The 144,179-nt window shown below is 42.1% G+C and overlaps 1 protein-coding gene across 2 annotated transcripts; it reads right to left on the bottom strand.

Annotated features, from left to right (window-relative positions):
- Positions 1-39,459: 39,459 nt before the first annotated feature.
- On the bottom strand, positions 39,460-113,207 carry SLC16A7 (solute carrier family 16 member 7). Of its 2 annotated transcripts, none has more exons than XM_056574027.1 (5): positions 109,070-109,095; positions 69,649-69,882; positions 43,857-44,000; positions 42,458-43,261; positions 39,460-40,057 (listed from the first exon to the last, which is right to left on the bottom strand). In XM_056574027.1, exons 2-5 carry the CDS (start codon positions 69,860-69,862, stop codon positions 39,807-39,809), a joined length of 1,413 nt encoding a protein of 470 aa, XP_056430002.1. In that variant the 5' UTR covers positions 69,863-69,882; positions 109,070-109,095; the 3' UTR covers positions 39,460-39,806. The 2 variants fall into 2 exon arrangements, with proteins under 2 accessions (XP_056430002.1, XP_056430001.1); XM_056574026.1 differs by lacking the exon at positions 109,070-109,095 and adding an exon at positions 113,093-113,207 and having other exon boundaries at positions 39,461-40,057.
- Positions 113,208-144,179: the final 30,972 nt, after the last annotated feature.

Below are 144,179 nucleotides of genomic sequence, written 5' to 3'. Positions count from 1 at the left end.
AATTTCCCCACACAAATAGTATTTTTTTTGGTTGCGCCATACATTTTATGGTAAAGTGAGTGATGGCATTACAACAGACAACTTGTCACGCAAAAAACAAGCCCTATTACTAGTCTGTTAATGAAAATATAAAAGAGTTATAATTTTTTGAAGGTGAGGAGGAAAAAAACGAAAACGTAAAAATAAAATTGTCTGCGTCCTTAAGGCCCAAATGGGCTGCGTCCTTAAGGGGTTAAGCTTGCCCTGGAAGAGTCGCGTCATCTTCTGGAGGGATCTTCTTATCCAGTCAGTATCTCTATGGACCATAAGAATCTCCTATATCTTCAGTCCTCACAACGTTTGAACCCCCGGCAGGCCAGATGGTCACTATTCTTTTCTAGATTTTAATTTCTTTATTCATTTTTGACCAGTGGCCAAGAATATCAGAGCCAATGCTCTCTCTAGAGCCTCAGATGTTCGATTTTCAACAAGTTCCTCCTGGGTCTTTTGCCTTCTCATCTTAGATGCAGGTGTTGAACTGGGGACATTCTTCCTTGCTGGCCGGACATACTGGAGTTCGAAAGTCCATTCATCTTCTTTCCTGACATTATTGGTGTCCGAACCTAGAGAGCGAGGTCATTGATTTTGTCCGTTCCTGCACAACCTGTGCCTGTGACAAGACTCCTCGGACTAGACCTGCATGCCTCTTACAACCTTTACCTATTCCAGAGTGCCCATGGTCCCAAATCGCTATGGACTTCATCACCGATCTACCTTCTTCCAGTCACAACACAGTCATTTGGGTGGTGGCGGATAGTTTCTCTAAGATGGCTCACTTCATGCCATTGCCTGGGCTTCCTTTTGCTCCACAACTGGCAGATCAATTCTTTCGACATATGGTCTACATGGTCTACCAACTCATATTGTCTCTGATCGTGGGGTTCAGTTTATCTCCAAATTCTGGTGGGCTCTTTGCTCTCGCCTTGGGATCAAGTTGGATTTTTCTTCAGCATACCATCCCCAGTCCAATGGCCAGGTTAAGAGAGTGAACCAGATACTTGGAGATTATCTTTGTCATTTTGTCTCTGCTCGGCAAGATGGCTGGTCCATCGGGACTCTGAAGCCACAAGAACATCTCCTTTCCTCATTGTCTATGGTCATCATCTTCGTCCTCCTCTACCTTTGCCTTCCTCTTCTGAAGTTCCTGCGGTGGATGACCAGTTACGAGATCTTACGACTATCTGGCAAGAAACCCGGCGCATCTTACTTCTTGCTTCCTCTCATATGAAGTCTCAAGCCAATAAGAAGAGAAAGCCTCCTCCGACCGATCTTCCTGGTGACAAGGTGTAGCTTTCGGTCAAATATATATGTTTTAAGGTTCCCAGTAATAAATTGGGTCCTCGGTTTCTGGGTCCTTTCAAGGTTATGCACCGCATAAACCCTGTGTCTTATAAAATGTATCTGCCATCTACTTTTCACATTCCAAACTTCCATGTTTCTCTCCTCAAGCCTTACATTTTCAATAGTTTCTCTCAAAAAGACGTGTCTCCTTCTCCTGTGCCCTGTTTCTCAGAAAAGATTCTTCCTGGTGGACTGGAAGGGGTTTGGTCCTGAAGAAAGGTCATGGGAGCCAGAGGAGAACATTTTGGACCAGGATCTGGTGCTCAATTACCTGTGGCCAAAAAAGAGGGGTAGGCCTAAGGGGGGGTAATGTTACAGCTCATGCTGCGGCCAATCTTGCGCACTCTTCTCTCTCCCCTGCTGATGGTGGTGCCGGCGTTCACATTGCAGGATGCCCCACATGCGAATGCCGGACCGTCACTTACCTTCTCTGCTCTCTGTCTCCTCCGCTGTTCCTGGTTCTCGGCACTCGTCACTTCTCTGCTCTTCCTGGTTCTTGGCGCTTGTGCCGACTCTTTCAGATTTAAAGGGCCTGCGCACCAATGATTGGTTCTTGTCTGCTCCTGAACCTTTTTAGCCCCGGACTTCCTCTTGACCCCTGCTGGATCTTTGTGCCCTTGTTCATTGGAGAAAGTGTTACCTGAATTGTGGCTTGTTTTATCATGTACCAATTTTGCCTGCCTCGCTCCCTGACCATGCTTCCTTGCCGCCTGCCCTCTGACCTGCTTGCTACGTATTCTGACCTTGTTGCTCTCCCAGACTACGAGTTTGTCTCATCCTCTCTGTGCCACGCATCACCTCGGCTGCCTTGGTGGATGAGTAGCATCAGGGGTAGCGACCTGGGAGCTGCCTGATGCAGCAAGTCCATCCCGCTTTGCGGCGTGCTCTGGTGAAAACCAGCAGATCCTTAGACTCTGCTCCCTGGTATGGCTGAAATCATCCACACAAGGTACAGCGGATTCACATCTCCAGTCGTTACACCTATACACCAATAGGTATCCAGGATTTGTAGGGAGCATTGGCATCCTTCTCAGAGAATACCACTCTGGGTTCGGGTGGACTCCCTTTTGAGATTTATAGGAAATTTGGGAAGGTATTATGACAATGTTCATAGATGTAATAGATACATTCCTGTTAAAAACTGGAGTTCCTGCATCGATGATAGAGGCTATAATTTTATCGGTATTAAAGAAGATAAAGACTCAGTATGTATTGACACGTATATTCCATATTAAACACAAACGTTAAGATTCTTTCTAAAATTATTACCAGCAAGCTAGCTAGAGGGATCATGAAGTTGATAGTTGATATGATTTTAATTGAGGAAGATTATGTGTACCAACCTTCATCTATTTTATCAATACATTGGGGTAGATTGTCAAAAACTACCTCAAAATGCTAACAATAAAGACCCAGCACACAAACAATCAGCACCCACATAACTCTGTAGATGGATTATAAATGTTACTTTTTTATTATCTTAAAGAAAAAGAGGATAGAGTGGAGGGCTCAGCTGACATAGGGCTGCCAGTTAAACACTCAATAATAGGTAAATCCACAAATGAAACAGTGACCGGAGCTATCAAATTAATCAGTGTGAAACTGCGGGTGCTGATTTCCAACAAAGAGTACACATAAAGCATAAGTAACTGTAGAGGAGAAGGGAAGAACACTTACCACTGCTGTGTCTTCATTATCTTTATTCTAGTATTCGGACTCGTGGGGAGGCAGTCATGGATGCGGTGGGGGAACCTCTAAAAGAGCCCCCACCGCATCTATAACTGCTTCCCACGAGTCTGAAAACCAGAACAAAGATAATGAAGACACAGCAGTAGTGAGTGCTCTTTAGTTCTTCTCTACAGTTACTTATGTTAATTTTAAGTATAAAAACACAGTTAAAAGTTTTTAATTAGGGAATTACTGTAATCAAACTGATTTGTAGAATAAAGTACAAAAAAGAATAAGAAAAAAAATCTATAAATTCCACCACATCAAAATGTATTTGTTTTAAAAATAATATTATGTAGTAACAATAAAATAATTATTAAAATGGGCTGCATTCTAAGGCTGGATTCACACATTACATGAAAAATAAAGCCGTAAAATATATGTAAGAAAAAAAAAGAAGCCAATTGTTACGCCGAGCGCTCCGGGTCCCCGCTCCTCCCCGGAGCGCTCGTAACATCCTTGCATTTGCAGCGCCCCGGTCAGACCTGCTGACCGGGTACGCTGCAATATCTCTCTCAGCCAGGATGCGATTCGCGATGCGGGAGGCGCCCGCTCGCGATGCGCATCCTGGCTCCCGTACCTGACTCGTTCTTCGTCTGTCTTGTCCCGGCGCGCGCGGCCCCGCTCCTTAGGGCGCGCGCCGGGTCTCTGCCATTTAAAGGGCCACTGCGCCACTGATTGGCGCAGCAGGCTTAATCAGTGTGTTCACCTGTGCACTCCCTACTTATACCTCACTTCCCCTGCACTCCCTCGCCGGATCTTGTTGCCATTGTGCCTGTGAAAGCGTTTCCTTGTGTGTTCCTAGCCTGTGTTCCAGACCTCCTGCCGTTGCCCCTGACTACGATCCTTGCTGCCTGCCCTGACCTTCTGCTACGTCCGACCTTGCTCTTGTCTACTCCCTTGTACCGCGCCTATCTTCAGCAGTCAGAGAGGTTGAGCCGTTGCTGGTGGATACGACCTGGTTGCTACCGCCGCTGCAAGACCATCCCGCTTTGCGGCGGGCTCTGGTGAATACCAGTAGCAACTTAGAACCGGTCCACCAACACGGTCCACGCCAATCCCTCTCTGGCACAGAGGATCCACCTCCAGGCAGCCGAATCGTGACACCAATATTTTTAATGTAATAATGTGCTCAATGAAAGTCTATGCAAATGGACTCCAACAATCAAACTTGGTTGGGCCAGCTGGCTCCCACTATTGTTGGGTGCGAATATTCGCATTTTGAATTTTTTTTGCGAATTCGCAAATATATATTCGCTTTATATTCGAAATGACGAACATTCACTTTTTTCTGCATATGTGAATATTCGCACATGTGAATATTCGCATATTGCTTCTTTTCACTTGTGGGCCAATTAGAATGATGCAAATACACTTGTCAGAAGTTATCAACAACATCCCTAGCAACCAATAGGAAAGTTGCCCACCCCCTCACTGTTTTCTTCCTCGAATACGCAAATATGCGAATATTCACATATGCGAATATAATGAATATGCGAAATTCGCGAATATAAGACAAATATTTGTCTATATATTCGCGAAATGTCGCAAATTTGAATATGGGCAATGCCGTTCATCACTAGCTCCCACCAAGGGATGTTTTCGATGTGGCCATTGTCGCGCCTGTCAGTATGTCACCAAGACCTCTTCCATTCCACATCAACTACGCCCTCTGACTATGAGACATTTTATCAATTGCTCTACTGTGGCCGTCATATATATAGCTTTATGCTCATGTCCATTATTTTATATAGGTAAAACCATCCGACCATTCAAGAGGAGCATTTTAGAACATATAGGAGACATTCGCAATCACAGAGATACATCTGTAGCTATACACATTAATACAGTACATGATGGGGATTTGTCACAAATCAAATTTATAGGGATAGACAGAATTTATCAGTCTGAATGTAGGGGGGACCTGGATAGATTGCATTTGGAAAAAGAGCGTCAGTGGGTACACATCTGAATTCTATACACCCACAAGGTCTCAATGAGCAATTGCAATTTGCTTGTTTTTTTATGATACCCTTTGTGGCTGTGGTAGCTGGGTGATGAATGTAGGTAGTTAGTGATGGCTGTAGTCAGCTGGCAGGAGGTATATTTCACCCTTTATATAGGGTTGGGTAGAGTCATATAGGAAGTTCCAGCGTGGGAATGCCCTTTTTAGGGCAAACCACCCGCCTAGGTTATAGGGATCTATAACAGGGAACAGTAGGTCAAGTATAGGCTCCCTAGTGCCAAGCTACATACCCCTGCCACCTATAAATAGTCCCGCCCCTCGTCACCACCATGGCCGTTATATGTTGGTTCCTACCAATTTTACCATTATATCTATCCTCGCCTCCCCCTTCTTTTGTGCACCCCAAAAGGGATAACATTTCCTCCCCCCCCCCCCCTTCCCCTACCCCGACCGGGATTTCTTGGATTTCTCAGACTATCACTACTAATTTTCAACAACTATGGCCCTTCTGGTTGCCATACAGCTATGTGGCAATAGCTCCTTAAATTATTTAACTTACAATACATACATTTGTTTGGATTACTCATTTTTTTAAATCAATATATACAACCCATCGTATGCAGAAACATATGCTGTACTTATTTATACATATTTTACACATATTTGTTACCATTTCACATATACTAACCCGGATTTAGGATCCTTAGAATTTTTCTATGCTGTCCACTATATAGCACCCCTTGTGAATTTCCCATGACTCTAACATTGGTTTCCAATGGGCCTACTCTCCTGCCTTTTCATTTGTTTACCTTTGTAACTAGGCTACCATTGTTCACAGGCGGGGTAGTGACGGCTGACGCCACGACCTTGCTTCATTCAGCAAGCGAGCTGGCAACACACGGTTCCTTGCTTCCAGCAGGTTGTTCCTCGGGGCTCTGGAAACCAACAGGACCGTGAGTAGGATAGCTGCTGTGACTCTACAGCGCTATGTTTCTGATTGCAGGTCCAATATTGAAAAGGTCCTTCTTTTTTCCTCTCTAGGTGGATCATCAGGACCTGACTTATTTATGTATCTTGGGACTGTGAGTAGGCTGTTAGCCTTTTATAACTCTATGGCTTATTCTTGCAAGTTAAATATTGAATGGTCCTCCTTTCTCTTTTTTTTCTTACAGGTGGACCGTTAATACCTGGCAATTGCTAGGACTAGACTTCACAACTTTGCAGTTTCTTCTTTTTTTCCCTTACAGGGTTCATATGCATGATTGAGCTCTAAAGTTTCCTTACATGTGCCAGTCACTATAGATGTGTTTTTATCTGTCTATATAAGGTCTATTGTTTAATATTGTTTCTTGATACGTCCCTGATAACACCACCCCTTACAGAGTGGTAGAAACGAATCAGCGTTTTTTATGTGATATTCTTGGATGTGCACATCTATTGCACTCCAGTTTGAACTATATCCTCAGCCAGTTAACAGTAGTTATTCTGAGTGGGATATTTATTGCTCTATTGACAATCAGACCGAGCTTTTGTTATGCTTTTCACCTGAGTACATCACTTTCTTTGTGAATCTTTAATGTGATATATTAAAGGTTACGTTTTATGGCACAACCCGAACACAAGTTCTTCTATTATAGTTTTGATGCTGGATGCTCTTTTGTCGATTAGGGGTACGCGTGGTACCTATTACTGTCTACCAAGTCTATAGTTGATTTCATTGAATTAATTTAATTGGCATGACGGGTTTTCTCAATAGCGCCTTGGACATGAATGGTTGGCTTACAGTAGCCAGGGATTTTTTTTTCTGAGAATATCTTTGTGCAACCTAAATATACACCTTCATTATGTGCAGCATTTAGAGAATTAACGAGTATCTATAAACAACATATTAGCTCATTTTGGGAAATCCAATACTTTGAGAGCTACATTGAAAACAACATTGTACCTAGGGGTCTGTGGGTTCCTATTCTCCCTGCTGTCAGATTAAGAACCCCATCTGTCCTGTAACGGTGGAATCTGAGGCAACTACATGTTCCCTCAGATTCATGAACATCCTCTTGGAGGAGGAAAACATTTTTTTAGAGAATTTAACCATCAGACTCCAGGAGCAAAAGGAGGTAGTTTTGCGTTTCCCTGAATTTTCTAATAAAGAGACACAGCTTCAAAATCAGATTGAAAAATACCAATATTAGGTAAAAGAGAGGAAACACATTCAATTTATTAGGGATCTAGCGGATTTTAAAGAGAACAGAGTCCATAGTGTTCTTGACAGGAACCCCCAGCCGAGGGAGACAGACACTGATATAACATCTTCAGATACTGACCACTCAGAGGGGGGTTCCCAAACACGCAGAGGGTGTGCCAATAGAGGTGCTAAGAGATGGGGGAGAGGTAGGGGTAACTATCAGGGAGGAGGCACTAACAACTAGGCCCAAACATGTGGTTCTATACCCTCCTCTTCCTCACCCTCTCCTTTTTTAGAGGGAGGACAGAGAGATCCCCTGAGGACCTAGGTTTTTGGGGGGCACACCCGCTCTCCTTATGACAACGTGATGTATATTTATCTGTTCCTTTGACAACATGATGTTCCTTGATGTATTTGACCATTAACAATTGTACAGCTCTATATACATTAGCCCTCATTTACTAATGTCAAAAGATATCATCACTCCGAGTGTTTTTAAAACCCGTCAAAATGGGCGTGGTTATCACAAAAAGGGGAGTGTCCCCAACAAAAAAGAAAAAACACTCGGAGTATGATGAAAAACTCACAGGACATATATGTAACCAGTTTGAAAAAGTGCGCGAGGCGCACAAAACAATTGTCCCCGTGTCCTCCCTTCCCCACGCCTCCCGCTCCTGTGTATTACACCTGATGCCTGGCTGAATAAAGAAGTTACCTGCATGGTGAGTGCCGTCCATTGTCTCTTGTCTTCTTGCTACATTGTATTCTCGTGTCACGGCTGACCACCACCACTACAGGCTACCAAGACATAGTTCAGTTGCTACATGTCCACCTCTACTTGCCCAGCTTAGTCTCGCATTGCCGGAGTTTCCGTTCTTCCTATCGCACTACATATATATATATATATATATATATATATCTCGCCCCCCCCCCCCCCCCCCCGCATAGTGCTATTATATACCCAAAAGTCTGGGCCTACTCTTCACATATGAAATGCAAGACAAGGAACTTACCTTTCTGGACAGCTGTCACTCCCCCTCCCATAGGCTTGCATTGAGGGGGCGAAGCGTGACGTCACATGGGGCGGTGCCGTGACATCACAACCCTCCGTCCCCGTGATCACCAGTAATCAGGTCCGGAGCGAACACGCTCCGGGGACTGATTCTAACGGGGTGCTGCGTGCAAGATCACGGGGGTCTCCAGCGGTGGGACCCCCGTGCGTGATCAGGCATCTTATCCCCAAATCTACAAATTTTTGTGCAAGCCCTATCTTTGTGTAACAAAAGTCTTTGCTTTATTGTATCTTTTTATTTGTCTTGTATATAAATTGTAAATGTGATGTTTATAAGTAAGTTATATTGTTTTTGTGATGGTGTATCTACACTGTCTGACTACTACTACTTGAGTCCTGAAGTGCCATATTGTTTCATGATAGCCAACAGTGGTAAGGTAAATTTTCTATCCGCCAGCTAACAAGAGGTGGCACCAGCGGCAATGTGGGCCCAGGAAGAGGCTTACACGAATGTACAGTAGTTGTGTTTGTTTTGGAATTGGAACGCTGCACCATGGCTCTGGTAAAAGGGGCAAATAAAATATAAAGGAGTATTTTAGAAGCAAGAAGCAGAGTTTGAGTGGTCTATGTCTGGTGCCTAAAAACCTGCCTGTAATTGGCCTGTAAGACAAGGGCATGTCCATTGTGGAAGTGTTTATGAGCTATAGAAATAGAAAGATCATCCAGCTCTCCACCGCCGCCTCAGTGCACGGACTCGTGCGCACACCACGAGGACGAACAATAGAAAAGTAGAACAATGTCCAGGACAAAGCACGATGCAAGATGGAAATTTATTGTAGATACACACAGCAAACAGCAACACGGATCATGGAGTAAAGTGACGCGTTTCAGCAACCTTAGTCGCCTTAGTCATACTTGTATGACTAAGGCGACTAAGGTTGCTGAAACGCGTCACTTTACTCCATGATCCGTGTTGCTGTTTGCTGTGTGTATCTACAATAAATTTCCATCTTGCATCGTGCTTTGTGCTGGACATTGTTCTACTTGTTTATGAGCTATAGGCCAGACTTTATCTTTTTCTGTGAAACATTTGCTGCTTTTTACAAATGCATTTTTTTTTGCAAGTCATATTATGAAACAATGTTTTTTTTTAAACCAATTTTAATGTATTTAATGAATCTCTATTACAGAATCTAATAAAAAAAAATTAAAGCTAATTCTTCACACCCCCCTAGGTAATATTTGTCAAAGTGGTATTATTCAGACATGGCAGTGGCAAAAATATACTCAGCCTGTATAGCACAAGGAAAGTAACAGGTACAATTCATGGGTCTTCAGCCATAAAATGGAAAATAAGATCTGTCATGGCCGATAAAATATCGAAATTCATTTTGGACAAAGGCTCAAATTTGTTATTTGCTATCCTTTCTTCGTTTGTGCCCTTGGCAATGTCAGATCTCCAATCATTTTATAAATTCCCATTGAGTTCATTTCACATCTATTAATCACAGATTGAGACATAATATACAGCTTATTATTTATGGTTAATAATATACTAAAAAATACTTATACATTAAGGCGAACATATCATGATTTAACTAAATAAGCATACTTTCTATATGGATATGGCTGTGGTCAGAAGAGGATTGTAAGTATGGACCTGACTGATATCTTGGGACATATGTAGAAAATGTCTTTATATATTTGTTAGTTTTATAAATGTGCTGTTTAGTGTTCTTTTAAACACAAAATATATGTTAAGTATGTCGTAGCTTTTACTAAACAATTAAAGGAAAACTGCAGAGGAAAAAAATGTTTCTAAATCAAATTGAGCCACAAAATTGTGCCGATTTGTAAATGATTTCTATTTAAAAATTTTAATCTATCCAGTTTTTATCAGCTGCTGTATGCTTCAGAGGAATTTGTGTAGTTCTATCCGGTTTGATCAGAGTGCTCTCTGCTGACACCTCTGTCCATGTCAGGAACTGTGCAGGGCATTAGCAAACTTCTCCTTCTTCAGACACTGTTCCTGTCACGGAAAGAGGTGGCAGCAGATAGCACTGTAGTCAGACTGGAAAGAGCAATACAACTTCCTCTGGAGAATACAGCAGCTGATAAGTACTGGAAGGGTTAAGATTTCTTAATACAAGTAATTTAAAAATCTGTATAACTTTGACACCAGTTGACTTGAAAACATTTTGTTTCCCTCCGGTGTACCCCTTGCATTAGCAATATATCTACTGAGCATTTGAAACGACAAATCATTTGCTATTTAAAAGTTTCGGTAAAGGGTTAAATAAGGATGACAACACATGGGATCTATCAAGTTTAACTTGCTTCTTAACCGTATTCTTTCAAATGTGTAAACTGGGAAAATACCTTGATGATTAAAGTAAAGGCTATGAATTGAATGCCCTATATAACTACAAAGAAACTGCTTGCAAATCAAATTTCTTTTATCTGGCTATTGCTTTATTTAGACTTTAAGGAAGTAGGAATCATCCCTTAGTATTTCAAAATGGAAGCTAGCATTCATTTTAGCAGTTTCAAAACTATTTATGCAAATGTAATGTGGAAATCTGTTAAAATACTGCTGCATATTTAATGTCTAGAGAAAGACATGTCTTTTTTCTTATTACTGTATATTCATCTAGTTTATCCTGCTTTGCTTTAAAAAGAATGTGTTTTAAAGCTGAAGTGATGCAGGACTAACATCATTTTGTAGCTGAAGGACAGCACATTTAAAGAATAATTACACACAACCAAAAATGCAAGTTTGGATAAAAGTCCAATGTATGTCTTCTATATTCCAGAATCCAAGAAAGCAATTGACATCATAAACATACAGTGTAAGTGTTCTTAGACACAGCAGGTTCGTACAGCCCTATATCATCAATGTACTATTTCCTTAGACATTTTGTTATGAAAAAAATTATGAAAGCTACAAAGCATTAAAATGCAATATTGTATATGATTACTCAAACTAATATTAAAGAGGTTGTATTAATTCAAAAAGGTATCCTTTATCCACAGGATAGGAGATAACTAGAGGATTGGTGGGGGTCCAACAAAGCTCTGCATGCTTGGGACGCTCTGTTCACCCTTGGCCACAATTTTCCTACATTGTCAGGATTGGCTGGGGTCCTACTGGTCAAATTTACACTGACCTTTGTGAAATACCCCATTAGGCCACAATTTTGTCACAATCATGAGCCAAAACTCCCCATTGAAACATACAAACTATACAAATATATTGGAGTGTATTTCTTATATAAAATAATAACTAGTATGTGTTTTCTAAATTCCCTTTTTTTCCCTAGAAGATCTCCTTTAAATCTGCAGTATTACTGTTCCTTGTTTCTCGTCCTTTATCCTTGTTTAATGTCTTCGTGAAAAGAAGATATTGCAAATTAATTGTAAATCTAATCTCCATATAAATTTCTTTTTTAATTTTGTTTGTGAAACATACATTTCTCTTCATGTTTAGCTCAATTCCCTTCTATATATTTAATCTATATTTTAATCAGCTTAAAGGAGCATTTATCCAAAGAAGGTTCCTATACTCTCATCAGTCCAACAAGTGCCAACAGTTATGATGCTGTTCTTCCGATGTTAGCACTTCCAGGAATAATTATCTATTATAACCATTTCTCTCATGGTAGTATATTGCTGTAAGAAGCTATTTATATAACATTACTCAATATTTCTAGATACAATATAATTATTGGGGGTGTAGACGTTACACTGACACCATGGCCCTGATGCTCAGTGGCCTCTCTGCAATATAGGAGGACACAGTTATTGTAAAAACAGCAATAAAGGTAAGGCGTCTTGATACATAGTTTGTCCTACGACCCAGGACCTTTGTGCCACTTTATACCATAAAGTAATATGAGAGACTTCACTCAGGTCATGATGACTTTATCTTAAAGAGTGAAGGAAAGCAAAATGATAATTTTACAAGTTGTAATCTTGAACTGCAATGGATTCCTTACAAAAAGCTTGTAGCACATGGAAGGAGGAATTTACATTAACCCCTTAAGGACCAAGCCCATTTTGGCCTTAAAGGGGTACTCCGCTGCTCAGCGTTTGGAACAAACTGTTCCGAACGCTGGAGCTGGTGCTGGGAGCTTGTGACATAATAGCCCCGACCCCTCATGACAACACGCCCCGCCACCTAAATACAAGTCTATGAGAGGAGGCATTGAGGGCGGGGCGTGATGTCATGAGGGGGCAGGGGTATGAAGTCACGAGCTCCCGCTGCCGGCTCCAGCATTCGGAACAGTTTGTTCCAAATGCTGTGCAGCGGAGTACCCCTTTAACCCCTTAAGGACCCAGCTTTTTTTTGCACATCTGACCACTGTCACTTCAAGCATTAATAACTCTGGGATGCTTTTACCTTTCATTCTATTTCCGAGTTTGTTTTTTCGTGACATATTCTACTTTATGTTGGTGGTAAAATTTTGTTGATGCATAATTGCATAATTTCTTGGTGACAAATTCAAAAATTTTATGAAATAATTGAAAATGTAGCATTTTTTTAACTTTGAATCTCTCTGCTAATAAGGAAAATGAAAATTCCAAATAAATTATATATTGATTCACGTATACAACATGACTACTTTATGATTGCATCATAAAATTGACATGTTTTTACTTTTGGAAGACATCAGAGGGCTTCAACGTTTAGCAGCAATTTTCCAGTTTTTCACAAAATTTTCAAAATCGAAATTTTTCAGGGACCAGTTCAGTTTTGAAGTGGATTTGAAGGGCTTTCATATTAGAAATACCCCATAAATTACCCCATTATAAAAACTGCACCCCTTAAAGTATTCAAAATGACATTCAAAAGGTTTGTTAACCCTTTAAGTGTTTCACAGGAATAGCAGCAAATTGAAGGAGAAAATTCAAAATCTTCATTTTTTACACTGGCATGTTCTTGTAGACCCAGTTATTGAATTTTTACAAGGGGTAAAAGGAGAGAAATCTTCCTAAAATGTGTAACCCAATTTCTCTCGAGTAAGAAAATTCCTCATATGTGTATGTAAAGTGTTCGGCGGGCGCAGTAGAGGGCTCAGAAGGGAGCGACAGTAGGATTTTGTTTTTCTGAAATGGTTTTTGGGAGGCATGTAACATTTAGGAAGCCCCTATGATACCAGAACAGCAAAAAAAAAAAAAAAACACATGGCATACTATTTTGGAAACTACACCCCTCAAGGCACGTAACAAGGGGTCCAGTGAGCTTAACACCCCACAGGTGTTTGACGACTTTTTGTTAAAGTTGGATGTGTAAACTATTATTTTTTCACAAAAATGCTAGTTTTCCCTCAAATAAAATTTTTTTACAAGGGATAATAGGGCAAAATGCCCCCCAAAATTTGTAACCCGATCTCTTCTGAGTATGGAAATACCCCATGTGTGGACATCAAGTGCTCTGCTGGTGCACTACAATGCTCAGAAGAGAAGGAGTCACATTTGGCTTTTGAAAAGCAAATTTTGCTGAAATGGTTTTTGGGGGGCATGTTACATTTAAGAAGCCCCTATGGTGCCAGAACAGCAAAAAAAAAACACATGGCATACTATTTTGGAAACTAAACCCCTCAAGGCACGTAACAAGGGGTCCAGTGAGCCTTAACACCCCACAGGTGTTTGACGACTTTTAGTTGAAGTTGGATATGTAAATTATTTTAAATTTTTTCCACTAAAATGCTAGTTTTCCTTGAAATTTATCATTTTTACAAGGGAAAATAGGACAAAATGTCCCCCAAAATGTGTAACCCCAATTCTTCTGAGTATGGAAATACCCCATTTGTGGACGTCAAGTGCTCTGCTGGCGATCTACAATGCTCAGAAGAGGAGCGCCATTGAGCTTTTTGAAAGAGAATTTGTTTGGAATGGAAGTCGGGGCCATGTGCGTTTATAAAGCCCCCCGTGGTGCCAGAACAGTGGAACTGTTTGAAAGTTATGCAGTAACATATATTTCCCATTGACTTGTATGTCAGCCCCTGGCAAATGGAAGTGAGTAAAGGTTAAATCACCTATCCTATGTTTGTTGTTGACATATAAGTAACATGTGTGCCAAGTTTCATGTTAATATCTTTAGCCGTTTGGACGTTTTTGTGGAACATACACACACACATACATACATACTGTTATGCCGAGCGCTCCGGGTCCCTGCTCCTCCCCAGAGCGCTCGCGGCGTTCGTCTCTGTGCAGCGCCCTGGTCAGACCCGCTGACCGGGAGCGCTGCACTAGTGTCACCGGCGGAGATGCGATCCGTGTAGCGGGACGCGCCAGCCCGCGGGTCGCACCCCAATCTCCTCACCTGCCCCGTCCTCTGTCTGCTCAGTCCCGGCGCGCGCGGCCCCGCTTTCTAGGGCGCGCGCGCCGGCTCTCTGTGATTTAAAGGGCCAGTGCGCCATTGATTGGTGCCTGGCCCAATCAGTACCTGCACCTGTGCCTTGCCTATATAAACCCACTTCCCCTTCCTGTCCTTGCCGGATCTTGTTGCCTTGTGCCCTGTGAAAGCGTTTAGTGTGTTCCCAAGCCTGTGTACCCAGACCTTCTGCTGTTGCCCCTGACTACGACTCTTGCTGCCTGCCCTGACCTTCTGCTACGTCCGACCTTGCTCTTGCCTTGTCCTGTGTACCGCGCCTGTCTCAGCTGTCAGCTGGGGTTGAGTCGCTATCGGGTGGAACGACCTGGGGGTTACCTGCCGCTGCAAGTCCATCCCGCTCTGCGGCGGGCTCTGGTGAAAACCAGTAACCCCTTAGACTCCGTTCCCCTGGTACGGCCCACACCATCACCCCTCTGGCACAGAGGATCCACCACCAGTGTCCTCGCTACATACCAGTCCGGATCCTGACAGTAGATCCGGCCATGGATCCCGCTGAGGTCCCTCTGCCTAGTGTCGCTGACCTAACCACGGTGGTCGCCCAGCAATCCCAACAGATCGCGCAACAAGGACAGCAGCTGACTCAACTGACCGTCATGCTGCAACAACTTTTGCCACAGCTTCAGCAATCATCTCCTCCGCCAGCTCCTGCATCTCCTCCGCAGCGAGTGGCCGCTCCCAGCCTCCGCCTGTCTCTACCGGACAAGTTTAATGGGGACTCTAAACAGTGCCGTGGATTCCTGTCCCAGTGTTCCCTACACTTGGAGATGATGTCGGACCAATTCCCCACTGAACGGTCTAAGGTGGCTTTCGTGGTCATTCTCCTGTCTGGAAAGGCCTTGTCATGGGCCGCACCGCTCTGGGACCGCAACGATCCTGCCACTGCTACAATCCAGTCCTTCTTCGCTGATATTCGTAGTGTCTTTGAGGAGCCAGCCCGGGCCTCATCAGCCGAGACTGCTTTGCTGAACCTCGTCCAAGGGAGTTCTTCCGTAGGCGAATACGCCATCCAGTTTCGTACCCTCGCCTCAGAGCTATCCTGGAACAATGAGGCCCTCTGTGCGACCGTCAAGAAAGGCTTATCCAGTTGTCCTGGCCGCACGAGAAATTCCTGCAAATCTGTCTGAACTTATCCATTTGGCCACCTGCATCGACATGCGTTTCTCTGAAAGACGCCAGGAACTTCGACAGGAAAAGGATCTTGTTCGCACCAGGCAATTTCTCTCCCTGGCTCCTCTCTTCCAAAGTCCTTTGCAATCGGTTCCTGTGCCTTCCGCCAAGGAGGCTATGCAAGTGGATCGGTCCCGCCTGACCCTACAAGAGAGGACTCGCTGCCGTAACGAGAATCTGTGCCTGTACTGTGCTAGTACCAAACACTTCCTAAAAGACTGTCCTATCCGCCTTCCACGTCAGGAGAGACGCACTCCGTTACCCCACAAAGGGGAGACGACTCTTGGTGTGAATTCTGCTTCTCCACGTCTCACTGTGCCTGTGCGGATTTCTCCTTCTGCCAACTCCTCCTTCTCAGCTGTGGCCTTCTTGGACTCTGGTTCTGCAGGAAATTTTATTTTGGCCTCTTTTGTTAATAGGTTCAGCATCCCAGTGACCAGTCTCGTCAAACCGCTCTATATTTCTTCTGTCAACAGAGAAAAGTTGGACTGCACTGTGCGCTACCGCACAGAACCCCTGCTTATGAGCATTGGACTGCATCATGAAAAGATTGAATTTCTTGTTCTGCCCAACTGCACCTCTGAAGTTCTTCTCGGCCTGCCATGGCTCCAACGTCATGCTCTTACCCTCGACTGGACCACCGGGGAGATCAAAAGTTGGGGTCCTTCTTGTCTCAAACGATGCCTCTCATCTGCTTCCACTTGTCAAACCCCTGTGGCTCCACCTATACTGGGTCTTCCCAAGGCCTACCAGGACTTTTCTGATGTTTTCTGCAAAAAGCAAGCAGAGATCTTACCACCTCATAGGCCTTATGACTGTCCCATTGACCTCCTTCCTGGTACCACTCCACCCCGGGGCAGGATTTACCCTCTGTCTGCCCCAGAGACTCAAGCCATGTCCGAGTATATCCAGGAGAACCTAAAGAAAGGTTTTATTCAGAAGTCCTCATCCCCTGCTGGAGTGGGGTTCTTCTTTGTCTCTAAAAAAGACGGATCCTTACGACCATGCATTGACTACCGCGGTTTAAATAAAATCTCCATCAAAAACCGCTATCCCCTGCCTTTGATCTCTGAACTCTTTGACCGTCTTTGTGGTGCTAATATCTTTACTAAATTGGACTTAAGAGGCGCATATAATCTTATTTGCATCAGGAAAGGTGATGAGTGGAAGACCGCGTTCAATACTAGAGATGGACATTTTGAATATCTTGTTATGCCCTTTGGGCTCTGCAACGCCCTTGCAGTCTTCCAGGACTTCGTTAATGAGATATTTCGGGACTTATTATATACCTGTGTTGTGGTTTACCTGGACGACATCTTGATTTTCTCCTCTAACTTGGAGGAACACCGTCGTCATGTCCGTCTAGTGCTCCAAAGACTTTGTGAAAACCACCTGTATGCTAAAAATGAAAAATGTCTCTTTGAATGCAACAGTCTTCCTTTCCTAGGTTACCTAGTCTCTGGCCAAGGGCTTCAAATGGATCCAGATAAACTGTCAGCGGTTTTGGATTGGCCACGCCCTTCTGGACTCCGTGCTATCCAACGCTTTCTGGGATTTGCCAACTATTACCGTCAGTTTATTCCCCATTTCTCCACCATTGTGGCCCCTATTGTGGCTCTGACCAGGAAGAATGCTAATCCTAAATCATGGCCTCCTCAAGCTGTTGAGGCCTTCAATCGTCTCAAAACTGCCTTCGCTTCTGCACCAGTGCTGTACAGACCTGATCCATCGAAACCTTTCTTTCTGGAAGTTAACGCCTCCTCAGTCGGAGCCGGAGCCATACTTCTCCAAAAATACTCTACCAAACGTAACATTACTTGTGGTTTCTTCTCTAAAACTTTCTCTCCGGCAGAAAATAATTACTCCATTGGAGATCGTGAACTTCTGGCCATCAAGTTAGCACTCGAAGAGTGGAGGCATCTATTGGAAGGTTCCAAACATCCCATAGTCATTTACACTGACCACAAGAATCTCTCGTACCTCCAGTCTGCTCAGCGTCTGAATCCTCGCCAGGCTAGATGGTCGTTGTTTTTTGCCCGCTTTAACTTTGAGATTCACTTCCGTTCCGCAGACAAAAATGTCAGAGCTGACGCCCTTTCTCTTTCCTCTGATGCCACCGAATCTGAAGCCCCTCTGCAACATATCGTTCCGCCTGAGTGCCTGGTCTCCTCTGCTCCAGCCTCACTGGGACAAACTCCCCCTGGAAAGACTTTTGTTCCTCCACGCCTTCACCTCAAGATCCTCAAATGGGGGCATTCCTCTCACCTTGCTGGCCATGCTGGCATTAAAAAGTCCATCCAGCTCATTTCCCGTTTGTATTGGTGGCCTACACTAGAGGGTGACGTTACTGATTTCGTTCGGGCCTGTACTATTTGTGCCCAGGATAAAACCCCTCGCCAGAAGCCTGCTGGACTCCTCCTTCCTTTATCCGTCCCTGAGCAACCATGGTCCCAAATTGCCATGGATTTTATTACTGATCTGCCCGTATCCCATGGCAACACCGTGATCTGGGTGGTCGTTGATCGTTTCTCCAAAATGGCACACTTCATTCCACTTCCAGGTCTTCCTTCTGCGCCACAGTTGGCGAAGCAATTTTTTCTGCATATTTTTCGCCTTCACGGGCTTCCCACGCATATCGTCTCGGATAGAGGCGTTCAATTTGTGTTGAAATTTTGGAGAGCTCTCTGTAACCAATTAAAAATCAAATTAAATTTCTCGTCCTCCTATCACCCCCAATCCAATGGACAAGTAGAGAGAGTAAACCAGATTCTTGGTGACTATTTGCAACGTTTTGTCTCCTCCCGCCAAGACGATTGGGTCGACCTTCTGCCCTGGGCTGAATTCTCGTACAATTTCAAAAATTCGGAATCCTCTGCCAAATCCCCATTCTTTGTGGTGTACGGCCGTCACCCTCTGCCCCCCCCCTCCCCATTCCCACTTCTTCTGGACTGCCTGCTGTAGATGAAGTTACCCGGGACTTCTCTGTTATCTGGAAGGAGACTCAAAAGTCGCTCCTACTGGCCTTGTCTTGTATGAAGAGACATGCAGATAAGAAGAGAAGAACTCCTCCTGTCTTCGCTTCTGGGGACAAAGTGTGGCTCTCTGCCAAATGTATCCGCTTTCTTGTTCCTAGCTACAAGCTGGGTCCACGTTACCTTGCACCATTTAAAATCAAGAGTCAAATCAATCCTGTCTCCTACAAACTTCTTCTTCCTCCTTCTCTTCGTATTCCTAACTCCTTTCATGTTTCCCTTCTCAAACCTCTCGTTCTTAACCGCTTTTCCCCCAAGGTCACCGCTCCTGCTCCTGTCTCTGGCTCCTCTGATGTCTTCACGGTAAAGGAAATCCTCGCCTCTCGTTGACTGGGAGAATTGTGGCCCGAAGAGAGGTCTTGGGAACCCGAGGATAATATCCTTGACAAGGAACTCATCCATAGGTTCCTGGGTTCCAAAAAGAGGGGGAGACCAAAGGGGGGGGGGGTACCATTACACCGAGCGCTCCGGGTCCCTGCTCCTCCCCGGAGCGCTTGCGGCGTTCGTCTCTGTGCAGCGCCCCGGTCAGACCCGCTGACCGGGAGTGCTGCACTAGTGTCACCGGCGGGGATGCGATCCGTGTAGCACCCCAATCTCCTCACCTGCCCCGTCCTCTGTCTGCCCAGTCCCGGCGCACGCGCGCGCCGGCTCTCTGAGATTTAAAGGGCCAGTGCGCCATTGATTGGTGTCTGGCCCAATCAGTAGCTGCACCTGTGCCTTGCCTATATAAACCCACTTCCCCTTCCTGTCCTTGCCAGATCTTGTTGCCTTGTGCCCTGTGAAAGCATTTAGTGTGTTCCCAAGCCTGTGTACCCATACCTTCTGCTGTTGCCCCTGACTACGACTCTTGCTGCCTGCCCTGACCTTCTGCTACGTCTGACCTTGCTCTTGCCTTGTCCCTGTATACCGCGCCTGTTTCAGCTGTCAGCTGGGGTTGAGTCGCTATCAGGTGGAACGACCTAGGGGTTACCTGCCGCTGCAAGTCCATCCCGCTTTGTGGCGGGCTCTGGTGAAAACCAGTAACCCCTTAGACTCCGTTCCCCTGGTACGGCCCACGCCATCACCCCACTGGCACAGAGGGTCCACCACCAGTGTCCTCGCTACATACCAGTCCGGATCCTGACACATACATACATACACACACATACATACACAGATTGAGTTTTATATATATATATATATATATATATATATATATATATATATATATAGAAAAATAGTTTCTCATAGTACAGCTACTTACATGTGAGTTCCAAACAACAAATGAAAAGACCTACAAAGAAACTGGAGTAATTTACAAAAAAATTATTAAAAGTACATATCTTATTGTTGCCACAAAACTGCATATAAATGAATGAAATAAAAGCATTACAAATAAAGAGTCATACAACAGGAAGTGTAAAAAGGGCAACAAATTTGCTTACACCACTTATAAAAGAGTACAAAAAATCAATATAAGTCTGGGTCACATAATAAAACCATATTTTCGATAGCTGACAAGGGAATGGAAAACACCATAGAACATACTCATAGACAAGGACTATAGCTTGGGGATGATGCCACCCTGATGCACAGATGAAGTAATGTGTAGTGTGAGTACCGAATGTTGCAACCCCCCCCCCCCCCTGTTGTGTGACTCTTTACTTTTAACTTCTCTTACTGTATCTTTTATATGCAATTTTGTGGTAGCAATGAAATATGAATTTTAATACCTTTGCAACTGCAGCTTCTATGTAGATCTTTTGATTTAGTGAGTGAGATGTTTGTGAATAAATACATAGAGCCTACTTACAAGTAAAATTAAAATTATAGGCTGCTGTAAGGTGTGGAATTTATCAATTCCCTTTTAAGACAATATAACAAAGTTTTATGAATCCACATGTACCAATGATTTATGAAAAACAAACATTATAATGATAGGTACGGTTTAAATCGAGTGTAAGTTCAAGGTTTGTTTTCCCCCTGATAGTACCCAGTTATGTTGGGAATCGCCTATCATACACTTATTAGAGACACTTTTTAATATTGCAATTCGTTTTATCACAATTATACCATTCATTGCTAATTGTAAACATTTAAGATCATTAAAATAATCAGGAAAACATAATAATTACACCAAACAAATAAAACCAAATATGTACATAAACCTTTATTTCCACATTTAATTTGTACCTTTGGCATTCTATAGATTGATTTATTCATAGTAATATAAATTCAATATTTTCAGGTTATAAAAAGATGTAATCACTATGTGGAAGCTGGACGAGACAACAGAGAGGAGATACATTTTAATGACAGAACATTTATTTACCAGACAGTTTGCTTATTTTATGACTTTACTTGGCACTGACAACTCGACATATAACAATATTGATATTGTTGCAACATATTAGCAGCCTTTTTTGTTTTCTTACTCTAGTCATAATCACAATCTGCATTTCCAACTAACATATATAACATATATGTATATTATTCATAGCTTGCTCAGTGACTGTACTACCTATAGTAAATAATTTACTAAGAGATAATGAGATTTCATATTACAGAATAAACAGTCATAACACAGACTTTAATTGAAATATGATTTTGCATGTATTAAATAGAACCCAGGAGCCAGCCCATGTGTACATCAGTGATGCCTTATATGTTTTATTGATGTATCTTAAATGTGGTTTTCAGGATTAGAGGACAAAATGGTCACATCTGCTTATGGACTTTATCTGATATAAAAACACAGTCATTTTTACTAGCATTCAAATGAGCTGCAATACCTGACAAAACCTATAGACAAACATGGCACTGTTTCTGGAAAATATATCTATATATTTTTTTTTCATTTTTCGAATCTTTACATATCTACATAGGAAAGGCAATTTAAAAGAATTGTAAAGAAAATGAAAAATGTAGTGTATGGCATTATTGCCTAAATTTGGGCAGACATTTTCCACTTTGAGTAAGTGATTACTGAAACTAAAAAAATCACACTGATCTGCCAGCTTACTTGCTGGTGGGATTGTTCTCATGAATGCTTCCACAGACGCATGAGCGACCACATATACAAGTGACTGTAGAAAAAAATTACATGAACATTTATTCATAGATTTGTAGTAGGATATGTAAAATCATACAAGAATTACATTGTTATTATATTACAGCTAAACAAGCATTCTATTTCTTCTTTACAGAGAACACCAAAATAGCACCATAAAAGGACTTGTCTCAAAGAAGCAAAACTACCCAGTAGGCTATATCTGTAGGCCTTGGTTCTCTGACCATACATTATCTGGCCATACAGCTCCAGTGCAGCTTCTTCTAAAGGGAAAATGTAGTCTTCCATATTGGCCATCCAAATGAATAGGTGACCATGTAATACATGAATGGAATGAGTCCTTTAGAGTTGCCTTTATTACTGTTCTTTCTAGATCATACATATGGGAAAGGTTGTCTTCGTGAGTCAGTCCTTTTTATTTTTTACCTTAAATAACAACCCATGAGTAGTTTAAAGCTCATAGATCCTAGTGCAAAAAATAGAACAGGGTTCCCATCTACCAATTCCCCTTGAAAATACTGGTTCCTCTTGTATGGTAGATGTTCTTTTAGGCTACTGTACTTGTGCACACCCCCCGTAAATTGTAGCTGTATTCCTGTAACAACCCATCATCGATAGGGCAGACCCATCATTCTAATATTTTTTTTCATATTTTCCTGAGTTTTACTATGTCAGTTTGGTGCTGCCAGGTTTAGCATGCTATAACAGCTTAATCTACATCTATTTTAACAAATATGAGTTGTGAATCATTGTATATTTAACCCCTTAAGGACACAGCCCATTATGACCTTAAGGACCAGAGCATTTTTTGCACATCTGACCACTGTCACTTTAAGCATTAATAACTCTGGGAAACTTTTCCTAATCATTCTGATTCCGAGAAAGTTTTTTCGTGACATATTCTACTTTATGTTAGTGCTAAATTTTTGTTGATACTTGCATCCTTTCTTGGTGAAAAATTCAAAAATGTCATGAAAAATTTGAAAATATAGCATTTTTCTAACTTTGAAGCTCTCTGCTTGTAAGGAAAATAAGTATTCCAAATAAATTTTATATTGATTCACATATACAATGTGTCTACTTTATGTTGGCATTATAAAGTTGACATGTTTTGACTTTTAGAAGACAATTGAGGGCTTCGCAGTTCAGCAGCAATTTTCAAATTTTTCACGAAATTTTCAAAATCAGAATTTTTCAGGGACCAGTTCAGTTTTGAAGTGGATTTGAGGGGCCTTCATATTAGACATACCCCAAGAATTACCCCATTATAGAAACTGCACCCCTCAAAGTATTCAAAAAAACATTCAGAAAATTTGTTAACCCTTCACATGAATAGCAGCAAAGTGAAGGAGAAAATTCTAAATTTTCATTTTTTACACTCGCATGTTCTTGTAGACCCATTTTTTTTTTTCATTTTTACAAGGGGTAATAGGAGAAAAAGCCCCCCAAAAATGTGTAACCCAATTTCTCTCGAGTAAGGAAATACCTCATATGTGTATGCAAAGTTCTCTATGGGTGCACTATAGGGCTCAGAAAGGAAAGAGTGACAATGGGATTTTGGAAAGTGAATTTTGCTGAAATGGTTTTTGGGGGCATGTCGCATTTGGGAAGCCCCTATGGTGCCAGAACAGCAGAAAAAAAACTCACATGGCATACTATTTTGGAAACTACACCCCTCAAGGCACGTAACATGGGGTCCAATGAGCCTTAACACCCCTTTCTTTAAAGTCGGATGTGCAAATGCTAATTTCTAAATTTGTAAAGGAAATGTTTTGTTTTTTTTAACTAAAGGGCATTTTTTTCCCCCAAATTTACAATTTTTACAAAGGGTAATGGGAGAAAGTGTTCCCAAAATGTGTAACCCCATTTCTTCAGAGTATGGAAATACCCTGTGGATGTAAAATGCTCTGCGGGCGAACTACAATGCTCAGAAGAGAATAAGTCACATTTGGCTTTTGGAAAGCAAATTTTGCATGGGGGGCATGTCACATTTAGGAAGCCCCTATGGTGCCAGAACAGCAAAAATAAATACACATGCCATACTATTTTTGAAACGACACCCCTCAAGTAACAGTAAATATATAAGTTCTAATACTTTGCAGTAAAGTCGTCCCTGTGTCATCATGACACACCTAAGGAGATGCATATACTCCTGTATACTACAGGGGAACTCAAACACTTGAAATATTATACATATTAAAAAGTTTTTTTTTATTGAAAAGACACTTTAAAAACATAATATGTAAGAAAAGATAGAGAAGTAATGTAATGGTCACCAAATACACCAAATGGGGCTCAGAAAGAAAATGTGGTTGCTATATTATTGTAGCTAATGAGCTATCCAATCAGTGCAATATATCAAAGGAAATTGAAATAAAAAATTATCTCTCTATATACAAGTCCGTCCAAAATAAATTAGGTGCCTATAATAACTGTATGGCCTGTATGTATATCCTCCTCTGTAACTCACAATTGTGCTTTCAATAAGGATTTCATGGAGCATATACATGTACACAGAATCATACAGGTTCTCAGAAAACAATGCATTAATATCAGGGCAATGTGGATGTAAAGAGACCATACGTATGGATAGCTTAAGCAAACATTACAATACGTAAATGATCTTACCCGTGTGGGATAGCAACCAGAATGTAATAACCGGAATGTAATAAGGGGTGCAGAGAGTATTTACGCCACACTGGTGTTTCACAGATCTTTGGAATAGTGGGTTGTGCAAATGAAAAATTACATTTTTCATTTTCACGGACCACCTGTGGGGTGTAAATGCTCCCTGCACCCCTTATTACATTCCGTGAGCGGTGTAGCATTGTTCTGGCACCATGGGGGCTTTGTAAACACACGTGACCTTCAATTCCAGACAAATTTTCTCTCCAAAAGCCAAATGAGGCTCCTTCTCTTCTGAACATTGTAGTGCGCCCGCAAAGGACTTTACATCCACATATGGGGTATTTTCTAAGAAATGGGGTTACAAATTCTGGGGGGCTTTTTTCCTATTTTCCCTTGTGAAAATGAAAAATGTAGGGTGACATGTTTAAGTGGAATTTTTTTTTTCATTTTCCCATCCAACTTTACCGAAAATGTGTAAAACACCAGTGGGGTGTTAAGGCTCACTATACCCCTTGTTATGTTCCGTGAGGAGTGTAGTTTACAAAATGGGGTCACATGTCATTATTTATTTTTTCGTGTTTATGTCAGAACCGCTGTAAAATCAGCCACCCCTGTGCAAATCACCAATTTAAGCCTCAAATGAATATAGTGCGCTCTCACTCCTGAGCCTTGTTATGCGTCCGCAGAGTATTTAACGTCCACACCTCTTGTGAAAACGAAAAGTATGGGGCAACACCAGCATGTTAGTGTAAATGTTTTAATTATTTTACACTAACAAGCTGGTGTAGACCCCAACATTTCCTTTTCTTAAGGAGTAAAAAGGAGAAAAAGCCCCCCAAAATTTGTAATGCAATTGCTCCCAAGTACAGAAATACCTCATATGTGTCCCTAAACGGTTTCCTTGAAATATGACAGGGTTCAAAAAGGGAGAGAACGCCATGCACATTTGAGGCCTAAATTAGGGATTTGCATAGGGGTGGACTCGGATACAATTGCCGCCGCTACCACAAACAGGGTGCCTCCAGCTGTTGCTAGACTCCCAGCATGCCTGGACAGTTAGTAGCTGTGTTATTTTGCAACAGCTGGAGACTTCGTTTTGGAAACACTGCTGTACGATACGTTTTTCATTTTCATTGGGGGGAAGGGGGGGACAGTGTGCATGTGAATATGTAAATGTTTTTAGGGTACATTCACACGGGCGGGGGTTTACGGTGAGTTTCCCGCTAGGAAAATTTGTGCAGCTAAGATTTGAAGCAGGAAACTCGCTGTAAACCCCCGCCCGTGTGAATGTACCCTTTACATTCACATGGGGGGGGGGGGGGGGGGGCAGACCTCCAGCTGTTGCAAAACTACAACTCCCGGCATGCACTGACACACAGTGCTTGCTGGGAGTTGTTTTTTTGTAATAACTGGAGGCAAACTGGTTGGAAAACCTTCAGTTAGGTTCTGTTATCTAACTCAGTATTTTCAAACCAGTGTGGCTCCAGCTGTTGCAAAACAGCTGGAGGCAAGCAACTACAACTCTCAGCATGCTGAGACAGCCGTTTGCTGTTCGTGCATCCTGGGAGTTGCAGTTTTGCAAGATTTAGAGGGCCACAGTTTAGAAACCACCGCACAGTCATCTCCAAACTGTGCAACATCTGGAGGGCTACAGTTTGGTGACTACTATACAGTGGTCTCTAAACTATAGCCCTACAGATCTTGCAAAACTACAACCCCCCCCCCCTGCCCCTGATCTGCTATTGGTCGGTCGCTTCTGACTAACCAATAGCAGGGATAGGAGGGGTGGCACCCCTGCCACTTGGAGAGCCCTGATCCCCCTTATTTTCTGGGTCACCGTAGACCTGTATGACCCGGAATTGCCACAGGTCGCCCGTCTGAATTGATCCCCCCAGGCATTCTAACAGGAGGACTGCTGAATAATTTCAGCAGGCATCCCGTTCTTGTTTCCACCTGGTGAGCATCGGGGACAAGTCCCAAGTTAAAGGGGTATTCCAGTTTTTTTTTCTTTTGACAGGGGCTGTACCTATACATATAGTGTCTGTACCTGTGTTTGATGGCTGGTTTCGCAATTCTTATGTGATCTTTGACACAATATTCATTTTTAGCAGTTTACAAAATGAGTGTTTTCTCAGTTTTCCCAGATTGCAGTGCGGCCCATGACATTACATTACTGGTCAGATGTTGAAAGGGAGCCTGTCTGAGTTTTAATGGGTGGAATGACCGCTTGGTGGGAGTGAGATAGTTTTTCAAAGGTCTGCAGGGAATTGTACTTTACAGCACAGCATGCAAGTCAACTCAGGTGGGCTGCAATGGGTGGGATGACTTATATGTGTGAGAAAGAAAAGTGACCTTACAAACAAGGAATCCTGGCAGCATTATGTGGATTCACAACTCCACAACAACCATTTAGCCCCAAGACAAGCACAGATTTTTCCTAAGCATGTCCATTACTGTCTTGCAGGTAAGTACTAAAATCTCCTTATGGTGGATAACTCCTTTAAAAGAGGCCGTATATAGAACTTGCAAGCAGATTCAATAAGATTAGTAATCTTTAAAAAGGCTTGCATTGCTATTTTATTAGATCAAATTTACTGTATTCTACATCTGGCATGTTTCAAAGTAGATGGTATTTCCATTATATTAAAACAACACAGTACATTTTTATTTAAAGATCTTACTACACTGTAGGATGTTTCTTCTAATAAATATTCATTGATTTTATTTGCATTAATCATTCATAAGCAAGTGAAGATCTTGACTGCATTTACTAAACATATAAGGTAATGATCACATTTCTGAACCAAATTTGAAAGTATAGGTACTGTACAGCAAGCACCTAATTTGTTTGTAGGCAACACATATATACACAGCGCCACCTATTGCCATGAATAATTGAGGTAGCTTTTAGTTCCAAATATTTAACAAGATAATAATTAGATTCTGGCACCTGTCAGGATAATTTTAGTTCATATGCAGTGCAAAGAAGAGGTTGTTGCCTATAAAATAAGAGTACAAGGAGAAGAAATAATAAACCTCTACAACAAACAAGTACATGTTTTTGTGAATGGTACATAGAACCAAGTAAGCATAGAAACAGTCATAAACATATAGATATAGAACCCTTTATTGATCTTCTATGTATTTCTAGAAGGGAAGCGGAAGAATCTGCCTGTAGGAAAATATTTTAATTGTGAAAATATTGGCATTTGTTCAAATATATTTCATAAAAAAGTTACCTCCTTTTGTATAGAAATCATGGCACATATAAAGACCACTAGGGGTCCCCATACCACCCAGAAGAAAATCCTACAAGAAGGGGAAAAGTCCAGGAAGTGTTGGCAACACAAGAACTTCTCTGTGCTCACCCCTGTCCTGCATCAGACTGCCTATCTAGAACCAATTGACCAGGGGTTGCCCCTTGATCACAAAAACCCTTTTTAAATTCCCACCCCTTAAAACGTAACTTTTATTAAGTCATAAATAATAATAACGAATAAAATGTGAAGTAGACTATATTAAAACCCCAGTCCTTTAGTGTGTATATCAATATGCATACATATTATCACTGACACCTCTGTGCATGTCCAGTAAATTAACAATCACCAGTGGCCTGCAGATACCCTGGTTGATTATAGTATTGACACACTGTTGGGACTGCAATTAAAACCTAACACTGCCCCCTCTACATGTTTCGTTACAACAGTAACGTCCTCAGGAGGAAACGAGCATCAAAGGTTGAATTTGATGAACTTTTCCAATCTTATAAATAATGTGACTATGAGAAATTTCAATCTTTCTTTTATATGGGTCTTCTATTTATAATCTATTCGTGTCTTAGGTTACAATGCATATAGTCTGGTTTTGGGGTTTAAGGGTGCGTTTACACGTTCAGGGTTATAATTGCAATTATTGAATACTATGAATCAGATCTAGTCATTAAAATATCTCTTAGCTAATACTGAGTCACAGAAACATCTCTTCCTATGAATTTTAATGGCTATGTTTAGGTTTAGATGCGGTTTTTGGGTTAACATAGATCTACAAAATTGAGTAACTCTGCAAATACATTACTGACCTTGTTCCGAGCTCGAATAACATTCTAAAGTTGTTTTAAAAAAAAGTTTTTAAAGACAAAATCAAAAGACCCGTTGGCCATTGTCTATATCAGAGACCCGACTGTTTTAATAAAGCCTTCATTGCTGAGAACAAGTGAGTGCCATCATATTATTTCTACATTTGCAAAATCAAAAGACTTGTCTCTAAAGATCCATTTACACACCAACTTTGGTGGACTGGACCAAATGTGTAAGGTATATGCTCTCAACGCCCCCTGACAGATGATGTGAGGATAGAAAAGGATTGGGTATGTTTCAACTGTCTAATCCTTTTGTCCTCAGAGAGATAAGCCTTCCTCTTTCCATTGAGAACACATGAACATTTGCCAAACATTCATGTCTATGGGGTGATGAGAAAAGATAACGTTACTCTTAAAAACACTTATCTATATACCAAAGCATTTTTCCAAAAATGGAGACGATATATCAAATATCTCCCAGATACAGCTGAGAGAAAGCACATTTTGCGACATTTTTATTATTCAACTAGGTACTGTTTAGAATCCCTTAAAGGGGTACACTGGTGGAAAGCATTTTTGTAAATTAATTTGTAAAGATCTTTTAACAGAAGTAATTTACAAATCTGTTTAACTTTCTGGCACCAGTTGATTTAAAAAAAAAAAAAAATGTTTTCCACCGGATTACCCCTTTAAGGATACTTTTGGCGATAACTTGAAAACACTTCTAGGGGTTAATTACTACAATTTCAGTTGTTCACTTTCTAGCTTCCTAGAGTTCATTCCAGATTGCATCTTCGAGCCCTTTTACTTTTACTTGCTGGGAATTTTATCTTTAACACTCATGTACTTTTTGTCTAGTACGTAATGTTATTCCTTTGCATTGTGTTTACCACTACACATGTTTCTATAGAGACTTCACACACGTTTTTGTGTTCTTTGTTTGACTTATTTGTTCTACATACTTGTATTCCTAACGGTCTGCAACATGACACAGAAAATATGGAAAAGACCACGGGATATCTTCTTTTCTATTTTATTATATAATGCGTTCATATGTCACTGCTCTGCTTGTATTTTATATTTTGTATTTTACATGCTTTGTACTTGAATCAGTGATATTGCTCTTTAATATTTCCTGTGAATAAAAACTCTATTTACATTTTTTTTTAAATCAACGGGTGCCAGAAAGTTAAACAGATTTGTATATTACTTCTATTAGAAAATATTAATCCGTCCAGTATTTATCAGCTGCTGTATGCCCCCCAGGAAGTTCTTTTCTTTTTGAATTTCCTTTCTGTCTGACCACAGTGCTCTCTGCTGACACCTCTGTCCATGTCAGGAACTGTCCAGAGTAGGAGCAAATCCCCATAGCAAACCTCTCCTTCTCTGCACAGTTCCTTACATGGACAGGTGTCAGCAGAGAGCACTGTGGTCAGGCAGAAAAGAAATTTTAAAAGAAAATAACTTTCTCTGTAGTATACAGCAGCTGATAAGTACTGGAAGAATTAAACATTTTTAATAGAAGTAATTTACAAATCTGTTTAACTTTCTGGCACCAGTTGATTTAAAAAAAAAAAAAAAAAGGAAAAAATTGCTGTTGGCCAAATGAACAGTCTGCCAACACATTTTGAAGTTGTATGGCCATATTAATATTTGAGCTTTTCTCTTATCATTCAGTGTTGGAGTAAAATGTTCCTACATCAGATTACTGGACAGTGTCTGTTGTAAAAACTAAATTTTCCAGAAATTCCACTAGTACACGATGCTAAGAGATGTTACCCAGGGGTCAAGTCCTGGAAAAAAAAAGTGTGGGAACTCTTCTGCATAAGGGTTGGTCCTGCAGGGCTTGAGCAGGACTTGAGCCCTGATGTTACCCCTAACATCAGCAGAATTTGCAAAGGGAACCCATGACATTAAGGTGAAGCGATCAAACAATAGACCAAACTGTGACACCATCGATGTGTAAGGAGTCTGTCAGTGTTCCATTAAGTTTTTCATAGTTTTCAAAAATAGCGCTGTAAACCGCATCATTCTTTTTGTCAAATGTGACAGAACGCCCAAAAGAAAGCCCAAATAAAAATTGAACAGAGACTTAGTAAAAGCAAATTAAATAGACTGTAAATGGTGGTGGAATGTACACCAACACAGACAAGTTCATGCTGTGTTTTTAACAAATATAACATTTGAGCAGGATTTAGATATAAAGGAGGGAAAACTGCTCATCTGAACAATTCTTTAGTGTTATATATCCACCTGCGCCCATGAAAATGGATTGCACAAAACATGCAATAAGGATAAGGCCTGCAGACAAGGCTAAGAATAATTGCTTTAGTTAGATTCAGTGATTATAGAACAGAAACACATTATTGAAAGATGTGACTAGCCAAGTCTATAGCTGCGGGGGAGAATACATGTTAATTTGGTGGATTAAATAACGTATTATTGAGAAGAAACTCTCTGAACATCCAACAAGTACTTAATGCACCACAAGTTAGAAGAAGTGGAAATGACTAAAATGTGAATGTAGTGATTTATCCTAATCACATAAAATGAGGCTTCTTTAGGGGGAGATTTGCTACTTTCATAGAATACATTCAAAATTAGGGTTGAAGCAACAGAAAATGCATTGTACAAAGTTTTGCGAAAGCATATGGAAAACATTTATGCGTTTTCATTGGTTTATTTGCCCCCAATTTGATCAGTGTTTCATATCTTCCATTCTGGAATTCTCCCATGATCTGCAACCCCTTGCTTACCACCTAAAACAGTGCTAGAAGGAAAGAGGGCAAAAGCAGACATTGATGGGGGAGTAACAAGTCATGGTGTCACACAGAATCGGCAAAATGATTGGTTCAGTTAATTGTTTTGCTACTATTATATAAACTGCACAATACACAGTATGATTTGGTGTAAAAACCTATTGGACGTATCACCATGATATGTTTCCTTTCTAGCACATCATAATCTGATTTCAGAGATTTTTGTGCCATAACACCTCCCCATAGTAATATAGTAATAAGCTTATAGCATAAAATACACTGATTCTGAATATATAGTTATTATCTTTCTATTTATTCCCCCACTGTAAGTCCACAGGTGTCTTAATAGTTCTATCTATTATGAGGGAGATTTTTAAAAACCTGTGCAGAGGAAAAGTGGCCCATAGCAACCAATCAGATCACTTCTTTCATTTTGCAGAGGCCTTGTTAAAAATGAAAGGAGCAAGCTTATTGGTTGCTATGGGCAACTGGGCAACTTTTCCTCTGCACGGGTTTTGATAAATCTCCCCCTATATTGCTAAGTGTATTAGTCCTCGCTATGCACCTGTTTGCCCCATTTATAGCATTGTATGCAATTTGGACAAAGATAAAAATACACATTTGGAATTTACCAATAAATGTAGTTTAGGATATTTCTTTTGGAGTTCCTTAAACTCAATTGACTTAACAAAAAACATAAAAGACCATAATCAAGGTAATTTTAATGTTATTACAGACAGTGGGGAATTTGTTATAATGTTTCTGTATTTACAAATATGTTTTTCATTATATGACTGGAGGCATCTGCACACACACACGCACACACACATATATATATATATATATATATATATATATACATATATATATATATATATATATATATATATATATATATTTATATATACAGTAGGCTTGATCCTCCGAATTGTATGAAGTTTAAGTATGGCACCTATAGCAATCTTTAGGGCCATATTAGACTTTTATATGGTTCTGCCATGTGCATGAAGCCTAAGCAACATCCCTTTGTGTATTAAAGGAACAATGTCCCAGCAGCATAAATTACCTGTAGTGGCAGCACAGAACCATATATAAAGATAGATAGATAGATAGATAGATAGATAGATAGATAGATAGTCTTTCAGCAGCATGGTGCACATCCACATTCTCATTTGGATGTTCACTGATACCTGAATAAAACTACTGGAAATATATACTGCCCCTTCCAATCATTAACCAGTGTTGCGCTGGTCTCCATGCTCACCACATCTAACATGCTGCAACTTCTTTCTGTACAGCTACCTTAACCCCTTAAGGACCAAGCCCATTTTCACCTTAAAGGAGAACTCCGGAATATAAAAATTGTCGCCCATACTGCCGGCAGCAAAAAAATAAAGATGTACATACCTTCCTCCACTCCCCCGGGGCCTCCGGTAACTGTCTCCGGTCTCTGCCGTGATCCACTTCCTGGTTGCCGGTGGTCGGATGAATCATACTGCACTCAGCCGACTCGGCCAGCGATAGGCTGAGCGGCAGTGTGAAAACGCTTCAGGACACAAAATCCTTCACTACACTGGCACCTGCTGCCGGGGTCGAAAACGTCACACTGCCGCTCAGCCTATCGCCAGCCGAGTCGGGAATTCACTGCGGCCGGTGATTGGCTGAGCGCAGTAAGACTCTCCGACCACCGGCAACCAGGAAGTGGATCACGGCTTCCGAAGGCCCAGGGGGAGAGGAGGAAGGTATGTACATCTTTATTTTTTTACTGCCGGCAGTATGGGCGACATTTTTAATGTTCTGGAGTTCTCCTTTAAGGACCAGGCCAATTTTATTTTTGCGTTTTCGTTTTTTCCTCCTCGCCTTCTAAAATCCATAACTCCCTTATATTTCCATCTACAGAGCCATATAAGGGCTTGTTTTTTGCGTGACCAATTGCATTCTGTAATGAAACCTCTCATTTTACCATAAAATGTACGGCGAACCCCCCAAAAAAAATTTAGGAAGGAAATTTAAATGAAAACCACAATTTTGCGATTTTGGAGGGTTTTGTTTTCCCACTATACACTTTACGGTAAAAATGACATGTGTTCTTTATTCTGTGGGTCAATACAATTAAAATGATACCCATGGCTAGATACTTTTATATTTTTGTACCGCATAAAATAAATCTAAATCTTTTTGTACAAAATCTGTAATCTAAAATCGCCCTATTTTGACCACCTATAACTTTTTCATTTTTCCATATATATGGTGGTATGAGGGCTTATTTTTTGCGCCATCGTCTGTGCTTTTTATCAATATCACATTTGCATATATAAAACTTTTAGATAATTTTTTATTAATTTTTTAAAATAAAATGTGACAAAAAAGCAGCATTTTTGGACTTTTTATTTATTTGTTACGTTTACGCCATTCACCGTACGGGATAATTAACATTATATTTTGATAGTATGGACATTTATGCACGCGGCAATACCAAATATGTTTATTTTTTTTTAAATTACGCTTTTTGGGGGTAAAATGGGAAAAACTGACAATTTTTATTGGGAGAGGGGATTTTTAACTTTTTTTAACTTTTTATTTTTACATTTTTCAACTTTTATTTTACACTTTTTATGTCCCCATAGGGGACTATTCATAGCAATCCTTTGATTGCTAATACTGTTCAGTGCTATGTATAGGACATAGCACTGCTCAGTATTATCGGTCATCTTCTGCTCTGGTCTGCTCGAACGCAGACCAGAGCAGAAGACCCCGGGAGATGGCCGGAGCAAGGTGAGAGGATCTCCGGCCGCCATGCTGGATGATCGGATCGCCGCGGCAGCGCTGCGGGTGATCCGATCATCCATTCAAAGTACCGCACTGCCGCACATGCCGTGATCTGTATTGATCATGGCATCTGAGGGGTTAATGGCGGACATCCGTGCAATTGCGGATGTCAGCCATTACGGGTGGGTCCCCAGCTGCTACTAGCAGCCGGAACCTGCCGTGTATGGCGCGAGCACCGTTCCGATGCTCGCGTTTGTACACAGGACCTAAATGTACGTGCTGGTGCGGGAAGTCCCGCCAAACCATGACGTACATTTACGTCCGTGATCGTTAAGGGGTTAAGGACTTAGTGTATTTCACCCCTCAACCGCACCATCTAAATGATCTGAGACAGAGCATCACTAAAGAAGTGGAGTCCATATCCAAGGATATGCTGGCTTATGTATGGACATAATTGGGCTACCACCTACACATCTGCCTTGTTACCAGTGGAAATCACTTTCAACATTTGCAGTGTATAGATAAAACTTAGATAGATGTGTGTACATTATTGTAAAATGTTTAATGTTCTCTTGGTTATGAATACTGAGGCTATAATTTTGTTCTATCCTTTTTAATCACTATTCTCCCATCAATCTAAACTTAATACCCTATAATGAAAAATTGAAACCAGAATGCTAAACATTTTGCAATTGTATTTCTATAACAATTGAAATTTAGCCCTTGAGGCTTCCTATTCCACTGGATCATCTATGAGATTGGAGTCACCTGTGGTAAATTTAGTCGGTCGGACAGGATTTGAAAATAAATAGTCCTGTCTATATAAGATCTTGCAACTAATAATGCATAATATAGCAACAACAAAAAAAACAAGCCATGAGGTAGAAAGGACTGCCTATAGAGCTCAGAGACAGGATTGTGTGGGGACATAGATCTTGAGAAGGGTAGAAAAAAAATGTCTGCTGCACTGAAAATTCTCAAGAGCATTCCATAATTCTTAAATAGAAGTTTGGAACAACCAGGACTCTTCGTTGAGCTGGCCACCCCACTAAACTAAGTTATCAGAGTGGAAGGTTCTTGGTAAGAGAGGTGACTAAAAGCCCAATGATCATTATGTCTACGCTCCAAAGATCCTGTGTGCAGATGGGAGAAACTTTCAGAATGTCAACCATCACTGCAGCACTCCACTAATTTGGGCTTAATGGCTCTGGGCTTTATGAGTGACCAGAATGAGCCTTTCCTCAGTCTACCTGGAGATTGTAAAAAATAAAAAAGATTCTCTGGTCTGATGAAACCTAGAATAATGTTTTTTGCTCAATGCTGAACATCATGTCTGGAGGAAACCAGGCACCGCTTATCACATGCTCAATACCAATACCCAAATGCTGTATCTCCAGACAAATTAAATAATAAAAATGTAGATTTTGTGTCAAAAAAAGAGTATTTTGTTTTTAATGAAAAGATTTTACCGAAAGCGTTAACCATGTAAAATGTGGTAACCTATTAAGGTCGGGGGGGGGGGGGGATCTTGGCCCAATTAACCAGAGGAAACCATATAATTATTCAGTTATAAATTATTCTTAAACTATATTATTCCCCTTATAGTCTTTTTTCAAAATGGGTATTAAATAACAAGATAGGTGCCCAAGATTTTATTCATATGATTTGGGGGTGCCCCCATGTAATTAGTTTGTGGCATGGAGTAACAAACTGGGGAAGCTTAACCACTAGAACCAAAGTTATGTGTTTTAGTGGATATGTTGAAGAATTACTCTACACTTAAAAAGTTTATAGAGAAGCTTCTTTTCTTTCCCCCTCTTGCCATCTTGAGAGGGAAAACTGCTTTAGGCAGGAAAATATGGGAGAAATGATAAGACATTTTTTTCTCTCACTAGTTGAGGGGGGGGGGATTGGTTTGACAGGATTGGGGCATCACATTTTTTGCATTCATATGTAAATTATGACATTTGTCAATATCATGTTGGAGATGTTTTCCAACAAAGTACTGTATTTTCCGGTGTAGAAGATGACTTTTTAACCTGGTAAAATTTTCTCAGTACATCGGGACGCCCGGGGTATGGATTGTCCATACCCTGGGTGTCCCAGCCGAGATTAATTTCCCCTGTCATATTAGGGGCATCCCTGTGTCCCGAAAGTTCTTTTCGGGACACAAGGATTTCCCGGTTATCTTTCTGCGGCCCCGTGTTAACTTTAAAAACGCAGGTGCCGCCGGGAGGTAGTGCACGCAGGGACGTCACTGATGTCTGTGCGTGCACCCATAGAAATGGCAGAGCGGAGCGGAGCAGCGAGGAAGCGCTCGCATGGTAAGTTACCAGCGGCCCGTCATCTTCAGTGCTCTGACCACCGCTCCTCCAGTCCCAGGACCTACTGCCATGGCCTATAGGCCATAGCAGTATATCATGACCCCTGACCGGAGGAGCGATGGTTGGAGCACTGAAGTGGGGCAGTACACAGCCATACAGCCTCCAGCCATACACTGTATATGACTGAAGGCTGTATGCTATGGGGTCCACATCCTACCAAATGTGGGGGGGAACTATACTGTCAACCTAATGTGGGGGTATACTGCCAACCTAATGTGGGGGAACTACAACCTAATGTGGGGGTCCACTGTCTACCTAAAGTGGGGAACTACAACCTAATGTGGGGGTATACTTCCAGCCTAATGTGGGGGGAACTATACTGCCAACCTAATGTGGGGGAACTATAACCTAATGTGGGGGAACTATGCTGACAACCTAATGTTGGGGAACTATACTGCCAACCTAATATGGGGAAACAAAACTGCCAACCTACTGTGGTGGAACTATGCTGCCAACCTAATGTGGGGGAACTATACTGCCAACCTAATGTGTTGGAAGTATACTGATAACCTAATATGGGGGAACTATGCTGACAACCTAATGTGAGGGAACTATGCTGACAACCTAATGTGGGGGAACTATGCTGATAACCTAATGTTGGGAAACTATGCTGCCAACCTAATGTGGGGGGGAACAATACTGCCAACCTAATGTGGAGGAACTATGCTGACAACCTAATGTGGGGGGAACTATGCTGACAACTTAATGTAGGGGGAACTATGCTGGCAACCTAATGTGGGGGAACTATGCTGACAACATAATGTAGAGTGAACTATGCTCACAAACTAATGTGGGGGGAACTAAGCTGACAACATAATGTGGGGGGAACTATGCTGACAACTTAAAGGGTACCTCTCATCAAATAAACTTTTGATATATTTTAGATTAATGAATGTTGAATAACTTTCCAATAGCATGTTAATGAAAAATATGCTTCTTTCTATTGTATTTTTCCCGATCAGTCCTGTCAGCAAGCATTTCTGACTCATGCTGGAGTCCTAAACACTCAGAGCTGCCAGCCTGCTTTGTTCACAGCCAAACAGACTGTGAACAAAGCAGGCTGGCAGCTCTGAGTGTTCTCCTTTGTGAACAAAGCAGACTGGCAGCTCATAGTGTTTAGGACTCCAGCATGAGTCTGAAATGCTTGCTGCCAGGACTTGTAGGGAGACCCCTAGAGGTCATTTCTTCAAAGTGGAAAATTAAATAGAAAGAAGCATATTTTTTAATAACATGCAATTGTAAAGTTATTCTGCATACATTAATCTATAATATATCAAAGTTTTTTTGATGAGTGGTACCCTTTAATGTAGGGGGAACTATGCTGGCAACCTAATGTGGAGGAACTATGCTGACAACCTAATGTGGGGGGAACTATGCTGACAATTTAATGTAGGGGCAACTATGTTGGCAACCTAATGTGGGGGAACTATGCTGACAACCTAATGTAGGGGGAACTATGCTGACAACCTAATGTGGGGGGAACTATTCTGACAACCTAATGTGGGGGGAACTATGCTGACAACCTAATGTAGTAGGAACTATGCTGCTTATCTAGTGTTGGAGAACTATGCTGACAACCTAGTGTGGGGGAACAATGGTAAGATACCGTACATCGCGATAGAGGGGTAGCCTTATATGACGAGTATATTCCAAACTCCATATTTAAACTGTAAAAGTTGGGGGTCGTCTTCTACGCCCAGTCATCTTATACGCCGGAAAATAAGGTATTGTAAGACATAAATACATAAGAATTAATATAATAATAACATTGCACAAAGGAGAAGGAGGAAGGATCACATGACCTCAGGGTAGCCCATAATGCCTTTCAAATAGCTCTATTAGCCAATCAGGAGGCAGTATAACTGTAATCTTATAGTCACTCACTATAAAAGCCTATGTAGCCTATAGCAGGTGTAAGTTGAAGATCTCTGTGAGGGTCACTAAGCAGTGAACAACACAGATAGAAGTAGGACCTTACAAATATAATAATTGTAGCAAAGCATCATGTGTTCTGCATCTGCTTTGTCGGTGCAAAAAATATGTTTTAATTGGAAGTAGAGTGTGCCAGTTTTTCTTACACTAATTTATAAAAAGCAGTATAAAGAGGTTTTGTGTCACTTTTGTTCACTTTTTAGGATGCCAATCCTGTTGCTACGCCCCAAAATGGGAATAATTTTTCGCAGCTTGTAAAAATCCATTGCTTCTTCACTTTCTAGGCACAAAACCTGTTGCTACTCCCAAAAAGGGATAATTTTTGGACCACTCGCAAAAAACCATTGCATCTTCCAATATCTGTGTACATATAAACACCGGCAGGCATCTGCATCCAAAAATCATAAAAAATTTGCTAGTGCAGCATGTGTTTTCCACCTGTTACTTACCCACTGGGTATTATCTTTATACATAGTCATACATGTTGCTGTAACTTTGAAATTAACTTTTTGGCACAAGTTCACATTATAAAATGTAATGGGTCTGAAGACGTTCCTAATAAATATATATATATATATATATATATATATATATATATATATATATATATAGTTATAGCAAACAGAATCGCATTGTGCTTGGACCTATAGTCCTTATGGGCCCTATAGCTCTTTAGACAATCTAATATTAACAAGTAGAAGAGAGGCAGCAGGGGTCAAAAAGGTGTTTGCATAGTCACCCATTTGTGCAAAATAAATATCAACATTTTAATATTACCATAAGATCGAAATGCAGCTTTTTATTTGCCCTAATGGGTGAATAAATGAACCATTTTCTTTAATGCTGCCTCTCTGTGGATATCAGATAGATAGATAAATAGATAGAAAGAGGATGTTCATTTCTTTCCCAGGTTATCATAAAAATAATACAAAATATGTTAACACATCTGAAAATGTGACTGAAATGTGTAATAGTGATAGCATAATATTTATATTCTTATTTATTACAGTTGTATTTCAGTGTTACAAATAAAAAGGATAAACCTGTCAAATTTCTCAAATCCCATGAAAGGCTTATTTACGTTTCAGGTGATTAAATACTTGATATCAACATGAGATCAAGTAAAATATTATTTTATAAGATTGTTTTTTTTTACTTTTTAAATATATATAATATGGGATTTTTGGCAAGTGTCCCTAAACTTAGTAACATTTCATGGCTTTATGGTACAGTATATAAATTCAATGCAGCAATGTTTACCTGTCAGACTCACAATAACCATTAATCAGCATAGAGTTCTATAAAATATGTGCATATGATTCATTAAATAATAGTCCATGTCATATACTAGTTTCCCTGTCTGAGGAATTGGCCGGTGCATTAGGTTTATGGGTGACTCCAATGGGATCAGGGCTGTTCAATGGTTCTGCCTCCTTTGTACCATTTTTTTGTTCTGCTGCTATTTTCTCCTTTGCTAGTAGTCTGTAGTTAATGGCATTACCAATAAATAACCATATACTTGCAAAAATCACAATCGTGCCACATACAAAGTACATGTATTTATAGTTCCCAGTTAAATCCACCAGCCAACCTAAAAGACAAAAATAATATCATTATTTAAAAATTTCGCTATAGTGTAAATATTATTAAACAAAATGGCTGCAAATAAGCAGCAATTAGAGTAATCCAGCACATACATTTTTTGTAAATACATTTTTATAGATCTGTTTCTAATTACAAATCACAAGTACACAACATTATATGTTTTGCATGCTGTTTTCAGATTGTGATTTTAAATAGTGGGACCATTTGTGACACATACTGTACAGTGACTTAACACTCCCCAGATAAGTCTTGCCCAAATATAAGAAAACAAGAAGATCCTAAATAACCAGATGTTAAAATGACACAATCCCTAAATCTCCCATCAACATTTAAAACATATGGGGTGAATTGATTTCTTCTAAAATTATGAAAGGGAAAAGGGGGACAGGTAATTGGCCAGAGCACACAATGTGACTCTTAAACTGCTCATATACCATATTAAAGCCAGCTCAAATGGTCTACGTGAATTGTTTAAAAATATTTGTGAATAATCAATCATTGTCTGCCAAAAATGTGTTATATCAGGATTGAGTTATTTCAGACAGAGTTGGCCGAAAACACAAGTATGTGGAAAGATCTGCAAAATTCTGTCAATCATCTGCCACTTTGCGCAAGACAATTTTGTGTGATTTTCTGTTTAACTGTTCTTCTCTTGATCAGACCATTTTAGACTGGCCTGTTGCTCATGGTGACGTTCTTATAAACAATCCTATAGATGATGGATCAGTCACGATCTGGCTGATGAAACTTTTGGGTGCCTTAACACCATGCCAGAAATTGCAGGCAAGAAAAATAATAATAAACATTTACAGAAATCATCAGGGTGGGGATAGGGGTGGAACCAAAAAAATGTAGATTAGAATTTTCTGGCTATACTGTATGCAGGGACATGTACAGTTGCTTAAGGGTTGATTGGAATATTAGCTATACTTTACATAGCATTATTTCGCTAAATCCTATTAACAGTGTATTGTGTTTTGCAGTACATTATACCTGCATTTCATTTTGTGGTTAAAAGAGTACTCCGCTGCTAGACATGTTATGATCGAGGGGGGTTTGGCCGCTGGGGACCGCCGCAATATCTGCTGCGACACCCCAGTCCTCCCGTGCATGGAGCGAACTCCGTGCAGAGCCAAATGACTGGTGAACACAGCCACCATGCCCCCTCCATTCATGTCTATGGAAGGAAGAATGATGGCGGTGTACTAGCCATCACAGGCCCTCCCATAGACGTGAATGGGGGAGAGACATGACATGACATCATCATCATCACAGAAGCCTCAGGCAGTTTCTGTCCTGAGTTTAGTATGCCAATCAGCCCTTCTAAGGTTATGTTCACACACGAGAATGTCTGCTTGTAAATTTCTGAGCAGACATTCCCCAGACTTTCTTTTGTAACATTTTGGACTTGGCAACTTGTTGGACCCACGTAGGATATATTTGCAGTGCCTATCTCTTTCATTTACATTCCCCAGACAGAAGTATGCTGGAATTGTGCCATCTTATACACAGAAATGCGTTTTCTTGTGGACTCTGCAAAAAGGATATTTTTTCTGCGTAGACTGGAATTTGAATTTCCCTAGTGTGGAAATTATGCCATGGGAACTGTGAAGCAGAATCCCATTGATATCATTGGTAATCTGTTGCTGCAGAATCTCTGTGCAGAATTCTAATGTAGAATTTGGCATGGAAATTCCATCGTGTTAATATACCCTTACTGTATTCTGTTCATAGTTACTACTCTCTGGTCTGTCAGATCTGCCTGACCGCCATATTCAGTGTCAATCATGCAACCACATCAGCGACCACTTTTTCTTTTTGTATTCTTAAATATTGCACATTTTTAAGTTACAAAATGTCAGTTCATTAGGAATATGCAATTTTATAGTAATAAACTATACATTTATTCATACTATATAAATATATGTGTTTTTATACTCAGGTTCCTATGCAGGTTTTGAAGGCAAAGCCAAGAAAAGGACATACATGATGAGCATGTACAAAAGACAGTTTTTCTTTTTTAAATCTATTCTCGGCTTAAAAAATATGTAAAATAACCTGAATGTGGCTACACATGCCCATACATTTTGATATTTCTTACAATGCAGCATCACCAGATCCTAATAAATATAATAATCAGCAGATTTGATGCTATAATTTTGACATATTTATATATATATATATATATATATATATATATATATATATATGAGGTTTTCCCACTAAAAATGTGCATACCCAGCTGCCACTCAAAAAGCAGACATGAACATCTGTTCTCTTGATCATTTGGGCATCACCGAGCAATCCAACACTAATTAGAGTTGGAATGAAAACCTCTTTAATTTACTATTGTTATGCATAGAAAAACAGTTAAAGGCATTCTTACCTCCCAAAGGAGGCCCGATTAGAACAGGGCAACATTCCACAATAGTCACAAGTCCGACAGCACTGGAAAATCTTGCTGGTCCAACAAGGTCCATCAAAGTTTCAAATAATACACTGCTCACCATACCAAAAGCAAACCCAAAAAATACTGAGTATATGACTAATCCAGTGTAGTCATTAGCAAGAGGGCACAAAACATGGCAAATACCATTATATAGAATGGCAAAACTGAAAAAATATTGTATCCTTGGACGTATGTATTTGGAGTTTGCCACCATTCCCATGGTAGGTCTTGCAACCATGTCTACAAAAGCTAAGATAGACAATAAAAATGCTGCTGAATATTGGTCAATGCCCATATGCTTAGCATAGGGAGCCAGGAAAACAATTGGAGCAAAAAAACCTAGGAACATAATAACATTCCCAGATAAGTAAATAAGAAACCCACGGTGTTTAAAGAGTGATAAGTCTAAATATTTGTTAATATTCTGGCATACTGATAACTTTTCTTTCTTTTTCTCAGGGATTTTCTGGTCCACTTTCTCCTCATCTTTCTTTATGACTTTAGGTCCAATGGGCCTCATAAGGGAACCGGCCACACAGCAGTTTAATAGGAGACCTCCTAAAATTAAAAAGCTTCCTTTCCATCCAAATCTATTGAAGAGAAATTGATTAAGAGGAGCCAATGTGCTCAAAAACACGGGGCTTCCTGCCATAGCCATTCCATTTGCAATAGGACGCTTTTTGAAAAAATACTTCCCAATAATTGTCAATGAGGGTTGAAGATTAAATGCCAATCCAAAACCTACATGGAGAAGAAAACATTATTCAACATAGATTATATTATTAATACAATAAACATTAATCCATATAAAGCTTTAAAAACAAATGTCCACCTACAAGTATCAGGCACCATGTAATATCTGCACCCAGAAATCAGAAAGCAGATTGATATATTTTATTTTGTATTATTGTTTGTCTTATTGTTATCTTCTAAAATATCTGCTAATATCTGCTTATAATATCAATTAGATCAACATATTTTATTTTAAAGTGGTTCTCTCATAGTGAAAGCCCTGGTAGCAATGAATAGAGTGTTGGTCTAGACTCTCTAAAATCTGACAATCCAATGTTACTGATAAGACAAAGCAGCATTTATCCAGACATTTAAATAAATAGTGATCTAGGTAATGCATGGATGGTCCAAGTCTGCCTGAGATCATAGGCCCTAAAATGTTCACATGTCCTTATAGGGTTTATGAAAAGAGGTTGTGAACAACTACTATTCTATAGGTAAATAGATAATGTCAGTCTTATAATATATGACACCTACTCTGTTATACATGTAGTTCTATGCCAGTACCATAGATAAAATTTGAAATATTGTTATTTTTACTTACCACCAATGACACCAACACAAATGTACAGTTGAAGCACACTGTTGCAGAACGATGCGGAAATCATTCCTAAGGAGCAGAGCAAACCTCCTGCTAGTACAATTGGACGACTACCATATTTGTTTACCAGGATACTACTTATTGGACCTAAAATGTAAATAATAGAGTTTTGGTTTCAAGTTATTGTACTGCACTTGATTTTGTATTAATAAAAAAGATATAAAATGAAATGCCTTGTTTAATAAAAATAATGGGGGAGATTTATCAAATCCTGTCCAGAGGAAGCGTTGCTGAGTTGCCCATAGCAGATCAGATTGTTTCTTTCATTTTGCAGAGGCCTTTTGAGAAATGAAAGAAGCAATCTGATTGGTTTCTATGGGCAACTCATAACTTTTCCTCTGAACAGGTTTTGATAAGTCTCCCCAATGTGTTTTTCCAAGCTGTCACCATAGTTCAAGCTTCCAGCATCACTAGAGAAACCTTCAGACTGGCTTTAAACTTGCAGACAGGCTGCCCTGTGTGGTATTATTCATAACAGTAACTAAAAAAAAGGCATAGTATACCTAAAAAACCATATGTAAAAAAAACTACAAATTGGAGCAATGGAAAATGGCAGATTATTTTTATCAAAAGGCAGAAATTGAAGATAAAAGGCAGAAATTGTAGATGCAAATATCATGTAAAATTTAGAATAATTTTTGTAGTCAAAGTTTCAATATTCAAATATTTTCATTTTCCGGCAAAATGACTTGAAAAAGAAAAGTATTGGTGCACTATTTCTCATTCTCTCCATTTCAGGAGGCTGTTTGCTAGTAGTACACACAAGGCTTCCTTTCCCTTACCTCTCTGGCCAATGACAACACAGCACCTTTCTGCTATACCATGACATAGTTCTGGTGGAAGTACACTAAACAGGCTAAGGCTGGGTTCACACTACGTTTTCTCCCATACGGGAGCGCATACGGCAGGGGGGAGCTAAAACCTCGCACTCCCGTATGCCTTCGTATGCGCTCCCGTATGTCATTCAAGTCAATGAGCCGGCCGGAGTGAAACGTTCGGTCCGGTCGGCTCATTTTTGCGCCGTATGCGCTTTTACAACCAGACCTAAAACTGTGGTCAACGTTTCACACCGGCCGGCTCATTGAAATGAATGACATACGGGAGCGCATACGAAGGCATACGGGAGCGCGAGGTTTTAGGTCCACCTGCTGTATGTAGTGTGAACCCAGCCTAACACTGTGCTGGAAAATGATTTATACATTACAGTACTATAGATGGTATGAGGAGGGAGAATTACTAATGCACATTCTTTGCAAGCTGCTGTGTAGCAAAGGAAGGCTACATTAAGCACTGAGCTGCTGCTGAAAACAATCCTGCAGACTAAAGGGAGAGAGGAGGGGAATAGATACAGGAAGCAGTACACTGTACATACAGCAGCACAGTAGGGAGAGGTTACACTAAGCAAGGAAAGTTGTTTGAAAGGACAGTGACCATTTCAATACATTTTAAACATAAACATTTTAAACATAAACATTTTATTACTTTTTTAAATTTTATAATTTATGGTAACTGTTTTGAAAGACACTCTTCAAATTGCAATGAAATGTTATGTTTAGAAACAGACCCTCTATAAATGCTGACTGATATTTTTGTTGACATTTTTATAGAATTTTGTGTTATAAGAAATTCTGTGGATTGCATCTGAATTGTAGTTTAAATGGAATTTGTCAGCCCTAGAGTTGAGAGGTTAAGTGTCAAAGAGGCTGCGTGAGCCGTAGGATGTCATGCACGCTTCCTTCCTCTCCCACTTTTCCCTGCCTTGAATAATTGACATACAGAGCTTGTCTTCCTGCACTGAGCAATACGCATCAGTCAGTCACGGAAGAGAAGGTTGTAGCAGGAAGGACTATGTATTCTATGAATCACACAGCCTCTTTGACACTGGGAGGGGTGTTAGGAGCATGATACGAAGCTGACAGATTTCCTTTAACCCCTTAAGGACCAAGGACGTACCGGTACGTCCTTGGTCCTGCTCTTCTGATATAACGCGGGGTACACAGTAACCCCGCGTCATATCACGGCGGGCCCGGCGTCATAGTGAAGCCGGGACCCGCCTCTAATTGCGCGTAACGCCGATCGCGGCGCCGCGCGCTATTACCCCTTTAGCCGCGCGCTCAGAGCTGAGCCGCGCGGCTAAAAGTGAAAGGGAAAGTTGCCGGCTAGCTCAGTTGGGCTGTTCGGGATAGCCACGGCTAATCGCGGCATCCCGGACAGCTGACAGGACAGCGGGAGGGCCCCTACCTGCCTCCTCGCTGTCCGATCGCCGAATGACTGCTCAGTGCCTGAGATCCAGGCATGAGCAGTCATGCGGCAGAATCGTTGATCACTGGTTTCTTATGAGAAACCAGTGATCAGCATAGGAGATCAGTGTGTGCAGTGTTATAGGTCCCTATGGGACCTATAACACTGCAAAAAATAAGTGAAAAAAAGTGAATAAAGATCATTTAACTCCTCCCCTATTAAAAGTTTGAATCACCCCCCTTTTCCAATAAAAAAAAAACAGAGTGTAAATAAAAATAAAAATAAACATATATGGTATCACCGCGTGCATAAATGTCCGAATTATAAAAATATATCATTAATTAAACCGCTCGGTCAATGGCGTGCGCGCAAAAAAATTCATTCATCAATAAGTCCTATCAATGCAAAAATGGTACCGTTAAAAACTTCAGATCACGGCGCAAAAAATGAGCCCTCATACCGCCCCATACACGGAAAAATAAAAAAGTTATAGGGGTCAGAAGATGACAATTTTAAACGTATTAATTTTCCTGCATGTAGTTATGATTTTTTCCAGAAGTTCGACAAAATCAAACCTATATAAGTAGGGTATCATTTTAATCGTATGGACCTACAGAATAAAGATAAGGTGTCATTTTTACCAAAAAATGTACTACGTAGAAACGGAAGCCCCCAAAAGTTACAAAACAGCGTTTTTTTTTTTCAATTTTGTCGCACAATGATTTTTTTTTCCGTTTCACCGTAGATTTTTGGGCAAAATGACTGATGTCATTACAAAGTAGAATTGGTGGCGCAAAAAATAAGCCATCATATGGATTTTTAGGTTCAATATTGAAAGAGGTATGATTTTTTAAAGGCAAGGAGCAAAAAACGAAAATGCAAAAACGGAAAAAACCCCGGTCCTTAAGGGGTTAAATGGGTACTGCCATTAAACATGATTTTTAATATTTGATTCCTTATGCCAAATAAATAACTTTTGTAATGGCTTCCATTAGAAAAATTTAAAGTTTTATGTTAGTTTTTCTGCTGTATACTTCTGGCCACCAGGGGTCTCCCTTCTTGGCCAGAACACATTCCGTCTGGTCAAAATCTCAGATTTTGGTCTCCTGCTTGTAATGGCAGGAGACAAAACTCAGTAAGTGTTTCTTTGCACTGAGGTTGATTGAAAGCTGCAAAGAGCCTCACTGAACGCTGCACAGACTAAATGCTGCAAAGAGCCTCACTGAAAGCTGCACAGACTAAAATCTGCACAGTTTGAAAGCTGCAAAGAGCCTCACTGAAATATGCATAGAGCCTCACTGAAAACTGCACAGATCTTGAGGTCTTCAATTTATCAAAGCACTGCAACGATGTGAGGACAGAAGAGGTTCCCCAGCAGGATTCAGTCATGTCATGCCTGCTGGGAAACGCCCACTTTCTCCTGCTGCGTGATTGCACTATGTGAGAGAGAATAAAGGTATGATACAGAGCTTTTTCAAGCTCTGAATTTTTTTTTAAGGGTGGGAGGGGTGTTAAGAGTAGTTTGGGAACATAGCCTGAGTATGTTTAGAAAAGTTTATTTGGTGTCAGGTGCTGTTTAAGTTAAAGGAGATATCCAATAGTGAAAAATCTGAAAATAAGTACCAGCCACAGGTTAGACCCTGAATCCATGATGCAACCGCACTGTTCATTATATGTGTGCCCCATCCTGTTTGTATGCTATGCCACTGTGAAAATAGCAGCACTTCCTGGTTAGGGAGCCTGAGCTCCCATCATCCTCTTCACTCTGAAAAAAATTACTTCCTCTCAAGTCTGTAACATAAAGTACACCCCCAAAGCCTGCCCATATCACGCACCATGGATTATGCAGCGTTTCCTGTCTAGAGAGAAATCACTGAAAAAGGTACTTTCTGTTCCAGATGGGTTGTGTGAGTACCGTATTGATCGGGGTATACCACGCACCGGCGTATAACACGCACTCTCATTTTACCAAGGATATTTGGGACACCACACCGGAGGCCTGAAGCAGCCCGACCCCGGCAACAGGTAATTATACAACCAGGGATGGGGGAGGCAACAGGGCAGCGGCGCCTGCAATGGGTGCTGCTGCCCCTTCTCTCCCCCTGTCTGTCGGCGCCGCTGCCCCCCCCCCCTGGCTATCGGCACGATAGTCAGGGGGAGAGAACGGGCAGCGGCACCGATAGCCAGGGGGAGAGAACGGGCAGCAGCACCGATTGCGAGGGGGAGAGAAGGGCTGGCAGCAGGGCTCTAGACCCCAGGACAGGCAGGGGCAGAGAAGCCGGCAGCGCTGGCGGTCTCTGCAACTGCAAAGCCGCTGCAGTTCATTGATTTAAAGCGCCCGCTTTAAATCATTGAACTGCAGCGGATTATCGGCGTATAACACGCAGGTAGACTTTAGGCTAAAAAATTTTGGGTTAAAAGTGCGTGTTATACGCCGATAAATACGGTATATTACAAAGTTATATAACTTTTTAAACTGTTGCTAACTGTATAGAATTTTTCACCATTGGACTACTCCTTTAACCAGTATACAAAGAAAACGTATAACCTCTGGAAATATTACTGTTGGCATACTAATGAAGTGCTTCACCAGGCAAAGTTGAAACAGATTTATACATCAGACATTGATAAATGGATCTCTTTACTGAGCAATGAAAGAGGTGAACAAATACACTAAAACTACATTTTGGAACTTGACAGCTATGACACCGTGCATGCTTCTGATATATGAGGAATACAATTAGTAAATTAACACCTTTAGAATACAAGAGAACTATGTTAAAGGGATTGTCGGAGAGTTTAAGAAATTAAACTGCATCATGAAAGGTAATAAAAAAAAAGAACAACTTATCCCAGATGCAATACAGCCAAGTTATTATTTTCCACAAGATATTCTCTTATATAAAAATATAATAAATTCTGTGGAGACAAATGTACCCATATTAGGTCAGGATCAGACCCTATCAAATATCATAGATAAAGATGAGCGAACTTTTGAAAAATTTGATTTGGCCAATTTGCCTAAATGACAAAGCATGGAGGTGTTGGCAGCACGAGGAGACCATATAGTGGCTGATTGACACAGCCTGGAGCTGGCAGCAGCATGAGTAGACACTAGGGCTTCACAATCCCTAAGATTAAAAGATGAATTTTGAAATTTAAATTGAAGATTTATGGTAGCTAATGCTACCATAAAAATGTTTAGGTTCAGTACCAGGTCCAGCTGCATCAGTAAACCATATATTGGCTGAATGACACAGCCTGGAGATGGCTGAAGCATGAGGAGACCATATAGTGTCTGAATGGCACAGCCTGGAGTTGGCAGAAGCATGAGGAGGCCATTGAAATTTATGATTTTGAAATAGAAATTTAGGATTTTGAAATTGAAATTGAGGATTTTGAAATTGAAGTTTTAACTCCAGAGTTTTAGTGTCCCTGGCCCCGGCGTGTGGGTACAAAGGACCAAATATAACAAGGAGTCACATGTCACATGGCAGCACAATGACAGAGCCTGGAGGTGGCATCAGTATGAGGAGACCATATAGGGGCCGAATGACTGCCTGGAGTTTGTGGCAGCATGGGATGACCATATATGGTCTGAATGGCACAGCCTGGAGTTGGCTGAAGCATGAGGAGACCATATATGGTCTGAATGGCACAGCCTGGAGGTAGCTGAAGCATGAGGAGACCATAAAGTGTCTGAATGGCACAGTCTGGAGGTGGCTGAAGCATACGGAGACCATATAGTGGCTAAATGACACAGCGTGGAGGTGGATGAATCATGAGGAGACCCTATAGTGGCTGAATGGCACAGCCTATAGGTCGCTGAAGCATAAAGAGACCATATAGTGGCTGAATGGCACAGCCTGGAGTATTTTAGTAAAACACCAGCCTTGATTTTCACAGTATCTGGGCCCTTGACAGATTAACAGGTACAAAATAGTACACTACTTAGATGTAGGTATGTGGTATGCACTTATGAGGGTAGAAAAATGTGCTACAGTACGCTTAAAAAACATATTTGTGCACAACACCAGCAGTACACAACAATTGCACTCTTTCACAGACTATTAGGAATGGACTGCTGGGTATATATTATACCATCTACAGAGTAGTATAGCCAGCAGACCATTTGTGGTGGAACAAACGGGGCAGAAAAATGCGCTACAGTATGCCTTAATAAAAAAGTATTGGAGTAAAACACCAGCCGGTGATTACGTTTGGCTTTCCTTTTACAGTATGTAGGCCCTTGACAGATTAACAGACACAAAATAGTACACCACTTAGATGTACTGTAGGTATATGGTATGCACTTATGAGGGCAGAAACATGCGCTACTGTACGCTTCAAAAATTATTTGAGTAAAACACCAGCCGGTGATTACTTTTGGCTGTCCTTTCACAGTATGTAGGCCTTTGACAGATTAATAGGTAAAAAATAGTACACTACTTAGATGTAGGTATGTGGTATGCACTTATGAAGGAAGATATATACGCTACAGTATTCTTAATAGATGTATTGGAGTAAAACAGCAGCCGGTGATTACTTTTGGCTGTCCTTTCACAGTATGTAGGCCCTTGACAGATTAACAGGTACAAAATAGTACACCACTTAAATGTAGGTATGTGGTATGCACTTATGAGGGCAGAAAAATGCACTACAGTATGCAAAAAAAAAAAAATTGCCCACAGCACCAGCAGTGCACAACAGTGCTGGAGTCACTGTGTACTAAACCCAAAATTGCAAAAAGACTCTCTCTCAAATACTATTAGAAATGGACTGCTGGGTATGGATTATACCGTCTACAGACTAGTATAACTAGCAGACCAGTTGTTGTGGAACAAAGACACAGATTTGCTCAAAAAAATTATTTCTCCCTCCTTTGAAAATGTTTCTGCAACTGACGCAACACACAGGTCTCTGCCCCTCTGTAATACAATGCTGTTCACAGTGACTGAGGGGTTAATTGCTGCATTAAGAATTAATTTCTGTACAAAAATGATGTGCTCTGTGTCCTACAGAAGGCTGAGGTGACTAAGAGGTGAAACACTGCTGCAACAAGCTTTTCTGTGGAACACACACAGCGATGTCCGCCCTATCTCTATGCCTTATATTGAAAGATATGACGAGCCGCAAGATGGCTGTCGAATATATAGGGCTGTGACATCACAGGGGTGACTGGCTGCTGATAGGCTGCATCCTGCATGTGATTCAGGGTCATCCCGCCTATTTCCCTTCCCGCCTTCCCAGCGTTCCTTGCCCCATTTACTGACATGTGGATCCGCCATTTTAGATGCCCAGGAGCCTGGACTGCAGTAAATGGAGTTTAATGAAGCAATTTGCGCAATAGAATTCATTGTGAATCGAATACTTCATGAAATCCGTAATGAATTCAGGTTCGTCAGCTTCGATTCGCTCATCTCTAATCATATAGAAGTTTTCTCACTTTGTGTCTAATACAGATTGGTCACTAGGGGAAGTATTGCCCCAAGCCTCTTTTGTAATATTCGACAGGAACAAACATGGCTTAAAACCATGGGTAATCAAAAGTGTGACTTATATGGATGTCAAATGGGCTAAGATACACTCTCTTAGTGACAAATCAGCTGTGTATTTTGCTAACTATTGACTTTAATGGGTAGGAAAATATGCAGCAGAAAATACGCAGCAAAATATGGCACTTGACCATACCTTAAAAGGAGCAGCAACATACAGACTACATATGAGTCTACAAACAATGTTTGTGCACAGTCTTGTTTGTATATAACTGACTGATAAACAGACATCTACACCATATATGCACACAAAGATCATGATGACTGGGCCAAAGGGTCACAGTCTTTTTATGCCAACATTGGTGAAGATAACTGATATGTAAATTACAGTCCCAATATACTTTGAAGAAATGCAAAATGCACCCCAGAAAAGTAACAAAATTCCATTCATAATGTGCTGTACATAGACTAAGACAGAGGGTAAAGAAACAATAAAACATAAGCCAAGAAAACAATGGAAAAAAAGTCTGATATAAACAGAACTTCAGACGTTCATCCAACAGCGCCTTACTCACACACATAGAGCCACCACTATGCCGTTTCACACAGAGCTTCTTCAGGGAGTACATTGGTATAACAATAGCAGTATATTTATATGCCTTGCTGGCCAATAGGAAAATACAGACAAAGTACATACATGGATGGCCGCCATTTTGCCTCTTTCTGAAGCTCTGTGCGCCCTTCTGATTGTCAGTATAACTGCCTACACTTTGGTCCAGTCATCACGATATGCATATTTAGAGTAGATATCTGTTTTTCTTCATCAGTCAGTTATATACATACAGGACTGTGCACCTGTATTGTAGAGTCATATGTAGTCTGTCTGATACTGCTCCTATTAATGTGTTTTTATTGTAATCTGAAGTCTTTTCAATAAATATTTTAGTATTTTCACTATTTATGTCTCTGGTGTGATCTGATAGGTTTGCATTTTGAGTCTTTGTCCTCATACTGGACATTTACTTTTGCATACTTGGGCCCTATTCTATACTTTCTTTTTTATGGTATAAACAGAGTTAAAAGACGTGACCGAAGGTGGGGAGTGAGGATTGGAGATAACGCCTCCTACATCTTAATACCTGGTACCAAACAGTCCGAACTTCAAAAAAGACTTCTTTAATTCTTATGTAAATTAAAGTGCATGGTCTACCTAGAAACTCAGTCTATTCCTAGTTCTCAGAACTGAAAAGTCTTGCCCAATGGTTATGTCTACTATAGCCTAATGTGTCTAATCTGCAATACCAGGCATAGCCTAATGACAAGATTAGTGCTGTTTCTTGGCCACCAATTTAATCTGAATCTCTGGGGGGGGCATTTATCAAGACCGTGGCAGTTTAAAAAATGCCCCACCAGTGCACAAAGTCACTGGATTTATATAGAGGCAAGGAGTTTGGTTTGCCAGTGTTGGGTGCGGTCACATGCTATTAATAGCAGCGGGTTCAACGCTGTGGGAAACCTGCTGCGAGGTATGCTACCATTGATTTGAATGGGTCCACAGACAGTCCGCAATAGTGTCAGATTTGCGGAATGTCCGCGGGCTCATTAAAATCAATGGTAGTGTAACTCGCAGCGGGTTTCCTGCAGCGGGAAACTCGCTGCTAGCTACTAGCGTGTGAACGCACCCTAAACTGCCATAAATTTGGATAACGGGGTAACCACACCCCCTTTGCACAAATACACTCCCTTTTTGCTAAGCTAGAGCAACTTGATGAGCACTAGCGAAAATGGCAAGTATATCCATAACATCTGGAGTTTGCACAAAAATGATGCAAATATTTTCTGTTTTCATAGTTAAAAAAAAAAAAAAAAGATAAAGACCACCTTAGATTATTTTGGGGCAATAAGATTCCACATCAAGTACAGTAGAATGTTAGACCTACTTTAAAATTCAGAAATTATTATGACATGCCTATGCAGACAGGATAGCTTCTCACAGTTTTTTGGAAATGGTGAGGATCTTTGAACAGCCTCTTTTACCTAGTCCTAGATATGCACTGTAGGATTAAGATCTGGAGCTATATGGTGGGAGCAAGGAAAACTCACTATAAAGGTGCGTTCACACGCTAGTAGCTAGCAGCGAGTTTCCTGCTGCGAGTTACGCTACCATTGATTTAAATGGGTCCGCGGACAGTCCGCAAATCTGACACTATTGCGGATTGTCTGTGGACCCATTCAAATCAATAGTAGTGTAACTCACAGCAGGTTTCCCGCAGTGTGAAACCCGCTACTAGTAATAATGTGTGAATGCACCCTTATGTTGCTGGAAACAATCAATGACCATACGACCCTGCCATTAAGTTAACAGCTACGATAAACAAATGAACCTGGTTGGGAACAATGCTTGGATAAGTTCTATTGTCTACACATCTATCTACAGTTATCTAAAGACAGGGTGTACCCAATATTTTGGACACTATTACTCCTCCATCACCCTGAACACCTGACAGGAAGGATTCTTTTTGCTTTTCCACTGATTGGTGATCTAATTTTTGCACTGTGGGCAGGGCTGGTGCAATGATTTTTGCCACCCTAGGAAAAAGCTAATTTTGCTGCCCCATGACTCCTCCCATTGACACCACCCACCTAACTACTGGGGTGACACACTGTGACAAACCACCTCCTCATGTAATCTCCTTACTACTGGGGTGACACACTGTAACAAAATGCCTACTACTGGGGTGACAGTTTTGCTACTGTCAGGACCTGGAGAAATAACTTTTGGTGCCCCCAACAAGAGGCCCTGATTGTGGGGTCTTTGGACCATTGTTGGTGTACTCTCAACACTGTTCTACAAAACACCCACAAGTTTGGCAGTTTACAAAATCCTGGCCCTCGCAAGTCTAGCACAGATGATCAGGCTTTGCTTCAAATTGCAGATAATTCTAATTTTCATTCTAAGTGGATTCACACAGAAATTGATTCACAAAAAAAACTTGCTCACTTGCTTTTAAAAAACATTCCATGGTCACATGTCTAATTTCTACACCCCAAACCTACAAATTACATATTCAGGCATATGGGCCATTCAGTGTAAAATGATTTACTTTTTAATGAATGTTTTATTCCTTCTTTCCTTTCCGAGAATGAAGTCTTGAGCAAACTGTCAAATTGTTATATAAATGTATCAAACACTGTAACCCATGACACTTGTTGTGAGTATCCTGACATGTAAAATGATATATTGCTGCAATAAAACCTCTAATACACTCTAACTTAAACCAATAAAAGTTGGAAACTAGTGTCTTGAAAATACGGCTATACGGATTTCTTTACATTTCTTATCAAGATCAGGTGGGAAAATGAAGAATTTAGCAATGGTGAATGCATATTTCATGACTGATCTTTCTAAAGCAGTAACAATGGAAAAATAAACTTGTACTTTCTTAGATTATTAGGTTGCTGTGTTCAGAGTCATTCCAGAACAATTCAATGGGGGTCATCTAGACTAAAGAACTTCATAGGTTGTTGAAGGAGATCTTAAAAAAATACACATACTCAGGTACTCATCAACGGGTTCTTGCTGTGATGTCATTTGTTCCCCCTGAGCTCCGACTACTTCCTAATTTTGAAACCAGCCCTTCACTGTAGTGACGGCCCCTTTGGCCATTTACTGAATTCAACAATGTTCCACTCAATGATTAGCTGAGCTGGCCGTCACTGCAGGGAGGAGCGTGTTTCAGGGGTAGTAAGTAGCTGGAACTTCAGGAAACTAGATGACCCACAGCTGGGGCCCGAGGGGTAAGTGTTACTTCTTTATTTTCAGGCTGTCTCCAGCGACAAATCAAGTTTTTTTTAGTCATCAGCAGAATTACCACCAAACACATGGTTGTCTTTGGAGACGGCAGTGTCCGCACTGTCATAGTGACGAATGTTTCAGTCGCCAGCCATCTTAGTCTGAACCTAGCCTTACTGTCCAACCGGGGTTGTCTAAATCAGTCAAGCCTGTGCAATATTAAATTAAATAATTTCGTTACAGGGCCATATTTGGATCATTTACCACTGTAAAATCCTGATGTATAACATACTTAAAGGGAACTTGTCATCCCTTTCAAGCTGTCTAAACCACAAGTAATTTGGAGTGGCCCCTAGTGGCTACTTCCCATTCCACCAGCTTTCATTGACAGATCTTTATCTGTTTGGGTGTAGGGAGACATCTTTGAATCAAGGCTAGCGGGGTATGCAGAAGCCACAGGGGACCTCTTTAAACGGCTCATGATTCTGGCAGCATGAAAGTGGTGACAAGTTCTCTTTAACTTTAATTCAATACTTGCCCTTAATATAACCAACAAGTAGATGTTTGGCGATGTCCCAATGTGTATCTTTTTTCCTCATTATTAGACCATTTCTTGGCACAAATAACGACTCTTTGTAATTTAATCCTGCATAAATTCTCAGTGATTCCACTAGCTACAGTACATTAATCCCATCTAAAAATAAGGACATTTAACCGTTTAATTTCAGAAGTATTCAAATGTCTAAATAAACGCAGCATCGTCTGGCACTGAATGGTAGGAAATAATAACAAGCTCACTAAGTACCCATTAGGCATTAGCTGAACTACACCAGAAATATCCCCAAGGCAGTCATCTCGATCCTCCTTACATCAGCAGAATAGTGTAATGATACCTTAAAGTTTATTGTTCGTTTTTGTATCCTTGAAAGTTGCTGCATGCACAGATTATCAGTGTTATTACAAACACAATAACAGAAATGATTGCTTTCTGCCTACACCCCAGTGTTTGTAGTTCAGCACCTTTATGAATATAACAAATTATCGAGACCACATTGAAAACTGTGGTTATACAGTTTGCTATAAATTGCACTAATGATTTGACTTTGGTGACCTTTAAATACTTTCTGCCTTCATTTTTCTCTCCACATAAATAAATATCCAAACAAAAGCCATCCAACAAATATGTAAAAGAATGATAATTATGTTTATCGCTTATTTCATATTGAGAATTCATTATATAAAATTACAGTAAACCATCTGCTTGTCCATATGGTGTTCTGGCTCATCCCAGAATATATCTTTAGCAAAGATTAAAATATTAATAAATGCCAGCCAACTATGAACACAGAGAAAATGACCATGAAAGTATGATACGGCCAAATTTAGTTGAATTTAATTGTTATTCTATGTAATAGGCAAGGGGGGTATTGAGTAAATTGTGTCTGTCCTTGGAATATATGTGAAATGAAGTTAAATAATACTAGATTATTTAATACTAGAAAAAGTGCCTTAAAGGGGTACTCCGCCCCTAGACTTCTTATCCCCTATCCAAAGGATAGGGGATAAGATGTCAGATCGCCGCAGTCCCGCTGCTGGGGACCCCCGGGATTGCCGCTGCAGCACCCCGCTGTCATTACTGCACAGAGCGAGTTCGCTCTGCACGTAATGACGGCCAATACAGGGGCCAGAGCATTGTTAAGTCACGGCTCCACCCCTCGTGACGTCATGGCCCGCCCCCTCAATACGAGTCTATGGGAGGGGGCATGGCAGTCATCACGCCCCTGCCATAGACTTGCATTAAGGGGGTGGGCCGTGATGTCATGAGGGGCGGAGCCATGACGTCACGTTGCTCCGTCCCCTGTATCGCCCGTCATTACGCACAGAGCGAACTTGATCCTGGTGCAGTTTGTTGAATTAATACCCAAGATGATTAAACATTCATATAAAGCCAAATTAACTATCTGCATATTACATAAAAAATCTCTATAGTCCTCCAATAGACAATCGGCTTCGGAGGTTTATATGTGGTAATCGGTTGTTTCAAAAGGAAGACTATGGGGGACATTTATCAATGTTTTCTTATGTATTCCTTTTTTAGTTATTTTTTCTTACAATTTTTTTTGCTTATGTGTGACTTATTTATCAACTGCTTTCAGCCTGTTGATAAATTTCTTTCATGTAAGCATTTTTTCTTTTTTTGCTTTGGTAGTGGCTTTTCCTGCTCCATGTCTGAGCTGGAGTAAATTTAGTAGCTTTTTTCATGCGATGCGACTTTTTTGCAACTTTCGCACTTGATAAATCTCTGACCACTGCAAGTCAAAAATCACTTTTTGCTTTGGTAAGCAAGATTTTTATTTTTTGCTTAGGACACTAAACAAGCAAAAAGTAGCAAAAAAAAGAGCGTAGGTGCACGTGCAATATGCAACAATTTTCTAATTTAGTAAACAGGGAGGAATTCAGTTTTGGAATTTAAAAAAAAAATAAAATTTGAAGGAACAAGTGAATATACAAGTGAGGTCATCATAGCCCTTTCTCTTTCAGCATTTTTTCCACAAATTTTGCAGTTAAACATATCTCCTAAGCCTAAGGGTAGACTGACTTCATGTGCTAGGGCTGTGCCTGAGGACACATTGGTGGATTGTGTTTACAGCCCTTAAGTCTTTAAAGGGGTATTCCACTGCTAGACAGTGGGGTTGCTGGGGTTAGTGTCACCCGGTGTGGTTGAAAGTGGTGTCACCCCCCCCCCCCCCCCCCCCCCATTTTTTAGCCTGCTGTGAAGGAAGCCCACAGTGTAGCATGTTGGGGATAATTATGTCCAGTACAATAATCAGATCTTTATTAATTACCAATTAAGTGGACAGTGCTAAAGAAGTTTTAAACATGTATAACTACAACTCCCAGTATGACCTAAGCAGTGGGAAGGTTATTGTTGTTTTACCCATCAAAATTGCAGAACTTACAAGTGACTACAGCTCTGATGGGTCATGTGGGACAATGAAATAAGTGACTCACACTTCTTGACATTTGCTCTTTTCATTATCTATTTCATTATCTAATTCAGCTGATACACACCGCCAGGACTTTTTCCAGCTAAATTGTCTCTTTGTAGAACTTGATGCCCAGATGCTATTGGCTCCTCACTATGTCAGCGGATTCTGATAATCTATATGAAAACAATAACTATTATAACCCTGCCAGACACCGTGCCCTCTGAATATAATACTACCATACACAGTCCCCTTTTAACATACTACCACACACTGTACTAGACATGTGCAATTCGTTTCGTAAAAAATTTGTTTTTGTCCAAATTGTTCATATTTCGTACATTCACATTGATCCAAATGTACAAAATGTTTACATCTGAATGAATCCGAATTCGTAACAAAAACAAATTGTACATGCCTACGAAATTGTGAAAAACTAATTTTATTTTTGTTGAAACAAAATTCTTTCTCATTTAGAAGCAAGGGACCATTATGGGGAGCGGGTGCACGGAAAAGAAGAGACCCACGGAGATCAGAACATTGGAAGACAGGTAAGATAATGTATAATTTCATGTGATTTATTAATACATGATGTAATGTTGAATGAATGAATGCTGCATGAAAGATTGGTGTGTTTGATTGACGAGTGTTTTATATATAAAGTGTCATGTTGGTTATTTTTATTGTATTTTTCACGAAGATTTTTTAAATGTCCCTCTCCCGTTATTGAACTGGTTTAGTAGGTTAATGAAATGCATAGTTAATTGCCATGGTAAATTTTTTTATTGACAAAACCACAGACATAATTTGATAATTGCCCCTTAGAACGTTTGTGATTTTATCAATAACAAAAACTTCCCCACGGCAATCAACTATGCATTTCATTAACCTACTGACTATTCAGTGAAGGGAGAGGGAAATTTAAAAAAGAAAAAGCAGAAATAGGTTAGCGCATTGTATGCCAACGAACCAGGGTGCCTCCAGCTGTTGCAAAACTACAACTCCCAGCATGCCTTTGGCTGTCAGGGCATGCTGGGTGTTGTAGTTTTTCAACAGCTTGAGAAACCCTGGTTCGTTGGGAAACAGAAACACTTGGTTAGCGCAAGTGTAAAACAAGTATCTAACATATTTTACATCTTCAAAAAAATACAAAAAAATGTATGTATTAACAATAAGTATATATTAAAATCACATATTTTACTATAAATATCTACATAAAAAATATTATAAAAATAACCAACATGACATGTTATACATAAATCATTACTTAATCAAACACATCAAACACACCAATCATTCAAGCAGCATCCATTCATTCATTCAACATTACATTATGTATTAATAAATCACATAAAATTTAACATTATCTTACCTGTCTTCCAATGTTCTGATCTTTGCGGGTCTCTTCTTTTCCTGCACCCGCTCCCGATAATGGCACCCTGCTTCTAAATAAAATATAATTTTGTTATCAAAAAAATCTACGGTAATTTGTTTCTCACAATTCCCTACAGCATCTTTCTTTTTTATGGTACCCCAGCAAAAGGGCAAAAAGAAAAAAAAATAAAGAAATGAAACTAATTTAAACGAAAAATGTATACGATACTCCGAATGCCGAATATATCGGAAAAATCTAACCGAAAAAATTACTGAACCAAGAACTTTACCCAAAACGAAAAAAATATAACGAAACTAAAATTTCCCTTGTGCACATGTCTACACTGTATCCTACGAATTTTATACTACCACACACTCTACCCTCTGAATATAATACCACACACTGTTCCCTATAAATATAATACTACCATACACTGTATCCTATAAATATAATACTACCACACACTGTACCCTCTGAATATAATACCACACACTGTACCCTATAAATATAATACTACCACACACACTGTACCCTCTGAATATGATAATACCACACACTGTACCCTCTGAATATAATACTAATACACACTGTACCCTCTGAATATAATACTACTACACACTGTACCCTCTGAATATAATAATACCACACACTGTACACTCTGAATATAATACTACTACACAATGTACCCTCTGAATATAATACTACCACACACTGCACCCTCTGAATATAATAATACCACAAACTGTACCCTCTGAATATAATAATACCACAAACTGTACCATCTGAATATAATACTACCACATACTGTAGGTAATGATGTCCAAGCTGTGGCCCTCCAGATGTTGCAAAACTCAAATCTCAGTAGGCATGCTGGAGGCATACTGGGAGTTGTAGTTTTGCAAAATCTGGAGTTGTAGTTTTGCAACATCTGGAGGGCCACAGTTTGGACAATAGACTATAAAAACTCTGATGATGCAGACATGAGGAAGGAACAGTAATGGGAGGGTTTGGGGGGGGAGTTGGAGGGGGTGATGAAGACATGATGCACATTAATGGGGGAGTGGTTGATGATGCAGACATGTGGCACAGTAATGTGAGGGTTGAGGGGGGTGACGTGGTTGATTAGATTGATATCAGCCTCATTACCCCCCACCCCAACTCCCTCATTACTATGCCACATGTCTGCATCATCAACAACACCCCCCCCCCATTACTGGGCAGCGGCGGCATGATTGGGTTGGTATTATTTCACATTGTTTCTGTGAGCTTCATCTGCAATGCAGATCGAGCTCACAGAAACAGCGAGTGAAACAGATGGTTGTACAAACGGCAGGTTGTCACACCACCAGAGCGTGTCACCCGGTGCGTTCCTTCCCCACCGCACCCCTGACAACGCCACTGCTGCTAGAAATCCTGTCCCCTATCCAAAAGATAGGGGATAAGATGTCTGATTGTGTGGGTCCTGCCGCTGGGGGCCCCCAACAATCTCCCACAGCACCCGACATTCTAAACAAATGCCGGGTACCGTCAAACCACGCCGCCTCCATTCATGTCTATAGGAGGGGGTGTGATGGCCGACGCGGCCGCCCACTCCAAGTGTTCTTAACAGAATGTTCAGAACGCTGGGGCAGCACAGGAGTACCCCTTTAAGTTGCACTAAAAGTTGAGGTACAAGGAAGATCTAAACAGAAAAAAACAATACAAAAAAAAAGTAACTTAATGAATGCTGGTCTATGCAGAATAATTAAAACTATGGCCTTAGTATGTTGTCCATATTATTACCCATGGTTCCATTCTAGGTTATTCACAGCCTGCCATTGTAAATAGCCATTTTGATGCATAGACACAAGAGGGAGTGGTTAGGCTACATATTATCTTCATCTATGGATATGAAAGTAAATGTAAAGCTATAGTTCACTATGATCTTTAGAAATAACTGCAATGCCTGGTAGGGAAGTCAAATGTACTAAAAGTTCTAAATGTCTTGGCACAAATAACAGATATTGGTTTATATATGCAGGTAAAACAACCAGCTGCTTTATGATCAATTGATGAAGAGCTTGAAAACATTTTGTCGTTCCATTGTCTCATACAGACAGTAATTACGATCCTTCTATTGCCTTATCGAGAAGCTTTCATTCACAGTAAAGATGATGAGACAGCAAATATTTCTCACACTTCTTGGCAGCAAATAGCCCCAAACTTGTGTTATCTATCACTGACAGCATATACAAGAGAGACATCCTGGCTTACATGGGCAGCTGGAACACGGCTGGAGAAATAAAAGCTTAATTGCACCAAGATTTGACTGACACATAAATGAAATAAAAGGTAAGAGTGAGATAAAGGGATGTTGACAATAAAATCTCCTGTGCAAACTTCAAAAGTAATTTTTGTCAAAAAATAGCAATACTCATCCTAACAGGCTGCATGCAATATAAGGAAAGTTGTATTGGAATGTACAGGATGTGTCATCAATGTACAGTCATTAGATCTATTACCAATTGCATAGGTATGCTCAAATATAAAAAAAAAATTATCACAATAATATTAAATAAATATAAAAAATATTATATGACTTGGGAGTACCAGGCCTTGCCTGGTCTTCTCACCTAAACCTTCTTGGAGAAATAAAGAAACAATAGCTACATAAAACTGACTGTGAAAGTGAGCAGCAATGTAGTTTGGTCTGTGAGAGTGGAGCTCTTGACCTAAATTTGTCTAAGGGTGGTTTCACACCACGTTTTGTACTTACGGTTCCCGTATACGGCTGGGAGGAGGGGGCGGGGCTTAATCGCGGCGCCCGCACTCAGCAGTATAGGGGAACCGTATTTAATGCATGTCTATGAGCCGACCGGAGTGAACCGCAGCCTCCGGTCGGCTGCGTTTTCGGCCGTATGCGGTTTCCCTTTCCCGACCGCATACGGCCGAAAACGCAGTGCACTTGTAGTATACTCAGACATCACAGAGTAGCCGCTATGCCTGAGTACACTGTGCATGTGCGCTGCGACTCGCAGGCCCCTGTATGGCTGCTCGGAGCAGCGAACTTTCGCTGTGAGCTGGCCAAGGGGTGGGGCACTGGTGGCAACCCATGGAGGAACACTATGGGTTGGGTCACCGGAAATTCCGCAGCATAAAATACACTGAGGATCCATTATGTGTGACCCTACCCTAAGGCTTTAGAAGGGTTGCTGGAGCAAAGGAAGTTTCTCTACCAGAGGTGTTACTGGACCAGTATTGAGTTCTGAACCACCTCCTGAGACCAGAGTGTTTGAGTTGAGGCAAGGCTTGTATGTACAGGAATTGTGACTAGAATGCGAGGATGTACTGAATCATGTGCCCTGCTATCTTCATTTTTTGTACGTTGATTTCTGACACTGTAACCATAAAGCTATCTGCCTTTTAATGAGAGATTACAACAATCTCACTGTTGCCACCTTAAAGAGACTGATATTATATTAACCATGGAGATCTTCTGACCTGCCTGTTTTAATGAATACTTGTATTTCTCACGAAATAACAATGCTGTCACATCTTATCTAATAGTTCTATGTTGTGCCTTTTATCTGTTATTCTTGCTAAAAAAGACTAATAAGCCATATGGGGGTTACCACTTGGGGGGCGTGTCCATACACAGTCTGGCACGATCAGCTTTGACTGGATAGTCTTAGACAGTGTAGGGATGTGTCCTCAGCTGGCAACACCCAATTGGCTATTTAGATGTATAAGAAAAGGAAATGAATGGCACAACACAAAGCTACGAAAAAGAGAAGTTCCAGAATTGTTATTTTATGGGGAATACAAGATTTTACCAAACAGACAGGTCATGAGAGCCCACAGGTCCTCTTTAACCCCTTAAGGAGGCAGGGTTTTTCAGTTTTTGCATTTTTTAATGCTTTCAATTTTGCACCTAAAATTTGATATTATGGCTTATTTTCTGCACCCCCAATTCTACTTAGCAGTGACACTAGTCATTTTACCGAAATATCCACGGCAAAGCGGAATTTTTTTTTATTGTGCAACATATTTGAAGAAAGAATGCCATTTTGTAACTTTTGGGGGCCTCCGTTTCCCTACGATAGGTTTGATTTTGTATTACTTCTAAAAAAAAATCATAACTACATGGAGGAAAATATTTATGTCACCTTCTGACCCCTATAACTTTTTATTTATCGGTACCATTTTTATATTGATAGGACTTTTTGATCACTTTTATTCATTTTTTCATGATATAAAAAGTGATAAAAAATGCGCAAAATTTTTTGCGTGTACGTCATTGACCGTGCGGTTTAATTAATGATATATTTTTATAGTTCGGACATTTCTGCACGCGGCGATACCACATATGTTTATTTTTATTTACACAGTTTTTTTTTTAAATGGGAAAAGGGGCGTGATTCTTGCTTTTATTAGGGAAGACGATTTCACCGCCATGGTCCCGATCAGCCCTACGGAGCTGCCGGGAAGCTTTCACAACAATCGGTGCCGCACGCTATTTGCCCAGGGTCCCGGCTTTCATTAGCCGCCGGGACTGACCCGGTATGACACGGGGTCACAGCGTTACATATCGGGACCGGTCGCAGGGCGTACAGGTACGCCCTGCGTCCTTAAGAGGTTAAAGTAAATGTGTCACTTAGATTTTCTTTTAAGTGATCATAGCCAGTGAAAAGTGTGCTTCTGTTGTTTCTATGTTCTGATTGTAAATATGTTTTACTTCATTTTAGTACATTATTATGGAGGCAGCTAAACTTGCTTGAGCTGTTTAGATTTATGCTTTACTGTAAGCCCTATGAACTAGGCACAATAGTTTGGAGCTGAACTTCTGTGGCAAAGAGTTCTAGACATTCTCTGAGACCTGTGCAAATGTCACTCTACAGGAAGGGGAAAGCTGAGCAACAGCTATTCTGATCCTGTCATATTAATATATTGGTGTTAACTTTCACTGTAATCCTGTCTGTGATAATAAGAAAGATACTTCTGGAAAACGATCTGTGTAGAACATGAAGTATCAGCTTATTATTAGCCCTAGTGGCCAGACTGAGAACTTCAATATTGTAGGATTCATTTATAATATAGAATGAAAACTTGGTATAAGCAATAGGTTTTCTGTCACATTCCCTCTAAAGGGAACCTGTCATCCGTTTCATGCTGTTTGACCCACAAGTCACCAGGATGGTCACCGGTGGCTTTTGCCTGCTCTGGTGACCTTGATTGTTAAATCTCTCTGTAAACACATTTAGGGAATTTTATTATTGATAGCCTATCCTTCACTGCCCCACATTTAAGTGTATTTTTTTTTTTTTTATAAGATAGTTATATTACATTAATAAACTGTAAAAATACTTTGATGAAGAAATACCAATATTGTTTCCAAGAAGGTCAAACGTGCGTAAGTAAAGACTTTTCCTACGTGTCACGACAATCTTTATTTGTCTTGCAAGTTAAGTAAAATAAACAGATAAAAGCAAGTACAAAGGGAAACTAATGTGTTGAAATCATGAGAACGGAAAAGGCAAGTCTACATATTGTATTTACACAGAGTAAGGCCAAATATAACTAATTTATTCTACATTTTGAATATTTCAGACAAGATGGCCTAAGGAGGATTCACAAGACTGACTTTGTAAAATAGGTACATACAAACACAAACGATAAAAACAAATTCATTTAGTCTGCTAGTAGCAACGTGTAGAATTGCATGGTCATGGTAATAATATGTTTACATGGCAGAAACGTGTGGAATGTCTTTCTGGAAAACATGGGTGACATTTCACACATTTGATTGAGTCAGTGGCACTAGGACCGATTGGAAGTCTGTCATCTTTATAGGCAGCAATGCATTTACAAGCTGAATCAGCAAATACACTGAACCAATTCAATGGTTCTGCAGACACTGGAATCGAGATTTCCAGGGCAGAGAGATCTGCCATGGAAATTCCACCATGCGCACAGTTCAATGGTACTCTGCTGCAGTGGAATTTCGGAGTGGAATATTCCTGTGGAATTCTGCTTGGAGATTCCGCCATGTGAACATAGCTCATGTGTCTTTTAAATGTGGTCTTGTTTACGCCATTAAAAAATAACTATTAACTATATTAAATTAGGTAAGTCAATTTTATACACTGGTATACCAAATATGTTTATGTTTATTATGTTTCCATATTTTGTTATATGTAAAATGGGAAAAGAGGGTCGATGTAAAGTTTAATATGGAAGGGGTTAATGTATATGTGTAAAACCTTTAAATTATTTATTTTTACACTTTATTATTTCCCTTAGTGAATGCCTCATACAAATCAATGCAGTTCTGTTGAACTGTGCTCTATTAGTAGAGCCTTCTCCAGACATGCTTTATCAACAGAAGTGCCACAGCAGGTAACAAAATATTTTATTACCACACGATGGCATGTAGTTATTGATCTTGTCAGTCACAGGTATACCCACATCTCTATTATACCAGCTAGTGAAGTCAGGGAGGGGGGATATCTTAAATAGGTATAAAAGTATTGTACAAATAGCTGCACAAAAACTCCCATATCTGGATAAGTGTGGACAGTCCCTGTAACTAGAAACATTCAGAAGGTTATAGGAGCAGCCAGAATACACAGTTTCTGGTTTACAGGGTCATGCAAGAACTAACAGTCTATCAGCTTAGGCTGGGTTCACACCATGTTTTGTTAAATACGGTTCCCGTATACGGTTGGGAGGAGGGGGCGGAGCTTAATCGCGGCGCCCGCACTCAGCCGTAATCGGGAACCGTATTTAATGTATGTCTATGAGCCGACCGGAGTGAACCGCAGCCTCCGGTCACCTTCGTTTTCGGCCATATGCGGTTTCCCGACCGCAGGCAAAAGCGTGGTCGACCACGTTTTTGCCTGCGGTCGGGAAACCACATGCGGCCGAAAACGAAGCCAACCGGAGGCTGCGGTTCACTCTGGTCGGCTCATAGACATACATTAAATACGGTTCCCGAATACGGCTGAGTGCGGGCGCCGCAATTAAGCCCCGCCCCCCTCCTCCCAACCGTATACGGGAGCCGTATTTAACAAAACGTGATGTGAACCCAGCCTTACAATGCTAATTGTGACTTCTTATGTAAAACACCAAGTAACAAACCAAGAAGGAGATTCATTAACCACCAATAAACATGTACACCACAACAGCATATATCACAATTAAATTATTATTTTGTATTCCCTTTTCCATTTGCCTAAAATGGATACCTATACACACACCTATTCTACAGTGCCTGGTAGAGATGACAGCCTTATGACATCATCATAAGTTTATTTAAATATTAGACTCATTCATCTACCCACAAAACCGGTTGCAATGTAAAGTCCCTCAAGCAGTAAAAGCAAATGCAATTCTCATAAAGCAATGGCAATTCCTTTCATTATTTTACTTCATCCTTAATTCAGAAACACAATTTAAAACTTAAATGCTATTCTAAATAGCCACATAAATATGATCCGGCAGGGTACAGTACATTCAAACCATATGACAAAGTGTAATGCTGGTTTTAACTGTTCCTAAAAGAGCTCATTTCCCTTCCATGAAGCCAGGGCTGGAATGTGTATGTTACAGATGTTCTCTCCTTCTAAGGAATCTAGTTGCTAGGCCAATAATGTAAATGTAAAGCATTATCAGAAGCTCCTTAACATTCTGCTCTGTATAGAAGCTGCAGTGCCCTGCTGGATGTTCTCTAAAGGTGTCCTTGAGATTACAAGTCAGGTCAGGACATGTGATATGTTAGAAGAAGTGCCTGCAAATCAACACCACACATTATTCACGTGAAAGAGGATTTATTGTGAGGTTAATAAAGTATTTAAGATCAGACAATATGGGCAGCACTGGATGGATGGATGCTATTTATTTTCCATAGACTGGGTTTTGTAGTTTCTGCAGTTATGCTGCAGATGGAAGAACTTGTTTGGGAGTCAGCTGATCATAGACATTACCAGATTTGCTAGAAAATTGTCATAACTGAATGAGCCTAAGTTCATCTTGTTTACAAGAAACATTTTGTTCATTTTCTTATGATTAATTAGGCTATGTTTACACAGTGGAATTTCCGAGTGGCACCTGACAGAAAAATTCTGCTCGGATAAGCCATTGCAGTAGAGTCCTGTTATTTTACATGGGATTCTGCTGCACTTTGCACATGGTAGAATTTGCGCGCAGTTTCTCCCACGGAAATTCTGATTCTGGTGTCTGCCAAAAAATTAAACATGTCAATTCCTTTTGGTGAAATCCGCTTAGAAATGCATTGCCATCTATGGAGTCGATGCATTATTAAGTGGTCCTCTGGGTACTGGTCACATCTCTGTGAAGATAATTACACCTGTCTTCTATTCAGTAAATCCTCTGGTTGTGGACTCTTTATTTACTACTAGCCCGTGGGATAGCGGAGAATCCTGGCATGTGGTGTTCCGGAACCCGAAAACCACACTGGCATCACGAACACATAGGGGTTAATACCATCCGACCCCCAGGGTTAATAACATCTGATCCCACTACTCACACCGCAACACCCGTGGTTGAGCCATTCACCACAGTGGTGCACCACACGTACTAATTGTGGTGTATACCTGTATCACACCGAAGCTTATTGACAGTAATTGAAGCCATAACATGAAATTTTATTATATTAAGACAACATATGAAAAAAGTATACATTATCAACATATCACTTTTTGTATAGAAGACACAATGGGGGAGATTTATCAAAACCTGTGCAGAGGAAGAGTGCTGCAGTTGCCCATAGGAACCAATCAGATCGCTTCTTTTATTTTTAAAAAGGCCGGTAAAAAATGAAAGCAGCAATCCGATCGGTTGCTATGGGCAACTGCACCACTATTCCTTTACACAGGTTTTGATAAATCTCCCCCTATAACTTTAAATCTTTACACTCAAACGCTAAACACTAAATCTGTCCAACTAAAGTCTTATTTCACATAAAATATATTCCACTTGGCTTATATGAATTTAAATTGGCAGAGATCAATGGTGTAAAGGCTGGCTGAACTCAATGGCACAAAGACAAGAGGATCAAAATTGAAATATAAATGAAACATAAATTAAACAATCCAGACCATACTGTGCATAAGTACCTAAAATTATTATCTTTTTCTTATACAATCATCTGCATTTTTTTTAACACATCACTAAATCTTCAGTGGCAGTCAGCAGACAAGAGAAGAAAGCCGGCACATACGAGACTTAGCGTGGGGTGGTGCGCAGGATAGCACACGGGACGTGACTCACAGAAAGCCTGCAGCGGAGGTGCAAAGCCAAACAAGCAGCGTAAAGCACGAAGAACAAAGAACATGGAAGGAGGCCGCATTCACCAATCAGGTCTTTATTCAAGTCTTGCAGACATATCTTGGGCAGCAGGCGGTGGAGCTGTGGTGGAGGGCGGGGAGGACCGGAACGAGTTGTTTTGTACGACAAGAGTACTTCCTCTAACCAAATTCTCTCTCCAAAAGCCCAATGGCACTCCTTCTGTTCTGAGACCTGTAGTGAGCCAGCAGAGCACTTTACGACCACATATGGGGTATTTCCTTACTCAGGAGAAATTAGGCTTCACATATTAAGGTCCATTTTCTCCTAATACCCCGTATGAAAAATAAAAATTTGGAGCTAGTGGAAGTGCACTTGTCGCACGAAACAACTTTTCTGGTCCTCCCCGCCCTCCACCACAGCTCCCCCGCCTGCAGCCCACTATATGTCTGCAAGACTTGAATAAAGACCTGATTGGTGAGTGCGACCTTCTTCTATGTTCTTTGTTCTTCATACTAAATCTTCAGTTTTGATAACATAGAATAAATGTTTTCCAACTTACCCCCAGCATACATAACAGCCAGCATAATAGATGATATCCATGCAATCTCACTATATGAAGTGTTGAATATCTCCTGGATTTCCTTGAAAAATACTGTAATGGCTTTGGGAAAAGCATATGAAAATCCAATTGAAATGAAAGATGCAAAAACTATGACCCATCCCCAGCCTCCATCGGGAGGGCTATGTTGTAGCGTCACTGGTATGTCTGGCATCTTTATACAGTAGAAAAAATCTGCAAAAGATAAAACATTTTGTTAAAATGACATGGAGCAACCTTTTTTTTAATATAGTATATAGCTATTCAAACATTTAGTAATGACACACGGGATTTTTCCATATTGGAGGCACTGGGAACCTTCCTAGGCTGTTTGTATGGATCATATTCCCGCAGTGTTTTCTTTTAGAGCCGTTTATTACATGGTCTCAATATTACACTGTATTTTATGTGTCATCTCTTTGAACTCCTTCTTATATATGTTTTTATGTTTCATATGGCTGTCTTTTCATGCCATTTTCTGATACATAAACACACTTGTGTATTTCAAGACATAAATGAATCATGCTGTTTTTCGCAATACAAATCCTTAATTTAAAAAAATAAGAATCAAATTATTTGTAACGTGCAAAACACCACATAAAATGCCACAAACACACACTATTGTGCAAAGGGACTAATCTTACTTTATGCTAAAATTGTGCAATAAAACTATGGCAAATTATTGGTACATGATGTCCCATATTAAGCCATACCCCTTTCCCGTTAACGTACATTTTATTTATTTATTTATTTTTTACAATGGAAAAGATTCATCAAAACCCATGCAGAGTAAAAATGGTGCAGTTGCAACCATAGCAACCAATTACATTGCTTCTTTAATTAAAAAAAAAATGAAATGAAATGAAGAAATGAGAGAAGCGATCTGATTGGTTGTTATGGGCAATGGGCAACTGTTCCTCTGCACAGGCTTTGATAAATCTCCCCCATAGTATATAAATGATGTGTTGCAATTGATGTGTGCCACAAATTGGCTGTAGCTGAAGCTGAAATTGTGGTGCTGCAAAAACGAAACAGAAAACAAAGTCATGGTTTCAAATGACACAAACCTTAAGGACATTGCAAAAAGAAAAGACCAACATGCTTGTTACATGGTCGTTTATATTTCACTATAGTCTTTAAAGTGAAAAAATGATCATAGTGTCCAATAGAGATGAGCGAACGTTTGAAAAATTTGATTCGGACGATTCAACGAATTTTCTGAAAAAATTGTTTCGAGTCAGATTTATTCGCAGCGAATCTGTATTAAAACGGCTATTTCTGGCCTACATAGAGCCTCAATAGGGGTGTTGAACACTTTGATTTGTTCTAACACGCATATGGAGTGTTCAGGGGTAGTGAACTAATACTGTTATTCAGTAAGACATACATATTACAGGCGTGACTATTTGAATCACTGCCGCAGAGTGGCACAATGACAGAGCCTGGAGGTGGCATAAGTATGAGGAAACCATATAGTGCAGGGGTCGGCAACCCCTGGCACGCGTGCCACTCATGGCACGCAGGGTGCATTTGAGTGGCACGCGAGCGAGTGCCGACCTGCAGGTAGTCCCAGGACACTGTCACTTTAAGCGGCTGCTAAAAGATCTGGTCAGGGACGGAAGATGTATCCCTCCCCTTCCCTCTCCGTGCCCTGTTATTGCTGTGCTGCACTGGAAACAACTTAAGAGAGAGTTTTCTCGCTTTTCCTCCGCCACCTTTCAGCTGCCGAGGTCCGCTGTCTGTCAGCAGCATGGAGGGGGAGGGGGATCACTCTGAGCTCTGTACTGGCCGCAGTCAGGTGTCTGAAGGAGGTCAGGGGTCACTGCTACAGGCCAGTAAGTCCTCTGTATGTTTCTGTGGAATACACTTAGCTCAGCTCGAGGCTCTGACAGCAGATTTCTTGCCCCAGAGACAGGCTCTGGTCTCCGTCAGTCTATCGATCCCCACACTGTGTTTTCTACAGATTCCCCCATAACAGTGTACATTCACAGCTCCCCCATAACAGTGTTCATTCACACCTCCCCATAAGTGTGTCATTCACAGCTCCAACATAAGTGTGTTATTCACAGCTCCCCCATAAGTGTGTCATTCACAGCTCCCCCAAAAGTGTATCATTCACAGCTTTCCCACAACAGTATTCATTCACAACTCCCCCATAAGTGTGTCATTTACTGCTCCCCATACGTGTGTCATTCACAGCTCCCCCATAAGTGTGTCATTCACAGCTCCCCCAGAAGTGTGTCATTCACAGATCCCCCGTAAGTGTGTCATTCACAGATTCCCCACAACAGTGTTCATTCTCAGCTCCCCCATAAGTGTGTCATTTACAGCTTCCCCATAAGTGTGTCATTCACAGCTCCCCCATACGTGTGTCATTCACAGCTCCCCCATAAGTGTGTCATTCACAGATTCCCCACAACAGTGTTCATTCACAGCTCCCCATAAGTGTGTCATTTACAGCTCCCCATAAGTGTGTCATTCACAGCTACCCATAACAGTGTTCATTCACAGCTCCCCATAATAGTGTTCATTCACAGCTCCCCATAAGTGTGTCATTCACAGCTCCCCCATAAGTGTGTCATTCACAGATCACCCAAAAGTGTTCATTCACAGCTCCCCCATAAGTGTGTCATTCACAGCTCCCCATAAGTGTGTCATTCACAGCTCCCCCATAAGTGTGTCATTCACAGATAACCCATAAGCGTTCATTCACAGCTCCCCAATAAGTGTGTCATTCATAGTGGCTGAATGACACAGCCTGGAGCTGGCGGCAGCATGAGTAGACACTAGGGCTTCACAATTCCTAAGATTATAATATGAATGTTGAAATTTAAATTGAAGAGTCATGGTAGCTTGTGCTATCATGAAAAATTTAGGCCCAGGCCCAGCAGCATCAGTAAACAAAGAATTGGCTGAATGACACACCCTGGAGGTGGCTGAATCATGAGGAGACCCTAAAGTGGTTGAAGCATGAGGAGACTATATAGTGGCAGAATGGCACAGTCTGGAGGTGGCTGAAGCATGAGAAGACTATATAGTCTCTGAATGGCACAGCCTGGAAGTGGCTAAAGCATGAGGAGACAATATAGTGGCTGAATGGCACAGCCTGGAGTTGGCTGAAGCATGAGTAGACCATAGAAATTTAAGATTTTTAAATGGAAACTTAAGATTTTGAAATTGAAATGGAGGTTTTTGAAATTTTAATTTTAAATCCCAAGTTTTAGTGTCCCGGGTCCGGGGGTGTGGGTACAAAGAACCAAATATAACAAGGAGTCACATGTCATATGGCAGCACAATGACAGAGGATAGCAGCACAATGACCTGGAGGTGGCATCAGTATGAGGATATAGTGGCTGAATAACTGCCTGGAATTGTGGCAGCATGGGGAGATCATGTAGTGTCTGAATGACAAAGCCTGGAATTGGCAACAGCATGAGTAGACACTAGGGCTTCACATTAAAAGATGAATTTTGAAATGTAAATTTAATATTTATGGTAGTTAGTGCTACCATAAAATGTTTAGGCCCAGGCCCAGCAGCATCAGTAAAACATATAGTGTCTGAATGGCACAGCATGGAGTTGGCAGAAGCATAAGGAGACCATTGAAATTTAAGTTTTTGAAATTTAAGATTTTGAAATAGAAATTTTATCTAACACTCCAAGTTTTAGTGTCCTGGGCCCTGGCATGTGGGTAGAAAGGACCAAATCTAACATGGCAGCACAATGTCACATGACTGCACAATGACAGAGCCTGGAGGTGGCATCAGTATGAGGAGACCATATATTGGCTAAATGACTGCCTGGAGTTTGTGGCAGCATGCATAGACCATATAGTGGCTGAATGGCACAGCCTGGAGGTTGATGAAGCATGAGGAGACCATATAGTGGATGAATGGCACAGCCTGGAGTTTTTGGCAGCATGAAGAGACCATACAGTGGTTGAATGGCACAGCCTGGAGTTTGTGGCAGCCTGAGGATACCATATAGTTACTGAATTGCATAGACTGGAGTTGGCTGAAGCATGAGGCTACCATATAGTGGCTGAATGAGACAGCCTGGAGGTGGCAGCAGCAGCATCAGGAGTCCTGAAAGTGACCCTATTGCAGAGAAATTTCTGAAACTGGAGACCAGCACCTTAAATATGTTTTGCAGCATCCATGGCAGTACAATAAGAGAGCCTGGAGGTGGTAGCATCAGCATGAGGACACCAAAGAGCAGCACAATTATAGAGCCTGGAGGTTGCAGCATCAGCATGAAGAGACCATAGAGCAGCACAATTAGAGAGCCTGGAGGTGGCAGCATCAACGTGAGGAGACCATATGGTGCCACAATGACAGTGCCTGGAGGTGGTAGCATCAGTATGAGGAGACCATATGGTGACACAATGACAGAGCATGGAAGCGGTAGCATCAGCATGAGGAGACCATAGAGTAGCACAATTAGAGTGCTTGGAGGTGGCAGCATCAGCATGAGGAGACCATATGGTGGCACAATGACAGAGCATGGAGGTGGTAGCATTAGCATGAAGAAACCATAGAGCAGCATACTGAGAGAGCCTGGAGGTGGCAGCATCAGCATGAGGAGACCATAGAGCAGCACAATTAGAGAGCTTGGAGGTGGCAGCATCAGCATGAGGAGACCATATGGTGGCACAATGACAGCCTGAAGGAGGTAGCATTAGCATGAGGAAACCATAGAGCAGCACAATGACAGAGCCTTGAGGTGGCGGCAGCAGCAGCATGAGGCCCATGCCAACTGAGGGTTGAGTCCACCGACTGATGACTGGGCGTGTCACTTGGGATAAAGTGGATGACCGAGTGAACCAATCAATCACGGCTGTTGGGTTGCTGGTCGAGACACGACTGCTAGCTGACACCAGGAGTTCAGACCTCTCACTGCGACTCCGGCTGCCACACACCCCTACTCTGCTGTGACCTCTGCCTGATGAATTTAGGCCTCTGCCACACCACTGTGAATGTCCTGGCACTACTCTGCCTGACATACTTATTGTGTATATGAGGGGAGTACAATACGCTTCACTATGCTTTAACAGTATTTGTCTAGAACAGCAGCAGGTGTGTACTATTCGCTGTCCTTTCACAGTTTATAGGCCCTTGACAGATTAACAGGTAAAAAATAGTACACTACTTAGATGTACATATGTGGTATGCACTTCTGAGGGCAGAAAAATGCGCTACAGTACACTTAAAAAAGTATCTGAGTACAACACCAGCCGGTGAGTACTTTTGCCTTGACTTTCACGGTATGTAGGACCTTGACAGATTAACAGGTTCAAAATAGTGCACTACTTAGATGTACGTATGGGGTATGCAATTATGAGGGCAGAAAAATGTGCTACAGTACGCTTAAAAATACGTATTTTAGTAAAACACCACCCGGCGATTACTTTTGCCTGGACTTTCACAGTATCTAGGCCCTGACAGATTAACAGGTACAAAATAGTACACTACTTAGATGTATGTGTTACGCCGAGCGCTCCGGGTCCCCGCTCCTCCCCGGAGCGCTCGCTACACTCTCGCTATTGCAGCGCTCCGGTCAGATCCACTGACCCGGTGCGCTGCGACCCTGCCTCCAGCCGGGATGCGATTCGCGATGCGGGTGGCGCCCGCTCGCGATGCGCACCCCGGCTCCCGTACCTGACTCGCTCTCCGTCGGTCCTGTCCCGGCGCGCGCGGCCCCGCTCCCTAGGGCGTGCGCGTGCCGGGTCTCTGCGATTTAAAGGGCCACTGCGCCGCTGATTGGCGCAGTGGTTCTAATTAGTGTGTTCACCTGTGCACTCCCTATGTATACCTCACTTCCCCTGCACTCCCTCGCCGGATCTTGTTGCCATTGTGCCAGTGAAAGCGTTTCCTTGTGTGTTCCTAGCCTGTGTTCCAGACCTCCTGCCGTTGCCCCTGACTACGATCCTTGCTGCCTGCCCCGACCTTCTGCTACGTCCGACCTTGCTTCTGTCTACTCCCTTGTACCGCGCCTATCTTCAGCAGTCAGAGAGGTTGAGCCGTTGCTAGTGGATACGACCTGGTCACTACCGCCGCAGCAAGACCATCCCGCTTTGCGGCGGGCTCTGGTGAACACCAGTAGTGACTTAGAACCGGTCCACTAGCACGGTCCACGCCAATCCCTCTCTGGCACAGAGGATCCACCTCCTGCCAGCCAGCATCGTGACAGTATGCATGTGGTATGCACTTATGAGGGAAGAAAAATGCGGTGCAGTACGCTTAAAAAAACATATTTTTAGTAAAACACCAGCCGGTGATTACTTTTGCCTGGACTTTCACAGTATGTAGGCCCTTGACAGATTAACAGGTACAAAATAATGCACTACTTAGATGTAGGTATGTGGTATGAATTTATGAGGGCAGAAAAATGTGCTACAGTGTGGAAAAAAAATTGCCCACAACACCAACAGTACACAACAGTGCTGGAGCACACAGTTACAAAATTGTACTCTCTCAAATACTGTTAGGAATGGTCTGCTGGTTATACCGTCTACAGATTAGTATAACCAGCAAACCAGTTGTTGTGGCACAAAGACACAGATTTCCCATAAAAAAATATTTCTCCCTCCTGTGAAAAGCTTTCTGCAGCTGAGGCAACACACAGCTCTCTGCCCCTCTCTGTAATACAATGCTGTTCACAGTGACTGAGGGGTTAATCTCTGCAGTAAGAATTAATTTCTGTGCATATACACTGTGCTCTGTGTCCTGCATAAGGCTGAGTTGACTAGGAGGTTAAATGCTGCTGTAAAAAGCTTTTCTGTGTAACAGCAATGTCCATCCTATTTCTCTGCAGTTTAACCCCTTAAGGACTCAGCGTTTTTCCGTTTTTGCATTTTAATTTTTTCATCATCACCTTCTAAAAATCATAACGCTTTAAATATTGCACCTAAAAATCCATATGATGGCTTATTTTTTGTGCCACCAATTCTACTTTGCAGTGACATTAGTCATTTTACCAAAAAATCCACGGCGAAATGGAAAAAAAAAATCACTGTGCGACAAAATTGAAGAAAAAAAAATTGAAGAGAAAAAATTTTGGGGGCTTCCGTTTCTACGCAGTGCATTTTTTGGTCAAAATTGCACCTTATCTTTATTCTGTAGGTCCATACGGTTAAAATGATACCCTACTTATATAGGTTTGATTTTGTCGCACTTCTGAAAAAAATCATAACTACATGCAGGAAAATGTATACTTTTTAAAATTGTCATATTCTGACCTCTGTAACTTTTTTAATTTTCTGCGTACGGGCCGGTATGAGGGCTAATTTTTAGAGCCGTGTTCTGAAGTTTTTATTAGTACCATTTTTGTGTTGATCGGACTTTTCGATCACTTTTTATAAAATTTTTTATGATATAAAAAGTGACCCAAAATACGCTATTTTGGACTTTGGAATTTTTTTTGTGCGTACGTCATTGACCGTGCGGTTTAATTAATTATATAATTTTATAGTTTGGAAATTTACGCACGTGGCGATACCACATGTTAATTTTTTTACATTTTATTTACACAGTTTTTTTTTATGGGAAAAGGGGGTGATTCAAACTTTTATTAGGGAAGGGGTTAAATGACCTTTGTTAACTTTTTTTTCACTTTTTTTTTTTTGCAGTGCTATAGCTCCCATAGGGAGCTATAGTACTGCACACACTGATGTCTTATGCTGATCCCTGCAAAGCCATAGCTTTGCACGGATCAGCGAGATAGGGGCACGATTGCGCAAGCTTGTAGCTCAGGCTTGGAGCAATCGAACCCCGATCGGACACAGCGGAGACAGGTAAGGAGACCTCCGCCTGCGTCCCAGCTGATCGGAACATCGCAATTTTATCACGATGTCCCGATCAGCCCGACTGAGCTGCCGGGAAGCGTTTACATTCTTTTTCAGGCGTGGCGATCAAAGTTGTCGCACAATCGGTGCCGCACGCTGTTAGCCCAGGGTCCCGGCTATCGTTAGCAACTGGGACCGACCCGGTGTGATGCGGGGTCACGGCGTGACCCCCTTTTTCACACCGGGACTGGGCTCAGGGCGTACGGGTACGCCCTGAGTCCTTAAGAGGTTAATTAATGAAATGACGAGCCAGAAAATGACTACCGAATATAAAGGGCTGTGACATCACAGGGGTGACTGGCTGCTGATAGGCTGCATCCTGCATGTGATTCAGGGTCATCCTGCCTAGTTCCCTTCCCACCTTGCCTTCCCAGCATTCCTTGCCCCATGTACTGACATGTGGATCTGCCATTTTAGATGCCCTGGAGTCTGGATTAGAATTTTCCTTGAAATTCGTTATGAATTTGGGTTCGACGGCTTTGATCCGCTCATCTCTAGTGTTCAAGGTCAAGAACCTGTGTGTGAACCCAACCTTGGGAACAGGCATATGTGCACTGAGAAAGCTTCTGCTGTAAATACTTAAAGGGGGTATCCAAAAATAGACTAACAAATCTAATTTCTGCCAAAAAAAAACCTACACCACACTTGCCCTCAGGTTTTGTATGGTATCACAATGTGGCTGCACTCACTTTATGGGCTCGCCTGTCTTGTGTATGACAGTGCATGTGTGGTGAGACAGGTTCTGAATCTTGCAGACTCACAGGACAACTACACAGGGTCACCGCAGGCAGGCGAGCCCTGTGTGTCAATCATCAGTGTGACATCAGTGTAGAGAGACATTGGGGGATTTATCAAAGTTGTCTATTTTCCGGATCAATATAAACCAACCTACATAGCGTAAGGTCGCTCTATTGTGCGCCTAATTTATGAAAAGTCGCAAGGTTCTTGATGAATTCTGCTCACGGACTTCGGGATCTACAGGTTAGACTGTATTTAAACCAGCTCCAGTATGGTCTGACATTTCAGCGTACTTTTGCCCGATGCAAATTTTCACCAAAATATTGCTGTTCATAAATTCAGCACCAATGCATTTTTCCGTTTAAAATGGCCTAGAATGCATCATGTACTAAAATTCCTCTAGAGAAAAAGTCACGAAAAAGTTGCACGTATTTAGACTGCAACTTTCTGTGCGACAATTTTAGACAGAAAAAAAACAGTCTAAATCCTTTGATAAGTTTTCCCCTATTGAGTCCTAAGGACATAGCAGACTCTCTGACACTCTTCGATGTTTGGAAATAAAGGGGGAGATTTATCAAAACCTGTGTAGAGGAAGAGTGGTGCAGTTGCCCATAGCAACCAATCAGATCGTTTCTTTCAGTTCTCAGAGGCCTCTTTAAAAATGAAAGAAGCAAACTGATTGGTTGCTATGGGTAACTGCACCACTTTCCCTCTACACAGGTTTTGCTAAATCTCGCCAAAAGTATCCAATTCTCGGAAAAAAGATATGCCAGGTTTATGCTTGTTAGACCCTATTGTAATGTTTCACTGGTTTAACAAGTGCTTAGAATGTGACCAATGCACTTTAAAGAATGTTAAGCAATAGATCATCACTGCCCAGAATCTTCAGATAACATAAACTAACATGGGAAGGAAACAAACGTCTTAACATAACAATGGGGCAACACACTGAGTCACCCTCTCCATTTATATCTACACCAATGCAACAGATCAGGTGACATGTCAGACCAGTTCGTGGGAGCAGCATGTGACTAAAGTTTGCATTTCAATGACATGGCTAGTTGTGACCTTTGATGAGGGTAAATGAAAAAGGCAGAGAACATGTAATATGACATTAAAAAATAAAGATTTTTAGAGTCTTTTAACTTTGCTTAAAGGAAAACTGTTAGCTTGCTCCCCACACACTAAACAGCAGTACTGGCTGGTAGTGCGGGAGACGATCAGTTTGATGCAAATCATGCCAAGATCTGCCGCGCTATTCACCCGTTATCTTCTTTCCTCTTGATATGCAAATTAACTGCTAACTGGCATGGGTGGGGTTACTGCCTTCATCTGGCACTGTGAAGTAACCGCCGCTCGGCCCACAGCACTGCCCGGCTTATGAATATTCATGTTCTCCCTCATCGTCTCTCTCTCCTCCCTGCTGATTTCAGGACTCCACTGTGCATGTGCTGGCTTCCTATCTACACCTGGAAGCCCCTTCAGCACAGTGGAGTCCTGAAATCAGCAGGGAGGAGAGAGAGACGATGAGGGAGAACATGAATATTCATAAGCCAGGCAGTTCTGTGGGCCGAGCGGCGGTTACGTCACAGTGCCAGATGAAGGCAATAACTCCGCCCATGCCAGTTAGCAGCCAATTTGCATATCAAGAAGAAAGAAGATAACGGGCGAACAGCACGGCGGATTCGGGCATGGTATGCATCAAACTGATCAGCTTCCCAAGCTGGTTAGTGCAGGAGGAGAAAGCTGACAGTTTTCCTTTAAACCACCTGTGGATGAGGTGGATTTAAAAAAAAATTTGATCTTGCAGAGCCTAGCATTGCAAAGCATCTTTCACATATTCCATAGTATAAAATAATACAATGGCCCTTATTTACTAAGAGCGTAGGTTGGGTTTTAATTCCCTACAATTTATTTTCCATGGTATTTACTAAGCTTTCCCTACATTTTCCACTTTCCCTACACTTTGCTTTTTTTGCACATGCTCTGATCTGTGGGGTTTTCCTCAGCTGAAATCCACCACATTTTTTGTGGAAACCTTAGTAAATATGTTGATATTTTGTGAAAATGTTGGGAACATTCCCCTTTTGGTGACCACACCCCCTTTTACCCATGGCCATACCCTTATTCTGGTTTTCGTAGCAAAATTAAAAGTTAGCCAGGGTTTTTTCAATTCTGGCGCAAATTCTGGCGCAAATTCTGACGCAGACAGAATCTCTGGTGCAATGCGCCAGAATCTGGTTCACAAAATGACAAAACATGTTGGGTTTGCAATAGTAAATGAGAGCCAATATGTAAGTCTAGCTAACATGCAGAAACAAATCTGAATGTTGTATTAATAAATAAAAGAAAATATGTTTTAACCTCTTAAGAACTCAGGAAATGTTTTCTTGCATGTTTTACTTTTTCCTCTCTTTTTTACTTCCATCTAAAAATCCAGGGCTTTTTTTTTTTTTGTACCAATTGTACTTTGTAAAGATACCCTTCACTTTACCATAAAAAATATGTGAAACAGAAAAAAAAAATATGAGGTGAAATGAAAAAAATAAAAAATTATTTATATATATATATATATAAATATATATATATATATATATATATATATATATATATACATATATATATACATATATATATGTATATATATATATATATATATATATATATATATATATATATATACATACACACACACACACATACAATTTGGCAGATGCCCCCCCCCCCCCCCCCCATCTGCCAAATTGTATGTGTATTCACTGTCCAATAAAACTGTCATTATCTGTATTTGTCAGGCAATTAGATAATTATACAATAATGTCAATTTATATAGTTTTCTTTGTGTTTTGCTTTAAATTGCCATATTATGTCTCTTCTACTTTTTTAGTACCAATTTTTTTTGGGAAAATGAGAAAACTGGAATGATTTGAAATTTTAGCACGGAAGGGATTTATTTATATTTAAAACATGTTTTTGTGTTTACACTCTTTTAGTTCCTCTACGGACTTGTATGAGCAATTGTTCAATTTCTATGCATATAAATTTAATGCCTGGCCAGGCATCACATGCTGCGCTCTGGCCACTCAGGAGGTGCAGGTGCTTGGCCAATCAGCAGCAGTGTCAGTGTGCACACCTCCCAGGCCTCCAAGCCTTGCTCATGATTGCAGCTCACACCTTCTTTTACCAGTATTTGTTCCTCCCAGTTTACTTTGTGTATCTTGCTTCTGCTAGAGTCTGCTTGACTATTCTTTGCCTACCATTTTGTTCCTTGTAGTCCGCCTGGTACTGACCTTGACTTGCCTCACCTTGCTTGTTTGTCTGTTTCTACACCTTGTCTGTGTTTTTATTTGTGTATCATCGGCCTTCCTTGTTTTATTCCCTGGTTAGACCTTGGTATCTTGACTTGTTCCCTAATTTGGGATCCCTATGGTAGATCATCAAATAGGCAGGTAAAGTGGCTGTGGGCGAGCTCAGGGCTATACTATTCCCTGCCTCTAGAGGAAGTTGTGTAGTTCTTTCAGTCTGATCACAGTGCTCTCTCTTTTCAGTCTTACAACAGTGCTCTCTGCTGACACCTCTGTCTCTCTCAGGAACTGTCCAGAGTAGGAGTAAACCTCTCCTGCTCCGGACAGTTCCTGACATGGACAGTGGTGTCAACTGAGAGCACTGTGGTAAGACTGAAAAGAACTACTCAACTTCCTCTGTAGTATACAGCAGCTGATAAGTACTGGAAGGATTAAGATTTTTAATATAGAAGTAATTTACAAATCTGTTTAACTTACTGTCTGTCACCTGTTGATTCGAAAAATGTTTTTTTTCTACTGGAGTACCCCTTTAATCAAACTGCCGTCTACTATACATAAAGTGAGCTCATCAGATGGAATCCTTAACTAAACAGAGGTACCTCTCTTACTGCTGGGCCTACAAATTGAATTTAGGGATTGCTCTTACCTGCCATGAGTTCATTTCTGAGACCTAGCCTTAAGAGAGGTAAGTCTGTCCTAGGTATTCATGCACTCTACCAGTGTGAGCCACTTCAAATTTGGATGTGTTAACTAACTGATTTTTTGCATTTGAGATATGATGAAATCCCTGCTACTCTCATCTATTCATTCATAATCTATGTGAATGTAGTGATGGGTGGCCTCCTCACCAAGTGGGGTGGGGCAGAAAACCCTTATTCTTGATATCGGTGCAGGTGCCAGGATTAGGACACACATTTACGTATCTTGTGGATAGGCCATATAGATCTGGAAGGAAATCATTTTTCAATTTTTAATAGCAATCAATATAATCAGGCTATAAATCAGTTAATATTTATAATGAAAATGGTGTTTACTGTCTTTACTCAGCTGTAAGAACATATTGCATGTTACAGCTAAGGAGACAGGGCTGTGTACGAGTAAAATAATTTGTAACACAAGAAATTTTATTACTTTTCACGGCCTCTTGGAATGTCATTTAAATTATCAACTGAAATATAATGTTTACCTTAAAAAGAGCAAGAGATAATTTTTTTGCTACACTTCAGGACTTTCAGATTTGTCAACATGAGACTGCAACTTCATTCAGATAGGGGACTCGAGTCCTCCATTGTCATGAGTGGTGGGAGTCGCAGAGATAATGCATGTATCACCTACCCTGTGGATAGGTGAATAATGTTGTTCATGGGGCACTCTCAACCCTTTCAGGACCTAGCCATTTTTTTGAGGTTTCATTTTTTCCTCCTCGCCTTCTAATTGACAGAACTCTAACTTTTCATCTAAAGACCCATATAAGGGCTTGTTTTTTGCATCACCAATTGTACTTTGTAATGATATCACTCATTTTACCATCAAATGTACAGTGAAACAAATAAAAAATTATTTGTGAGGCAAAATTGAAAAAAAAAAAATCACCATTTTGCAACTTCTACCCAGTGCACCTTTCGGTAACAATAACACATTATCTTTTTTCTGTAGGTCCATATGATTAAAATGATGCCCAATTTATATAAGTTTTGTTCTATTTTACTAACTCTAACTTTTTGTACAAAAATTATTATGCTTAATATGGTCCTCTTCTGACTCCTATAACTTAATTTGTCTGCATCCAGGGATGTATGAGGGCTCCATCTGGCCCATTTTTTGTTTAGATGGCACCTTTTGATTGTGTTTATTCATTTCTTTCTAGTATATGAAGTGACCAAAAATATGCATTTCTGGACATTGGAATTTTTCTTGCGCTTGTACCTTTGACCGTGTGGATTAATTAACATTATATTTTATTAGTTTGGACATGTATGCATGCAGGGATACCTAACATCTTTATGTTTTTTTTTTATATTATTTTATTTGAAAAATGGGAAAGAGGGGGGTGTTTCAAACTTTTTTTTAGGGATGGGGTTAATGTGCATTTATATGTATATATATATATATATATATATATATACATATACATATATATATATATATATATATATATACACACACCATATTTATCGGCGTATAAAATGCACTTTTTAGGCTAAAATTTTTAGCCTAAAGTCTGTGTGCGTGTTATACGCCGATACACTGCCAGGAAAGGCAGGGGGAGAGAGGCCGTCGCTGCCCGCTTCTCTCCCCCTGCCTTCCCTGGGGTCTAGAGCGCTGCTGTCGGCCCTTCTCACCCCCTGGCTATCGGCGCCGCTGCCCGTTCTGTCCCCCTGACTATCGGTGCCAGCGCCGATAGCCAGGGGGAGAGAAGCGGCGCCGACAGCCAGGGGGAGAGAAGGGGCAGCGGCACCCAACGTCAGTGCGCCGCGCCGTGCACAGCAACGACGCAGGGGACGCACGCCGGAGGCCTGCAGCAGCGCGGACCCGACTCAGGTGGAGAGAAGGGCTGACAGCAGGGGCAGGGGGAGAGAAGCGGGCAGCGACGGTCTCTCTCCCCCTGCCTTTCCTGGGGGTATATCGGGGTATACACACGCACACACGCACCCTCATTTTACCATGGATATTTGGGTAAAAAACTTTTTTTACCCAAATATCCTTGGTAAAATGAGGGTGTGTGTTATAGGCTGGTGCGTGGTATACCCCGATAAATACGGTACATATATATATTTCCACTTTTTTGTCTATAATTGATCAATGTTGCTCCATAGAACAGCATTGATCAGTGTTATCAGTGCTCCATTGCTTCAGCCTGCCATGGCTGGCTGCAGTATTGGAGCACCGATCGGATGGCACGGAAGATAGTAAGGGACCTCCCAACATCCCCTCAGCTGATGGGTTTCGTTGGTTTCACTGTGGCAATTCCGATCAACCTGCTATCGGACACCGCAATCATCTTTGTTTGCAGCATCTAAAGGGTTAATGCCGGACATCGGCCCAATGTGGCATTAGCCGTGGGTCCCAGTTGTTAGTATCTGCTGAGCGAGTGGCATCCACCGGGAGCCTGCAGAGGATGTAAATATATGGGCATTTGTGAGAAAGGGGTTAATATAACTGGTAGGCCCCAAGAAAATTGTTTAAATTGTACTTTAGATAGGACATGTTATTAAACCATTCTGGTAAAGGCATAACATCAATCTTCAAATAAATATATAATTTTATATATATATATATATATATATATATATATATATTTAACCCCTTAACGACCAATGACGTAAATGTACGTACATTTACGTCCTGTACATGACGCGAACATCGGAGTGGTGCTTGCGTCATGCACTGTAGGTCCCGGCTGCCACCAGCAGCCGGGGACCCGCCGGCAATGGCGGGCATCAGCGATCATGCTGGTGTCCGCCATTAAACCCTCAGATGCCATGATCAATATAGATTACGACATCTGCGGCGATGCACATGTTTAAATGGATGACCGGTACGCTCGCGGCGCTGCCGCGGGGTTCTGATCGTCTAATGTGGCGGCCGGAGGTCCCCTCACCTGCCTCCAGTCGTCTCCAGGGGTCTTCTGCTCTGGTCTGCTTGATCTCAGACAGAGTTATCTCGCCGATAACTCTGATCAGTCCTATGCCCTTTGCATAGCACTGAACAGTATTAGCAATCAACTGATTGCTATAAATAGTCCCCTATGGAGGCATAAAAAGTGTAAAAAAAAAATTTAAAAAAAGGGAAAAAATGTAACAAAAAAATAAGTAAAAAAAAGTTTTAATCCCTCAATAAAAATGTAAATCGTCCCTTTTTTCCATTTTACCCCCAAAAAGCATAAAAGAAAATTTATAAACATATTTGGTATCGCCGCATGCACAAATGTACGAACTATCAAAACAAAATGATAATGATCACTTACAGTGAACAGTATGTAAAGATGGGTATCATTTCAATTTTATTGACCACAGAATAAAGAAAACATGTCATTTGTTACCGTAACATGTACAGTGTGAAAACTAAACCCTCCAAAATTAGCAAAATTGTGGTTTTCATTTAAATTTCCTGTCTAAAATATTTTTTTTGTGTTCACCGTACATTTTATGGTAAAATGAGAGGTATCATTACAAAGTACAATTGGTCATGCAAAAATCAAGCACTAATATGGGTCTGGGAATGGAAATATAAAAGAGTTATGGATTTTAGAAGGCGAGGAGGAAAAATGAAAAGGCAAAAATAAGGCCAGGATTTTTTTTTATTTGACTATGCTATAGTGGCTGTAAAGTAAGTGTAGTTCCTAATATAGTGTCTGTACCTGATATAGTGTCTGTACCTATGTGTGATGGTTTTCTCACAATTCTTAAGTGATTTTCACCCCAATATTTATTTTTAACAGCATACAAAATGACTGTTGTCTCAGATTTTTCCCAGGTTGCAATGTGGCCGAGACCTGACTCACTAGTCAGCTAATGACAGCTGTTTGCTTCAATGGGTGGAGGGATCGCTTGGTGGGAGAGAGATCTATCTGCTACTAATTGCATTTTTGCAACAGCTGTAGGCACCCTGATTGAAAACCACAGGTCTTTTGAATAGATGCAGCTCATTTATGTTTCAATGGGATGGGTGGCTGATGTGTGGAAGGGAGGGAAATTAAATTATGGGATTTATAAGCAAAAGAAGAAAACTCAAACAGGAAATACCAGTTCCCAAAAAGCCAGCCACAGTATTATGGTAACATAGCCATTTAGCCCCAAGACAAGCGCAGATCCTTCCTAAGCATGTCCATTACTGTCTGCCAGATACGTAATAAAATCTTATGGTGGATAACCCCTTTAAGGTCAAAATGGGCTTGGTCCTTAAGGGGTTAAAGTATCTCATATAAGCGAGTACACACCTCACATTATTGTAAATATTTAAATATTTTATTATATCTTTTCATGTGACAAGAATGAAGAAATTACACTCAATTAATGTCTAAATGTTGGTAACAAAAACAAGTACATCCCTAAGTGGAAATGTCCTAATTTGGCCCAAAGTGTCAATATTTTGTGTGGACATCATTATTTTCCGGCACTGCCTCTTGGGCATGGAGTTTACTAGAATTTCACTGGCTGCCACTGGAGTTCACTTCTATTCCTCCATTACAGCATCATGGAGCTGGTAGGTGTTAGAGACCTTGTGTTCCCCCACCTTCCATTTCAGGACGTCCCACAGATGTTCAAAGGGGTTAAGTTCTATAGACTTGCTTGGCCAGTCCATCACCTTTATTTTCAGCTTCTTTAGCAAGGCAGTTGCCTTTAGGTGTATTTGGAGTTGTTATGCTGGAATACTGCCCTGTGGCCCAGTCTCTGAAAGGAGGAGATTATGTTCTGCTTCAGTATGTCACAGTACATGTTGGCATTCACAATTCCCCTAATGAACTGTAGCTCCCCAGCGCTAGCAGCATGCATGCAGGCCCAAGCTATGACATTCCCACCCCCATGCTTGACTGTAGGCAAGACACACGTATCTTTGTACTCCTCACCTGGTTGCCAGCACACACACTTGACACCATTTGAACTAAATAAGTTTGTTATGATCTTATTGGCCCACAGGCCTGGTTCCAGTAATTCATGTCATTATTCTGCCTGTCTTCACCAAACTGTTTGTGGATTTTCTTATGCATAATCCTAAGAAAAGGGTCCCTTCATGGAAGACAGACATGCAGATCAATTTAATGTAGTGTGCAGTGTATGGTCTGAGCACTGACAGGCTGGTCCACCACCCCTTCAACCTCTGCAGCAATGCAGGCAGAACTCATACATCTATTTTCCAAAGACAACATTTGTATATGTTGCTGAACACATGCACTCAACTTCTTTGGTCAACCATGGCAAGGCCTGTTCTAAGTGGAACCTGTTCTCTGAAACCACTGTATAGTCTTGGCCACCATGCTGCAGCTCACTTTAAGGGTCTTGGCAATCTACTTATAGCATATGCCATCCTTATGTAGAGCAACAATTCTTTTTTTCAGATCCTCTTTGCCATGAGGTGTAATTTTTCCACTTTCAGTGACCAGTATTAGAGAGTGTGAGGGGGATAATACCAAATTAAAGACACCTTCTATCGATTCACACCTGAGACCTTGTAACACTAACAAGTCACATGCCACTGAGGAGGGAAAATGGCTAATTGGGCCTTATTTGGACATTTCCACTTAGGGGTGTACTCACTTTTGTTGACAAGGTTTAGACTTTAATGGCTGTATGTTGAATTATTATGAGGGAAAACAACATTATACACTGTTATACAGGCTGTGCACTACTCTACTACTATACATGTCAGTTCTTCAGTGTTGTCACAAGGAAATATATAATATTACAAAACTGTGAGGACTATACTCACTTATGTGAGATACTATTTGCAGTTGGTGAAATAGGTATTGAACACGTCTAAATTTTTCTCACTAAATATATTTCCGAAGGTGCTATTGATACATGTCCTCTTTAAAAGCAGATAAACCAGTTTAGACAAGTTGCCCCACTTAGTGAAAAGTTATTGCTGTATTTACTACATGTGATAGGAGATCAAGATGTTCTAGTTTGAGTGTTCATGTTATGAAAACAAACAACTTTCCATCCGATATAATTGATGTATCGATTATGAAGATAATATTGTATTTATGTAAAACAAGATCCCAGATATTTTTAGATTTATAATCATATTGCAAACAATATTTCTACGTCATAAATACTGCACTACTAAACACATTTGATCACATTGATCCAGTAGTTAAGAGCAAAAGTTTTAAAAGGCTTTCAATAAAGAAGATGTGTTTTCTGCACATAGAAAATATGTAGGCATTAGAGATACTGCTCATACTTTTACACTACAATTTCTTTTACACAGAAAGCAAATGTTTACAAAGATTGTTTGTTTAATTTAAAGCTAGCCACAGACACAGTTTTACACTGGCCTTACAACAAACAGCAGATGCGCTATCCATTCAATTGGCCTTTTGATAGATTTGCAAACATTTACAGCTATGAAACAGGAATGCAAGTAGTAATAGTGATTTAAGCCACGTCCACACAATATTTTCATCTTGCCCAAATTTTCAGTACTGAAATGTCCGTATGTGGAAATGTGGCTTCTGGTTTTGTCTAAATAGGGGTACATAGTCTAAGAAATTGTCCCTTCTTGACCCTTAGAAGTCAGGATGTCATACGCCAGAAGACAACTGAGGAGCATAATTAACAATGGAGTCAAGAGTCAAAGCTAGGAATACAAAAATAGATGATACAAAGGGACTAAAGGGATGCTGAAAACAAGGCAAAAGTCAATGACAGGGTTATTTTAAAGATGGCTTCCAGAAGAAAAATTCTCCAGAGCAAAAGTCTTAAATGTTTAACAAAATGCTCTCCACAACCTGGAAACAGACTGTACTTTATGCTTATTCTACAGTGTGAGCCAGGAGACCTAACATTTGAAATATTTCCCTAAAGAATATGTAAGCCAGCAGAGACACTATTTATGGCCATCATTTAACTGGTATATGATGTTTTGTACCAGCTATTGGGTGGAAACTAGCTCTGATGGCTCCCATACATGACACTCACAGAAGAAGAGATCCTATACCATTATGTCCGTATAGCACAGAAACAACAACAGAATGAAGGACATTATAAAATAGTACTGAGTAGTACATCTTACCCAATAAATCATACACTGGGTCAGATGTAACACTTATTGGATCTTCTTTTTATGTCTCCTTGTGCCTCTGCCTCACTCTGCTGCTAACCCTTTCTCCCCCATTTCTATATACTTCTATAGGCAGCATGTAAGATGATCCCTAAGTGAACTGATCTGTCTAGAAACTGCTCTTTTAGTAGTTTTTCCAGAGTGAATGATGAGCCTAGGAAGAAAGTGATATGAGCCTTATAAATGGACAAAGAATATTATTTTCTACTAAGATATATTTTTATTTGTGCAAACCATTTAAGTATCAGATGTGTAATAAAGAACCCGTATTAATCTAAGAAGAATAAACTACTTTCAACAGGACTGTAAAAATCGAATAAGACTGTTTAAAATATAAATGTATCTACAAGCCATCAGAATTGCAACTGTGGATGGAAGGAGGATGCCATATGTGTTTTATATTACTCTTGAAGCCCAACAATATTATAGATATGTAATACCAACACATACTGAAGCTATATGTTCCATAATTATGGCTGCTTTACACATGTATTTTTTGACAGTTGACACACATGCTTGGGTGAAACTGGACATTTAAGCAAGTTTTGTGATAAGTTTTGTGAAATAATCAGAACATTTATCATAGCGAATCAGTGTTAGTGCCATGCTGTGACTAAAAATATTTCTTCCCTTCTGATTGCTTCTTACACAGCAGTTTACAAACACCATAATTTGAGTTGGCACATTGCCAATGTTTCCATCATTTAAGTCAAGTAGATTTGTTCAGGAAACATATTTATTTCTTGATACTGAAAATAATGGATTTTAGATGGAAAATATTTTTTAGCCAAGAAATAAAAAAAAAACAACTTAAAGTAATGTAAAGCTCAGTGGCTCAGCGACATTCCATTTAAAAAAGTGGATGTGTATACTTTATACTGCCACTAAGCAGTAAACACATAGTTAAAAAAAACAAAACATCTCATAGGTATACAATAGGGATGAGTGAATCGAATCTGACGAATCCGAAATCGTTACAAATTTAAGGAAAAATTTGCTTTGCAATGAATTTGAATATCACTATGATTTGATTGTACAAATCGCTTCATTAAACTCCATTTAGTGCGGTCCAGGCTCCAGGGCATCTAAGATGGCAGCTCCACATGTCAGGACATGGGGCAAGGAATGCTGGGAAGGTGGGAACAGGGGTAGGAGGGATGACCCTTAATCACATGCAGCATACAGCCTATCGGCAGCCAGCCACCCCTGTGATGTCACAGCCCTATATAATCGGAAGTCATCTTGAGGCCAGTCACATCAGCGTTCTATTGCAGAGAGAGAGAAAGAGAGAGAGAGAGAGGGACAGAGAGCAGCGTGTGTTGCACAGAAAAGCGATTCACTTTTTTTTTTTCATTTTTTCTGAAAATTCTGCGAATCGTCTGAATCAAATTTTTACAAAATTTGCTAATCTCTAGTATACAACTAAGATAGATTTTCCTTTAGCTTTGCAGAGTGATGCACAAGGTTTGGAAACTCAATTATACAATTGCAGTGTACATTGAAAATGCCGTCTGGCTTGAGATTCTCCTTTGGAAACTGTTACATAATATTGAAATTTTAAAAGGTCAAAGTAGTTAAAGTGTTTCCTGGCTTCTAGATATTAAGAGGGTCGCTATCTTCTGAATGTTTTACGAGTAATTAGCTTTAAGTCCAGTGCAAAATCTGTAATTGGACCTCCACCTACCATGTGGTATAATAATAGTTCCATTTTACATGTGGTACATGTTTCTATGGCTCCCCCGAAGGCACCTGGGCTTAGCTTTTGACTACCTCTTTAGCTACACCTTCTACAGCTAAGAAATTCCACAAATGGTGGAGCAAGTGTAGACCATTAACCTTGATCATTACATGGCAAATGTCTGACTGCTGTTTGAAGTGTGCTCCAGTCAGTTTACTATGGTGTCTGTCCCCTCTACCAACTACGGATTTATACTTTAGACCTTGACCTGCAAAATGTGTTATATAATATTATTATTATTATTTATTACTTGTCATAACTATATGTGTTTATTATGTTGATCACACTGTAATGGTAAGTCTTCCAAAATACAGTTTTATAGAATAGTCATAAAATATACCTGCTGTCCATTTTTGTTTTTGGCATTCTTGCTATTATTCTGGTTTTCTTCTTAGACTATTGCAGAGGTTCCCAAACTGTGCCCCAGGGTGCCTTGGGTAGCTTTGGGTGGCGTTTAAAAACTGCAAACAGGTGCTGTTAACAGCACCCACTAAAAGTAGAGATCTTGTGGAGCTTGGAGCCAATGGAAATACCAGCCGCCTCACCGGAACTTCTGTTGTCTAGCCTGTGTGTCCATAAGCTTCTCTACATATTGGGGGACATTTATCTAGGCATTTACACCATTTTTTTATATTTGTATATTTGTCACTTAAATGTTGCAAGTGCAACATATGTGCAACTTTTTGATGTACGCCAGCCTGCAAGATTTCTCTCAGAACAGATGTTTTACACAGGTTCTTCCTTTTACTTTGCAGTGGTCAGTGATTTGAGACTTGCAACTTTTCAAAAAAAAAAAAATTTAAATAAAATAAAAAAAAAAAGGTTTATTGAACAGCCTTCAATTACACAAAAAACAACACCAGTCCATACCTGGTTTACAAAACTGGCTTTCAAAAACTTTCACAAAAGTGGCACGGATGGAAAAAGTCACACAAATGTCCCAGAGAATGGGGTCATACAAAGTGGTGTCTTAACCCCTTAATGACCACTGACGTAAATGTATGTCCTGGTTTGGCGGGACTTCGCGCACCAGGACGTACATTTACGTCCTGTGTATGACCGCGAGCATCGGAACGGTGCTCGCATCATACATAGTAGGTTCTGACTGCTAGCAGCAGCCGGGGACCCACCGGTAATGGCCAACATCCGCGATCGAGCAGGGTTCGCTGGTAGGACAGAGCAGAACTGTGAGTGCTGTGAGAGGGGAGATATTTATCAAAAGGGGACAAGGGGTCTTATACTACAATAAGGGATGGCTTAGAGTACCAAGGCACAGAGTATATGGTATTTAATGTCAGTCAAGTGGGGAAGGATAATAGGAACAATTCCATAAACAAAACAATTACACCATGTATTTTAATTGTGTATTGTCACCGTGAAACAGAGGGTGGATATGTGCAGGATGAAAGTACAGTAGCTTAAAAAAAATAGACTATTACCACTCTAAAAGGGATATTTTCCTAAATGATTGAATGACAATTAGTGTTGGGCGAGACTATTCGCATTTCAATTTTTTTTTCGTGAATATCGCAAATTCGTGAATTCACGAATATTGCGAATATATTTGCTATATATTCGAAATTACGAATATTATCTTTTTTTCTGCATATGCGCATATTCTCATATGCGCATATTCGCATATGCACATATTCACATATTCCTTCTTTTAACTTGTGGGCTAATTAGAAGGATGCAAATACACTTGTCAGAGGTTATAAACAACATCCCTAGCAACCAATAGTAAAGTTGCCAACCCCCTCACTGCTTTCTTCCTCGAATACGTGAATATGCGAATATTCACATATGCGAATATAACGAATATGCGAAATTCACGAATATAGAACGAATATTCGTCTATATATTCCCGAAATATCGCGGATTCGAATATGGGCAAAGCGGCTCATCACTAGTATATATGGAGATGGAATGGAGACTGGAACACTCTGCCAAGTGCTACAGCGTCTCCGTGAAATTCATCTCTACGCTAAACTAGAGAAATGTACTTTTGAAAAAAAACAGCCTTCCATTTCTGGGGTATACTGTATTATTACCAGTCAAGGTCTTCAAATTGATCCCAACAAGCTCTCCGCAGTACTGGACTGGTCTCAACCCCCGGGCTTGAAAGCAATTCAGCGTTTCTCGACTTTGGAAATTACTACCGGCAATTTATTCCTCATTACTCCACTCTTACACTCTGATTACTCCCCATCGTCTTGCTTACCAAGAAGACTGCTAATCCAAGAGTTTGGACTCCTGAGGCTGAAGAAGCTTTAAAACAGTTAAAGTCTGCCTTTGCTTCAGCTCCTGTTCTATCTAGACCCGATCCTAGTAAGCCATTCATCTTGAAAGTGGATGCTTCGTCAGTTGGAGCAGGTGCAGTGTTGGCGCAGAAGTCTTCTACGGGAAAACTTTAACCTGCAGATTTTTCTCCAAAACATTCTCCCTTGTGGAGAGAAATTATACCATCGGAGATCGCGAGCTCTTGGCCATTAAGTTGGCATTAGAAGAATGCTCTGTACATTTGCTTACTATCTATTCTGACCACAAGAACTTGCTCTATCTCTAGTCTGCCCATTGTCTCAACCCCCGACAGGCTCAGTGGTCTCTGTTTTTCTCCAGATTTGACTTCTTAATCCACTTCCGTCCTGCAGAGAAGAATCTTCGAGCTGACCCTCTGTCCAGATCCTCTGATGTTCAAGACCTGGAATCCCATTCTCAACATATTATTTCCCTTGATCGTCTCATCTCAGCAGTGCCAGATTGTGTCTTCAACACTTGCCACCAGGGATGACTTATGTACCTCACAGTTTAAGACTCCGAGTCCTGAAATGGGGTCATTCCTATCTTTTGGCTGGTCATGCTTGAATTCGCAGCTCATCGGCCGACAGTATTGTTGGTCCACTCTAAAACAGGATGTTGTTGATTTTGTCTGATCTTGTTCAGTTTGTGCCCAGAACAAGCCTGCTAGTCTACTACTAGTGTTGAGCGGCATAGGCCATATTCGAATTTACGAATATTCGCATATTCGTAATATTCTCGTTTTATTTTCGTATATGTGAATATTCGCGCATACGAAAATTAGCATAAGAGAAAATTTGTATATGCGAAAATTAGCTGAAAGCAGAGAGGGATGATCACTGTGATGTGTACTGTGGAAAAAAAAAACGAATATTCTTAATTACGAATATATAGTGCTATATTCGCAAATATTCGCGAATTCGCGAATATGCGATATTCGCAAATAAAATTTGCATTGCGAATATTCGCGAGCAACACTATCTACTACATTCTTTGCTAGTTCCAGGGCAATCCTGGACCGATATTGCAATAGACTTTACTACTGATCTTCCCTCTTCTGGCGGAAATATTGTCATTTGGGTTGTTGTGGATCGATTCTCAAAAATGGTTAATTTCGTGCCATTACCGGGATTACCCTCTGCACCACAGCTTGCCAAGTTATTCCATATCATCCGCCTGCATGGATTGCCCTCCCATATTGTCTCCGACAAGGAATCCGATTTGTCTCTAAGTTTTGGAGGGCCCTTTGTTCACGCCTTCAAGTTAAATTAGATTTTTTTTTGGGTTACCACCCTCAATCCAATGGACAGGTCGAAAGGGTAAACCAGGAAGACTATCTCTGTCATTTTATTCCCTCTTGCCAAAACGACTGGGCGGATCTGCAACCCTGGGCCGAGTTTTTCTACAACCATAAGGATTCTGAATCCTCTGGGTCATCTCCTTTCTTTGTGGTCTATGGACTTCATCCTCGTCCTCCTTTACCCTTGTCCACTTCCTCCGGAGTTCCCATGGCCGATGATCAAGTGCAGAACTTCGTCTCTGTCTGGCAAAAGACTTGTGACTCTCTTCAGCATACCGCCACTCGTATGAAATCGCAAGCGGACAAGAAAAGACGTCCTCCTACCAAATTTTTTCCAGGGGACTAAGTGTGGCTGTCTTCCAAGTTCATCCATTTTAAGGCACCATGTTGTAAGCTGGGTCCTCGCTATTTGGGTCCTTACAAAATCAAAAAATGTTTAAACCCTGTAGCTTATTCTTTCCATCTGCCTCCTCTCTCAGGATCTCAAATTCTTTTCATGTCTCTCTCTTAAAACCTGTTATCCATAACTTCTTTTCTAAAAAGTCTTCACTCCTACTCCCATCAATGGTACCTCCGATGTTTACATCGTCAAAGAAATTTTAGATTCCAAGTTGGTCAGAAGAAAATGTTTTCTTCCTTGTAGATTGGGAAGGATTTGGCCCAGAGGAAAGATCTTGGGAGCCGCAGGACAACATTCTAGACCGTGACCTTATCCACAAGTTCTTGTCCTCCAAAAAGAGGGAGAGACTAAAGGGGGGTACAGACACGTTCCGCGCTCCGCGTTCCCTTGTCTCGGCTGCCGGCGGTGCTTGGATTCGCATCGCGGAACATGCCCGCATGCAAATCCGAGTCCATCACTCACCTCTCTTCCTTGCTGCCTCCGCTGTGTCTCAGCTCCGGCACACGCGTCCCCGTCCTTTAGGGTGCACGTGCGCCAGAGCTCAAAAATTTAAAGGGCCAGTATGCCCATAGTTATTATGTACACCTGACACCATTCTATAAATCAATGCACCTCCCACACTTCCCTGCCCCTAGCCTGAGATTAAGCGACCCTTATAGCCTGTTAGCCTCACCCGTGTATCCAGACCTTCTGCTATGTTATAAGACTCTGCACCTTTGCCACCTGCCTTGACCTTCTGCTACATTTGACTATGCTACTGCCCTATCCTTCGGTACCTCACCTTGCCCAGCTACCTGTGTGGTCGAGCAGTGTCGGTGGTAGCAAACCTGGTTGTCACCTGCAGCAAGCCCCTTCCGCCTTGCGCCAGGCTCTGCTGAAGACCAGCTGCACATTAGACTCCGCTCCCCGATACGGTCCAAGTCATCAGCCACACAGGTTAGAGGATCCACATCCAGCTCTGTTACACTGTGTCACACAGGACCTGTTCAATTGGTGTGATACTGATAGATGAAAAGTCTTTTTTGCACTTCTCTGTTAGATGGCGTGACACACTTTGTTTCAGATGACCCTTTGAAGTGTTATGGTGGTGGCCATTCAGGCGTTTTTGCAGCGTTTGAGTTGTTCTTCCAATATATTGAATTCCACATCCGTAATGAGATAGATGACGAAAGTGGAGCTGCAGTTCAAGCGGGTTTTGATCAGAAAGGTGATGGATGTGATCTTTGAGGTGAAGGAGCTGACGTTGTGTGAAATGCTTTCACAACAGAGGCACCCTTTTTGACCACATTTGTAGGAGCCTGCTGTCAATGGGGCTAGAGTTTGTTGGAGGGGTTCTTTCACAGCAGTTCTTTAAATTTTTTTAGATGGCTAGGTGCCAAGAAATTTGTCAGTGTTTTGGCCGTTCAGAAGGTGAACCCCGGTGTCAGTGGGATCACTTTTTTTAAGAATAGGATCCTGACTTAGGATATGCCAGTTCTTTTTGAAGATTTTGTGATGTGTCTGATTGTTTGTAGTGATGACATTTGTGCCAAATTCAGTGGCCTCATTGTTTGCTTTTTTAACCGTGTGAGAAATGGAACTTGACACCTGGTTGGTGGTGATGCTGGTAGTTGGTAGTAGCAGAGAAATTTGGCTGCTGGAAAGATTGTGGGCGAAGGCGTCTTTTAAGATGGTGATGGGATAGTGTTTTTGTTTGAACCGGTTCTGTAGCCCACTTGTGTGCAGTTTCTTCGAATTCTTAGATACTGGCTAAATTGGATGTTCCTGAGCCATTTTTTTAAAATCCAAAAAACTGTTGGTGTCCACTTCTTTGAAATGCGTGCATGTCATAATTTTGTTGTCACGGTGGCTCACCTGTAGATCCAGGAATACTATTGATTCTTTGATCACATTGGGGCTAAACTCCAAGTCCCAGTCATTGTTGTTCAGGTTTACTGGTCCTCCTTTCCATATGATGAACAAGTCATCTATATATCACTTATAATATATGATGTCTGTGTTGTATTTGGGGGAACCGGGATTGGGATTCAACCCCCCCCCCCCCCACATAAAGAGATTTGCATAACTGGGGGCCACACAGGTCCCCATTGCTGTGCTGTGTTTTTGGTGGTACAGGCTGCCTTTATGGCTGAATATGTTATGACTAAGGATGAATTTTAAGCCTTCCAGTAAGAAGTCCACTTGTTTTGGTTCAAGATTTCCGGTCTTGTTTAAGAACTCTGCAGTGGTTTTTAAACCAAGATCATGACGGATATTTGAATAAAGTGAAGCTACATCAATGGTGAGGAATATGTAATGAAGTTCCCAGTTTATGTCCATAAGGTCCCGAATGAGACTTGCTGAATCTTTCAGGCAGGATGGATACCTTGTAGAAACAGATCAATGAAATGTGATCAAGTGCCCGATATTATTGGTCTGCCAGGTAGATTTTTGAGATCTTTATGTATCTTTGGCTGATGGTTAAAAAAAATGCTAGTTGGGTGGTTGGTACTGTGAGGAGGTTTTTCATTTTTATTGAGTATGCCATCAATGTGGGCAGGAGAGATAAGTTGCATGTAGTCGTGGTTATATCTTGTAGATGGATCTTCAGATAGTTTGGTGTAATATGATGTATCTGCTAAAATACGTTTGGCCTCCTTGAGGTAGTCGGATCTATTCTGGACCACTTCTCCTCCTCCTTTGTCTGCACTGCTTATGACCAAATCCTGTTTTTGTTTCAGATTTGAGTGCCCGGCTCTCTTCTTTTGTGCGATTGTTATTAGTGAGCTTATGAGATGCTGTGGTGGGTAGACTAGTAAGTTCTTCCAAGACGATACCGTAGAAGATATGAAGATGGTGCCCTTTATGATGGTGGGGGTAGAAGTTGGATATTCCTTTGACCATTTGGTGTGTATAAAGGTTTTGGGAGGGCTCAATTTTAGAAGATATGGACACATTTTTGGATTTTTTCAACTTGAAATGTCTTTCAGCATCAATTTGCGAATGAAGTAATTTAAGTCCACAAAAATGTCAGTCATTAATTGATTGAGTGGGACAGTCCTTTAGCCAGAAGTGAGTGTTTGGCTTTGGAGAGTAGATGTGTAGAGAGATTGAAAATGTTGATTAATTCAGTCTCTTCTTCTTTGGGGTTTGAGTGTGGTGTTGTTTGTTTCTTTTCTTTCCCCCTCTGGCTCCTCTGGTCTTCCTTTTCTTTTGGTGGACATATTTGGTGACCAAAAATATTTGGTAATTTTGATCAGTATTATGTGATGTCATACAGGTAATGCAGCTTTCATATAGGACTAACCCTGAAAACCATTGTATGTACAACACTCCTCCAACAACAGCAGTGGACCACGCATTTCAATCCATCCTGGATTCTAATAATCAATCTCTCAGACCTCCCATTTACTATTATGATAATGAAAGAGATTGTCATTTTCTGTAAAATAAACAAAACCATAGCACAGCATAATTGCCTGACATGTCATAGTGTACATCCATCCAAAATAAGCACAAGCCCTAGGGCATGTTCATTTAACTGATCATGTGACATTTCTAATGATCAGTATATACAGTATTTTTAATATAACATTGAGATTGTTTTAGTCAAGCAATTATTTGGATGCAATAATGCAAATGTTAAGTATATACAGTATTTCTAATAATAGATTGAGATTGTTTTAGTCACACAAATATTTGGATGTAAGTAACAGAACTGAATGTCAATTTACTGTGCTATGGATTCAGGGCTTAAATGACACGTTATACATGACATTCTGTGATTCTGGAGGAGGCATTTGTTATAAACAGCAGATTTTCTACTTAATCCAACTGAAGGACTTTGCGATCAGGCTTAAAAACAAATAGATGATGTATAGATGGGACAGGTCGCTCAAGCACGGCATGCTCCTGAAATACCACAATCTCCGCCATGCTTTCATTTAGACCATAAGAAGCACTTACACAGCATTCTGCCTGATCACACAAACCACCTAACGTTGCAAAATGTTTCTTGTTTATTACATTGTTTTGGACAAATAAACATTTTAATATAAACAAATACAAATTTAAAGTAATGAGCAGTCTTAATACTGTATATATTGCATGTTCTTTTGCTGACACTGATGTGTTTATTACAGTTTATATCAGTGATCCCAACAGGAGTGCATCCAGCTGTTGCAAAACTACAATTCCCAGCATGCCCGGACAGCCTTTGGCTGTCCGGGCATGCTGAGAATTGTAGTTTTGCCACAGCTGGAGGCACACTGGTTGGGAAACAATGGTCTATAGTCTACAGAATAACCATATCCTGGTTGCTGTTGCTATTATTGCATCTGTGACCCCCAAACAAAAAAACAACATCTATCTTTTTCAATTTGCTTTACTAGTAAATGTGATTATAATATTACACAGAATGAAATTGTATTATTGTATCTGTACCAGTTAGAAAGAACATGAGTTCATGCATTCCACACAAGGGGCAAAACCAGAATTCCCAGACCCCAACACTATACTAACTCCTACATTGGACCTAATAAAGCAAACGCCTGGGATGCCACTATAGTAGCCACAATTCCAATCGGAAGCACATCATGCAAAAACTTAAAGGGGTATTCCAGGGAATATATATATATATATATATATATATATATATATATACCGTATTTATCGGCGTATAACACGCACTTTTTAGGCTAAAATTTTTAACCTAAAGTCTGTGTGCGTGTTATACGCCGATACCGCCCCAGGAAAGGCAGGGGGAGAGAGGCCGTCGCTGCCCGCTTCTCTCCCCCTGCCTTTCCTGGGGTCTAGAGCGCTGCTGTCGGCCCTTTTCACCCCCTGGTTATCGGCGCCGCTGCCCGTTCTGTCCCCCTGACTATCGGTGCCGGTGCCGATAGCCAGGGGGAGAGAAGCGGCGCCGACAGCCCGGGGGAGAGAAGGGGCAGCGGCACCCATTGCCGGCGCCGCTGCCCCGTTGCCTCCCCCCATCCCCGGTGGCATAATTACCTGAGTCCGGTCCGCGCTGCTCCAGGCCTCTGTCGTGCATCCCCGGCGTCATTGCTATGCGGCGTCCGTGCCTGATTCAAAGAGGCCACGGAGCGAGCCTGCCGCCAATGGCAGCGTGACACTATGTCGGACCAGAACAAAATTATGCCTGGAAAGGTAGCCCACGGCTGAAGCATGTCCAACTTCCCATCCCTCATGACATCCCTGGACCTGCGTGCAACACAAAAACATCCAGGGCACGATTCATATTAACAAAATATTGGATGTGCGGTAACAACCCAGCCCCTAACATACCCCCTTTGCCTATCCACCTCACTTGAGCCTCCGCCCTAGGGAACCCGAGCTGGCGACCGGCCAGCCGTACTGCAGCCTGAACCCCTCCCCCGTACCACATAAGTGTGGCCGACATTCCAGATAAAGCACGGTCCAGCAACTGAAACAAAAGAAACAATAAACAGAAAATAGCAACAAATAACAGCTCCCAGCAAATGTGGATGAAAATACAACCTAAAATGCTCCAACTCCCATCTCCCCAAGTGTTTAATTGCCTCCGGAGTCAGACCCCACCGCGACGCCTTAGTAGCAGCCCGAATACGAAAGGAATGCAAACTGTATTCCTCCGCCACACAGCGAACCTCCCGCAAGCACTTCTGAAACATCACAACACTCTGAAAATGGGAGAGAAAACTTTCATCTTCATGCAACAGCAAAGGGCCGTCACCCAATGCACGCACCAACAAAAATTGTTGAAAGCATGCCACTGGACACATCTCAGAAACCCCATGTGCCGCCAACCTTACCAGCACTCCCCTACCTTGTTGATCCGTCTTAGATCTACGCACCCAACATTCCAACACCCCATCATCTAACCGCACATCTACTCGCAACAGGCCCCCCCCACCTTCCAACTAGGTGTAACCAATTCAGAAATCCGAAAGGCCCCAAAGAAGAGAAATAAAAAGCCATTCAAAACAACTGAACCGCATACACTAACATGCGGGTGTAGACCCCAACTTTTCCTTTTCATAAGGGGTAAAAGGAGAAAAAGCCCCCCAAAATTTGTTACGCAATTTCTCGCGAGTACGGAGATACCCCATATGTGGCCCTAAACTGTTTCCTTGAAATATGACAGGGCTCCGAAGCGAGAGAGCACCATATGCATTTGAGGACTAAAATGGGGATTTGAATCCACCACAAAAATACCCTACGGCAGTGTTTTCCAAACACGGTGTCTCCAGCTGTTGCAAAACTCCCAGCATGCCTTGACAGTCAGTGGCTGTCCGGCAACTCTGTGAGTTGTTGTTTTTCAACAGCTGGAGGCTCCGTTTTGGAAACAGTGCTGTACAAGACTTTTTTTATTTCAATTTTTTTATTTGGGGGGGGACGACTGTGTAGGGGTATGTGTATATGTAGTGTTTTACTTTTTATTTAGTGTAGTGTAGTGTATTTAGGATACATTCACACGGGCGGAGGTTTACAGTGAGTTTCTTGCTGGGAGTTTGAGCTGCGGCGGATAATTTGCCGCATCTCAAACTTGCAGCAGAACTCGCTGTAAACCCACCCGTGTGAATGTACTCTGTACATTCACATGGGGGGGGGGGCAAACCTCCAGCTGTTGCAAAACTACAACTCAGAGCATGCACTGACAGACCATACATGCTGGGAGTTGTAGTTATGCAACAGCTGGAGGCACATTGGTTGCGAAACACTGAGAGTTTGTTACTTAACTGAGTGTTTAGCAACCAGTGTGCCTCCAGCTGTTGCAAAACTAGAGCTCCCAGCATGTACAGTCTCTCAGTGCATACTGGGTGTTGTATTGACAGCCGAAGGGCATGCTGAGAGTTGTAGTTTTTTAGCAGCTGGAGTCACCCTGCTACAACTCCCAGCATTCCCTTTTGTAGTCTGTGCATGCTGGGAGTTGTAGTTATGCAACAGCTGGATGCACTTTTTCATAGAAAAAATGTGCCTCCAACTGTTGCATAATTACAACCCCCAGCATGCACAGACTACCAAAGGGCATGCTGGGAGTTGTAGTTGGAACTCCAGCTGTTGCAAAACTACAACTCCCAGCATGCCCTTTGGCTTTGCATGCCGAGAGTTTTTGCTAAGCAACAGCAGAAAGTAACCAGGCCTTACCTCCTGCTGTATCCGGCCCCGGGATGCCGCCGCTGCTGCAGCCGATCCTGCTTCTCCTATCGTCACCACCAATCCTGAGGGGACCCCCGCCGGACGAGGGCAAGGTAGGAGATCCCCGCCGGCGCAGGTCTCTGCTCCGATCACTGACCGATCAATCACGTGATAACAAGGCGGCACCCGTGCCACCTCACTCCAGTCTCGGACAGCCCCATTCACCCTTTTTTGCCGGGTCACCAGAGACCCGATTGACCTGGAATAACCGCAAATCGCACGTCTGAATTGACGCACGATTTGCGGGGACCTCAGGATCCCCCTGGGCGACATGCCGGGATGCCTGCTGAATGATATAAGCAGGGATCCCGGTCTGGTCCCTGCCCTGCGAGCGGCAAGTGCCGGAAGAACGCAGGGCGTATCCATATGCCCTGAGTCCTTAAGGACTCGGGAATGGGGGTGTTTGCATACGCCCTGCTTCATTAACCCCTTAAGGACTCAGGGTTTTCAGTTTTTGCACTTTCGTTTTTTCTTCCTTACCTTTTAAAAATCATAACCCTTTCAATTTTCCACCTAAAAATCCATATTATGGCTTATTTTTTGTGTCGCCAATTCTACTTTGCAGTGACATTAGTCATTTTACCCAAAAATTCACGGCAAAACAGTTAAAAAAAATCATTGTGCGACAAAATCGAAGAAAAAAACGCCATTTTGTAAATTTTGGGGACTTCCGTTTCTACGCAATGCATATTTCAGTAAAAATGACACCTTATCATTATTCTGTAGGTCCATATGGTTAAAATGATACCCTACTTATATAGGTTTGATTTTGTCGTACTTCTGGAAAAAATCATAACTACATGCAGGAAAAATTATACGTTTAAAAATGTCATCTTTTGACCACTATAACTTTTTATTTTTCCACGTACAGGGCGGTATGAGGACTCATTATTTGCGCCGTGATCTGAAGTCTTTATTGGTATGATTTTTGTTTTGATCGGACTTTTTGATCACTTTTTATTCATTTTTTAATGGTATAAAAAGTGACCAAAAATAAGCTTTTTTGGACTTAGGAATTTTTTTGCGCGTACACCGTTGACCGTGCTGTTTAATTAATTATATATTTTTATAGTTCGGACATTTACGCACGCGGCGATACCACATATGTTTATTTTATTTTTTTATTTACACTGTTTTATTTTTTTATGGGAAAAGGGGGGTGATTCAAACTTTTATTAGGGAAGGGGTTAAATGACCTTTATTAACACTTTTTTTAAACTTTTTTTTGCAGTGTTATAGCTCCCATAGGGACCTATAACACTGCACACACTGATCTCTCATGCTGATCACTGGCATGTATTAAAACGCCTGTGATCAGTCTTATCGGCGCTTGACTGCTCATGCCTGGATCTCAGGCACGGAGCAGTCATTCGTTGATCATCGGACATTGGGGAGGCAGGTAAGGGCCCTCCTGGTGTCCTGTAAGCTGTTCGGGACACCGCGATTTCACCGCGGCGGTCCCAAACAGCCCGACTGAGCAGCGGGATACTTTCACTTTCACTTCAGACGCGGCGGTCAGCTTTGATCGCCGCGTCTGAAGGGTTAATACAGGGCATCACCGTGATCGGTGATGTCCTGTATTAGCCGCGGGTCCCGGCCGTTGCTAGCTGCCAGGACCGACCCGATATGACGCGGGGACACCACGTGACCCCGCGGCATATTGCGGGAGCCGGCAGAGGACGTAAATATACGTCCTGCGTCGTTAAAGGGGTACTCCGGTGGAAAATCTTAAAAAAAATTAATCCTTTCACTACTTATTAGCTGCTGAATACTACAGAGGAAATTATTTTCTTTTTGGAACACAGTGCTCTCTGCTGACATCACGAGCACAGTGCTCTCTGGCGACATCATGACCACAGTGCTCTCTGCTGACATCTCTGTCCATTTTAAGAACTGTCCAGAGTAGGAGAAAATCCCCATAGTAAACATATGCTGTTCTGGACAGTTCCTAAAATAGACAGAGATGTCAGCAGAGAGCACTGTGCTCGGGATTCAGCAGAGAGCACTGTGTTCCAAAAAGAAAATAATTTCCTCTGTAGTATTCAGCAGCTAATAAGTACTGGAAGGATTAAGATTTTTTAATAGAAGTAATTTACAAATCTGGTTAACTTTCTGGCACCAGTTGATTTAAAAAAAAACAAAAAAAAAACAGAGTACCCCTTTGGAGGAAGAAGACAGCATGAAGTAAGGTGTGTATGTGGTTTCACTATTATGCTTTTTACACCATGTCTTATATTTCAGTCACCTCCAAAGCTTCACTCCCAATTCTGCAGTTACACCATATCTTATCATCCTGTCACCTTCAGAACTGCACTCACTATTCTGCTATTACACCATGTCTTAACCTCCTGTCACCTCCAAAGCTGCACTCACTATTCTGCATTTACACCATGCCTTATCCTACAGTCACCTCCAGAGCTGCAGCCATTATTCTGCTGTTATAGCATGCCTTATACTCCAGTCACGTCCAGAGCTACAGCCACTATTCTGCTGTTACATCATGCCTTATCCTCCAGAGCTGCGCTCTTTATTCTGCTGTTGCACTATGCCTTATCCAAAAGTCACTTCCATAGCTGCAGCCCTAATGCATCATACTATAGTCACATCCAGAGCTACACTAACTATTCTGCTGTTACATCATGCCTTATCCTCCAGAGCTGCTCTCTTTATTCTGCTGTTGCACTATGCCTTATCCAAAAGTCACTTCCATAGCTGCAGCCCTAATGCATCATACTATAGTCACATCCAGAGCTACACTTACTATTCTGCTGTTACATCATGCCTTTTCCTCTAGAGCTGCTTTCTTTATTCTGCTGTTGCACTATGCCTTATCCAAAAGTCACTTCCATAGCTGCAGCCCTAATGCATCATACCATAGTCACATCCAGAGTAGTGTTGCTCTCGAATATTCGCAATGCGAATTTTATTCGCGAATATCGCATATTCGCGAATTTGCGAATATTCGTGAATAAAACACTATATATTCATAATTATGAATATTCTTTTTTTTTTTTTTTCCACAGTACACATCACAGTGATCATCCCTCTCTGCTTCCAGCTTGTGTGGTGTAAAGAAGGCTCTAATACTACTGTGTCAGACTGGCGTGCGAATTTTCGCATATGCTAATTTTTGTATATGCAAATTTTCGCATACGCCAATTTTCACATATGCGAAAATAAAACGCGAATATTATGAATATGCGAATTTAGCGAATGTATGATGAATATTCATCCATATATTCGTGAAATATCGCGAATTCGAATATGGCCTATGCCGCTCAACACTAATCCAGAGCTACACTTACTATTCTGCTCTTACATCATGCCTTATAATCCAGTCACCTCCAGAGCTGCAGCCACTACTTTTCTGTTACATCATACTGTATCCTCCAGTCACCTTATCCCACAGTCACTTCCAGAGCTGCAGACCCAATACATTATCCTACCGTCACATCCAGAGCTACGCTTACTATTTTACTGTTACATCATGCCTTATTCTCCAGTCACCTCCAGAGCTGCAGCCACTAATTTGTTGTAACATCTTGCTGTATCCTCATGTCACCTTCAGAGCTGCAGCCACTATTCTGCTCTTACACCATGCCTTACCTCCAGAGCAGTCAGTATTCTGCCAGTACATCATGTATCCTCCAGTATCTTCCAGTCATCTTCAAACCTGCAGTCACTATTCCTATTCTGCTGTTACAGCATGCCTTATCCTCCAGTCACCTTCAAAACTGCACTCACTATTCCTATTCTGCTGTTACAGCATGCCTTATCCTCCAGTCACCTTCAAAGCTGCAGTCACTATTCCTATTCTGCTGTTACAGCATGCTTTATCCTCCAGTCACCTTCAAAGCTGCAGTCACTATTCTGCTGTTATATCATGTGTTATCCTCCAGTCACCTCCAAAGCCTTCTTCTCTAGTGTCCGCCCCTGGCTGCGCTGACTCCGCCTTCCCTGTTAATCTAAGTCAGTGAGCCAGTGCCCACATTGCGACTTCCTTCTGGATGTCAAATACCGGAGCAATGCTTCTATCCCAATGGGAATGTGGTGGCCACATTCCTGTCACTGTGGGATCACAATGTTTACAGGCTGCCTAAGAGTGACACAGTACTCTTACCCTTATCAGACTGTACAGGTATTGTATGTGGGTGTCTATAAAGGGTGGGCACACGGGGGCCCCATAATATTGTATTGCCCGGGAGCCCTATGAGATGTCAGTCAACCCCTGACTCCGAGAACATGTCATTTATAAGTCACTGCTGGTATCTACTGCTATATGTTTACTATATGGGGGATTATTAGTTTGTATATAATGTGTTTTATTCAGTAAGAAGTATGGCTGTATTATTTAGTTACCATGTGATGGTGATGATATCTACTGCTATATGTTTACTATATGGGGGATTATTAGTTTGTATATAATGTGTTTTATTCAGTAAGAAGTATGGCTGTATTATTTAGTTACCATGTGATGGTGATGATATCTACTGCTATATGTTTACTATATGGGGGATTATTAGTTTGTATATAATGTGTTTTATTCAGTAAGAAGCATGGCTGTATTATTTAGTTACCATGTGATGGTGATGATATCTACTGCTATATGGTCACTATATGGGGGATTATTAGTTTGTATATAATGTGTTTTATTCAGTAAGAAGTATGGCTGTATTATTTAGTTACCATGTGATGGTGATGATATCTACTGCTATATGTTTACTATATGGGGGATTATTAGTTTGTATATAATGTGTTTTATTCAGTAAGAAGCATGGCTGTATTATTTAGTTACCATGTGATGGTGATGATATCTACTGCTATATGGTCACTATATGAGGGGGCTGGCCCAGGTCCTATACTTTTTTCTGGGGTCCATAAGACTTTAGTTCCCCCCCCCCCCCCCCCCCATTGCGCATGCGGCGGTACCACTTTTTTTTATTACATTACTTTATTAAAAAAAATAGGAAAAGGGGGGTGATTCAAACTTTTATTGGGAGGGGGGGGGGCTTATTCACATGTAGTCTGTTTTTTTTAACACTTTTTACTTTTTATTTTAGCCCTCAAAGGGGGCTATACTATGCAATCTTCTGATTGCATACATTGATCACTGCTATGCCATAGCATAGCACTGATCAGTGTTATCGGCGCTCTGCTTCTCCAGTCTGCTGAGCCAGGCATGGAGCAGTAGATCGCTGATCAGACGGCCAGGAGGCAGGTGAGTACCCTCCTGTCATCTAGTAAGCGTTTCTGTCGCGATTGTCCGAATCTGCTCCACTGATCTGCCGAGATAGTTTTGCGATCAACTTTGATGGCAGCATCTAAAGGGATAATGCCAGGCATCGGCCTGATCGGCAGAACCCGGCATTAGCCGTGGTTCCTGGATGCCTGTAGCAACCAGGACCCACAGGCTTTAACCAGTTCTCCACTCGTGAGAACGGTTTAAACTCTGTTAGCGGGACTCAGGAAGTATACGTACGCCCTGAGTCCTTAAGTAACAGTAAGTCAGGGCGTACCTGTATGCCCTGTGTCCTTAAGGGGTTAAAAATGCAGGGTTTTTCCGTTTTTGCACTTTCGTTTTTTCCTCATCCCCTTCTAAACATCATAATGCTTAAAATTTTCCACATGCAGACCCATATGAGGGCTTTTTTGTTGCGCCACCAATTGTACTTTGATGTCATTATAATCATTTTACCACAAAGTTTACGGCGAAAGCAGAAGAAAAATATTTGTGGGGCAAAATTGAAAAAAAAAAGCCATTTTGTAATTTTTGGAGGCTTTTGATTCTATGCAGTGAACTTTTTGGTAAAAATTACACCATATATTTATTCTGTAGGTTCATATGGTTACAAGGATACCTAATTTGTATAGGTTTAATTTTATTTTACTACTTAAAAAAAAATTATAATTACACCAAAATTTGTATGTATAAAATTGTCATCTTCTGACCCCTATAACTTTTTTATTTTTCCATATACAGGGATGTATGAGGGCTCATTTTTTGCGCTGTGATCTGAAGTTTTTATCAGTACCATTTTTGTTTTGATGGGGTACAAAGTGACAAAAAATGTACATTATATTTTTATAGTTTGAACATTTACGCACGTGGCGATATCACATATGTTTATTTTTATTATGTTTACATATTTTTTATATGGAATTTGGGAAAAGGGGGTGATTCAAATTTTTAAAAAGGAAGGGGTTAACGTGTGTTTTTTTTTTACTTTTTATTCAAATTTTGGGAGGAATCAGTAGATTCCTCATACAGATCAATGTGGGTCCATAGAACACATTGATCTGTGTGCTCTGTGCTTGATTGATAAAGCCTGGACCTGCAAGGCTTAACAATTCTCAGAGCGGCAGCCAGCACAGGAACAGAGGTAAGCCCCCTGGCTACATCAGCAGTCAATCACCGCCACGCGATCTCACTGCAGGGGGGGGGGGGGCTGTGTACCATAGAAAACTGCAAACAAAAATGTTTGTATGTACATTGAAATATAGTAAAAATATCAAAAATAAAATAAAATGATTTGTCCCAGTGATTCATGTGTAAAGTATTTGTGGAAAAAGAAAACTACCATGAGAAGAGAATGAAAAACAAACTGTGACAGACATGGCTCACTTCCCAATAACTGATATCATAGACTCTAACATTGTACAGAAATTTGTGTGCAACCCTGTTGCAATTCTTTCTCTTGGCTCAAACAGAAAACAGGGCAAGGCAGCATAAAAATCCCATTGTGCAGTTATATTTGCTACATAACAAAAATAAAACTTTAAAAAGGAAACAATACAGCACCTGGTAAAGCAGCAGAAAGAAGGCTATCCCTGTAATGTCCTATAAGGCATGATATCTTACAATGTTAGGAGTCACAAATAAGTCCAGCAGCTCTTGCTACTCATTGGTTGCTATTATTCACACCCCTGTTCATTGTTTCCATTAAAGTGCTAACCTATTATTAAGGGAATGACCTCTACAGCAGTTATTCACATTGAACTAGTCTGTTTAAAGTATTTTCCAAGCTACTGCATACCTTTTATCATGGTTATAGAAAAGAATGTGTATTCCTGCACAACGTACATACTGCATGTGAATGGCAAGCTAGAAACCTCCATGTACTCAGAACTACAAGGCAAAGCTGATTCAATCAATTCATTCTCTACCTGCTGGTCACTGAAAGGGTTTCGGTCTATATGGTCCCCACACCATGTAGATATGTTACTTATTAGGGCTTTATGCACATAGCAATAAGTATAGACCTCTGAATAGCAGCCCATAGAATGCCTACTGATCCATATTATAGATACACCAGAATTCTGCAAACTTTTTACAGGATCATTTCAAATGTTCAATCAAAAACCTGGAACATTTGTATCAGTTTGCATTGGATCAGTTTACATCAGTTTATATCAGTTTTTTTATTTGGCTTTTTTTGGGCAGCTGACATGCTCTGACAAGTCACATGATCTGGTCTAACTTTCTGTTTTTTGACAACTTCTGAGCATGCTTAGTTTGGCAGTCGTACCCAGAAGGTCAAAAAGACAGAGGTAAATGGATGTAAACAGAAAACCCTCCTGTCACATCCCTCACCATAGACTTTCAATTTAAATTTTTAACATATTATAGAGTTTTGTTTGTAGTTGGTTCTTATGGCGGGAAAAATTGCCACATTTTTGTTGTATTATCAAAAACTAACTGCAGACATAACTGAAGGAAATTGAGATTAACTGATCACAAAAATTTACATCAATAAGATTACTTTATGTAAATTATTCTGTTGCTTACCGAATGTAATGAACAGAAGGCAGAAATATTGACGTGAAACTAGGCTTACAACTTATTTAGATTGTGTACCTGCAGTAGCTATAAACCAGGGACCGCAGACATCAGTACAAAGTCTGCAACATCAAAGAAAATATAGTCACAGCATTTAGATCAAGCATAAATGGCAAAATGGAAATGAGTGCATGTTTCTGTATATATTGTACCTGTTCTCAATGTGCAATACCTTCAAGCTGGTTTTTTTTCTGCTGGATATTTGTGAAAATATTTAATGTGCCAAAAGTTCAGTACAACAGTCATTCAGTAGCTTAGATAACTGTTATACGTTTGATTTTTAAAATTTTTTTTTTTTAGCTGTAGGTATTGATGCTGAAGAGTAGTGTTGCTCACAAATATTCACAATGCGAATTTTATTCGCGAATATAGCACTATATGCTATATGCAAAATTCCACGTATGCTAATTTTTGAATATGCTAATTTTCACTTATGCGAATTTCCGCTTATGCAAATTTTCGCATATGCTAATTTTCGCATATGTGAAAATAAAATGCGAATATTACGAATATGTGAATTTAGCAAATATATGACGAATATTCATCCATATATTCGCTAAATATCGCAAATTCGAATATGGCCTATGCCGCTCAACACTACTGAAGAGAACCGGTCACACTAAATATGGGTTGTAGAGCAGAAGGCATGTAAATCATTGCTGATGCTGGGCATGCACAGTGATTTGTGTGCACCCCCAGGTCTCCCCTGTGTAGGACTTTAGCCTCTACCATGGGCTATAGTTTCTGTTTGGGGACATAGTCTATTCTTTCATTATGTTATGTGAAAATTTGAATTAGATTTGAACAAGACAGTTTGAACTAAACTAACAGTTGACACCACATACTGACAACCTAGTTTCTAAGGGTGCATTCACACCACGTTTTGTACATACGGGTGCCCGGATCCGGCGGGGGGAGGGGAAAACCGGGCGCTCCCGTACCCCCGCCGGAGTCAAACGGTGGCTGCGGTCGGCTCAGTTTTGACCCGTATGCGGTTTTGGACTGGACCTAAAACTGTAGTATACTACGGTTTTAGGTTCGGTCAGGAAACTGCATACGGGTCAAAACTGAGCCGACCGGAGTCACCGTTTGACTTCGGTCGGATCATTAAAGTAAATGGAGTCACGGGCTGATCTGGCCGGGGTACGGGAGCGCCCGTAATGCCCCTCCACCCTCCACCCTAAAACGTACTTTGTTAAAGATGAAAACAAGTACACTCCAAAATGTGAATAAGATGGTTGGCTGATCAAAATAATGTGTATAGCCAACTTTGGGTTCTGTTTATATAATGTTTGTGATATGTGTTCATTAGATACAAAGGGGGAAATTTAGGACATATAGCTTAGTAGATTACATATTTTAATACAAGGGGATCCCAAAGAAAAGAATGCATGTAGTATAGTATACTCTCTAAAGGCTGTATTACACAGCCCACCCCGCCTAGCCCCATTTGCTGAGCCTATTAGAAGGCAAGGTATCAAGTAGGCAGGGCTGCAGAATCGATCACTGAATTGAGGGGAGGACCTTTACTTCTGTAATACACCAGTCACACATGCCCTATTACACAGGGTACACAGATATGTGGCCGACGAGCAATGATTTTTACATGTCAAAAGCATGTGACCAGCTATTCTAAGTGCTTGCTCATTTCTCAGCTGTTTGCTGGTCCTATATTACAGGCTGATCATTGGCCTGTTTTGCTGATAATCACCTTGTGTAATAGGACCCTTATGGTGAGAGTCAATGGAAGACATGTACAGCTCTGTGTATACAGATGCATATGTGTGTGGCATACATGGGGAGCCTACACTTTAAATCGGTACATGTATGCTCCAGATGAGAGAGCATGCCTAATAAATACAGAATAGGAGAGTTCACAACTCTGCATTTCATTCTTTATTAATTTGTGTATAAAATAACGTGTCAATATTTGTCAAATAGAAGAAATATGGTTCTGCATTTGACATTAAACAGTCATATTCTGTTATAATTATGAAATAACATAATTACACCCATTTACTATTGTTGCACATACCATCTGAAAAACTGCAAGTGATATATATCAGTATCTAGAGCCGTGTCTGTATAATAATCACAACAAAATATTTAGGAAAATGAGGCGAGCTGGCGTTCTGTGCGATGCAATCTGGTTGTGTTCCTTCATTTGCATGCTGTCTGAAAGCTGTATTTCATTATACTACATAAGGGTATGATTAACCAAGCAAAACTGTGCCATACTTCCCACTAATGTACTACATTCATTACAGCTGCATTACCAGATTCTGGATATGTCTCATGCAGTTCTCAACCTCTGAACAGCAGTTTTGATGATACCATATGGTCACATATTTTCTTGTATATTGCATAAGCAGAACATGCGGTACGTTGAGCACTAAAGGTTTTTTTTTTTTTTTTACTGTTTACACACGGACTAAATCAGGCATACACTACAGCTCGCCTAAGATTCATTTAAGGTTGTTGTCATCGTATAAAGGGAAACTGAAGATCAGAAACATTTGCTTGAAGATTGTTAGAGATATAAATGAATGGTTTATTCACATCTACAGGCAGCCATACAGTGTATGGGTTCTCAGTCACCCAGTCTGAGGTTTTTACTCACACCTAGTGCGTGTAGACATAGCAGAGTGAGACTGTGTGTACACTACTCCACGTCACAATGACACATTTATTCCTCTCCACTGGCAGCAGGGAAGACATTCACCGCCCCCTGAAATGTAGGACACTGAAACATTTCACAGCAGAGTCAAGGCAGACTACATACCTATAAGGCAAGTTGCGAAAGAACACTAAAGACACCAGCAACCTGAATAACCTGTAGCACAATAGGTCTGGCAAGAACTATTACCTTACACATGACTACTTGCATATATGTTGTATAGAAGTAAGTAGACTGGTAAAGGCAGGATGTTAAATCAGAACACAAAGCACTTGACAACAAGAAAAAAATAAGGTCAATCGGGTTACCTGGGTAATGGTGGAATTCCTACTCACGTCTCGCTTTTTTAACCTTTTTTTAGAAGTATGAATGGATACACTAGTGTGTTTCACTGATGTTTGAATTGTTTTAGTGGGAGGAGTAGGCTGACAATGATCTTACTGCTCTGAAGGGTTGGGAGGGGTTAAGAGCGGTTTGAGCTGGTCCTGCAGATACTGGCTCACTCTCTGGATCTCTTAGCAGTATTCTCACATATGCTTAAGGCAACCCAGCCCTAATCCTTTCTCATATGTAACGTACTAATGTAGTCATCGGAAATAAGATATCTGCAACGTGTGAGAGAAGAAAAGCATGTCAAACACTTGCAACCAAAACTATTTACACATCATTTTATTTATTATTATTATTATTAATAATAATAATAATAATAATAATAATGTTGTTGTTGTTAATCATAATAATATTGCACTTTAGTTTTTTCCCTCTCTCCTTCTAAAAATCATAACATTTTCAATTTTGCGCCGCTTACAGACCCATATAAGGGCTCGTTTTTTTGCATCAACAATTGTACTTTGTGATGACATCACTTATTTTATAACATAATCTGCTGCAAAACAAAAAATGCCATTTTGTAAATTTTGAGGGCTCCCATTTGTATACAGTGCACTTTTCAGTAAAAATGACACCTTATCTTTATTTTGTTGGTCTATACCATTACAAGTAGAGATGAGCAAACTTACAGTGATTCGATTCAAACTTCTCGGCTCAGCAGTTGCTGACTTTATCCTGCATAAATTAGTTCAGCTTTCAGGTGCTCCGGTGGGTTGGACGCTGCATTAATTGTGGGTCTTAGATGCTGATAGCAGTCAGGACCTACCATGTATGAAGCACGCTTAGCTTCAAACAGTATGCTTCAAACAGTGGTAACAGGACGCTACCAGGACGCAAGGGCATATCCATACTCCCTGTGTCCTTAACAGGTTAATATTTTTGTTGTTGTTATAAACATTATATATAGAGCTGTATAAAGAATACATTGTTTTTAAACCCTGCCCACTGTAAAACTTTTAAACTAGTTTTTCCATACTTCACAAACTGCTCTGGAAATATTCCAAGCACTGGCTTCACTGATTCTTTTTTCTATATATCCCTGTTGAAACTATACACAAGCCATGATATTTGCTCTTTGTTTCACAAATCACTCCTCATATAAGAGCAGACTGTATGTGTATATAGACTAATATTCCTCAGTATTTAAAGCAGTACTGCAGTCTTAGACACATCTGCAGGATAGGGGATAACTGTCTAATCATGGAGGGTCCGACCGATGGGACCCCCACGATCTCCTGTCGTTGACCTCACTAAGTTCGATGAAACGCCCCTCCATGCAACTCTATGCACGAACATGCACGAATGCTGCCTCTTCGCCTCTCCCATAGAGATACATGGCCGACATGCCTCCTACACGAGGGAGCTGTGGCAGAGCCGGGGCCCCGTATAGGAGATCACGGGGGGTCCCAGTGGTTAGACCCTCAATGATCAGACACTTATCCGCTATCCTGCAGATCTCCTTTAAGGCTTCTTTCTCAACAGTATGCAAGAAAATATGCCTATACTTATGATCTATTACCACATATGTTAACAAAGGAGTCAGCAGCTAATGGAAATCTTACAAAAGCTTTGAAAATATTGTAATTTTATATTTATTTTTTCATTAATTGAAAACATCCCATAAATAAGATTCTAAAGGCTCATTCACACAAAATAATTTTTGCCCAGAGATATTCTGGGTGAAGATTCAGTCTGGGCTAGGACCACTCCCTTAACCCCTTAAGGACGCAGCCCTTTTTCACCTTAAGGACTGAGCCCTTTTTCACAATTATGACCACCGTCACTTTACAAATTAATAACGCAAAAACGCTTTTACCGAATATTCTGATTCTGAGATTGTTTTTTCGTGACATATTCTACTTTATTTTGGTGGTAAATTTTCGGCGTTAATTGCATCCTTTTTTGGTGAAAAATCCCAAAATTTCATGAAAATTTTGAAAATTTTCCATTTTTCTAACTTTGAAGCTCTCTAATTGTAAGGAAAATGGATATTCCAAATAAATTTTATTTTTCTTCACAAACACAATATGTCCGCTTTATGTTGGCATCATAAAATGGACATACTTTTGCTTTTTGAAAAAATTAGAGGGCTTCAAAGTAGAGCGGCAATTTTCAAAAATGTCATGAAAATTGCTAAATCTGAAGGGACAGATGTTACAGAACTACAACTACCAGCATGCCTGGGCAGTCGAGGCATGCTGAGAGTTGTAGTTTGGCAACATCTGGAGGGCTACTGTTTGGCCACCACTATAACAGTGGACTCCAAACTGTGACCCTCCAGATGTTGCAAAACTACAACTCCCAGCATGCCCAGACAGCCTTTGGCTCTCTGGGCATGCTGGGAGTTGCAGTTTGGCCCCCCTAGTAGTTGCCACAGTAAAGATCGATTTACTTTCACTTTCAATTCCCCCCCCCCCCCCACTGTCGATTCCCTACCTGATCCTGCAGGCTCCAGCGAAGATCCCAGGTCCCCAGGCATCTTCTCCTGCAGGTACGGCCTCCATCTTCTTTCCAGAGCCCCTCGACATCCAGGGGCGGGCAGAATGGGGGGTTGCCATGGCAACCCCCTGTCCTGCGCTGCCATTGGTTAGAACTCCGTTCTGACTAATGCCAGGGGATAGGATTAGATCGCAGCTTTGCGACCTCACTCCTATCCTTTAGGCTGATCGGGGCTGTTGCTGACAACTCCGATCAGCCCTATTTTCTGGGTGATCGGATCACCAGAGACCCGATCAGCCCGGAATTGGAGAAAATCGCATGTCTGAATTGACATGCGATTTTCTCCGATCGCCGACATGGGGGGGTCTCAGGACCCCCCTGGGCGATGTGCCAGGGTGCCTGCTGAATGATTTCAGCAGGCGTCCGGCTCCGGTCCCCAACCGGCTAGCGGTGGGGACCGGATTTCCCACGGGCGTATGGATACGCCCTCGGTCCTTAAGGACTCGGAATGAAGGGCGTATCCATACGCCCTGTGTCCTGAAGAGGTTAATAGATGGCAATATGTTTAAATGCAGATTCCACCAATAGAATAAACATGTCCTGGGATGAAGATTTTTAGCAGAGTAAATGATGCAGCAGAATCCCATTGAGAACAATGGAAGGCTGCTGTGCCGTATTTTCCAAGCAGAATAGGAAAATCCATAGTGTGAATGGGTCCTAAAGAAAAAACAAGGAAACAGCTTGTCATGAAAATTAACTTTGACATGCGATAGCTAGTTATGGCCAGGTGAAGCACGCAGCAGTGCGTTTTACTTCCTAACTGGCCGCCCATTCCAACTGATGTTCTCTATAATGGAACATATAAGACTATAATGGAACACATCAACAGATCAGACAGACAGACAGATAGTGAAGCATGCTGGCATGTGCTTCACTTGTCTGTGACTAGCAATTGAAGGGGGTCTCAATCTTAACTGTTGACATGTTGGTGGGATGTGTCAAACGTTAATTTTCTTGACAGTAACACTTTAATTACCCAAGTGATTGGATAATAACAGCCAACAACCACTGAATATTGAGTAATGCTTGCTCCATATTTTAATGCTCACCAAATCACTGTGAACAGGCCTGCTGGTGGTTACTAAGGAGTTGAATACACAGCTCAAAAAAAAATAAAGGGAACACTAAGATAACACATGCTAGATCTGAATGAATGAACTAATCGTATGAAATACTTTTGTCTTTACATAGTTGAATGTGCTGACAACAAAATCACAAAAAAATATCAATGGAAATCAAATTTATCAACCCATGGAGGTCAGGATATGGAGTCACATTCAAAATCACAGAGGAAAACCAACGCTACAGGCTGATCCAACTTTCATGTAATGTCCTTAAAACAAGTCAAAATGAGGCTCAGTAGTGTGTGTGGCCTCCACGTGCCCGTATGACCTCCCTACAATGCCTGGGCATGCTCCTGATGAGGTGGTGGATGGTCTCCTGAGGGATGTCCTCCCAGAGCTGGACTAAAGCATCCGCCAACTCCTGGACAGTCTGTGCTGCAATGTGGCACTGGTGGATGGAGCGAGACATGATGTCCCAGATGTGCTCAATCATACCGTGTCCATTTTAGGACATTGTCAATCGTCAGCCATACCTCCGTCCGGCAAAACAGCATCCCGCCTCCTCCCTCGGACCAATCTCCATCAGGTGTAAGCCGCAACTCCCTCCTTCCTCATCCTAAAGTCTCTCATCCAAAACTCTGTCATCCCTCAGACGAAAAACCTTCCTGTCGTGTAGCAGAGCCGAGTCAGTGTCGGCTCTCTGCTATACGGGTTCTCCTGTACATGCTATTCAATGTCGGCTCTGCTATACAGTGCTGTGCAGCGTCATTCTGAGGGAGAATCTTCTGAGGCATGACGGTGTTTTGGATGAGGGACTTTTGGATGAGGGAGTTGTGGCAGAAGGATGACAGCGATTGGTCTGAGGGAGTAGGCTGTTTCACCTGACTGAGGACGGAGTTGCGGCTGATGACTGATAGCGATTGGTCTGAGGGAGGACGCTGTTTCTCATGATGGAGGACGGAGTTGTGGCTGACGACTGACGGCTGTCACGATGCCGGCTGGCAGGTAGTGGATCCTCTGTGTCAGAGAGGGATTGGCGAGGACCGCGCTAGTGGACCGGTTCTAAGTCACTACTGGTTTTCACCAGAGCCCGCCGCAAAGCGGGATGGTCTTGCTGCGGCGGTAGTGACCAGGTCGTATCCACTAGCAACGGCTCACCTCTCTGACTGCTGATGACAGGCGCGGTACAAGGGAGTAGGCAGAAGCAAGGTCGGACGTAGCAGAAGGTCGGGGGCAGGCGGCAAGGATCGTAGTCAGGGGCAACGGCAGGAGGTCAGGAACACGGACTAGGAACAGACAAGGGAACGCTTTCACTAGGCACAAGTGCAACAAGATCCGGCAAGGGAGTGCAGGGGAAGTGAGGTGATATAGGGAAGTGCACAGGTGGGAGCCAATTAAGCTAATTGGGAAGATTGGGCCAGGCACCATCATTGGTGCACTGGCCCTTTAAATCGCAGAGACCCGGCGCGCGCGCGCCCTAGGGAGCGGGGCCGCGCGCGCCGGGACAGGACCGAGGGAGAGCGAGTCAGGTACGGGGGCCGGGGTGCGCATCGCGAGCGGGCGCTATCCGCATCGCGAATCGCATCCCGGCTGAAGGCGGGACCACAGCGCACCCGGTCAGTGGATCTGACCGGGGCGCTGCAACAACGAAGATGAGGCGAGCGCTCCGGGGAGGAACGGGGACCCGGAGCGCTCGGCGTAACAGTACCCCCCCCCTTGGGTCTCCCCCTCTTCTTGGGGCCAAAGAACCTGAGGAAAAAAAACTCAATTTTTCCGTGATGAGGTCCGATGCAAATTAGGAGGGGTTCTGTGTGGAAACGTACGAGACAGTCCAATCTTTTATTGAAAAAACAATAGATGTAGAGGGGTCTGGCGAGACTGGTCACAGGAACGTAGAACCTGTTGATGAGAGAGGCCAAAAAAAATTTTCCTGCAGATCCGGAATCCAAGAAGAGCATAGTAGAGAAGGAGAAGGTAGAGGCAGATATCCGCACAGGCACAGTAAGGCGTGGAGAAGCAGAGTTGACATCAAGAACTGTGTCACCTTTGTGCGGAGTCAGCGTACGTCTTTCCAGGCGGGGAGGACGGATAGGACAATCCTTCAGGAAGTGTTCGGTACCGGCATAGTACAGGCAAAGATTCTCCATGCGGCGTCGTGTCCTCTCTTGAGGTGTCAAGCAAGACCGGTCAACTTGCATAGCCTCCGCGGCGGGAAGCACAGGAACAGATTGCAGAGGACCAGAGGAGAGAGGAGCCGGAGAGAAAAAACGCTTCGTGCGAACAAAGTCCATATCCAGGCGGAGCTCCAGACGCCATCCGGAAGAACGCATGTCAATGCGAGTGGCTAGATGAATGAGTTCATGTAGGTCAGCAGGAGTCTCTCGTGCGGCCAGAACATCTTTAATGTTGCTGGATAGGCCTTTTTTAAAGGTCGCGCAGAGAACCTCACTATTCCAGGACAACTCGTAAGCAAGAGCACGGAACTGAATGGCGTACTCGCCAACGGAAGAAACACCCTGGGCCAGGTTCAGCAGGGCAATCTCGGCTGAAGAAGCTCGGGCAGGTTCCTCAAAGACACTTCGAATTTCCGAGAAGAAGGAGTGTACAGAGGCAGTGACGGGGTCATTGCGGTCCCAGAGCGGTGCGGCCCATGACAGGGCTTTTCCAGACAGAAGGCAGAACACGAAAGCCACCTTAGACCTTTCAGTAGGAAACTGGTCCGACATCATCTCCAAGTGCTGGGAACATTGCGAAAGAAAGCCACGGCAATACTTAGAGTCCCCATTAAATTTGTCCGGCAAGGACAGGCGGAGGCTAGGAGTGGCCACTCGCTGCGGAGGAGGTGCAGGAGCTGGCGGAGGAGAAGATTGCTGGAGAAGTTGCGACTGAAGTTGGTGCGAAATGGTGGACATTTCCGACAGCTGACGGGTTAGAAGGGCGATCTGTCGGGCTTGCTGGGCGGCCACCGTGGTGAGGTCAGCGACAACTGGCAGAGGAACTTCAGCGGGATCCATGGCCGGATCTACTATCACGATGCCGGCTGGCAGGTAGTGGATCCTCTGTGTCAGAGAGGGATTGGCGAGGACCGCGCTAGTGGACCGGTTCTAAGTCACTACTGGTTTTCACCAGAGCCCGCCGCAAAGCGGGATGGTCTTGCTGCGGCGGTAGTGACCAGGTCGTATCCACTAGCAACGGCTCACCTCTCTGACTGCTGATGACAGGCGCGGTACAAGGGAGTAGGCAGAAGCAAGGTCGGACGTAGCAGAAGGTCGGGGGCAGGCGGCAAGGATCGTAGTCAGGGGCAACGGCAGGAGGTCAGGAACACGGACTAGGAACAGACAAGGGAACGCTTTCACTAGGCACAAGTGCAACAAGATCCGGCAAGGGAGTGCAGGGGAAGTGAGGTGATATAGGGAAGTGCACAGGTGGGAGCCAATTAAGCTAATTGGGAAGATTGGGCCAGGCACCATCATTGGTGCACTGGCCCTTTAAATCGCAGAGACCCGGCGCGCGCGCGCCCTAGGGAGCGGGGCCGCGCGCGCCGGGACAGGACCGAGGGAGAGCGAGTCAGGTACGGGGGCCGGGGTGCGCATCGCGAGCGGGCGCTATCCGCATCGCGAATCGCATCCCGGCTGAAGGCGGGACCGCAGCGCACCCGGTCAGTGGATCTGACCGGGGCGCTGCAACAACGAAGATGAGGCGAGCGCTCCGGGGAGGAACGGGGACCCGGAGCGCTCGGCGTAACAACGGCAATTGCTCTAAAGGAGGGGGGAGGACGCCATTTCACCTGACGGAGGACGGAGTTATGTTTGATGCCTGATGATGTCCTAAAATGGACACCGTACAATCGGATTCAGGTCTGGAGAACTGGCGGGCCAGTCCATAGCATCAATGCCTTCCTCTTGCAGGAACTGCTGACACACTCCAGCCACATGAGGTCTAGCATTGTCTTGCAATAGGAGGAACCCAGGGCCAACTGCACCAGCATATGGTCTCACAAGGGGTCTGAGGATCACATCTTGGTACCTAATGGTAGTCAGGCTACCTCTGGCAAGCACATGGAGGGCTGTGCGGCCCCCAAGGAAATGCGACCCCACACCATTACTGACCCACCGCCAAATTGGTCATGCTGGAGGATGTTGCAGGCAGCAGAACATTCTCCACAGTGTCTCCACACTCTGTCACGTCTGTTACATGTGCTCAGTGTGAACCAGCATTCATCTGTGAAGAGCACAGGGCACCAGTGGCAAATTTGCCAATCTTGGTGTTCCCTGGCAAATGTAAATGTCCTGCATGTTGTTGGGCTGTAAGCACAACCCCCACCTGTGGATGTGGGGCTCTCATACCACCCTCATGGAGTCTGTTTCTGACCGTCTGAGTGGACACATGCACATTTGTGGACTGCTGGAGGTCATTTTGCAGGGCTCTGGCAGTGCTCCTCCTGCTCCTCCTTGCACAAAGGCTGAGGTAGCGGTCCTGCTGCTGGGTTGTTGCCCTCCTACAGCCTCCTCCACGTCTCCTGATTTACTGGCCTGTCTCCTGGTAGAGCCTCCATGCTCTGGACACTACGCTGACAGACACAACAAACCTTCTTGCCACAGCTCACATTGATGTGCCATCCTGGATGAGCTGCACTACCTGAGCCACTTGTTTGGGTTGTAGACTATGTCTCATGCTACCACTAGAGAGAAAGCACTGCCAGCATTCAAAAGTGACCAAAATATCAGCCAGGAAGCATAGGAACTGAGAAGTTGTCTGTGGTCACCATCTGCAGAATCACTCCTTTATTGAAGGTGTCTTGCTAATTGCCTATAATTTCCACCTGTTGTCTGTTCCAATTGCACAACAGCATGTGAAATTGATTGTCAATCAGTGTTGCTTCCTGAGTGGACAGTGTGATTTCCCAGAAGTGTGATTGACTTGGAGTTAGATTGTGTTGTTTAAGTTTTCCCTTTATTTTTTTGATGAGTGTATAAAAACACCCACAAGCTCTTGTTCATCCCATAGAAGTAAATCATCTCAGTACTTTCCTTATGTATAATAAGTTTACAAGGAAACCCCATCAGTTCTGCCAAGACATCCACCATGTTTTTGCATAGGAGGGCAAAGAATTTACCAATGGTTTTACATATCAATCTACACACCAGACCACACAAGCCACGCCAGCTGGATATGAGGATCCAAGGACCTTTGAAGTTAAATAAAATGTCAGAATCCGGGGATACTTAATTATAAGATCATCAAATATTTTTTTCTAATTAATGACCAATAAATGACTGTCCTTAAAGGGGTACTCCAGTGGCCAGCATTCGGAACTAAATGTTCCGAACACTGTTTTCAATGTCATGAGGGGGTCGGTCACACCCCTCATGACATCATGGCCACGTCCCCTCAATGCAAGTCTATGGGAGGGTCTGTGACAGTCATCACACCCCTTCACATTTGCACAGAGGGGGCATGGCTGTGATGACACGAAGGGTGTGGCCGACCCCCACAGCAAGAAAACAGTGTTCCGAACATTTAGTTCCGAGCGCTGGCCGGTTGAGAAACCCTTTAAAAGCCTTATATATCATGCTACACAATTGCAGTAATTCAAAGGCAATAATTTTAATGCAATTCTGATAGGAATAGTTTTAATTTCCTTTCCCACCAATGTTGTAAAGATTTGAATCTGTAAGCACAATGACAGGAGGGGAAAGCTAATGCACTTCAGATCATTTTTTTCTGTAAAACTCCCTCAATGGTCTGTAATGTGTCCATTTTTGCCTCACTGTTGAATTCTGCTCAACAAGTATTGCAAGAACTGGCATCATTGATCCTTCTTTCCTATTTGTCTTGTAATGTAAAACTATGTAAGAGCTATTATTTGTCCTCTATTTTATAAGGCAGCCCTTATACGAGAGCAGATACATTTATGTATATAGATTATCATCCCTCAGTATTTTATAACATAATAGGTCTCTTTGCAAGCATTATGCAAGGAAATGTGCACAAACCTATGATCTATCCAGATGACTTTATACTTTAAGTATTAAGAATGTTCACAAGACCATCAATGTTCTGCATTGAATCATTAACATGAGTGCAGCATTGTCTATGTAGCTGTCATACAAAATAAAAAACTATACAGCAAAAGTCAGTGTTTATTATATATTTTTGTCCAATTCAACTGGAAAATGTGTTGTCTCCAAACAAAATGCTCACCACTTAATAAACATCATTTCCTGACTGTAAATACAGCAGCATCTGCTTTTTTATTCCTCCTCAGGTATTGCAAGAAAAGAAAACACTTTGCAAAGCAACCATATGTTTACAGCTTTCTTTTACATCTGTTCAAAGTAAGCTTCTTTCTCTAAAATAGAGACAGAGAGAAAAAGAAACAAAAAAGAAGAAAATAATAAGAAACATTTCCTTTATATAAATATATAAAGCACATGACCTAGTTTAAATACTTATTTAACCGCTTGTGGACCTAGAACCATCTTAAAAGTCCAGCCAGTCCACAGATGACTCAAGAAGCGGCCATGACAATTCCCGCGGCAGTCTCTGCAATCACTGTAGTCTTAGCAAATCAGCTCCACAGTATGTGGCAGGGTGCCTCATTTTTCCTGTTACTTGGGCATAAATTGTAATAGCTACAGTGGCTATTAAATATAAATATTTAATTTAAATATAATACACAAATAAAAAAATACACAAAAACGGACAAAGCCTGTTAGGCAAAACGTGTCGGAGGTGTGGTGAGTTACTGGGATAGAGGGGATATTGCACCCTTTGTAAAGTTTGTATGGGCTGATTTTGAGCCCTTTTCTCTGTTACTCTTTATCTATATTTTTGTATTTGTTGTGCCACCTGGATGGGACTTGTAACCTTTATTGCTCATACATATTTTTCACCATATTCCACTGTAGCTATTGCAATTTTGCCCGTATAAGCATTATTATATTTATTGTTTTATATAAGGTACTTGCCCCTTTCTTATCTTATCCAGAAATTTTTTGTCTGGGGGGCCTTCCCCCCCCCCCCTCCCCACACACCACTGTTTCTGTCTATGCCTTTTGCATTTTAATGTGTTTGAATTAATTACCTACGAAATAAAGTACAAAATGTTAATTATATGGTCCCTTTGTGTGGTTTTTGTCTTTCATAGGGTATTTTATTTCTGTATTACATCTGCTAAGCCTGGGCAAAAAAAAAAAAGCCACACAGCTGAGAGGTTGCTGCTCCATCTGCAACAGGAAGTTTCACACTGGCTCTCTGCTCATAATTTGAGATTGGGAAACATGGTCGCTGATACAGTAGGGAAAAAAGTTTTTAGTCAGCCACCAATTGTGCAGGTTCTCCCACTTAAAAAGATGAGAGAGGCCAGTAATTTTCATCACCTAAAATCACATTGTCTGATTTTTTAATAATTTATATGCAAATTATGGTAGAAAATAAGTATTTGGTCAATAACCAAAGTTCATCTCAATACGTTGTTATATACCATTTGCTGACAATGAAAGAGGTCAAACATTTTCTGTAAGTCCTCACAAGGTTTTCACACACTGTTGCTGGTATTTTGGCCCATTCCTCCATGCAGATCTCCTCTAGAGCAGTGATGTTTTGGGGCTGTCACTGAGCAACATGGACTTTCAACTCCCTCCAAAGGTTTTCTATGGGGTTGAGACTGGCTAGTCCATTACAGGACCTTGAAATGCTTCTTACAAAGCCACTCCTTCATTGCCCGGGCGGTGTTTTTGGGATCATTGTCATGCTGAAAGACCCAGCCACGTTTCATCTTCAATGCCCTTGCTGATGGAATGAGGTTTTCACTCAAAATCTCATGATTCCTTAACATGGATCATTCGTCCTGGTCCCTTAGCAGAAAAACAGCCCCAAAGCATGATGTTTCTACCCCCATGCTTCACAGTAGGAATGGTATTCTTTGGATGCAACTCAGCATTCTTTCTACCCCAAACACAAGTTGAGTTTCTACCAAAAAGTTCTACTTTGGTTTCATCTTACCATATGACATTCTCCCAATCCTCTCCTGCATCATCCAAATGCTCTCTAGCAAACTTCAGATGGACCCGGACATGTATTGGCTTAAGCGGGGGGGGGGGGGGGGGGGGGCACGTCTGGCATTGCATGATTTGAGTCCCTGGCGGTGTAGTGTGTTACTGATGGTAACCTTTGTTACTTTATATAATAGATATGCATACGGCACTGTGTGTATGGAGAATTAGTGCAGTCTCTCCGGGCAACGCTCGCACTGATAGTGCTGTGGTGACAGTGGTGCTCTGGCTAGTAAGAAGCGTTCATGTATATCCAACAAAGTAAAAGACGAAATGATAGCCGGTACTCACCAGTCTTCTTATATTCTTCTTTATTATACTCACATATAAGATGGGTAGGGAACAGATGTGAGGGGGTTACATAGACAACAAAGCTCCGTTTCGTGCAGCATGTGCACTTCGTCTGGATGAAGTGCACCTGCTGCACGAAACGGAGCTTTGTTGTCTATGTAACCCCCTCACGTCTGTTCCCTACCCACCCTATATGTGAGTATAATAAAGAAGAATATAAGAAGACTGGTGAGTGCCGGCTATCATTTCGTCTTTTACTTTGTTGGATATACCTTTGTTACTTTGGTCCCAGCTCTCTGCAGGTCATTCACTAGATCCCCCCATGTAGTTCTGGGATTTTTGCTCACCATTCTTGTGATCATTTTGACACCACAGGGTAAGATCTTGCGTGGAGACCCAGATTGAGGGAGATTATCAGTGGTCTTGTATGTCTTCCATTTTCTAATTATTGCTCCCACAGTTGATTTCTTCACTCCAAGCTGATTGCCTATTGCAGATTTCATCTTCCCAGCCTGGTGCAGGTCTACAATTTTGTTTCTGGTGTCCTTTGACAGCTCTTTAGTCTTGGCCATAGTGGAGTTTGGAGTGTGACTGTTTGAGATTGTTGACGAGTGTCTTTTATACTCATAACAAGTTCAAACAGGTGCCAATAATACAGGTAACAAGTGGAGGATAGAGGAGACTCTTAAAGAAGAAGTTACAGGTCTGTATGTGCCAGAAATCTACCTTGTTTGTAGGTGACCAAATACTTATTTTCCACCATCATTTACAAATAAATTCTTTAAAAATCAGACTATGTGATTTTATGGATGTGATTTTATGGATATCATGAAAATTACAGGCCTCTCTCATCTTTTTAAGTGGGAGAAATTGGTGGCTGACGAAATACTTTTTTCCCACACTGTAGCAGCACAAACATTAGGCCTTCCTTCATCTATGTGACATAATATACTCCCAGTATGGCACATGTGCTAAATATTGTCGTCAAATGTTTCTTGAGAAATTTTGGTGGTCTCAGTGATGTGCTGGCTATATGCATGAAAGTTTTCGTTAGGTTTAGCCTTTCTTAGGCTTTTTAACATGCCCTTCTTGACCTACAGTGACAAAATGGTTTTCCTCAACACCGCCATATATGCGACGTTCCAACATGGTCGAACTCAACATTACACTTGTTGGGCTGCCTGTACCAACAGGGCAAAGCAGTGACAGACCTGTTAAAGCAACAGACAGACAGTTTTTGGAGCCAGTGTGACCTTGAGCTGAGGCATTGGCAGCTAATCAGAAAAGCCTGTCTCATGCTCAGGCCTTTGAAAGAGGCAACAAGATTTGCCAGCAAGGACAACAGTGAAATTAATGATGTAATGCTGCTGATATTCCTTCTGGAGCAAACGCTACTGGTGATGACTAAGCGGGAGGGATGGAGGAAAATTCACATCTAGTTGGCAGCAGTATGGATGTTCTTCTTGAGAAGAATGAAGAGGATGAAGACGTGGGACCTGAAAAAGAAGATTTGGAGATGGAATCTGTCAAAGGGATAGGGGACGAGGAAAGGTGACAATGATGATAATGACGACGACGAGTAACATGATGACCAACCTTGGCAGTATGGGACAGAGGCGAAAAAGCTGGGTCCTCGGAAAAGCTGTCAAGGAAGGTGAGCTGTATGTTTTCTGCTTGCGCACTGGCATATTAATCTCTTGAATTAAAGAGATGAGTACTGGATAGTCTAACTCTTGGACCCTCTATATGAAGCCAATATTTCACCTTCCGATAAGGAGGATAAATTAGATTTTTATGGGGATAAGCTACACTGCCACCTTGCCTCAGCTTTCCAACTAACAAAAACCTGTCAAATGGGATTCCACTAACCACTCCCCACTGAGTCAATGCTCCACTCCCTCTGCCAACACTACCCCTGCAAGAGGCATTAGCTGCCGACACTAGCAGTGTTATACCAGGCTTTAGAGATTGTAGGCCATGTTATACACATTTTAAGGCTGAACTATGCAGAGGACAAATAAAAATATATCCTCCCATTTTCTTGTACTGTCTGTGTTTTAACACACATATATAAAATGCCAGATGTTTGAACAAATGTTAATGGTCTTTATGTTGTGCCATTTTGGACAGGCATTTTCCAGGTATTTTTGCAGTTCTATCGAGAAGCCTACAAAAACAAACACACTGTACCTAAAGCAGGGGTTTTCAGCTAAAGTGTATGCATTTCCACCAGTGGAAGCTTACATTTCCACACAAGAATGTTAAAATATATCCATATGTTAATACATAAAATTAGAGCCAAATTTGGGGAATAGAAATTACTAACTTAAAGATATAGCCATTTTTCTTCTATGTTTTTATAATGGATCGATAATAGAAAGTGCAGTCATGTTGGTTGTTACTTTTTTATTAACCCCTCAGAAACAGACAACTTGCTGTTTGTTTGCTTGCTCCAGGTATAAAATTACAGTTTTACTTGTATTGTCACAATTCCGGTTTCCCTTTTTTTTTTTAAAACTGAGCACAAACCAAAATATAAAACGTCACAGTAATTCCAGTAAAACAAATCAAATCACCAAGCTTTGGTTCTGGTTCCTGACTACCCCATACTTGGGCAGGTAAAAAATCTTTATTGACATGATTAATCCTCCCTAGGGTTTTGGTTATATCTATATAGTTTACATTTTGTTTTAAGTACAAAGTGAGCAATCAATTAAAATACATAGTAAATAAATAGTTAGACATTGTATAAACACTTTCCACATTCCTGGTTTAGATTTTAACATGCCTTTCAAAGTCAATGAATCCAATGGCAAATTAAACTTCTACCAAAGATGCTTAAAGGGGTACTCCTCCCCTAGACATCTTATCCCCTATCCAAAGGATAGGGGATAAGATGTCAGATCGCTGGGGTCCCGCTGCTGGGGACCCCGGGGATCGCTGCTGCGTCACCCCGCTTTCATTACTTCGCAGAGCGAGATCGCTCTGCACGTAATGACGGGCAATACAGGGGCCGGAGCATCGTTACGTCACGGCTCCGCCCCTCGTGACGTCATGGCCCGCCCGTCAATACAAGTCTATGGGAAGGGGGCGTGGCGGTCGTCACGCCCCCTGCCATAGACTTGCATTAAGGGGATGGGCTATGATGTCATGAGGGGCGGAGCCGTGACGTCACGCTGCTCCGGCCCCTGTATCGCCCGTCATTATGCACAGAGTGAACTCGCTCTGTGCAGTAATGATGGCGGGGTGCCGCAGCGGCAATCCCCGGGGTCCCCAGCAGCGGGACCGCGGCGATCTAACATATTATCCCCTATCCTTTGGATAGGGGATAAGATGCCAGGGGCGGAGTACCCCTTTAAGTACTTGGAGAATTCCAGCTAATTTACAAAATACAGCTGAAAAAAAAGACATATGTCCATAAATCTCAACCAACCATCAATATACTTCAAAGAAGCTCTAAAAAACAGGTTACAACTAAGAGTCATGGATGCAATAAAACGAGCAACAGCATACTCAGCGTCCCAAGTCTACAAACTAAAAATTCTCTGAAAATGTCAATTTAAATAACATTTAAAATCACTGAGGATGAAGTATGAATTTAAACAAATTCATTTACTGAGGTGATAAAAATACCTGAAAAATCTATTTCAGCACATCCTATATGCGAACCTCAGAAAAAAAAGTCCTTCAAAGTCATTGAGATCAGGTTGCACCATATGACTGCATCTTTTATAATGCTGGAAGAAGCACAAGGAATACAGGATCTGTGCCAGAAAAGCATGTAGAGACGGGATTAGAGAGTACATTTAACACTTTAAGTGAATAATAGTAATTACTTTAGTAGAGTGTTCTTGTCTGCTCTGCTGCATTAAAGCATTCAAGGTCAAGAACACATAAAAGAGAAAGACCTCTGAGTAAACAGCATATATTTTTATTACAATCTATATAAAAATGAATTTCTAACACAGTCTGTTTCTCTGTATATATATATATATATATATATATATAGAGAGAGAGAGAGAGAGAGAGAGAGAGAGAGAGAGAGAGAGATGTGTATAGTATTCATACATAATCCACAATAAATACATATTTTGTGTTGATTTTTTTGCTGCATATTGGATTTTTTTTTAACTACCAACAACTTTGTAACAACTTATAACCCTACCCTAAAGAGTCAGCCACTAGTGTAGTCTGTGCCCTGGAACTATAGCGGGCCATCACATATGTCTGGTGATCTGGCAAAGTTTCCCTCCAGCGCTGTAGAAAAGGGCAGAAGGAAAACTGTTCATAGAACTGATCCCAATTATTTGAATGGGACAGTTCAGATAAATCTGGTGTTGGGACACCAGATCGCTGGGCATGCTGTGTTGGAAAATGCATCTTGTAGCATTGACCTGTCCGGTCTGCAGAAATGACTGGGCTCTGGACCATGTTACAACGGGTGCACTTTGACCTCAGTTGTGGCATTAGTTCTTTCCAGTCATCTAGATCAGTACTGAGTCAGATTGTTGAACAAATGTGACAGCACCCTTAAAAAGAAGGATATATATATATAAAACATATGACAACATTCATATTTCTGTTCTTTTAACACTCATTTAACTTTAATTATAATGCTGGTTTTAATTAGCATCCGCCATTAGTTCCAAAGTAACTGGAGACCTGCCATCTTCTTGTTCTTTTCACATTACAGTAAAGTACCTAAGCAGAAGGAAGCCCAAATTATGTTTATGTTTATCACATAATTACCTTCTGCCTCTTGTGCAGCTTAAAGAGAATTTCTCATCAAAAAAGTTTATTCTAAGAATTGTTGGTGATATTATTACAATGATCTATTTCACTATCCATTTTTTAAAATAATCCTAATCTTTCAGTTTTTAGACTTTTCACTTGTGGACGAAGGGTGTACAGGTACGCCCTTGCTCCCTGGTACTTAAGGACCAAGGGCAACCCGTGCTAATGCCTGGGGGGGGGGGGGTCCTGAGACCCCCCATGTCGGCAATCGCCGCAAATCGACGGTCAATTCAGATCAGCGACTTGCAGCGATTCCGGGCTGATCGGGTCTCTGATGACCAGATAGCCAGGAAAATAGGGATGATCGGAGCTGTCCATCCTGAAGGATAGGAGTGAGGTGGCAGGGGTGCCACCTCCTCCTATCCCCTGCGATTGGCCATGCAGTGGTCTCCAAACTGTGTCCTTCCAGATGTTGCAAAACTACAACTCTCAGCATGCCCAGACAGTCCAAGCATGCTGGGAGTTGTAGTTCTGTAACATCTGGCCCTTCAGATGTTGCAGAACTACAACTCCCAGCATGCCTGGACAGTCTCAGCATGCTGGGAGTTGTAGTTTTGCAACATCTGGAAGGGCACAGTATGGAGGCCACTATACACTGGTGTCCAAACTGTAGCGCTCCAGATGTCAATTCAAAGCAAGCCAAGACTGTCCAGGCATGCTGGGAGTTGTAGTTCTGTAACATCTGGCCCTTCAGATGTTGCCAAACTACAGCTCCCAGCATGCCTGGGCAGTCTGAGCATGCTTGGAGTTGAAGTTTTGCAACATCTGAAGGGCTACAGTTTGGAGACCACTACACAGTTGTCTCCAAACTGTTCTCCTCTAGTTGTTGCATATCTACAACTCCCAATATGTCCTTCGGCTGTCTGGGCATGCTGGCAGTTGTAGTATTGCAACAACTAAAGGCACACTGGTTGGGAAACATTGTATTTTTCCTAACTCAGTGTTTCCCAACCCGTGCGTCTCCTGCTGTTGCAAAACTATAACTCCCAGCATGCACTGACAGACCATGCATGCTGGGAGTTGTAGTTTTGCAACAGCTGGAGGCACACGGGTTGGGAAACACTGAGTTAGGAAACAGACAGTGGTGCGGAAACAATGCGGTAGTCTGTTACCTAACTGTTTCCCAATCCCAACCAGTGTGCCTCCAGCTGTTGCATAACTACAACTCCCAGCACGCACGGTCTGTCAGTGCATGCTGGGAGTTGTAATTTTGTCCCCCCCCCCCCATGTGAATGTAAGGGTACATTCACATGGGCGGGGGTTTACAGCAAGTTTTCCGCTTCAAGTTTGAGATGCGGCAAATTTTCCGCTGCAGCGGGAAACACTGTAAACCCCCGCCCATGTGAATGTACCCTAAAAACACTACACTGCACTACACTAACACATAATAAAGAGTAAAACACTACATATACACTACACCCTTACACTGTCCCCCCCCCCCCTCACCCCCAATAAAATAAAATAAAACATTGTGTATAAAATACATCAGTTTTTCCAAAACGGAGCCTCCAGCTGTTGCAAAATAACAACTCCCAGTATTGCCGGACAGCCATTGACTGTCCAGGCATGTTGGGAGTTTTGCAACAGCTGGAGGCAGCCTGGTTTAGGAAAACTGACATACAGTATTTTCGGTGGAGGAGGCAAGTGTAACCCTTGCATCTAGGTACACCCCTATGAAAATCCCTAATTTAAGCCTCAAATGCGCATGGTGCTCTCTCACTTCAGAGCCCTGTCATATTTCAAGGCAACAGTTTAGGGCCACACATGGGGTATCTCCGTACTCCGTACAAATTTTTGGTGGCTTTTTCTCCTTTTGCCCCTTATGAAAAGGTAAAGTTGGGGTTTACACCAGCATGTTAGTGTAAATCATTTTTTTTTTTTACACTAACATGCTGGTGTGGCCCCATACTTTTCATTTTCATAAGAGGTAAAAGGAAATAAAGACCCCCAAAATTTGTAACACACTGTCACGATGCCGGCTGGCAGGTAGTGGATCCTCTGTGCCAGAGAGGGATTGGCGTGGACCGTGCTAGAGGATCGGTTCTAAGTCACTACTGGTTTTCACCAGAGCCCGCCGCAAAGCGGGATGGTCTTGCTGCGGCGGTAGTGACCAGGTCGTATCCCCTAGCAACGGCTCAACCTCTCTGGCTGCTGAAGATAGGCGCGGTACAAGGGAGTAGACAGAAGCAAGGTCGGACGTAGCAGAAGGTCGGGGCAGGCAGCAAGGATCGTAGTCAGGGGCAACGGCAGGAGGTCTGGAACACAGGCTAGGAACACACAAGGAAACGCTTTCACTGGCACTAAGGCAACAAGATCCGGCGAGGGAGTGAAGGGGAAGTGAGGTGATATAGGGAAGTGCACAGGTGTAAACACTAATTGGAACCACTGCGCCAATCAGCGGCGCAGTGGCCCTTTAAATCGCAAAGACCCGGCGCGCGCGCGCCCTAGGGAGCGGGGCCGCGCGCGCCGGGACAGAACTGACGGAGAGCGAGTCAGGTACGGGAGCCGGGGTGCGCATCGCGAGCGGGCGCTACCCGCATCGCGAATCGCATCCCGGCCAGAGGCGGTATCGCAGCGCCCCGGGTCCGTGGAACCGACCGGAGCGCTGCAGTGAGAGGAGTGTAGCGAGCGCTCCGGGGAGGAGCGGGGACCCGGAGCGCTCGGCGTAACAGTACCCCCCCCCTTGGGTCTCCCCCTCTTCTTGGAGCCTGAGAACCTGAGGACCAGACTTTTGTCCAGGATATTGTCCTCAGGTTCCCAGGACCTCTCTTCTGGACCACAACCCTCCCAATCCACTAAAAAGAAGGTTTTCCCTCTGACCTTTTTAGATGCTAAAATTTCTTTGACGGAGAAGATGTCCGAGGAGCCGGAGACAGGAGTGGGGGGAACAGATTTGGGAGAGAAACGGTTAATGATAAGTGGTTTAAGAAGAGAAACATGAAAGGCATTAGGAATACGAAGAGAAGGAGGAAGAAGAAGTTTGTAAGAGACAGGATTAATCTGGCGCAAAATCTTGAAAGGACCAAGATAGCGTGGTCCCAACTTATAGCTAGGGACACGGAAGCGGACATATTTGGCGGAGAGCCATACCTTGTCTCCAGGGGAAAAAATGGGAGGAGCTCTTCTTTTCTTATCCGCGAATCTCTTCATGCGTGAAGAAGCCTGTAAGAGAGAATTTTGGGTCTCTCTCCATATGATGGAAAGATCACGAGAAATCTCATCCACAGCGGGCAGACCAGAGGGCAAGGGGGTAGGGAGGGGGGGAAGAGGGTGACGGCCGTACACCACGAAAAACGGGGATTTGGAGGAAGATTCAGAGATTCTGAAATTATACGAGAATTCGGCCCAAGGTAGAAGATCTGCCCAGTCATCCTGGCGGGAGGAAACAAAATGTCGTAAATAGTCACCCAAGATCTGGTTAATTCTTTCTACTTGTCCATTGGATTGAGGATGGTATGCAGAAGAAAAATTTAATTTAATCTTGAGTTGTTTACAGAGAGCCCTCCAGAATTTAGACACAAATTGGACGCCTCTATCCGAGACGATCTGCGTAGGCAACCCGTGAAGACGAAAAATGTGTACAAAAAATTGTTTAGCCAACTGAGGCGCTGAAGGAAGACCAGGAAGAGGGATGAAATGTGCCATTTTGGAGAATCGATCAACGACCACCCAAATAACAGTGTTGCCATGGGATGGGGGTAAGTCAGTAATAAAATCCATACCAATCAGAGACCAAGGTTGTTCGGGAACAGGCAGAGGAAGAAGAAAACCAGCGGGCTTCTGGCGAGGAGTCTTATCCCGGGCACAGATAGTGCAGGCTCGCACAAAGTCCACCACATCAGTCTCTAGAGTCGGCCACCAATAGAAGCGAGAGATGAGTTGCACAGATTTCTTGATGCCCGCATGACCTGCGAGATGGGAGGAGTGACCCCATTTGAGGATTCCGAGGCGTTGGCGTGGAGAAACAAAGGTCTTTCCTGGAGGAGTTTGCCTGATGGAGGCTGGAGAAGTGGAAATCAGGCAGTCAGGAGGAATGATGTGTTGAGGAGAGAGTTCAATTTCAGAAGCATCTGAGGAACGAGAGAGAGCATCGGCCCTAATGTTCTTATCAGCAGGCCGAAAGTGAATTTCAAAATTAAATCGGGCAAAGAACAGAGACCACCTGGCCTGACGAGGATTCAGCCGTTGGGCAGACTCGAGGTATGAGAGGTTCTTGTGATCGGTGTAAATAATAACTGGAAATCTTGATCCCTCCAGCAGATGCCTCCATTCCTCAAGTGCTAATTTAATGGCTAGAAGCTCTCGATCCCCGATGGAGTAGTTCCTCTCCGCCGGAGAGAAGGTCCTAGAAAAAAACCCACAAGTAACAGCATGCCCGGAAGAGTTTTTTTGTAGAAGGACAGCTCCAGCTCCTACTGAGGAGGCATCAACCTCCAATAGGAAGGGTTTAGATGGGTCAGGTCTGGAGAGCACGGGAGCCGAAGAGAAGGCAGACTTGAGTCGTTTAAAGGCGTCTTCCGCTTGAGGAGGCCAAGACTTGGGATCGGCATTTTTTTTGGTTAAAGCCACAATAGGAGCCACAATGGTAGAAAAATGTGGAATAAATTGCCTGTAATAATTGGCGAACCCCAAAAAACGTTGGATGGCACGGAGTCCGGAGGGGCGTGGCCAATCTAAGACGGCAGAGAGTTTATCTGGATCCATTTGTAGTCCCTGGCCAGAGACCAAGTATCCTAGAAAAGGAAGAGATTGGCATTCAAACAGACATTTCTCAATTTTAGCATAGAGTTGATTGTCACGAAGTCTCTGAAGAACCATACGGACATGCTGGCGGTGTTCTTCTAGATTGGCCGAAAAAATTAGGATATCATCAAGATATACAACAACACAGGAGTATAACAGATCACGAAAAATTTCATTAACAAAGTCTTGGAAGACAGCAGGGGCGTTGCACAGGCCAAAGGGCATGACCAGATACTCAAAGTGTCCATCTCTGGTGTTAAATGCTGTTTTCCACTCATCCCCCTCTCTGATGCGGATGAGGTTATAGGCGCCTCTTAAGTCCAATTTAGTAAAGATGTGGGCACCTTGGAGGCGATCAAAGAGTTCAGAGATGAGGGGTAAGGGGTAGCGGTTCTTAACCGTGATTTTATTAAGTCCGCGGTAGTCAATGCAAGGACGTAGAGAGCCATCTTTTTTGGACACAAAGAAAAATCCGGCTCCGGCAGGAGAGGAGGATTTACGGATAAAGCCCTTTTTTAGATTCTCCTGGACGTATTCAGACATGGCAAGAGTCTCTGGGGCAGAGAGAGGATAAATTCTGCCCCGGGGTGGAGTAGTGCCCGGGAGGAGGTCGATAGGACAATCATAAGGCCTGTGAGGAGGTAGAGTCTCCGCTTGTTTTTTGCAGAAAACATCCGCGAAGTCCATATAGGCCTTAGGGAGACCGGTTACTGGAGGAAGCAAAGAGTTACGGCAAGGGTTACTGGGAACCGGTTTTAGACAGTCCTTGGAACAAGAGGGCCCCCAACTCTTGATCTCCCCAGTGGACCAATCCAGGGTTGGGGAATGAAGTTGAAGCCAGGGAAGTCCAAGGAGAATTTCCGAGGTGCAATTGGGGAGGACCAAAAGTTCAATCCTCTCGTGATGAGATCCGATGCTCATTAGAAGGGGCTCCGTGCGGAAACGTATGGAACAGTCCAATCTTTCATTGTTTATACAATTGATGTAAAGGGGTCTGGTGAGACTGGTCACTGGGATGTTGAACCTGTTGACGAGAGAGGCCAAAATAAAATTTCCTGCAGATCCAGAGTCCAAGAAGGCCACAGAAGAGAAGGAGAAGGCAGAGGCAGACATCCGCACAGGCACAGTAAGACGTGGAGAAGCAGAGTGGACATCAAGGATTGTCTCACCTTTGTGCGGAGTCAGGGTACGTCTTTCCAGGCGGGGAGGGCGGATAGGACAATCCCTCAGGAAGTGTTCGGTACTAGCACAGTACAGGCAGAGGTTCTCCATGCGGCGTCGTGTCCTCTCTTGAGATGTCAGGCGAGACCGGTCGACCTGCATAGCCTCCACGGCGGAAGGCACAGGAACAGATTGCAGGGAACCAGAGGAGAGAGGAGCCGAGGAGAAGAAACGCCTCGTGCGAACAGAGTCCATATCTTGGCGGAGCTCCTGACGCCTTTCGGAAAAACGCATGTCAATGCGAGTGGCCAGGTGAATAAGTTCATGAAGATTAGCAGGCATTTCTCGTGCGGCCAGAACATCTTTAATGTTGCTGGATAGGCCTTTTTTAAAGGTCGCGCAGAGGGCCTCATTGTTCCAGGATAATTCAGAAGCAAGAGTACGGAATTGTACGGCATACTCGCCAACGGAAGAATTACCCTGGACCAGGTTCAACAGGGCAGTCTCAGCAGAAGAGGCTCGGGCAGGTTCCTCAAAGACACTTCGAATTTCCGAGAAGAAGGAGTGTACAGAGGCAGTGACGGGGTCATTGCGGTCCCAGAGCGGTGTGGCCCAAGCCAGGGCTTTTCCAGACAGCAGGCTGACTACGAAAGCCACCTTAGACCTTTCAGTGGGGAACTGGTCCGACATCATCTCCAAGTGTAATGAACATTGGGAAAGGAAGCCACGGCAAAGCTTAGAGTCCCCATCAAATTTATCCGGCAAGGATAGTCGTAGTCCAGAAGCGGCCACTCGCTGCGGAGGAGGTACAGGAGCTGGCGGAGGAGATGGTTGCTGGAGCTGTGGTAGTAACTGTTGTAGCATAACAGTCAGTTGAGACAGCTGTTGGCCTTGTTGCGCAATCTGTTGTGACTGCTGGGCGACCACCGTGGTGAGGTCAGCGACAACTGGCAGAGGAACTTCAGCGGGATCCATGGCCGGATCTACTGTCACGATGCCGGCTGGCAGGTAGTGGATCCTCTGTGCCAGAGAGGGATTGGCGTGGACCGTGCTAGAGGATCGGTTCTAAGTCACTACTGGTTTTCACCAGAGCCCGCCGCAAAGCGGGATGGTCTTGCTGCGGCGGTAGTGACCAGGTCGTATCCCCTAGCAACGGCTCAACCTCTCTGGCTGCTGAAGATAGGCGCGGTACAAGGGAGTAGACAGAAGCAAGGTCGGACGTAGCAGAAGGTCGGGGCAGGCAGCAAGGATCGTAGTCAGGGGCAACGGCAGGAGGTCTGGAACACAGGCTAGGAACACACAAGGAAACGCTTTCACTGGCACTAAGGCAACAAGATCCGGCGAGGGAGTGAAGGGGAAGTGAGGTGATATAGGGAAGTGCACAGGTGTAAACACTAATTGGAACCACTGCGCCAATCAGCGGCGCAGTGGCCCTTTAAATCGCAAAGACCCGGCGCGCGCGCGCCCTAGGGAGCGGGGCCGCGCGCGCCGGGACAGAACTGACGGAGAGCGAGTCAGGTACGGGAGCCGGGGTGCGCATCGCGAGCGGGCGCTACCCGCATCGCGAATCGCATCCCGGCCAGAGGCGGTATCGCAGCGCCCCGGGTCCGTGGAACCGACCGGAGCGCTGCAGTGAGAGGAGTGTAGCGAGCGCTCCGGGGAGGAGCGGGGACCCGGAGCGCTCGGCGTAACACACACTTTCTCCCAAGTACGGAAATACCCAATATGTGGATGTAAAATGCTCTGCGGGCGCACAACAAGGCTCAGGATTGAGAGTGCACTATGTAAATTTTTAGGCCAAAATTGGTGATTTGCACAGGGGTGGCTGCTGATTACAGCGGTTCTGACATAAACACATAAAATAAACACCCTCATGTGACTCCATTTCAGAAACTACCCCCCCTCACGGAACGTAACAATAGGTACAGTGAGCATTTACACCCCACAAGTGTCTGACAGATTTTTGGAACAGTGGTCCGTGAAAATGAAAAATGCTATTTTTCATTTGGACAGCCCACTGTTACAAAGATCTGTCAAAAGCCAGTGGGGTGTAAATTCTCACTGCACCCCTTGTTACATTCCTTGAGGGGTGTAGTTTCCCAAATACTATGCCATGTGGGGTGTTTTTCATTGTTCTGGCACCATGGGGGCTTCCTAAATGTGACATGCCCCCCAAAAACCATTTCAGCAAAATTCGCTTTCCAAAAGCCCAATGTCACCCCTTCCCTTCTGAGCCCTCTAGTGCACCCACAGAGCACTTTACATCCACATATGAGGTATTTCCTTACTGGAGAGAAAAGGTGTTTAACATTTTGGGGGACATTTTTACCTATTGCTCCTTGTGAAAATGAAAACTTTGGAGTAACATCAGCATTTTAGTTAAAAAATGTTTTTTTTTCATTTTCACGTCCAACTTTATTGAAAATTTGTCAAAAAACCTGTGGAGTGTTAAGGCTCACTGTACCACTTGTTATGTTCCTTGAGGGGTGTAGTTTCCCAAATAGCAAGCCATGTGGGGTGTTTTTTGCTGTTCCGGCACCATGGGGGCTTCCTAAATGCGAAATACCCCGCAAAAACCATTTCAGCCAAATTCGCTCTTTAAAATCCCATTGTCGCTCCTTCTCTTCTGAGCCCTCTAGTGCGCCCACAAAGCACTTTACATCCACATAGGAGGTGTTTCCTTACTTGAGAGAAATTGGGTTACAAATTATGGGGGGCTTTTTCTCCTTTTACCCCTTGTAAAATAAGGAAATATGGGTCTACAAGAACATGTTAGTGTAAAAAAAAGCTGATTTTAATTGACACCTAAAGGGTTAACAAACTTTCTGAATGTCATTTTGAATACTTTAAGGGGGGCAGGGAAGTTTCTATAATGGGGTCATTTATGGGGTATTTCTCTCAGTAATGCCCCTCAAATCCACTTCAAACTTAACTGGTCCCTGAAAAATTCAGATTTTGAAATTTTTGTGAAAATTTAGAAAATTGCTGCTATACTTTGAAGCCCTCTGATGTCTTCAAAAAAGTAAAAACATGTCAATTTTATGATGTCAACTTAAAGTAGACATAAACATTTAAAAAAATGCAAATAAAGACAAAAATTTACCACTATGTTAAAGTAGAATATGTCACAAAAAAATATAAAGAGTTATTATTGCTTAAAATGACGGTGGTCAGATTTGCAAAAAAGGGCTGTGTCCTTAAGGTATAAATGAGCTGTGTCCTCAAGGGATTAAAGGGGTACTCCACTGGAAAAAAAATTTTTTAATCAACTGGGGCCCCAGAAAGTTAAACAGATTTGTAAATGAGTTCTATTTAAAAATCTTAATCCTTCCAGCACTTATCAGCTGCTTTTTGATCCACAGAAAGTTCTTTTCTTTTTGAATTTCCTTTCTGTCTGACCACAGTGCTCTCTGTTGACACCTCTGTCCATTTTAGGAACTGTCCAGAGTAGGATCAAATCCCCATAGCAAACATATCCTACTCTGGACAGTTCCTGACATGGACAGAGGTGAATGCTGTAATTTCCCACTGGCCCCTGGCATTGACCATATGGCACAGGTAGGTTTAGTGTTAGGTCCCCTGCCACTTGAGAAACCTTGGCATTGGTGTGCTGGCTCAGGTATGTCCTTCATATAAGGATATACTGGCTAATGTCTAAATTTTAACATCATTTTGAGGGTTAGTCATATGTCACTGTTCACATCTACCACAGTAGTGCACCTACATTCCTGAATTATTCTATATGTTACACATCCACACTTTTTCTTGGGTGTAAGATGCCATTGTGGCACTTGTGGTCTGCTGCAGGCATCCCCCATTGTATGCATTTTATGCTGGGGATTGCCCTAAGCAATGGACCACAAGCGCAGGATCTGCTCCCCCAGCATAAATGCACAACTGTATTTGGGGTTGAACATTTCCAGCCATTTGAAACCATGTTTCTTTTCTTGTTGTACAAATCTTATACTTGGAGGTGTATAAACTCCACATTTAATGCGCCTTAATCACTATTATATTCAGCATTTTGGTGCACCTGTGAGGCCGGCAACACATCAGCCTACTTGGGTGGGGCTTATAGTCTGCCTCCCTCCTCCCATTGTATGTGTGACCACACTGGAGGTAACTGGGAGCAGGCTGTTAGTCGGACCTAATACTGCCGTAATTGCCCACTGGCCCCTGGTTTTGCGTATCACTCACTGGTAGGTTAGTGTTAGGTCCCGTGCCACTTGAGAAACCTTGGCGTGGTGTGCGGCCTCTGGTTTGTCCTTCATATAAGGATATACTGGCTAATGTCTCCATTTTAACATCATTTTGAGGGTTAGTCATATGTCACTGTATACATCTACCACAATAGTGCACCTAAATTTGATGTATTATTCTCTATTTTACACATCCACACTTTTCATCGGGTGTAGGATGCCATTGTAGCACTTGTGGTCTGCAGCAGCCATCACCCATTGTAGGCATTTTATGCTGGGGATTGCCCTTAGCAAGGGACCACAAGCGAAGGATCTGGTATCCCAGCATAAATATACAGCTGCATTTGGGGTTGAGCATTTCCTGCCATTTGAAACCACGTTTTATTCTTGTTGTTCAAATTACGGACAGAGGTGTCTGTGGTCAGACAGAAAGGGAATTAAAAAAGAAAAGGACTTACTTTGGAGCATACAGCAGCTGATAAGTACTGGAAGGATTAAGATTTTTAAATAGAAGTAATTTACACGTCTGTTTAACTTTCTGGTACCAGTTGATTTAAAAAAAAAATATATGTTTTCCAGTGGAGTACCCCTTTAACCCCTTCCCGACCTATGACATACCTGTACGTCATGGGTGGCAAGGTGTTCCCGACCCATGACATACAGGTACGTCATGAACATTACTGCCGCTACTCGCGGCACCCCGCAGCGCCCGGAAAGATGGTGGCTATCACTGATAGCCAGCCATCTTACCGTGCGACCACGGGGGGTTTCCTCCCCGACCCCCCCCAGCGATCGCTGCTATCAGCTGGTCAAATCTGACTAGCTGATAGCAGCGTTTCGCTATCAGAATACTTAGCAGTGCGGTGTGTGAGTTCCGATCACGGGGATCGGTGGACACACCGCTCTGCTAAGTGTCCCTGACCCGTCTCCCGGCGTCACTTACCCATCGGAGCGGTGTCCCGAGCGGTCCCGGCGTCCTCCGTGCGGTCCCGGCGTCCTCCGTGCGGTCCCGGCTGCGCTGCGTCCCGGAGGTGAGTTTCCAGCAGCAGTGCGGCATCTTCATTGGCAGCAGTGAGATCGCCGTAAAGCGATCTCACTGCTGCCTCTGAGAGTTTCAAAACTGCCACTCCCAGCATGCCCAGACAGCCTTTGGCTTTCTGGTCATGCTGGGAGTTGTAGTTTTGCAACATCTGGAGGTCCACAGTTTGGAGACCACTGTATAATGGTCTCCAATCTGTGCTCTTCCAGATGATGCAAAACTACAAATCTCAGCATGCTCAGTCTGTCCAGGCATGCTGGGAGTTGTAGTTCTCTAACATCTGGAAGAGCACAGATTGGAGACCATTATACAGTGGTCTCCAAACTGTGGACCTCCAGATGTTGCAAAACTACAACTCCCAGCATGCCCAGACTGCCCAAGCATGCTGGAAGTTGTAGTTCGGCAACATATGATCCTTCAGATATTGCCGAACTACAACTTCCAGCATGCCTGGGCAGTCTGGGCGTGCTGGGAGTTGTAGTTTTGCAACAACTGGAGACACACTAGTTGGGAAACATTGTCCGTTTCCTACCTCAGTGCCTCCAGCAGTTGCAATTGTTGCAAAACTATAACTCCCAGCATGCACTGACAGACCATGCATGCTGGGAGTTGTAGTTTTGCAACAGCTGGAGGCACACTGGTTTGGAAACACTAAGTTTGGTTGCAAAACACTTGAAAGTTTATTACTTAACTTAGTGTTTCCAAACCAGTGTTCCTCCAGCTGTTGCAAAACTACAACTCCCAGCATGAACGGACAGCCAAAGGGCATGCTCGGAGTTTGCAACAGCTGGATGTTTGCCCCCTCCCCCCAATGTGAATGTACAGGGTACACTCACATGGGCGGAGGTTTACAGTGAGTGCTGCAAGTTTGAGATGGCGCAAATTTTGCGCTGCAGCTCAAACTTCCAGCGGCAAACTTGCTGTGAACCTCTGCCCATGTGACTGTACCCTAAAAACACTACACTAACACTAACCTAAAATAAAAAGTAAAAAACACTACATATACACATACCCCTACACAGCCCCCCTCCCCCCAAAAAATGAAAAACGTCTGGTACGCTACTGTTTCCAAAACGGAGCCTTCAGCTGTTGCAAAATAATAACTCCCAGTATTGCCGGACAGCCATTGACTGTCCAGGCATGCTGGGAGTTTTGCAACAGCTGGAGGCACCCTGTTTGGGAATCACTGGCGTAGAATACCCCTATGTCCACCCCTATGCAAATCCCTAATTCAGGCCTCAAATGCGCATGGCGCTCTTTCACTTTGGAGCCCTGTCGTATTTCAGGGCAACAGTTTTGGGACACATATGGGGTATCGCCGTACTCGGGAGAAATTGCCTTACAAATTTTGGGGGGATTTTTCTTCTTTAACTCCTTATGAAAAGGTGAAGTTGGGGTCTACACCAGCATGTTAGTGTAAAAAAATAAATTTTTTACACTGACATGCTGGTGTTGCCCTATACTTTTCATTTTCACAAGAGGTAAAAGGGAAAAAAGACCCTCTAAATTTGTAACGCAATTTCTCCTGAGTACGGAGATACCCCATATGTGGGCGCAAAGTGCTCTTGGGGCGCACAACAAGGCCCAGAAGGGAGAGTGCACCATGTACATTTGAGGCGATTTGCACAGGGGTGGCTGATTGTTACAGCAGTTCTGACAAACGCAAAACAATAAATATCCACATGTGACCCCATTTTGGAAACTACACCCCTCACGGAATGTAATAAGGGGTGCAGTGAGCATTTACACCCCACTGGTGTATGACAGATTTTTGGAACAGTGGTCTGTGAAAATGAAAAATAAAATTTTTGATTTGCACAGTCCACTGTTTCAAATATCTGTCAAACGCCAGTGGGGTGTAAATGCTCACTGCACCCCTTATTAAATTCCATGAGGGGTATAGTTTCCAAAATGGGGTCACATGTGGGGGGGGTCCACTGTTCTGGCACCATAGGGGCTTCCTAAATGGGACATGCCCCCAAAAACCCTTTCAGAAAAACTCACTCTCTAAAATCCCATTGTCGCTCCTTCCCTTCTGAGCCCTCTACTGCGCCCGCCGAACACTTTACATACACATATGAGGTATTTCCTTACTCAAGAGAAATTGGGTTACCAATTTTAGGGTGATTTCTCTCCTTTTACCCCTTGTAAAAATTCAAAAATTGGGTCTACAAGAAAATGCGAGTGTAAAAAATGAAGATTTAGAATTTTCTCCTTCACTTTGCTGCTATTCCTGTGAAACACCTAAAGGGTTAAAACACTTACTGAATGTCATTTTGAATACTTTGGGGGGTGCAGTTTTTATAATGGGGTCATTTATGGGGTATTTCTAATATGAAGATCCTTAAAATCCACTTCCAACCTGAACTGGGCCCTGAAAAATTACGATTTTGAAAATCTTGAGAAAAATTGGAAAATTGCTGCGGAACTTTGAAGCCCTCTGGTGTCTTCCAAAAGTAAAAAATTGTCAATTTTTTAATGCAAACACAAAGTAGACATATTGTATATGTGAATCAATATGTAATTTATTTAGAATATCCATTTTCCTTTCAAGCAGAGACTTTCAAAGTTAGAAAAATGCAAAATTTTCAAAATTTTCATGAAATTTTTAGATTTTTTACCAAGAAAGGATACAAATATCAGTGAAATTTTACCGATAACATAAAGTAGAATATGTCACGAAAAAACAATCTCGGAATCAGAATGATAAGTAAAAGCATTCCAAAGTTATTAATGTTTAAAGTGACAGTGGTCAGATTTTCAAAAAATGCCCAGGTCATGAAGGTGAAAATGGGCTGGGTCATGAAGGGGTTAAACTGTAGAGAAAACTTTTTCAGCAGTCTCCTTATTATTACTACTCCATTCTTCCACCTGCCTGCACAATGACCAATACACAGGTCACAGGGCAAGCCTAGCAAACTCTCCCATAGAAGTGAATAGAGGATACGCCAGTCTGTTGCTATCTCTATGTTGCTATGTCTATGTAGTCACTGTAAAGCATATTTCTAAAAGTTGTAAACAGAGCAAAGGCTTGGGCAATATGGCTGCCCCCATATTAGTGTCCAAAAATGAAATTTAAAAAAGTACACTCAGAAAATAGTAGAAAGAATGAAGGTAGCTCAAACCCTTTAAGGGCTGATGCACATGGATGTATTTTG

This window comes from Hyla sarda, chromosome 4 (genome assembly GCF_029499605.1).
Source record: "Hyla sarda isolate aHylSar1 chromosome 4, aHylSar1.hap1, whole genome shotgun sequence".
Classification (NCBI taxonomy): Eukaryota; Metazoa; Chordata; class Amphibia; order Anura; family Hylidae; genus Hyla; species Hyla sarda.
This window is presented reverse-complemented; position numbering and strand designations above follow the sequence as displayed.

Bases quoted from the DNA above. Each gene is read 5' to 3' on its own strand.
- SLC16A7 (XM_056574026.1), bottom strand. From the start codon at position 69,862: ATGCCAGACATACCAGTGACGCTACAACATAGCCCTCCCGATGGAGGC. The intron at 43,262-43,856 runs GTAAGTAAAAAT...TTCTCCATGTAG, and splicing joins TTGTGTTGGTGTCATTGGTG to GTTTTGGATTGGCATTTAAT. The intron at 40,058-42,457 runs GTAAGAATGCCT...TTTGTCTTTTAG, and splicing joins AATCGGGCCTCCTTTGGGAG to GTTGGCTGGTGGATTTAACT.